Source organism: Homalodisca vitripennis, chromosome X (genome assembly GCF_021130785.1).
Source record: "Homalodisca vitripennis isolate AUS2020 chromosome X, UT_GWSS_2.1, whole genome shotgun sequence".
NCBI classification, from domain to species: domain Eukaryota; kingdom Metazoa; phylum Arthropoda; class Insecta; order Hemiptera; family Cicadellidae; genus Homalodisca; species Homalodisca vitripennis.
Genome location: NC_060215.1, coordinates 98613031 through 98757209, shown reverse-complemented (window position 1 = coordinate 98757209; position 144179 = coordinate 98613031). Strand labels below are relative to the sequence as shown.

Genomic DNA, 144179 nt, shown 5'->3' with positions numbered 1-144179 from the left:
ATTGTCAATCATCTCACTTAAGTAAAATATTTCTCATCAAACGTTCGAACAATTTTCCAAACTTGTGAATATCAGATCAAAGAAATTCTTGCAAAGAACATGAGATATAACGGTTGTCTTAAATTATATATAAGGGGAATTTTAACTCTATAACTCCCACCTTCTCCTACTCCCCACCGTATACTTATCGCCCGCGGGGAATTGGCCAGTAGAACTCATTATGAGTCAAATATTTAGAACTAACTGTCTTGAGTGCACATTTTGAAAATCACCAGCTAAATGTGATTAAATTACACAGTGATAACCTACATCGCATTTCACGTTCGTATTTATATTTTGTAAAGTGTAAAAGTTTTGATTATAAAAGTGTTTGTAACTGTGAATGTTGAGTTAAGCTCCAGTTCGTCTTCCTCTTGGTCCAGTGTCTGTGATATGACGCAATGTTTGTGATTGCAGTATAATCAGGTTAGATACTACAAAGTATAACGACAAACGAAAGATCCATTATATAATAAAGTAAAATCTAGAACCTTTTCCTTAAACGTTTTTATGCAACAACTTTTAAACAAACAATAAGGCTAGCATGTGAAAGATCGGTTGGAGTGACTTAAAATTGAAGATCCTCTGCCATACTCAGTTCAAAAAACTCCTCAAGTCTCATACGATACAAGGAGGGGATTTATTTGAGGGCTTTCTGTCCTTCTTGAGAGAATGAGATTCAATCCTACCAATCAAGTATGCTAGGAGAAAGTATAAAGGTCGCTTTCATCCACAAAGAGAAATGATTGAGGAGCTTGTCGAACGCTTCTTGGAAATCAAGATAGATGGTATTAACCTGACATCGTCGATCAATCACATGATCACTCTATCGCCAATATGTTGTCATGTATAGACACCCCTCCCAACACGTTTGTTGTAGCCCGTGACTATGTGGCTGTGCATATTGTATACCACTGGCATTGTTAGCTGTGTGCTTAAATGTGACGACGCTGTTCGGGTTCAGGCAATAACTAAATTTAAATAGTTCAAGTTTAAGAAATGCTATGTTTGGTTTTTCATGACACATGAAGATGGCAAATGTACAAAGCATTTTTCAAAGGATGTTGCCTCACTAGCATATAATAATCGTCGTTGCTCCAGTATTCCTTGAATGATTCGCTATTTTATAGGGCGATTGCCTTTCACTTGTCTGACCTCCCTTGATTATTATTAATGTTTTTCTCTTCCTTGTTTCCTTTTTCTCTCCTCTCATAAGAAATGAATATAAAACTGAGTTTCAATAAAGCCTATCACTCGAGAGGCTGGAAAAATTTCATTTATGTATATCTGTATGTCTGACGGCACGATATCTCGAGACCAAACTCACCTATAAACTTGCAATTTTGTATGAGCTTCATTCTGTATAAGCAACATCAAGTTCGATGATGGTGCATGTCACTCCGTGAGATTTGGCTGAGCGTCATTCAAGCCTATTTATTTCTCAGTAGGTTTTCTGTATAATTGTATGCTTATTTGTCTGTCTGCAGGTCTGAAATTAGCTATAGGCTTGAACTTTTGCATGCACCTCAGCGAAGTCTGTAACGCGACACGTGGTCTAGCGCACACTACCTTGCATTGCTATGGTGGAGGATTTGTTCAAATATATTTTTAAACATTATCTGTAATACAGAAAATACTCTTGTTCGTTAAAACTGAGTCCCTGAATTTTTATATCATGTATATTTAGTAAGACTGTGTATAACACATTATAAGACAGATCATGTCCTTATATAGACACTGCAAATAAACCCCAAGACACACAAATCGTAAGGAAAACCAGACTGTTCATTACTAAAAGTTTATTTCCCCAGGCGTGAAGATCAAAACTTCAACTGAGTTAACTGCCACCTTGGAGCAAAAACACAATGAAACAAACTTTAGAATTTATGAATTCCACTTCTATAATATGCTCATAGACCGTTTTTAGTCACTAGATTCCATGTAGACCCACTCGACACAAACAATATCCATGTTACCATACATGTGCAAATATGCTTTCTACTTGTATTGTTGGCACAAAACTTATATATATATATATATTTATTTATTTATGTATATACATATATCAATAATCATAAAGTAAATAAAAATGCCTTCATTTTCCAAGCGGGTTCTCAGTATCAGACTGTTCATTCAGATCGATTTAGGTCTATAACTTAAATACTGAAAATAACACTACTAATACTAATAGCAGCAAAGTAATAAATACGTAAAACAAGAAAAAATAATAATTAAACCTGTGGAAGTCCGATATACATTGAAAGGCCAAAGTATGAAAAATTGTTTCGTCCGGATTCAAGCCTGACATGAGAGAAATGGGCTTTCTCCTGTGGCGGGTGCTACGCTGAGATGCCTTCTCTCCCCGTATGAGGAGGACCTCTTGATAAGTCGGTGGTTCATTCAGTTTGAGACCTTCGTGGTCCATGCAGAAGTAAGCATCCTGTATACGGTTACCATCGATAAAAGGCTAATAATATCTCTAAAAGGTTTCACATGATAGTTCCACCTCATGAAAAAACAAAACTGATTGCATCGTTTTGAATTTACCGTATTCTTTCAACGTCTTCCCTTAAGATGCAGGAACGCAGTATTAAAATACTAATAGAATCTGTGATTGCACGAGTTGGAGCTTTGCGGATTCTAGCAGCAGGTTTCTTAACTTTCGTAGGCCTCTCAGTCTGTCTAATGCACGTTGAAAAGCATGCATCACATGGTATGAAAATAAAAGCTCTAACATGGCCCCGAGGGTCTTGACAGTGCCACACAATGTCTTTTTTAATCGCAAGCTCTACGTTACCAGGGGCATATGACAAGTGCAATTGGAAGTTATCAGCGTAAAAATATAAATTGAAGCTTCTACACAACTAGCAAAGTTATATGTGTTCAAATTGAACAATATAGACACCAAGCAACTACCTTGCGTTACACCACGTGACTGACAAGTGGTCCAGAGGTCTCACTTCCTATTCTGGTCACCGGCAGCCTGTCGCCCAAATACGACCTCGGCGTCGCTGCTAAACCCAAAGTAAATCATCAAAGCCAATAGCATCTCAGGATTTATGAAATCAAAATCTTTAGAATAATCTAAGAACACGAGGGAACTATATCTGCCTTGCTCATCATTCATTGCAGGCTTCACTTCATCAGGTGTGACATTGGTGAACTTCATGCTGTTTAATAGATTAATTCTTTTATTTTCATTAAAGAATTCAAAAATTGAACGTCAGTTTTACTTCCATTGCTCATCCTAAGGCTTAATAATATTGTTTATCCTTAAATTAGATGGAACACTAGTTTTTAATCGCAAACAATGTGACATTGTCCTAGGCGTGATCAAAATTCTTTTAGGTTTTCTTCTGCCCTCCATGCTAACACATTGCTGAACATTCATTGCAGCCTGTGTCTAACACTCCTGTATCTGTGCCAATCTTGACTAGTTCCTGATTTAGTGAATTTTCTGCTAAATGTATTATTTGTATTCGATAGTGTCTTTATTTCTTCATTTTTCATTCCTACATTATTATTACTTCTTATATTATTATTTCTTCTTTGTTGTATCATTATTAGTTTGGATCGCTCAATCACGTTTAATGTCTTAACTATAAAATTTTCTCCCATTGTTTTTCACACACTTCTTATACTGCAACCTCAAGGTCAAATTTAGAAAAGTCCTTGTATGTGACCAATTTTTTGTTCCTCTTTAAGTTTGTAACTGTTTATTTCACAATAAACTACCCTGTGGTTCATTATTTTGATACTCATGGTCTGTTTCAAATATATTGAGTTAAGCATCCAGTCCCTTATAATTTGTTGCTCATCTTATTCTCAAGCTTGTTGCATTACAATACCTTACCCCTCAAACTATTTTTAATGACCGTGCACTTGTGTTCTGCACTCTTAAGATGTTCGAAGAACTTATATTTCTTCTTTCAGGTCTGATGCTTCCTTATAAGATGTATTCAGCTTGGATAAGACATTGGTAATGTGGTAACGTTGGTAATGTGGTAATAATGAGGTAATGTAAGACATTGATAAACTTCTCAATTAACAAGCTCCTATAAGTGGCCGCTATACTCCTCAGCTCATTATAACACAGCTGTTAAATCAATAACGTCATAATATAATTTAAAAAGTACAATCCATCATATAACCCAGAATATTTTACCAACACTACGTACTAAACCTATAATTGTGCTAGATGTCGTAATCAAACCTTCGGTGCCAGACTACCGGCAGGAAAAGAAAACTCCCCTCGATAGTACCTAAATAAAAGCTTAAACCATGTTATATCGCCTTATGAACCTTGCAATCACTGAACAATGTAAACTATGACCTCAAGACACATCATTTTCGTGTTTCTTAATTTCTAAGGACTGCCTTGTTGTAATATAAAAACACGAAAGAAATTAAAATGTACCCAATGTTGCTCACAATTACTCGTCTACATATCAGATAGCGCTGGATAATAAAAACTACACCATTTATCATGTTGATAGCGAAGGTGAAAACAAAACTCAACACCGTCGTCTTTTCTTACATATAATTCTGTTACTAAATCTTGACAAAATTTATAATAGTATGTATTTTATACAAAAATTTCATAATTGCAGGGACATAACGAATAGATCCATAAGCGGAATAAGAGAAGATTGTTGAAACATCTGAACATTCCATACGGGTACTATTATTATTTTTTTTTTTTTTTTTTTTTTTTTTTTTTTTTTTTTTTTTTTTTTTTTTTTTTTTTTTTTACAATAGTGAGTTAATGAATGTAAAAATGAAATTATGATATAAGTACAGCTCACGTCCTTCGCATAAAACTAATAACAATCTGTTATTGCACATACAGATATATTGACTGTTAGTACTTTGATTAGCATTAACTTTTATGAATAAATTGTTGTATATCATAATAACAAGCATGATATATGATTATGACACTTGTATTGGTTAAGGCTAACTCTCTCCTGCTTTTCCAGAAACTGGAACTAATGAAGGGTTTAACCCGCCCTTTGCTGGGCCATTTCTCACCAAATTAACCCCCGGCACGCCGACACTATAATCCGTACATTCCCAGGAGAGGCCACAAATTACATTCTACATTCTGCCTTCCGTGGGTGTATTCTAGTGAGAATTGTCTAAGCTTAAAGTGGGGCATATTTCAATAATGTCTTACAGTTTCAAAGATTTATTGCTATTATGGAACTGTTAACTTAAAGCTAAATTTTTCCAAAACTTACGTTACACGAAATTCTTTTATTTAAACCTTGATTTAACAAATAAATCCATGAATAATACTCATTAAGTCATCAATCCATTATGGGTTACTACCATTGTTGGTATAAAGCATAGTGAAAATGTAGTGTTATTATAAATTATGAGCTAGGATAATGTTTATATCTAATTAGATTAGTAAAAAATATTCTAATACATAAATATTAAGAAAGGAAAATCTAATATTATAATATTGCAGACGGTGCTAATAACATTGTAAAAGAGAAAAATAGTAATGATAATTTTCCAGGCACCTTTAAGAAGATGGGACAGGGTGTAAAATGTTTAAAGAACTAAGTAGGATTGAAGGGAAGTTAGGGTTTGTTCGCTGGGGGGCAAGCAAGTAATGATTACATAATAATTAGATGGCCAGCATTATGACTTTTTTACGTTTGCGTCTATGTGTAATAACAGATTTACCAAGCTTTGTTATGTTAAAATTCACTTTTTGAATTCCTGCGAAACCATCAACATAAATACATACCTCGTTAAGTGTTCCTCGAAACCGTTCTCTTTCTAGAGACGCGTTTTCAAGACCGATGTGGTGAGAGGAAAGAAACGGAGGAAATCAATTCACCAACCCCTGATAATATTTTAAACTATCTTTAGCACTGTGTTGTACGAGGAATGAGGTGGCTGAGAAATGTTTGTCAAGTCTAGGAAAAGCTAATTTATACTTATAAATCTGAAAATAAACTCTTGGCTATTTTTAAGTATGTCACATTACTTTTTGTGTATAGAATATATTTAAATTGCATTTGAATTCTCTTACAACAAAGGGTGCAAGCTAGATTAGTATTTTTTTATAAAATAAAGTTATATTAATTTCAATACTGTACATTTGTACAACTTCTGGAGTCACGTTTTCACCACATGGTTAGGTTAGTAGTCAACTCATCTGCTTACCAGTATCTCATTCTAAAATAAAACAATTTTTTGTATAGGATTTTAATAAGATTTTGAATGAACACTTTGTTGACACTCGACTTTTAATCACTGGAAACTCTTTTAGTACCTAAGTGTTGCAAAACCGTATATATTAAAGTATTAAATTGTATCTCCCTGCGTTTGTTGAAAAAACAGATCCGAAGGTTATCATTTTGATCTTTGTGTGAGAACCGAGTCCAGTCGAGTTTGAGATCACAATACTACTTAATGTACAACATACGATTTAGGACAAAATTAAAGCTTCATTACTGAAGATTAATTAATCATCCCTATTACGATATGAGGAATAATGCGCAACCTTATGAAACCAAATAGTAGCAATGTTATAGATGTGCTATCAAATATATAATATTTTACATAACTCAACTCCAGATACCTATTTCAAAAACTTAAATGGTTGTCAAATTGAAGACTACTATTGGTTAGTATTGAAACCCTTTATACCTAAACAATGGTTGAGGTTGTTAAAAATGTGTTGAGATGGTAATCTTCAATGCCTAGTTCATCCGGTTAAACATAGGTTATACGAATAAATACCATGAATAAATTATAGTTACCTTTTAGTTCTAACTCTGTGGCCATAACACTAATCAGCAGATCGAAACGTTATGAAACCGTTTATAATTGCCTCATTATAGGACTGGTGCGGCAATGAAGGTCATTACGTTACTCATAGACTATGACGATTAAACATGTAAGGATAAATATATTTAAATACAGAAATTTATAAATAAATGAATTAATATTATTCGTAAATCGGATTACCATTCGCGCGATAAACTGATACATTTGTAACAATAATATTCTTCTTTATTTTCATAAACTTACAATAGTGAACACAAATCCATTATATTCAGAAAATCGTTAATTGTTGCCATTGGGTGTCGATGAACAAATTTAAATGTTTAAGCTGAGTGCGAACTGTTATGATGGAGGGATTATGTTACATGTCCCAGCAATACCGATACAGTTCATACCAATAAATATTTAATTACTCTTTTTGTAGAAGTTTACATCCACATTTAGAAGGGTTATGTTATTAATAAATATAAACTATTTCATCAAATCAAATCTTTAATTGCTCGTCACAATTACACATTGTATGGCAAACGTCAGAATTAATTATAAATTTAAAACTCGCATACCACATTACCACCACGTCCAAACTTACATAATTTTCATGCATTCCAGTCTCATTCATTCATCGCCAATCTCAACCCACTTTCAGCGCTGGAGTCAGTCATCGAATTGGGCGGTCTCCCAGTTAAACGCCAGAAACTCGTCAACGCTGTAGAATGCATTTGACACCAGGAAGCGCTAAAGACGAGCTTTTGACGCCTTGGGCGTTTGGGAGTTTGTAATACAATTTGGCAAACTGTTGATGAAATGAACACCTGCCTGCGAAGGCAAGTGCTCATAAACCACCGTTCTGTGTCTTCCAGTACGGTAGTTATCTCTGCCTCTAGTCTCATACCCGTGTATGTCACGTCCCCTGGTTAGGGCACATTTAGACAAACAGAACCAAGATGTTTCTAAAATGTAGAGACTGGGCAAAGTCAACAGTTGCAAAGTTTTGAATGCTGTCCTGCACGACTCTCTGAAATTCAACTTTGCGATGATACGAATAGCTTTTTTTTGCAATTTGAACACCCTCAGGAAATTATTGCCTGTACAGGCCCCCCACAACACCACTCCATAGGAAAGGTGAGAGTGAATTAGCCCATAATATGCCGCAATCAATACCTGACTGGGGCAGTACCGGGCCAAGGACCTCAAAACATATATTCCTGAGGACAGTTTGGCGCACACATGGTCAATGTGATTATTCCATGTCAACCCTCGATCGAGGAGTATTCCAAGGAATTTTGAGGAGTAGACTTCTTCCAATATGGAATCTGCCAACATGACGGCTGACCCACATTGGGAGTCCGTTGGACGCAGTGTGAAATTCAACACGTTGGATTTCGAAGAATTCGTTTGAAGGTTGAGGCTATTGAAATATTGCACACAATTGTTGATATCTACGAAGGATTGTAGCTCCAAACCTTCTTGTGTGTTATCTCTGAAACAGAGAGTCGTGTCATCAGCATACTGCACAATTTTACCATGCAGCAGCGATGAATGTACGTCGTTGACGTATATCAGGAAAAGGATTGGACTGAGTATAGAGCCCTGAGGGACTCCATAACTCAGTTGAATTGGTTTAGAAAATTGGTTTGAGATCTGAACCACTTGACTTCTCTGACTTAAAAATGATTTAAGCCATACGAGCGGCACACCTCGGATGCCATGAGAATGTAATGTGTCAAGCAGTATTTAATGGTCAACGCAGTCGAATGCTTTAGAAAGGTCCAGGAACACACTTAATGTGTGATCCTGACGTTCTAGACCCTCTACAACCATATCAACCAGACTCACCACTGCGTCTATCGTCGATTTATTTTTCCTGAATCCAAATTGGTGTTCAGAAAGCTGGTTGTTTTTATTTAAGAAATAAAGCATTCTCGTTAGAAAGAGTTTTTCAAATATTTTGCTCAATACAGGCAAAATTGAGACGGGCCGATAGTTATTTATTGAACAGGGGTTTTCTTTCTTGAAAATTGGATGCACTTTTGCAATTTTTAGGAGAGAGGGAAAAACTCCTGAGTTAAAAGACAAATTGACCAATTGAGTCAGTGGTTTCACGATATGCTTAGAGCATTGTTTTATTAACCACATGGATCTCGATTCTAGATCATTCGATTTTTTAGCTGGGAATTGTTGAATGATTTTATCGAGCTCTTCCTCAACTACAGGAGTCAGAGCCATTGAGGCTGTTGGACTCTGTCTACGCGTGGGATTCCCCTGTGGCAGCGATGGACGAGGGCCCCGTCCACAAGCAACAGACGCAAAATATCCGTTAAACTCGTCGGCAACCCTAGAGGCATCGCTCACAAGGGTGTCCCCAATTTTGACTGTGATTTGCTTGGATTCTTGATGTTTATTGTTAATGATTCCCCATACAGTTTTAGAAACGTTTTTTGAAGAATTAATTGATTTTGAGACATCATACGATTTTGCAGCTTGGATCACCTTCCTGTAAATTTTTTTATAATTTCGAAAAAAGATTTTGAACTGTTCATTGGCTGTTTTTCTGTTTATTTCGGAGAAAAACTTGAGTTTTTCTCTCGACACCAGAATGCCTTTAGTGACCCAAGTATTATTTACCTTCTTTGGACGAGGTTTGATCGTTTTTGTAGGGCAGCAGGTGTTGAGATGGAAATTCAAACATTCATTGAAAATTTGAAACTGCTGCTCTACTGGGTGTGAAGAATTTAGAAAATTCCACTTTTCTTTTGAAAGGGAAGCGTTGAGGAGAGCAATATTTTCTGGCCTCGTGTCTCTTATTGTTTTGGTAATTCTTGGTTCTCTCTCGATTTGTTTTCCACTAATGATAGCCTCTTGGCCATAGTGGTCTGAGATAGCTGTGTTGACCACCGATACTGTGACATTTTCAACGTTTGTGATGATGTTATCAATAGCCGACTGTGTTGTAGCCGTCACTCTCGTTGGAGTTTTGACCACCAGTTCAAGGCCAAATGACCTCAGCAGATCGACTAGTCGCTTGGTGGATGGATGGTTGCTGTCCATCGCATCCCCGTTCATACGCATGCGTTCATTTCCAATATATACGTATTTGTGTGTGTGCGTGCGTGCGTGCGTGCGTGCGTGCGTGCGTGCGTGCGTGCGTGCGTGCGCGTGTGCGTGTGCGTGTGCGTGTGCGTGTGCGTGTGCGTGTGCGTGCGTGCGTGTGTGTGGTGTGTGTGTGTGTGTGTGTGTGTGTGTGTGTGTGTGTGTGTGTGTGTGTGTGTGTGTGTGTGTGTGTGTGTGTGTGTGTGTGTGTGTGTGTGTGTGTGTGTGTGTGTGTGTGTGTGTGTGTGTGTGTGTGTGTGTGTGTGTGTTTGTAGGGTGGATATATTATGTTCGTAATCTTTAAGAATACCAATCCGTCTTGTATTTATAAGAAACCTATAAATTATAAGAGGTTTAATTATATCAATATTATATCCACAAAATATATCACTCAAATGTGATATTTTTAATTTTTTTCTTTTTTATCTTCTTTCATTTAGTATATATTGTTTGAAATCATTATAAAACGTTCTTTGTGAAATTAACTCGACTTTTTTATACGTGTCAAGTTAAGAACATTATTTGTATTGAAATAACTATATATATTTAATAAATAAATAGATTTAATTTGTTAGACGTTCCACTGTTATCTCCTATATCACAAAAGTACTTATTGTGTTAATTCGGCAATTCTTTGTTTTAGTTCAGAAGGAAAGGGTCAGAGGAAACAATCCAAACTTTCCAGTTATAGTCAAGTCTAACACATACAGATTTTTTTTCAAACTCTTCGCTTTCTGAACCACAGCGCTATAGCTGAATCCTGATTTTTATTTTTCAAAATTTGGGGTCGTGGGCTGTACCCAACAATTTAGTCCTGCCTTAGGGTATCATCGAGTGGTATTTTGTAGTAGAATGTTAACAAATTAAACGGAACCGAATGAAACAGCACCCCTAATTTGAGGCTGAGGAAAATACAAAACATTATATTTCGACCTGCATTTTCAACCGGATAAAGATAAACTATAAAACAAATTTTGACATGATTTCCTGTTTTAGGATCAATGCGTATACAATTTATTTGGTGGTTCTATCTCATATCGTTCCCCTTATATAAATAATGGTCTTGTGTCAGACGAAAGCTTCTCAGTCAAATCGTACTCTATGACTAGGTTTAATGTCGTTTTTTTGTACATAAACTATGAACAAAAATGAGTGCATATAATAAAATGTCAAGCCCCTCTGATGAACATGATCGTAGCATAAATAAATAATATGCATCAGATTTTACAGGTGAACATACTTAAAGTAAACCATAAGTGCTTGTTGTTACAACAAAGCAAAAGATATATCGAAAACGACCAAGGTACAAAGGACGGGACTGGATATTCTATCCCTCTCCGAGTAACTCGCTAAGACAGAGAGAGAGATACAGGAGGTGGACATCTGTATTCCGGACACTCTCCAAGACATCTCTAGTTTCCTTTTAACTCGTACCTACTACGACAATATGTCTACCGCACAACTACTCCTTTACATCTTTACCGATATAAATAGCTATATTTTAGATAAAAATAGAGATTATGTTATCGATTTATAAATTGTAGAATATGTTTGTAGTGTATTTGTATATTGTATATTTGTAGAAATATTGAAAAAATACAGTATCGACTTGTAATTTACTTGATTCAGTATTTTATTTTGACAGAAAGATGAGTGGCAACTAATTCTAAGTTTCTTGTTCCCTGGCAAATTCGCGGCTATTTTATGGTGTGTCCATCTAGGCTATACGGAATAATGATTTCACTGTTACTATGTTAAAAATGTATGCTCTATTTGTTCGACTTCGTTCTTCAAGAATCGGTAATTTCATGTTTCTGAGATTAATATTATACTTAAATATCTAACTTTCTTAAGTTAAAATAACAACCTTTAAAAAATTTTAAATTAAGATGAAAAATTATCTTCTGTATTTTGTAAACAAACATGCCAAAAACATCAAAATTGCACGTTTTACGAAATTTAATAACGCTATAAATGTATGACTGTCAAATAAAGCTTTTCAAAAATCAAACAGACGACTCGCACAACTAACCTGTCGACTTATATCACTTCAATTAATCTTAAAAGATTATTATTATTACATTACAAATTCTCTTATGACATTCATTACTATAAATATGTCTAAATCTCATTTTCATTTAGTTATAAAAGTAAAGATAAAACACACTATTGAACAAAATCATATTCAGACTTTGTTCAAATTGTTTTTGTGCTGCTATATCTTTTGGCGAAATTTACTAAACTTTAAGAGTTTACAGAGTAAGCTGTAAAAAATTGGTTTGAACACTAATAAACCTGTCGTTGTCTTTGAATAATTACAGTATTAATGATTTGTTTTACATTTAAATTTTTTAAGTTTCCATTTTTAGACTTAATTTAAATCATTTCACCACCATAAACAAATTAATTTTAATTTATTATTAGCTTTACCATTACTGTATTGTATGTATATATATATATATATATATATATATATATATATACAGTATAAAAGTTCTAAGTGGCCATTGGTTGCATATAATAAACTCTAAATACACGGTTTATTATTTTAATTATAATCAAAACTTCGCTATTAAAGTGTTAAAGTTCCAGAGAATATAGCACAGTAAATCAGTGCATAATTTAAATGGGGATGACAACATTTTCAACCAACATGTATGAATCATTACTTGCACACTATCATTAATCTGTACATATTCGGGGTTCTTATTTATATAAAGTAAACTTAGGCTAATATTTTTAATGAGTTAAGATTTCTACTATAGTTTTTGTGGATAATGTTTCGTAACTGCTTTGCGTCGCTCCGTATAATAATTATTGCACGTAATTTAGAACATCCTCCTATTATGCCTAGTACTGTTTATGGTTTTATGTTACATTTGTTACATCTGTTATCACTACGCGTTACTTTATAGCAACGCTTTGTAAAACTTGTTTTGAGATGATAAATTTTATAAGGATGCATATTACTTTTTAGCATTTAAATTTCATTTGTTTATTTAACTTTTATACTGCTTTGCCGTGATGCCAACTTAAAAAAATATAATCACATTCAAATGTAAGAATAAATGATATCATAAAAACTGTTATTGGCGATTCGTTTACTTGAAATATCACAGACAACTTTACAGTAACAACCACTTATTTCAATAAATTAAATAGGCGATTGTTGCATCGTCTTTTGTCGAGACGTGCAACATTATTTACCGTCCTATTTACGTATCAAATAAAACTGATATACGTAGTTTTCTACTTCAAAATTATTTAAGTCTAGTGTTTGATCCTAAGAATAACTAAAATTATTTTAACTATTCCATACACTGACAACTCGAGAAATAAAGTTATGCATGTTATAGATAAAGTTATTATATGTTTACATATTTTTATAGCTTTTAATTAGTGACAATTGTTAACATTTTTTACAGATTGTAACAACGGAGTTATTTTTTAGAGCAGTTAAGTCTACGGGATTTCGAGTCCGAGCATTTTTCCTTGATATGGGAGGCTCGAACAAGAAACTAATACCTGACCTTGGCATAAAACATGACAATTCCAACACAACAAAATCCTTATTGGGTTATTCTGTGAGTTCCCTATCTGTTAAAACTTTTTAGAAGACATCTTTTAGATAAAGGCCATAAGCTTTGCAATTGGAAAAAGGTTACTAAAGATGTTTCGATAGATCTAGCGATTTATCAAAATAATATAAATTTAAAATTTGCTCACAAAATCTATAAAAAACTAATTTTAGTTGCTGGATCCAAAAAGCAAAACTGGAGAAAAGCTACCGAATTGCTTTGGAGAACTGCCGGAAAGGCGTTTTCATATCTTTTTTCTGGTATTAACCTCATTTTTTTATTCTATCGTAAAGTATGGATTTGACGTTTTAAATTTAAGACTTCCCGTCACCCAACTGATAAACTGAAAACCCCGTGTGGTAGACACTTTTACTAATTTTAGAGAAACTTTATAATTTGATTTTATATCTGCGAATTATTGAAAAACAGCATTTCTTTCCAATCTAGATTTATGATGAAACCCGTATGATTTCAACAACTTTTATTCAAACTTGTTCAATCTGAGGGTTATAATAGCTACATATTGTCTTTCAAATGTAACTAATACGCTGTTTACATTCTCCTAAACTCCGAAAAATTATGATCTGAACATTAGTGTGTGGCTGCCTAAACGTATGAAGACGGACTTGAAGACAGGCACAACAAATATCTTGCTTAATTTTCAATTCGTGGAAATACAAGACAAAGACATTATGAAAATCTTCAGTAAGAATGGCCGTTTGACCCCTCATTAAACTTGTGCTTAGATCCAAGTTCAAATTCAAATATTTTACTTTCTTATTATTTATATAAACATTGACAATGCAGCTCATTAGCAAAATACTTATAACTACTTAATTAAGTAATTCCTAACTTATATTAAATAAACAAATAGATAAATAAATATTACATATAAACAAATAACACAAAATGGAGTTTAAAAAATCCAGATTTCCAGCAACAAGAAATGGCAAATTTAAACATTATGAAAGAAAAGTAGCTGCATTTTTGTATCAATCTTTTAAAATAACAAACCAGTTAACTAACTAGTTATTTTATTAACTAATGTAACTAATATTCAATGACAATGCGCAAACGTGATAACAAATAAATACTCAATAAAAAAATAAATAACAGCATATAATTGATAAATTGAATTTGAAAACATTTTACAACAGAATTGTAATAAAAGAGAATATAGAATAAAAATTAAATAACAACAATATTATTCTGGAATGGTGACAATTATAACATATCACTGAAAACTTTAGTACTCTACGCAACAATATGAGATTCCACATTGAGGACAATATGAGATATGGACTGGCGAGGAATGAGAACACTTTAATGTAATACTTTTAATATTGAAAACTTCTTCGATTTTATAAAAACGAGTACAAAGAAACCAATTATATACTTGTGTCTAGTATTGTAATGGTGTAGTGAATTTTGAGGTGTCAAAAGATGTGTGTTGTTAAGAATATAGATGGCAAGGTCTTATTTGTATAGTCAGAATGTCCTGTATCCTATTAAATTTGCCTCATATAATTAAACCATATCTGAATACAGATTGAAAATACGCAAAATATACAAATCTCAAGAAACTTTAAGGAACACAACCAGTCAGTTACCTCAACAGAAAGACTATTCTGGACAGCCTGCCCGAAAGGGAATCTATACGTGGTCCCCAGGTCAGGTGGTCATCAACTACAATGCCCAGAAATTTTGATTGGCTGTTTAGAGCTTCATGGTCACTATTAACTTTAATTTCTGGTTTAGACTAAATATAATATTTTGTTTTCTTACTTTCATTAAGGAAAAAACCATTTGCAATAAACCACTTTGTAGCATCCTCTAATGAATTTTTTGTTATAAGTTTAAGCTCCTATGGATCACTTTATACATTCACAAAAGTTGTATCATCTGTATAGAGCAGTGTAGTTGCTTGAATGAAGTACGGTCAATCATTTACACTCAATAAAAACAGCAACGCTCCCAGAAGCGAACCCTGTGGGACCCATATTTAGCACAATCCTCCTCCGACCACAGGCCATCCAGACAGACTATGTCTTCTGATTTTCAAACATGAACAAAATAAATTGAGAGGTTTGTTTCAAAACCCATAATGATCCAACTTACCAAGCAGGTCATCATGGGTGACACAGTCAAAAGCCCTGCTCAGGTCACAGAATATAACCTGAGCAGAGCATCTGTCTTCAAAGGCTGATAACACACTCCTAACCAAGCCATCCATTTCATCAACTGTGGACTTGCCCCTCCTGAATCCAAACTGTGACAGATTCAGAACACTATTACCTTCCAAAAAACACTAATTTGATCATAGACCAAAATCTCTTTTACATTTGATTTTACAGGAAAAAATACACTGGCCTATATCTCTCAGGGTTATCTTTAGGCACTTTTTTTATAAATGGGACAGATCCTAGAGATTTTAAGTATATCAGAAAAAGCCCTACTACCCAAGCATGCTTTAATGATTTCTGTCAGAAGAATATCTAAATATGGTAACAGTTACTTCAACATATTATATATCTATAATATTTCACAGCTATTAGAATGTTTTAATTTTTTACATTCATTCAATACATTATTAGTATACTCACCACATCAGCTAAAGGTTTCCTGCACATAGGGGTCCTCTCAACATACTTAAGAGAACCAGATGCGGAGAACTTCAGCTAATGTTTAATACTATTTACTATATTTAAAAATGCCCGATTAAAGGCTTTGGTTGATACGTTGATTGTTTATTGTTACAACAATATGAATAATTTCCTTTAATCAAAGACCATGCAGCGTTACATTTATAGTTACTTTTCTCAATCGGTTGCATATTACGTTCAAATTTTGCCTTCTTAATTATTTATTTATATCTATTCTTAAGTTTCAAAAATGTTTCCATAATGTCTAGGTTGCTATAACTCTTTGTCAAATTACTTGATATTACTATTTCCTTCATATAACCCATTTCCATGGTATACCATGTGTGCATGTTGCATTTATATGTTGTACATTTATGTTGACTAGTTTTTACTTTTTTTCAACATCGAAAAAATAAGCGAGGTAGTTTAAAAAATTGATTTAAAAATAAGTCAGCATTTTAGTACCCATAATACAATTCATAAATTAAAAATATCCGATCGTAAGAAGATTTTTTTGTTCACTCAATGATTGCTCGGTAAGTTGTAGTTTATAATAGTTCTTAGATTCGTATGAAAATTCGCCATCAATATAATTTTGATTAACTAGAATGCCATTATGGTTCGAAAATGGGTAATGGTAAATGTCAGATAAAAACATTGGTTTCCTTTGACAATAACTAAAAACATTATCAAGACAGTTTAGACCTTTTGTTGGTGTGAAGTTCAAGTGGTAAAAATTATGTTATCTTAATATATTCAGCAATATTTTCAGCATGTTTATCATTTTTGGTGATATCAAATTTTTATTGAAATCCCCTACAATCATGACATTGTAATTGATAAACATTGTAAGGAAAAAGAGAAAGTTTTCCAATTCTTCTAAGAAAATATCAGAAACATCCGAAAGTGAACGATACAAGTAGATAGAAATTAGCTTCACCTTACCAATAAACAGGTGTTTGGTGTGTACGGGTTACGGGGAATCGGAATAAAAGACTGAATTAGTTTACATCATCGACTGTGCTCGGTTAAGGTTGGAGGGTAACTGAGAGAGAGACAAGGGCAGGACACTGGAAGTGGTAGTGGTGGTATGATCTGGTGGCGTGATGAGAACAGCCAATGGCATTTATTCAAACTGATCACCCCATATGACGTCACAGCATCATACGATCATACAGTTGGTCTTTGGCTGTGGCTTTAACTTGCCAGTAACAATTTATAATATGTATAATAATTATTATTATAATTATTATTGTAATTCAATACATTACATTTCCTCCCTTCCAAATTTCAAAATAAATTGAATTCACACAAGTCATAGATAAATTAAACAATACAAGTGTAATAATAAATATATAATAAACACATTTAAATATAAATAACACATATCATTAGTAAATGTCATCCTTAAGTACTGTAAGTTATTTACAAGTTTAATTTCTCTACAGGTTTCCTAATACGAGTTGGGTATCTGTTTGTATGATCAGCTGTTCTAGTGACAGGAGAAGGAACAGCTGAGGGTAGAGAAAGACGTGGCCTAGAATGAGGGGTAGTGATGTGACCAGCGACCAAAGAAGAACATAGACTGGCAATCGGGGCGCGAGGCTGAAGCCGGTCATCACCAGAGTGGTGGGGATGGCAGTGGATGAGTCACCCACTACCGAGCGTCCGTGTGGCGGCAGGATGTGCTCGCTCTCGTTGTTTGCTTTTGCTTGCCACCGATTATAGAATTTTGTATTATTGGAAATTGGATGTTTTTTTAAGAATGATCAACTAAAATATACTTCGCTGGAATTTGTGTACATTTTATTTCATTGTAAGTAAGGGATATAAACTAAATACCATAAAGAAACTAAAAACTATACTGTAACCTGTATAGAATGTTAGAAATCATTCATTGATATATACTGTAACACCAAATAAACAGTAAACATTGTAAACTGTAACATCACATAAAAAGTAAATTAACTATTTAAGTTAGACATTTAAGTTATTCCGTATTGTAAAAGGTTTAATTTATAGGCTTTAATTACATATAATGTTTCATTTTATTATGTAGTTGTTGGTTTTGAAACCCGCTACAACGATTAGTTGATTTAATAAAATTTAGATATATTCCCATAATAAGTTGCTAATGTTTATAGATTTGAGTATAATAAAGGTTGAGCATTTAAACATTAAACCTATTTGCAGCGTATGGAGGCGAGGCGGCGGGTACGTGTTTGCGCCGCATGAAATTTGTTTCTGCTTTATACCTCGTTTCTCGACAAACTGTTCACTCCAAAAATTTATAAAAAATACTACGGTAAAATTTGGTTTATTATCTCAAACTTTCTCGCAGACGAAACTCGCCTGACCAATAAATAAAAAAAGTAGCAGCCGACTCATTATTTCATGTCCATCGCCAAAGCTCAATTTGGTTTTTAATTAATAATATTTATTTTATAACACTTGTAATAAACTTTTAAAATGTTTATCTACTACATCATCATTGCCATAGTATTGACTACAAAATTGTGAAATTTCAAGTTTTTATCCCAACTCTAACTGTATAATCCAACGGTGTTAATGAAACGCGGCGAATTAAAATGTATACTCGCCGCGAGCTGGTGCCCGGCCGGTTTGTCACCAGAGTGGGTGTGGGTTGGCTTCAACTGCCGTAATGTATTGGGTATAGGGATTTCCAGTCTATGTTCTTCTTTGGTCGCTGGATGTGACATGGAGAGGTATGATGCGGTGAGGAGGGGGAGAGACCAGCTGATCTCGTGAGGTCAGTGTTACTAATTCTGACTGGGCTTGGAGTTGGCGGACACTGAGCGCCTGTCTCGCGCTCCGCAACTGTACGGTCCTGAGATGGTGGAATTTGACTGTCACTGTCAACAATACTACTGTGTAGTCCTATCAGCTGATCAATATGTCTACTCCAAATTAAACCAGTTTTTGTCATAACAGAATACATCACATTATTTAACTGTTTTATTACAATGCCCTCTATCCATTTGTCTTTAGAGCGATAATCTCTCACTAATACAGATTGATTAGGAAATAGAATTCTCGTTTTTCTACCGCCAAAATATTCTTTTTGTTTGTCCTGTTTTAATTGCACAGTTCTGGCTACATTAGGTCTGAGTAAATCTAGCCTGCATCTTAGTGGTCTATTGAACATTAATTTGGCAGGTGTCTCGTTAGTAGTACTATGAACGGAGTTTCTGTAATCAAATAACATCCTATTCAAGGCTACTTTAGTATCAATATTTTCTTGAAAAGCCAATCTTATTTTACGTTTAGCATACTTAACTGAGTTCTCAGCCTGACCATTAGACTGAGGATGATAAGCTGGTGAAAATGTATGTCTTATACCATTAAGTTGCATGAAATTTTTAAATTCAACTGAGGTAAATGGTGGTCCATTATCACTATGGATAGTGACAGGTAATCCAAATCTAGAAAATAGTTCTCTTAACTTTTCTATAGCTAGCTTAGCTGAAGTAGAGTCTACTTCAAATACTTCCAACCACTTAGTGTAAGCATCAATTACTACCAAGTAGGTCTTATCTTTGAAAGGACCCAAGTAATCAATATGCAATCTTTCCCATGGCATAGATGGATAGTGCCAAACATGTAGATTACTCGTACTAGGACTAGAACGTTCCATAAGACAGGAAGAGCAATTGTTCGCTAGGCTTTCAATGTTTTCATCTATATTTGGCCACCAAATATAGGATCTTGCTACTGACTTCATTTTTACAATTCCCAAGTGACTCGCGTGTAACTCATTTAATACGTAGCTACGCAACTTGTTAGGAACAACAATTTTATATCCCCACATAACAATGCCATGCTCAACTGTTAGCTCGTCCTTCCTTTGGAAATAAGGTAACAATTCCCTATTCTCTCCTGACAAAAAATTTGGCCATCCGTACATCACATAGTTATGTATTTGTTTTATAATAGGATCATTTTGGGTTTCAGCTTTTACATCTTCAAAAGTTAAAGGTACTGAACTTTCAGCGATACAGTGTAAATAGGTACCTTTCCACCTTGGTTCATTGTTATTATTTACAACGTGTTTAGTGCTTAATGGTAAGCGTGATAATGCGTCTGCGTTACCATGCTTTTCTGACCTTACATACTGTATATCAAAATTGTATCCACTTAAAAATAATGCGTATCTTTGTAATCGGCTTGCTGCGAAAACAGGTAAACCCTTTTTCGGTCCAAATATGCTAATTAAAGGTTTGTGATCAGTACACAATGTGAATTTTCGGCCATACAAATATTGATGAAATTTCCTTACTCCATATACTACTGCTAAAGCTTCCTTATCTATTTGTGAATATTGACATTCTGCTGGTGATAAAGTACGAGAGTGGTATGCAATAGGTTTCTCAACGCCTTCAGGAGTTATGATACTAAGTACGCAGCCCAGCCCTGTCGAGCTTGCGTCTACTGCTAGTTTTACAGGCAACTTTGAATCATAATGCGCCAAAACTGGTGCTTTAGTCAAAACATACTTGACATGGCTAAATGATTTGAGACATTTTTCATCAAAATCAAATGGCACGTCCTTTTTTAACAAGTTGTACAACGGACTCAAGATTGTTGACAAATTATTGATAAACTTTCCATAATAATTTACCAAGCCAATAAAAGCTTTGACTTGAGTGACAGATTTAGGTACAGGTGCTTGATTTATAGCTTTAATTTTAGATTCAGAGGTATGCAGTCCATCTTTATCGATACTAAAACCAAGATACTCGATTTTGTCTACAAAGAACGTACATTTATCTTTCTTTACGGTAAATCCTTTTTCACTCAGGCGTTTACAAACCTCTTGCAACCTACTTACATGAGTTTCGTTATTAGGTGCGGGGATAAGAATATCATCCATGAACACTGATATGCCTTCTAAATTATGCAAAGATTGTTCAATAACTCTTTGAAATATGCCTGGGGCTGATGAGATTCCATAAGGCATTCTACAATATGAGAAAAGACCCTTATGCGTGCTAATTGTACATAATTTTTGTGACTCACTGTCTAACTTTAATTGCATATAGGCTTGACTAAGATCTATTTTAGAGAAACGTTCTCCATGCTGTAAATTTGCAAATAAATCTTCTATTCTAGGTATAGGGTACTTGTCTACTTCTAGATACTGATTTAGAGTAACTTTAAAGTCTCCACATAGCCTAATTTCACCGTTCTTTTTTAATACTGGTACAATGGGCGTTCCCCATTCCGAGCTGCTTACTGGAATTAACACTTGTTCGTCAACTAAGCGTTGTAGTTCTTTTTCTACCTTACTTTTCAATGAGAATGGTATCGGTCTTGGCTTAAAATACCTAGGTCTAGCATTTTCTTTTAGATTTAGTTTTACTGGTTCGCCTGTATACTGACCTAGTTTCTCAGTGAACACTTCTGGAAATTGATTAGTTAGCTCGGACGTCATTGTCTCGAAATTAGCCTTGTTATCTGTAGGTCTGTTTATAACACACAAGTTATTTTTAAACGAAATGTCAACTCCCAGTACTTTAAGCCAATCACGACCCATTAAAGGATGTGAACCTCCTCTAATCACATACAAATCTAAGCATTTATGTATTTTCTCATAGCAAACATCAACATTTACTTTGCCCACAGGTATAATAGGTTCATTAGTGTACGAACTCAAAGTTAGGTCGTTTTCTAACAATTTACAAGAACTAAAATTATTTTCATAAAAATCCTCACTACACACTGTGACACTAGCTCCAGTATCAACTTCAAATATGGTTTCTCGACCTTGCACTAGGACTTTAATCTTAATTGGGTCAACTCTAATTCTTTCACCGTGAGTTTCATTTACTTTAAATAAATTCTGTATGTCCTTGACATAACTCTCAAGATTTTCATCACTCTGAACATAATTCTTAGAATTACTTGAATCTGACAGTTCTGAACTATCATTTACAAAATTATGTTTCTTATAATCTTTGTTTTTCTTGTTTTGAAAATTAGACTGATAAGATATACCTTTCTTAACTTTCGAAAGCTGATTGTCTGGTAACTTACTAATTTCAGTAGATCGACATACCTTAGATATGTGATTTCTTTTACCACATTTGTGACACACAACACCAAACAATTTGCACTGCTTCCTATAGTGACCACACTGCCCACAGCACGTACACTGCACCTTGACTTCGTGCCTTGCGTTGTAGCTCGCGCTGCCACCGCTGCCGCCGACTCTCACATGTGGGTGGTGATGCGCTGCCATCCGCTGGACCCGGCTGCCGCCGTTCACTGTCAATGCCGCCGCATTCTTCTCCGCCGCTTCCACTGAGCAGACGATTTTCACAGCCTGGTCGAAGGTTAGGGTGGTCTCTCCCAACAGCCTCTGCTTGGTCGACTCACTCCTGATGCCGCTCACCAGTCTGTCTCTGAGATAGTCGTTGAGGGATGCGCCAAACTCGCAGTATGCAGACAACTTCTTGAGGCTGGCGATGTACTCTGCGACTGATTCTCCTTCCTGCTGATTCCTTTTGCTGAACTTGTACCTTTCAGCTATGAATGATGGCTTCGGGTACAAATGGTCCTGAATTAACTTCACTAATTCATCGAACTTTTTCACTGAAGGTTTTTCCGGCGTACATAAATCTCGTAACAAACTGTACGTTTTCACACCCACGACTGTTAGTAACGTACTAACCTATTTGTCGTCACTAATACTGTTACAGTCAACGAATAATTCAAATCGTTCAACATACGAATTCCAAGTTTCTGCACTGTTGTCGAAGTCACCGATTCCGCCAATAATTCCCGCCATTTTTACTGTTTCACTAAATAAAGACGAAATGTTCCAATTTACGACCTTGTCTTCCAACATCAAAATGTACCGATTTTGAGTCCACGTGACGCCAAACTACAGACACACTTCCTCCCACTATAATTTTCGGAGAAATTATTTACGCACAATCGAACAGGTTGCATTGCACTCGCGGGATCGCATTAATACCTCGTCGCCAATTGTTGTGTACGGGTTACGGGGAATCGGAATAAAAGACTGAATTAGTTTACATCATCGACTGTGCTCGGTTAAGGTTGGAGGGTAACTGAGAGAGAGACAAGGGCAGGACACTGGAAGTGGTAGTGGTGGTATGATCTGGTGGCGTGATGAGAACAGCCAATGGCATTTATTCAAACTGATCACCCCATATGACGTCACAGCATCATACGATCATACAGTTGGTCTTTGGCTGTGGCTTTAACTTGCCAGTAACAATTTATAATATGTATAATAATTATTATTGTAATTCAATACATTACAGGTGACATGCTTCAAAATTCAGCTCCTTACTATAAGATCTTAAATCATAAATTCTACTATGATAGAGGTGTTTGAAAAAGATTAGTGAGCCTTCTCTGATATGATCTATAGACGGCAGTGAAAACCGCTACAAAATTATTCTAAAACTCCATGTTTATCTAACCAGTGTTCTGTAATACCAATAATTTGAATTGATGTATTATCAACTAAAAATGATTCTAATATTATAAAGTTTTTCACGCAAACCTTGGATGTTAAGGAAAAGAACATGGTTGTAAGATGTATTAGAATATAACCAGTGTTCTGTAATACCAATAATTTGAATTGATGTATTATCAACTAAAAATGATTCTAATATTATAAAGTTTTTCACGCAAACCTTGGATGTTAAGGAAAAGAACATGGTTGTAAGATGTATTAGAATATAACCAGTGTTCTGTAATACCAATAATTTGAATTGATGTATTATCAACTAAAAATTATTCTAATATTATAAAGTTTTTCAAGCAAACCTTGGATGTTAAGGAAAAGAACATGGTTGTAAGATGTATTAGAATTGACGGTAACATCTTCTAAGTTTTGGATTTGTTTCTTTGTGCGTTTTCGAAAAGAAATGTGTCACTGATTTTGCACTATTGGTCATTCCAGATTCCCCTAAAATTGTTTTATAATGGCAGAGTTTCTTACTACTCGATGTATTAAATGCCAAGAATGGAGAGTCCAACGATTGCACCACATCACTGCCTGAAAAACCACATCACTGTTGGTGAAAACAGTGGAGTTGTCTGGCTTGCCTCACTGTGGCTAATTGCTGATAATATAAAGGTACTGGCGATGAGGTGTACTATCATTTGTGGTGATATCAAATTTTTATTTAAATCCCTCCAATCATGAAACTGTAGTTGATAAACATTGTAAGGAAAAAGAGAATTTTTACAATTCTTCTAAGAAAATATCAGAAACATCCGAAAGTGAATGGTATTACCTCACTGTGGCTAATTGTTGATAATATGAATGAAGGTGCTGGTGATGAGGTGGTACAATCCTCCACGCAGGAGTCGAGGGTGGTCGCTCTGTCATTATCTGCTGTTGACAAAGCTGAACACAGTGGTGATGCAGTGGGATGGCGTTCAATGCAGCAATTCAGCATGGTTCCAGAATCTGCTGTTAGTTTGGCCTTATTGTCAAGGTATGACATGATATATTGCGGTGGTAATGGAGTCGTTTCTTTTTCCTTTTGTGGTAATCATTGCAGGCCCATCGCCATCCAAAGTAGGCAATGGAATGATCTGGTCCTCCGTATTAGACGCCAATGACGTCTCGATACAATTTGATGCTGGTTGTCCCTCAGGAGGCGGTGAAGAAGTGGTCAAGACCAGTGAAGTGGACGCACATCAGCTCCACATCAGTATGAGAACAGGCTAGCCATTACTAATTCACAGGCAATTTTACCCTTTTCGGAGAAATGTAGACCATGATTTGTATAGTGTTTTGTGCAGACTATACATATCAACTATTTGTACATGTTCATGTTTTTCTGTTAGTTTCCACAGAAGGTTGTTGATTAGAAATATATGGTAATGCACGTCAGATCCATCAAGCAAGCCTTATCTGTAAGGTATTCTACATAACCAGATATTCATCTCATACATAGCAGTTGAATGATGTCTATGCTTTCACAACTGTCTTACTCTATGGCTTTCTTGTATAAAAAAAACTGCAATAACCAATAAACAATAAAATTAAATAAACTGATTGAAAAATAAATTTAACTCCTTCAATACATTTGTTCACCAAAGTCCTTATTGTAGCGTAAAGATTCCAATTCATACCGCAAAACTTACACACCTTCACGTGGATTATAACTTGCCATCTTCACTGTTGAATTTCAATGCTCAGAGCAAACTGAGCTGTCAGTGTTGACTGATAAAATAAGGTTACAATGATAACATAGATCATGTCTTTTTTACTTCATGTCCATTCCAGTTTCTGAGATATCAAATTAACAGTTATATTTGATAATATTTTTATCAAATCCAAATTATTATTTTAGTTTTTTTATAGGTAATGAATTTTATGAATTCAAATGAAATTTTTATTCTGGTGAATTCTTCGGTTTATAATTATAGTTGATTAGTTGCAATTCTCTGACTAGGTTATATGATAGTGTTATCACTTTACTATTACAATTATGAAATAAAAAGGATTTAGATCTTAAACTCTAACTACCCACTGCATAACTTAGGTCAAAAAAAAGCTCAGCAGTACATAAAGTGTGTTAATTAAATATAAAACCAGATTTGTGAAGAGATGATCATATCCCTTGCCTATAACCATAATAGCAGACGACAGTTAACCTCCTCGAGAACCCTGGAGGAGTCGAAAATTGTGCTAACCGTCGTGTATGTGCTACTTCACTAGGAATAGGGTATTTCAAAATTTCCCTTACATACAAAATAGACTTTTTTGATATATTTTCCGAATACAAAAGACAGTTTTATAACTTCCACAATATAATTTAATAGCAATATAAAGTGTAATATTAAGTGTACGAACAGTTTAAAAGTAATCTTCACTATCGCCAACACTTTTTATAAATATTTTACTGCACAAACACCAATTAAGCACGTCATAACCTCTAACGCCCGGCAGACACGCGGTATTGTAGGCTGAGCTGTTAGCGGCAAATAAACTAATAACGTTCTTGTAATTATATTTTTTCACTGGTAGAAAATTACTCGTATAAGAATAAAATTTCTCTTTAAACCATTGTGGAAAGCATTGAGTCAGTAAGATATTTTCTAACTTTTCTCTACAACTAATATATTTTGACGTACAGAGGATTTGTCCCATAAATAACCATTGTATGCACTTGAATACGTCATATATAATAAACACAACTCTTTCCTTCTTTATCAGTTAGTACAAATTTAGTTTCAATAAGAGAACCCATTGCAATATCTTAGAAATTGCCCTTTTCAGAGAGGAGATAGGCTCGGCTCACATATCGGCAAACTTGTGAAAATATCGGCGGGCACTGGTCGGGTGTGAAACTTGAATGAAGGCAAATTTATGGCGGTGAGACTGCCGAGGCAGGCCGCAGTCTGCAGTATTCACGGTTGTATGATCTGTGACTGTCGATAGATCTACTCTTGCTGAATACAAAACAACTCACAATATTCAAAACGTGTTACAAGGAATCGGAATACTTTAATATTCATAGTAATAATCCGTTGGTACCCAACGACTCTAATTAAGCGTTAATTGATGCAATAGTCTTGTACTTCACCTTGACTATTAAAGGTCTCAAAATTTTCGTTATAATTTAGAGTACAAACAGATATTTAAATGTTTTAAATTTATTAATTTAATCAATAAAACATTGAAAAGACTTATTGATGCATAAAACTGCTATTTCATGAGCTAAACCTAGATTTTTTGCGGAAACGATTCAAATATTGAATAGTGCCCACCCTTCTTTTTACAAATATAATTTTGTGGATTCCAGCCTAATTTCTGTATGTGAAGCACATCCTTTTCTTTCATGACCTACGACCGACCTCTTGTCTCGGTTTTACCCTTTAAAAAATGTATATATTATTTAAAGTATCATCAAACCGAAAGTATTAATCACCCATTATATTATCCATCACTTGACATTTAGAAACATTATTATACTTTAACATTTTTTTTAATTACTTCTTTAACAGTCACTTTAAATTTTTGAATGGACCTTTCGAGAGACAGATTTCGTTGCTTCTCAATTCTTGCCGATGAAAAAGTAGTCCGTGACATCATTTTCGTCGTCTACATATTTTAATATTCAGCGATATAATAAGGCATACCTGTTCATTATCTTAAATATTACATTTACTTAGCTTATTCCGTCATACACCGTACTTTAGTATCATATCAATAACATTTTACAAGAAATTAATAAATATATGTTAACTTTAAAGCTGAGAAGTAATATAAATATCATTATTTAACTTAAAATAGTTGTATTTTTTATAAACCCCTACCTTTATGTAACTATCAAATAGCGGGAAAGGGAAGTATTACAGTCTTAACCATGATACCTTGTCAGTTTCAGACAATCATTGTCCTGACAAACATTCAATGACGTTTTCGGTTACAAAGCACATAACAAACAATATTTGATCATCATAAACAATTATCATGACCAGTTGAAAACCTAGATTACATACAATGGAGACTATCTGAAAATCTTTGGAAGAAAATAAACTAGACTTTCAAAAAGGTGCAAATCTTTGAATCATAATTGTCCAGTGAATTTAGCCTATATTAGAACGAACTTCCATTTTGTGTTAAGTAATATTAGCCTACTACAGTAATAAATCAGTACCCTTGCGATACGGTGTACATATTTAATACAATTAGATAATGTTATTACTAAACGTACGAAAATGGATCTATTACAACCATAATGGATTACATCTTATTTAAATATATCAAGAATTTTAAAAATAAATAAAAGTAAATACATTTTAGCTCACAACTTTTAACTAAAAGTTATCGGTAAACAGTGAATGAACATATAATAAAAACCAAGTTTCAACGATTTTTAAAGCATTAAGTTACAGTTTCTTTAATTTCTATAGTATTGTATACTATACAATACTATACTTTTGGAGATTTTATTAATAAATCCTCAGTAAAAAGTGTTTAAAAAATATCACTGCAAAAGTCATGAAAATATTGCCGACGATGATAAAATTTACATAATGTTTTAAATTTCCGTTTCTGATACTTGATATTTAAGAGACTTAATTCTGCTAAAATCATAGGAACTTCCCAGTTTCTTTCCGGGTATGTGAAACAGTGGCGAGCAAACGTAAATTCGTGTGACTGAAGTCAAGATTAATCTAACAATTTAGAAATGTTAAAGGTTTATCGAAACGGGCGCAATTATTTTCAATGCTAAGCGAGATTGTAATAATATTTTAAACGGGTTTTCAGGTTATCGCTATTTGCCCTAATGCTGTGACTATTACAGGCGTTATGCATGCTGGTGCCACAGGCATTATGTGATGGTTATATGATGTGGATCTTGGCATTATGTTGTGAATTAGTGATAGCACTGACTTTGATAGCTTCTGTAGTGCCTGAGTGTTATAGCAACGGTTACTCGAGCGTGTACAAGCTACTCAGGTATGTGGATATCCGGTGTGTGTGTGTGTGTGTGTGTGTGTGTGTGTGTGTGTGTGTGTGTGTGTGTGTGTGTGTGTGTGTGTGTGTGTGTGTGTGTGTGTGTGTGTGTTGTGGGAAGAGGTAGACAATCATTATGTCAAAGTCACACAAGTTTTGACGAAACATTAAATATCGTGCAGTGTTATTGGGCAACAACCAACAATAATTATGTCGAGCACAAAGATGGATTGAGGTGAGTCTCAATCAGTTATGAGTCTATCATACTCATTGCAACTGTTGCGTTTATGTTATAAAATAAGTATATCGAATGTGGTCATTCTTATTTTATAAATCTTTCGCATCCTCTAATTTTATCTCATGTTGGTCATGCTGGCGAATTTTTGGTCTTTGTTATATAAAGTTTTAAGTGTGATAGAAACCATTTATATACGATTTTTTTAATTTAATTAAATTACTTTAGTTAAAAATCTGGTAGGGAAAGTTATTGTATAGAGTAGGAACAATAAATTTACCAATCTGTCCAAAATCTGTTCTTATGTAAGGAACAGCTAGTCTTTTTATGTTTCTTAAAGCTACAGATGCAGTATTGTGCAACTTTCTATTGTGTACTCGTCATTACCAAAATATATCACGTATATCATACTCGTACTTATAAAAGTTATGTGGAATAAGTGTGAATAAGGGCGAATGCCCTTCGTAGGTTGCTGTTATCAGCTTCATTTTGACTGCGTGTAAACATTAGCTATAGACTTCTGTCTTGAAGTTTGCATATTTTATTGAAATGAAAATTCGCTGCTGACCTATACATTAAATACAATATCTGATTATTTATTTAATTAAAGCTTTATATATGGATATTTTACATTCTGTATTTTTTATATTTAAAACGCCGTCATACATGAAAACATTTTCTTTTGAATTATTTCAGTACGTTTTTACCAAGTAAGACCACTGTCAATTATTATTTCTAAGTAACTGCAGTTTTCTACCAGCTCTATTTCTTTGCAACTGCATACTGTTACTGTTTCATGTGATAGGTTTCTAAAATTTATACAGGAGCACTTGTGATATTTATTACTGCTATTTTTATATTTTTATTTCTCGGATTAACATGCATCATGACCGTCAGTTGCTTGTCATGAAACCACTTACAAACCCGGCCAAAATCCGCATGTGACATATTTTGAACTGTCGGTAAGCAATGATGGCTTGCACCAGCATACGCCTATAATTTTACATTCTGATAGTCTTAAACACATTATTGTGGTGAATATTAAAAAGTACTGGTCCTATATTGCTACCTTAAGATACCACACAAATGTTTGTTTTGTAGGTGCTGAAGTGTTGGAAATTGTATCTGTAAATTAATATCCTATTTTTGAAATAAGACTGGAACCAGCAATAGAGCAGGTTTTCCGTGCCTCAGCCATTTTACAATAGGCAACTGACTAATATAAACAATATATATCATATATGATATATTTTCTTATGTGATATAATATATAAAGAAAATTAATTTTATCCTAGATTAACTACATTACATGATACTATTCTAATTATTGTGGTTATGACCATAAATTAGTAATCATAAACTGTGTATAACCTCTCACAGGGATGTTAACAATCCACTTTGTAAAGAACACACACTGTTCATGTTTTTTATTGTTAAGCACATGTTATATTTGTTCTAATATAAAAGCTATAAGTATAGCTGTTTTTAAATACAAGTACTATTGTTCAAACGTGTATTAAGCTGGATCAGAGATGAAATTATAAAAGAGCATTTTTACAATAATTAGGTATTTAAATTCTATGTTGTTTTAGTTTTGGATTGACTACTGCTTGTATATTTATTTACATATACTCGATATAGTCATAATAAATCACATAATTACGTACAAACATTTAATTTATGTATACGCTTCATGCTAGCCCATCTTTAATCTGTTTAGATATGCTACTGGTAACCTAAATGGATCAGGGCAGCAGATAAAGTCAACCAGTAATGTGACGAAGACAAGACAAGTTTGTGTTGTAATTATCTCATTACCACTATGTCTTGTCTTCGCCTGGTTGATTGTTATGAATTTCTGCTGTACTGATACATCAGGGGTAGACTAACGCCTGATGTAAAGAGTATTGGTGTCAGTAGCGGAGTCACTGGGGGGAAAGGGGGGTAATCGCACAACACATTTTACAGAAAGTTATGTGCAGCCAAATAAAAAACGTTGCAATATTTAAATAGTTACTGAAAATTTTTCGTATATATATCAGATGGAAAGTATTATTGCTGAATCGAATTTTAATTACTAGACAGTGTGGATTTTCAGTTAAAATACGGTTGAGTTAAAATAACTTTTACGATATGTACCTAAGCATTAGCAGTCTGGATTTGCATACTCAATGCGATCACTACCATAAACTAAGAGGTTTGTTATAAGAGGGCTAATACCGTCGTGCAGCTGCTACGGAAAACAGGGGATTACACTTCCATATTATACGTGACGCTTAATGCTCTGCATTAATGTCGTGGATATATAGTCAGCACGTATCCGCATTTACTTCGGACAGCTCGGTTTGGAGCTTCGTTCTTCCATAAGCGTACTGGACCGAGAGGCATGAGTTATACCAGCGTAGTCTCGGTATATACAATAATGAAACCGGGAGTATTGTATTATACCTAAAGTTCTATAATACAACCGCAACTCCGTATGAATTGTACATCCGACTTAAGAATGTACATCCGAAATATACGGTATGCATTTGAAAACCAAAAGCGACTCTTGGCAAGGCACCTGGTAGAATGCATGCAGGAGCTGGGTCACATTTCTGGTGCAGCGCCATCTTCGCTTCCTACAGACACCCGCAGATGATCCTCTGCCAGCCGGAAGTCTTCGTCGGTTGGCGTAACCGAACCTCGTACGCTGCCATACGAGACTTTTGCTGACGAGGTCAAGACGATGAAGAACTATGTCAAAAAAAACAAAAAAAAACTTTCCACCTCTAATGACTTACAATGGTAACCTAGGGATAACAGCACTGGACACTCAAAAACATTTTTCGAATTCCAAATAAAAATTAAACAACAAAATTTTAGAGTTGCATCAAAATGCAAAGATGGCATCCACCAAAATGGAGTTATCGCTCGTGACAGACGAACTGCAACCTGATATTTTCATTATCTCTGCGCATGGATTTAAACCCGAAAATGCTGCTCTGTTCAGAATTGACAATTATCAATTGGCAACGATATTTAATCGAACGCAATACAAAGGAGGAGGTGTGGTAATGTTTGTCAAACCGAAACTGGTATTCCAACCCTTCAGAGTCTGACTCGAGAGTTGGATTTTGAAGCGGAAGGTATACAAGTCAGTCTAAATGTTGCTGGAAAATTTGAAATAATTGGCTTATATAGATCTCCAAACAGCTGCTGCACAACATTTTTGAACAATTCGAATCCCTTCTAAATTTGTTACGTTCCAAGGCATTGAAATTCATTATTACTGGTGACTTCAATATTTATGTCATAGACCACACCAACCCTCTAACCCAGCGGTTTTGCGATGTTCTCACTTCTTTTGACTTAGTCTGGTCCGTGAACACGCCTAATCAGGTGACTGCCAGATCGAGTACAGCCATCGACAACGTCATACCAAACTTTCCGGACGTCTCTGTTACTGTTCTCGACACGGCTAGAATCAAGAATCAAGAGATTTATTTGCCATTAAATACAAAAAACAGTACAATAGGCATCGTCAATCAAGCCCCAATAATGAAATAAAAACTCTTAACTAGTCCGAATGATAATATCACACATGTCACTACAATTCAAGTACTCTTCAACAGTATAGAAGGCTTTGATCTTAAGCCACTTGCTAACCATAATACTAAATTTCTTAGGTGGTAGAGATTTTACAGAATTTGGCAACTTATTGAATAATAATAGTTGATGATATTTATAGCTCTTATAATACTTATTGAGTCTAATGCTAGGTTTAAACAAATTTTCTTTTTGCCTTGTGTTGTAACTATGAACTAAGGAATTTTCTTTAAAATCATCTATATTATTTTTTTACATAGAATAGGTTACAGTAAATATATGCACTAGCTAGAGTCATAATGTTAAGATTTGGGAAAACCTTTCTGCATGACTCCATTGAAAACAATCCAGTAATTGCTCTTATCGCTTTTTTTTGCCATACAAAGGCTTTTTTGGCAGAGGCTGAATTTCCCCAGAGTCTAATTCCATAAATTAGATGAGTATGGAACAATCCAAAATAGCACATAATTAGTACTTCTGAACTTACACAAGTTTTTAATTTTCTTAAGAGATAGGTCACTCTTGCCAATTTTTTACATAAATTACTGACATTTTTACTATCTCTGACCATTTCGCACAGGAGACTGTGATCAAACAATTCAATCCTAAATTCAACCCTCTTAGGCAAAATGTAAAACAGATTTAAAAAACGAAAACATTAAAATTCTCAACAGTTTCCTCCAAAGAGAATCTTGGTCATTTTTGGATGCTTCTGAACACGTAGAGGAAGCATTCACTGCATTCAATGAATGCTTTAATTATTACTTAAATATTACTTACCCATAGCACGGGATGTCGAAAAAAATTGGAGAACGCAGACATTTTTTCAAAAAGTGCGTGGGAAGTAATAACAAGACAAGTTTTGTACATCACAAACAAATTACTTAAAGCAGTCAAATCCGGAACTAAAAATTTACGGTAAATTAACAGACGACCAGATTCTAGTGGCTAGCGAATTCAATAATGTTGTCTCGACTGTGGCTGTAACGAGTACATCTTTCAGTTGTAACACCCTGTCGAAAATTTAGTAGTGAGACCGGTCTCTTCCATGGTTCTTTTTCCTGTGGGGGAGGTGGATATGTCAGTCGTCTTGAGAGACCTCAAGCCGAAAACGTCCAGCGACATCAACGGAATGTCTGTATGGCTGATCAAGCGTTGCTTCAAGCACATCTTGACACCACTTACTAAATAGATAAATTTGTCCTTGGCCCAAGGCGTTTTCCCTTCAGCTTTGAAGACAGCAAGAGTGGATCCGATCTTTAAAAAGGATGATCCTTGCATCGCAAGTAATTATCCTGTTTCCATTCTTCCAGTCATGAGCAAAATTTTCGAAGCAAGGTTTTCATTAGAAGGCTTGAAGGTTTTCTTGAACGGTTTGGAATTCTTCACCCTGAGCAGTACGGATTCAGGACAAACAAATCGACTATTGATGCTGTAACAAAACTCAGTTACTATGTTTTTGATGGCTTGGAGAGGCGAGAACAAGTGCTCAGCATATTTCTCGACCTTTCAAAGACCTTTGACTGTGTGCATCATGGGACACTGATGCATCAGTTATATGGACACGTGGTGTCCGAGGTCAGGAAATGTCTTTCATCATTTATCAGTGGTAGAGAACAGTGTGTGTAGATCGCGAACACCCTGTCAGGCAAAGCATAAATGCAGTACGGTGTTCCCTAGGGTTCTATTTTGGGGCCCATGATTTTTTCATTTACGTCAACAGATTGAATTTATCAATTCAAAATGGATGGTGATGGTATGCGGACGATACGACGCTCTCATCAGATCAAATACGAGCCAAGATTTTGAGATCAAAGCGTTTACTGAATTAAACGCATGCATCGAGCACTTTCCAAAGATAAATCTGAAAACTAACTATGTCAAAACAAACGTAATCAAATGTTGTCTCCGTCAACAAGAAGACGAATACAGACCAATTGTGATGGCGGATGAAGTTATCCTATATGAATCCACCAAGTTTCTGGGGATGCACCTTGACCGGGAACTGATCTGGAGCGATCACATTGACATAGTTTGCTCAAAGGTAGCCTCAGGCATTTGTCTTGCGCAATCTAGCAAAATTCTGTTCGTTGGATGTGCTGAAAATAGCCTACTTTGGCGTAGTACATCCATATTTTACCTACGGTTTGAGACTATGAGTCAGCTGTTCTAAATACAAATTTGATAGAATAATTAGAACACAAAAGAAAGCTGTTAGAATAATTTCGAAATTAAAACCCAGAGAGTCGTGTAAAATTGCCTTCAGAGAGCTTGGACTTTTTACCGTACTCAGCCTCTATATTCTCGATGTCACCCTGTACTGCCGATTCAAATGTGAACTGGTTCAGGGCAGGGACGTCCACCAGTACGAGACCATAGAACTACTATGTTCGAACCCTTGCCATCTCAAGTGAGTGCTAAGATAATCAATAAGCTCCCTGGAGATCTCAAACGAATTAATGAACCCAAACAATTCAAATCTCAATTAAGACACTTTTTTGCCAAAGGCATTTTACGGCGAGTTAACGATAGGCCGCTGGGATGAAAATTAGTACTTTATTATTATTTTATTTCTCCTTTCTTGATATCCAAAACATACAAAATACAATATATTGTTAGGTTCACACATTAATATTTGGAATTGACTGTGCCTATGATAACTTAAGATAAGTTTATTTTATAGATTTTTTAATCAATATTATGAAATGACGATTGCAATAAAATTGTGCTAATTGTTTTACTGCAATAAAGAATTATTATTATTATTCAACAAACCCTTCAGGATTGTTATATCTTCTAGGGAGGCTTGGTAGAAGGGAAATAAACCTCTTCAGAGCGGAGCTTGTATGGTTTACGGATGGCTCTAAAACACAAAGTGACAAGACACATTTACTGGGATTGTGGGAGTGAGATCATGTAGAGTGTTAGTGGCCCCTATGGGTCCTTATCCCACAGTTTTTTAGTCAGAAGTCACAGCCAGGCAGCATTAAAGCGTTGAACTCTTGTGTGTTCAACTTCAAACTGGTCTGAATCATTTCTTCCCCTGGCAAAATCAACAATGTGACTATTTGTTGGGTTCCTGGTATATAGGGGGTATCAGGGAACGTAAGAGGTAGTACCCTGGCCAACTTGGACTCAGCGTCCAACAAGACGTGGGCTCAACCGATCTGTGTTACTGTGTTATTTGATGTGAATACTTTGTGGCTGTCTCTAAGTGGGTACGGACTCAACAGAGAGAGAAGGTGGAGGCTGCATTCGTGTCTGGGAATGGGTCCTTCAGTCATCTTCCCCCAGAGTGCTCTCCTTAAGTAAATCGGAGTCTTCTCGGGTTGTGAGTTTAATTACAGCCATGGTCATCTGAGGAAACATCTTCACAGAATCGGCATTCTATGGGTGGATCCGCTTTAGAATGTGTGACGAGCAGCAGGAAACTGCTGAACACCTGCGCTTCCTGCAATAGCAAGGGAGCACTACACCATATAGCTGCTGTTGCTAGTGTAGGGGATGTTTCTGAGTCTTGGTATTCTAGTTTCTGACTGTGGTGACTCGTTTTTTTGGGATCTGGAAAACTGTCTGAATAGTCTTTTTGTAAATTCAATGAAAATTTTAATTATCGGGGATTCCAATATCAATGTTTTGGATTCGCCAACCTCAGCGGCTTCATGACGTTTTAAATTCTTTCAATCTAAATTGGTCCATGAATTCGCCAACAAGAGTAACCCCTGCAAGTATTGCCATCAGCAATGTACTCACCAACATAACTGACACGACCGTTTCCGTTTTCAATTCGGTGATCTTCGATCACTTTGCTCACAAGGTCGTAATTCGTGGTTCCTAACTGAAAAGCCAAAATCCTAAATTTAACATTAGGCAGTTACCTTTCAAAACATTTGCCAGTCTAATAAAGTTTTTAAAAACGAGTCATGGATATTTTTCATTAAATTTAAAAACATTGATGTGTATGAAGTAGTCTATAGTGGTTTCAAGAGCCTACTTATGTTATTATGTATCTTCAATTATGATTCTTATCCATTAGGAAACTAAACTCAATTACAAATCGCAAACAAGCTCATGGATTACTAAAGGAATTCTGGTGTTTCAAAAGAGCCTTAAATTCCTCCAACACAGTTTCATTGAAACTCAAAATGCAGATTTTAACATTTTTAGAAATTACCAGAAAATCTGAGGAGTGTCACAAGAGCCTCTAAAGCCTATGACAACAATAAAGTTTTAGGTAATTACGAAAATGTAGCAAACACTGCATGCAGAATAGTAATGATCACTCTCAAGATGCAGGATCCAATAAGTGCTCCAAATTAATTGTAATCAAAATTGAAAATAAGATTGTTGAGAATCAATATCAAGTAGCAAATGAATTACAAACCTTATTTCCGTGGCTACAAGAGATTTATCAATAACAAAACATCAATCCCATGGGATGATTGCAGAACCGGTTGCATCCCTGGCTTTGATTCCTTTGTGTAAGGAGGAAGCATGTGGCATACAGACACTGAACTAAAAAACCTGTATGATATCAGTGGGTTGTCAGTGTGGCTACTCACACGTTACTTCAAGCACAGTTAGAGACCACTTTCAAAACTGATTAATTCTTTTGAAACTGGTAATTTCCCATTTCTTCTGAAATTTGCCAATGTAATTCCTATTTTGTAAAGGACGATCCTTGCCTCAAAAGCGACTATCATCCAATCTTAGTTCTTCCAGTGTTTAGCAAAATGTTAGAAAAGATTTTCTACGAAAGACTTTCTACAAGATAATTAAATACTGACAGCCTTTTTGAGAATGTTTTTTGAAGGATTGGAGGAGCAAAACATGTGCTTAATGTATTTCTCAACCTGTCTAAAGCTTTTGACTGTGTGCACAATAAAACATTTTTGTACCAATTACAGAAAGGTGGTGTTCGGGGTTTACTGCATGTATGGTTCACTGCGTACCTTAAAGATCGTCATCAGTGCATGGAGAATTCAAGCGTTCTTTCAAACAAAATTAAAATGTCCAACAGTGTCCCTCAGGGATTGATTCTAAGGCCTCGTTTCTGATCTATGTCGGCAGATTGAATTCTGTAATCCATCATGGAAAAGTAGTTCAGTACACTGATAACACGACTCTCCGTTTAACAATCAAGTCAATGCAGCAATTAGAAATTACTTTGTACATGGAATTAAATGCAAGCATTCAATATTTATCTGAACTTAATTGAAAATAAATCAGTCTAAATCTAATGTCACACATTTCTGTCTTTGTCAGTATGACTGTGCCTTGTAATCAGCTATGTTTGTGGAGCTGTCCTTTTAGAACAGACTAATTCTACAAAATTTCTGGGAATGATCATGGATAGTAGGCTTACCTGGAGCAAGCATTTAACCGTGATTTGTGCTAGTCACCTCAGACATCTTTGCCCTGCGAAATCTAGCAATATTCTGTTTCCTGGGAATTTAAAATTTGGCCTATTATGGATTAATCCATTCACATTTTAATCTAACTAACATTAAATCGTCACCATCTGACCCCTATAAACGTAATGGATGTGCCTCCGAAAATCCGAAAATGACTGTTAAATCTAGTATTTTGTATCTAAATGCTCAATCATTAAATGACAAAGTAGAAATTCTCGATGTTAACTTGTCTGACTCTCGCTTTATAGCTTTATGTGTCAGTGAACATTGGTGTTTAGAAGATACTCGTGATTTGGTTACTATTCAGAACTTTACACAAGCTAGTATGTTCTGTCGAAGGCAGCATATTAGAGGTGGCTCGGGCATACTAGTTAGAAATGGTATTAATTTTACTGAAATTGACACTAGTGACTACTGTAGTGAAATGAACATTGAAATGTCTGCCATAATTATTGTAGACCTTAAGCTGGTGTTGATCTCCATATACAGACCTCCCTCAGGGGATATAAAAATTTTTATGGAGCTGTTTGAGAAGTTTTTCGTCTATCTGATCAATCTTAATTGCCCTATAATTATGTGCGGTGACTGGAACATCGAGGTGAGGGACAGTGGGCCTATAGTTTTTGCATTGAGGGACTTACTGAGATCAGTTGATTGCAGATGGCTGGTTAATGTACCGACAAGGGCTGATGCCTGCATAGATAATGTGGTGTCTAACCTTAACGACCATTCTATCCAAGCCGAGGTGCTTGATGAATGCTTATCTGACCATAACACTATTGAAGTTACTATTTATCTGGATGATGTGGTTAAAGGGAACCTCGGTGAGAAAATTGTAGGTAGAAGCCTATCACCTTCTAATGTCGAGTCTCTGATTGCATCTCTGTCTGATGTAGACTGGCCTAATTTACTGTTTTCCGATTCTCGGCCTAATTTCACAATGTTTGATATATTTCTGGAAAGATTTCTAGGTTTTTTAAATATCTGTTGTCCTGTTAAACATAAGCAGATACGAGTATCAAAATCTGCTAAGAAATGTAGGCCGAAGTGGTTCTCGGATGAATTGAACGAACTTAAAAACCTTGTTATGGCATATAACACCATGTTTAAGGACACAAAGTCAGAGGCAGCCAGAAGAGCTTATGTTTTTATGCGGAACAACTACAAAAGTGAGCTGAAAAAGGCAAAGCTTAAAGCTAATGAAGATTTTATAAACACCTCCTCCAACAAATGCAAAGCGTCCTGGTCCATCATAGCGGCTCAAAGAGGTGCGACTACCCGAGATGCCCCCAGCTTATCTCCGGAAGTATTTTCGGCCCATTTCGTCAACTGTATTGATGAGGTGAGAGAGGTCATCACTCCAAGCCAGATATCTGCGGGTGATCTTCTTGCCAAGGCTCCTGGTGCTGCAACTCAATTCAAGTGGTCTCCTGTGTCATGTGAGGAGGTGCTGTGTGTGGTGAAAAAAATGAAAGCATCCAAAAGTAAAGATGCGTATGGTGTATCTAGTGAGCTCTTAAAGGAAATTATTTTTTCAATTGTGCTACCTATTACAATTTGTATAAACCAATGTTTGTTTACTGGTATATTTCCTAAGTGTTTTAAAACGGCCAAGGTTGTGCCTATTTACAAGAAGGGTCCCAGGGACCAACCTGGTTCATTTAGGCCCATCTCTTTGTTACCCATTTTTTCTAAACTCCTTGAAATTGTCATGAACAACCAAGTGAGTAATTTTTTCAAATGTAACAATATTCTTTCAAATTGTCAGTTTGGCTTTCGAGCAGGTAGAAACACCGTGAATGCAGTTGAAGTCCTGGTGAAAGCTGTAATAAATAGTTTTGAAGCCAAGGCCTCCACCGTGGCTACTCTTTTTGATCTAACCAAGGCTTTTGACTGCGTTCCTAGGGACCTACTGCTCTTTAAATTGTCTCACTATGGTATAATTGGTACTGAATTGGCATTATTTGAGTCATACCTAACGGGACGTGAACAAAGGGTAAGTGTTGGAGGTTCTCTCTCTACTTCGCGTTGTGTTGAGTATGGGGTACCACAGGGATCGGTCCTGGGTCCCTTGCTGTTCTTAGTTGTAATGAATGATCTCCCTCACAATGTTCAAGCTAACGTGATAATGTTTGCAGATGATACCACTTTTTTTAGTTCTAACTCTAATATAAATAGCTTAGCCACTTTTATGGATGAAAATGTTGTGTCTGCTAAAAACTGGTTTAATGCCAATCAACTTGTTTTAAATGATCTCAAAACACAAAATATTTGCTTTACACTGAAAAACATGAGTTCCCCCAGTACTTTCTCTGATAGTGTTAAGCTATTGGGCATCTATCTAGATAATAAGCTATCATGGGTAGATCATATTAACTATGTATGTGGAAGGCTTAGTAGAGTGGTTTTTTTGTTGAGGCAACTAAAGAAAAAATGTTCCTAAGCAATATCTAAGGAGTGCTTATTTTGCCTTTTTCAACAGTATTTTACTGTATGGGCTCCAACTTTGGGGTAATGGTTCAGAAATACATAGAGTTCTGTTAATCCAAAAGAAAGCTGTACGAGTGCTCACTGACTCAGACCAAAGAACTAGTTGTAAGCCGTTATTCATTAGAGAGTCTATACCCACTGTTGTTTGTTTATATATTTATTTACTTGTTGTCAATGTGAAATCTAATCTAAGTGATTATGTTATAAGAGGTAGACTTCATTCCTACAATATTAGAAATAGTTATAAAATAAATAAAGATTTTGCTAGACTTAGTAAAACACAGTCAAATGCCAATGCAATGTCAATTACACTTTTTTAATAAATTAGGCCATAAAGCCCATACAGTTGATATAAAGAGTTTCAAGAGAAAGCTGATGGACTGGTTAGTAAACCACCCTTTTTATTCTTTAAATGAGTTCATGGACTGTGATATTGCTGACTCTATATTTTGACTTGTTATTGTTGTTTCTTTTATTGTTATTGTTCTGACTTGCTGTTAATCACATGGCTGTTATTATTTTTGAATTTATTTTGTCTTTTTTTGTTACTGTTTATATTCATTTTAGAATTGTTAGGTTTTGCTTTTTGACGCACCTTGCTGGTTTGATGACGTAAGCTCTTGCTTTATTGTTGTGTGTCAAGGCTGTTTCTATATATTTGTTATTTTTGCTATTTTTAACTTGTTTTTATTGTTGTTGTTGTTAAAATATTTTTAAACTGTTAAGTTTGTCAATTTCCAGTGCCTGGGCAAACCGTATTTTTTTTAGTTTTAAGTAAATTAAACACCTGACGATGTCTATTGCTACTATGGCCGAATGGCAAATAAATATTCTTATTCTTATTCTTATTCTTATGAAGTGAGACATTGGTGAGGTTGTGCTAAAAACAAAATGGATCGAGTCCTCAGACTCCAAAAAAAGAAGTTAGAATAATTGGTAAAATGAATTATAGAGTCATGTATGGAAGCTTTCAGGGAGTTCAGAGTTGGGAGTGATGGCTTTGCCTTGCCTCTATATTCTTGAGGTAATCATGTACTGCAGATTTAGATGCACTTTGATTTGTGACGGTAGCCTTCCTCAATATGAAACAAGAGGCAGGGACAACCTTAGAACTCACCAATATAGACTAACATAATCTAAACACCTACTGCAACAAGTTAGTGTCAGACAAATCAATAAACTCCCTGAAAGTATAAAATATTATGATAGCCAAAATCCATTTAAAAATTGTCTCAAACATCTTTTGGTGTCTAATGCGTTTTACTCTCTTGATGAATTCATAATGAGCTGCTGGGATATTTGAAAGTACTGGATCTTAATTTAGTGCAACTGTGTTTTGAATGCATGTATGTACAATTGTAAGTCTGAATATGTGTGAATATCTCGATGAGGGGACTGCCTATGAAATTTAGAGATCTGTTTACAACTGTGATACAATTTATATTGTGAATATAATGCAATAAAGGGTTATTATTATTATTAGAATTAACATCAAAAAGGTTGAATGCATGTATGTACAATTGTAAGTCTGAATATGTGTGAATATCTCGATGAGGGGACTACCTATGAAATTTAGAGATCTGTTTACAACTGTGATACAATTTATATTGTGAATATAATGCAATAAAGGGTTATTATTATTATTAGAATTAACATCAAAAAGGTTGAATGCATGTATGTACAATTGTAAGTCTGAATATGTGTGAATATCTCGATGAGGGGACTACCTATGAAATTTAGAGATCTGTTTACAACTGTGATACAATTTATATTGTGAATATAATGCAATAAAGGGTTATTATTATTATTAGAATTAACATCAAAAAGGTTGAACGCTTCTGTTATCATACATTACAAGAATTTGTTTCCTATCTGTGATATGTACCACCGATTTGCAAGTAATAATCTTTATTCACTGTCAACAGTTCTTAAAGATTCAGAAGATTTATTTTTAATAAAACTATTGGTTCTTGTTAATAGCTTACACAATCACTAGGTAAACTAAGTCATGTGAAACTTATTTTTAAACCAATGCATTTTTTAAATCTCAAATTGGCTTTTCACTAAAAAGAGAACTAAAATATTTTACTATCAAAATTAATTTCTATAAAATGTCATTAAATTAAATTAGCATAACATAACTTTCCAAAAGGAAAGAAACATAGTTCCTACGTGAGAAAAGAAGTAAATGTACTCTTAATGACTTTTTAAAAGGAAATTTTAATCATTTTGAGCCTAAAACTTCAAGCGCTGTCAGCTGCGTATTAGCTCTGAGTTAATATTATATAGCTGTGATGCATGTAGATTGTGGTTGGGAACTGTGAAGACCATGCCGGCGAGTAATCCTCAGCAAACTAATTTAGATATCTCAAGTGAGAAATTGTGTTGTGAGTGTTTTCCCTATATTAAAATTTTGACGGAAGAAGTTACTAACCTATCAACGAACCTTAAGGCTATGTCAGAGAATGTAGCATCAGTCAGTAGTGAGCAGACGAAAATGAAATCTGTGTTGAACACACATTCAGATATCATAAGTGATGTTATTCTCACTGAATCACCTAATCTGAACTTGGAACGAAAAAGCTACAAAGCAGCCCTTACTGCTGGTAATGGGCCTACTCCTGGTCCAAGCAATGAAAATTTATCTAGGCTCATAGTTGGTACTGATCTTGGTCTCAATGGGCCTAGGCCTGGACCACAGGGTATGCAGCATGTGAAAAGCTCTGGCTCTATGGAGTTGCCTGGGAGAAATGAATCAACTTCTAGCTACAGGCCTGGTGAAAGCTCTCTTGAAGATGTTATCAGGGAAGATTCCATAAAATCAGACACTATAGGCTCAGAAAATGATGGCTGGAAAAGTCAATCCAATAAGCGGAGAAATAAATTGCCTCGTACAAATAAACCAATCAGGTCGAGGAACAATGACAATTCCAATCACAAATCGATTCTGGCAGACAATAAAAAAACTTCCAATCCCTCTTTTGATGTTAAGCCTAGGCCTAGGCTACGCTCGAATTCCAACACAACAAAAAACATCGTAATTGGTGATAATGAAAACTCGGAACTTACAGCAGGTGACAAGAAGGCCTGGGTGTACTTGGGTCGCCTACGGAATGACACAACTACGGATACGGTCAAGGAGTTTATTGACAAGACCTTTGTAGGGTCAAATCCTACAGTGGAGAAATTAGACAGCAAGGGGACAAATGCCAGCTTCAAAATTGGAGTAGAATACAGCATGAAAGACAATCTATTTGAAAGTACCATCTGGCCTAAGGGAGCCATAGTGAAGCGTTTTTTTATTCAGAAGAATGAAGAGCGAAGCTGTACGGTAACCAATGCTGTATCCAACACTGAAGGTGAGAACGTGCATCAGCCTGATAATCTAGGACTGGGCCTAAGTGTGAGTGACACTACGCGTAGAACTTCAAATCTTCAAGGTATGTCAACATCTACTTGTTCTACTGGGCCTAGTTCTGGTTTAAAAATAGCCTTTGCTAATGTTCAGTGCCTCAGGACTAAATACAATCTTGTTTCACTATTTCCTAACGAAGTTAAACCAGATATTTTCTGTATCAGTGAGCACTGGCTGACTAGCCAAGAGAGTGAATTCTACTCCACTATCAATACTCTAGAGCTTAAGGCAGCCTTTTTTAGGCAATTTCATAAGAACGGGGGTTCCTCAATATATGCTAATAGCAGTTTAAGTTGTAATACACTAGACTTAGGTGCATTCTGTGATGAAATGCATATTGAGCTCTCTGGGATCGAGATTATAATCAACCGGGTCACTGCTACTGTGGTTTCTGTTTATCGCTCGCCTGGCGGTGATAGCCAAAAGTTCTTTGACAACCTTGACAGATGCATGGCTGAACTAACCAGACAACATAATAGGCTAGTCTTTCTCGGGGGCGATTTCAATATACACCTTAATGAAGTAAATGAACTGTCAAATCGTTTTCTGTGCTTACTAAGAAGCTACGGCCTTTACATAACATCGCAGTCACCAACTCGTGGTCAATACTGTCTAGATGCTATCGCCACTAATCTAAATTCCTGGGAGCATTCAACATCAATTCTAGACCCTGTAATTGCCGACCACTGCCCGGTGGTCCTAGATGTAAACATTGAATTGGTGAGTGGCACTGAAAGCAGGCCTAGTTGGCATAGCACCTACAATCATAGCTTTAGGCCTATAAATGTCGAGCAATTTCCTAATTTTAGACTAGCCCTTATAAATACAGACTGGTCTGCTATTCTTGACAATGTCAATCCAAAGACCGCTTTCCAATTATTCTTTGATGTTTTTTATGGTATCTTTGACAGGATATTTCCGGCTAAGTCCATTAAACCAAAGTATTGTGCTAATCTCAACAAGTCGGGTGGGCCGATCTCTAAGTCCCAAAAAGACTGGTACACGCCTGAACTTCAAAATATTAGGAAATTTGTTGTGGCGTTGCATGACAGGTATAAGGTTGCACCTGGTCAAAACAGGGATTTATTGTATAGCATGTATTTAAGGGCCAAAAGGATCTACAGGAGACAGGTTGATATAGCTAAAAAGAATTTCAACATGTCTAAAATTGAGTCAGCCCCAAATCCGTGCAAAGCGGCATGGGATCTGGTAAATAGAACCTGTAAGACTAAGCCAGTACTCAAGTGTAATGCCAGCCCTGATCAATTTAATACTACAATGTTAAATGAAGTAAAACATATAATCAATAAAATATCTTCATGTAACCAGACGGATCCGCTGGCCTTGGCATCTGGCCACATGAGTAATAGGCCTAGGCCGTTTCCATTCTCAACTTGGAATCCGGTCTGTCCTGCAGAGGTAGAGAGGTTAATATGTCATTTAAAAAATTCATCAAGTCAGGATATTTATGGGTTGTCAACCCCTGTGCTAAAGTATGTTTCAGATGTCATTGCTGCCCCTTTAGCCAAGGTTCTGAATTACTGCTTGGAGAATGCTGTGTTCCCTAAGGCACTTAAAGTCTCACGTACAATACCGGTCTACAAGAAGGGTAATCCTGAGATCATCGAGAGCTACAGACCCATTTCATTGACTCCTATTATCAGCAAAATTTTTGAAACAGTAATGAAGAAGCAACTAGTCGATCACTTGGATAGGAACCATCTTTTTTCGGCATCACAGCATGGTTTTAGAGGCCAGCACTCAACTACAACTGCTATGCGTCAACTTGTGGCAGAAGTGTTGGAATCTTTTGAAGCAAAGCAGTCAACAGCGCTGATTCTTGCAGATCTCAGCAAGGCCTTTGATTGTGTTTCCCACAGTATACTCTTAAGAAAACTTGAGTTATACGGAGTTTCAGGGCAGCCTCTTCAAATGTTCCATTCTTATCTGGAGGGAAGAGAACAAATATTTTCTGTTAACGGTGCTTCATCCAAACCGCTGCCTGTTATGCACGGTGTGCCTCAGGGCTCGGTTCTCGGACCCTTGCTCTTCTTGGTACTAATTAATGACCTAGAGTTGGTGGGTGATGTACTTCTGTTCGCAGATGATTCTACATTCTTTAAAGCGGGACCCACACCTGAATATGCGAGAGCTCAAGCGCTCCAAGTCTATGACAGAGCTAAGAAATGGTTTTCAGCCAACAAACTCAGTCTAAACCTTTCCAAAACGCAGGAGTTAACATGCACCTTATCTCTAGCTAACCATACAGTGGGGAGTGTTAAACTTTTGGGCTTTGCTCTTGATTCCAAACTTACGTGGAACGGGCATGTGGCAGAACTAAGTAAGAAACTGTCTCGAGTGACCTGCTTGTTGCGCAGACTGAAGCCTCTATTGACGGAAAAACATCTTGTCACTATATATCATGGGCTGTTTCATAGCCACATTCTCTACGGTCTGCTGCTCTGGGGTCATTCTTCTGGATGTGCCGAAATTTTATTGCTGCAAAAACATGCTGTGCGTATCATCTCATCTGCAGGCTTCTTAGATCACTGCAAGCCCTTGTTCAACCGACTTAAGATCTTAACGGTTATTAGCCAGTATGTTGTCGCCAGCTTGTTACATGTCAAGGAAAACCTTGCAGCCTTCGGAACTAGGGGTGAAGCTCAGGATGCCTACAGGCTGAGGAACAGCTCACAACTAAATACAGTCTCCTGTAGGCTAGGCAAGACAAGAGATTGTTTCCCCGCATTAGCAGTAAGAATGTACAACTGCCTCCCTCAACATCTTAAAGCTCTTGAGAGCAGGGACTTTGAATGCAGGCTTAGGAAGTGGTCCCTGGCCAACCCTCTCTACTCAATCAGAGATTTTTTCGAGAACGCGAGCAACATAGCCTAGCCTTGCCGCCACTTGCATTTGTAAATAGTGTAAATAGTAGAATTTAGTTAGTTATTTATTTTATTGTGACGCTTTCAATCCAGCAACGCTGGTCAATGAAGAAGACATCAGGAATCAGGTATCAGGTAATAGCCTAAGCTCAATTTAAATAAAATATAAATTGTGGTGTGGAATAAAAACTAACTTAAACTCCGTAAAATAATATCACACTTCTAATATTAAAATAAGCTCAAAGTTTTCTTACGAAACAAGAAAAATTCAACTAAAGTAAAGCATTTTCTTGTATCATCATATAAAATAAAGTCCAAATAAAATTTAACTTTTAAATTAAAAAACAATAAATTTTACTTTTAAATATAAGCTTATTGATGATATTTCTTGAAACTTAAAACAACCCATCTGATTTTAAAATTTCATTGGTCAAAAAAACTTTCTGAATTTAATTATAACATTTTTTAATTGTAAGATTTAAGAAGTACTTATGAGTAGTTTAGCTGTTAATTAATTTTCCTTTATATCAAACATATAGTATCATCGATCTTATCTATTACTATCCATACCGTCAAAAATTAGTATTAACATTGACTATTGCAATAAAATAAATATATATGGTCAATTCAATAAGTTTATGCTATTCTGAGATAAAAATATTGTTAAATACCGTACTGTATTTGTACACTTTGTGTAAGACTGTAATGTAGAATGTATCCAGGTGACTGTAGATGTGTACTATGTAGTACCTTTGAGATATTACAACTTAGAATTTCCTAAACATATATATAAAAGCCCAGACCAACTGATCAGGCAGTGGGTCCTCCTAAAGCCCTCGTGTTCAACTGAGTTCAACATTTCCAATTGATCTCAGCCATAATTAAGTACGGTTGCACACACATAAAAGTTATACAGGAAAGCTTGATGCTGAATTTAGAATATAGGCACCGACTTTAATTTACAAGTATTATTATTAACATGCAGTTGGTCTCTTCAGACATTGATTTTAAAGTTATTAAAATAATGTACTTTTTTATAAATTTATACTTGGAATTATTTGCTAGATTTTTATTCATTTTTAGATGCTGAAAATACTAAATAATTTGCTTTGGACAATGTTTTGTGGTAAATATGCTCAAATTATTTCAAGTGCAACAAAATACTCTGATCCTTCCAAGAACTCACTCAGATTCAATTGTTTCCAGACAGAGGCCCCGTGTAACTCTCCCACAACTTAGGTATTAGGCATCACATTTAGGTTCTTCATGTACTTAGTACTCATACATATGCTTCATTGTCCTAGTTTTCATTTTGCTAAAACCGGCATCAACCAGTTCTGCTGTCTACTGCTACCTGTCAACTTTACAGTTACACAATTCAATCTGACTCATACTACTAACTTAAAATTATTTTATTTCATTTGGGAAATATACATTTTTATTTTTAATAAAATGTACAAGTGGTACATGTCATTACTTTCTGGCCAAACAAAACTTGAATTTAAGAGGAGCACATTCTAAGATCGACTACCATGACAGTGGCCAGTCATGGGGTCCAAGAGTAACTAGACTTTGTTAATAACAGGATGAATGAATGTGTAGGTGTATGATTATAGCTTTTCTTCTGCTCTAATAAAAATGTTTATTTCTTTTTTAATTAATTGTAAAATGTAATTTTAATTTAAATTAATTTTTTTATATAACTGTTTTCATATTAAATTATTTTGTATGTGTATTAGAAATTGTATTATTGATATTTTTAAGGAAGAAAGCAAGTATTATAATTTCATCTTTCTACAGGTAGGAAGAAATTGTTACTTTAATTTGAATAATCAAACATACATTATTTATATTTATTCTTTTCTTAAAGTAGTTAAAATATTTTAAGTTTAATTTTAGAATTATTTTAAATTTTGTTAATTTTTCTTTATTTACTTGTTTATGCTGTATATTATAACTGTTTTTTTAGTTATAGTTTTGTATTTGTATTTATTGACACAAGTTAAGTGTAAGAAAGGACTTAATGGTCCTAACTTTGCCTGTAATCATACAGAGTTTAATCAATCAATCAACGTAGAAAATTCTTCAAAACAATGGTATAATATCTCTTCACTCAACATCAACAAGATTGAGTGCTAGAATAGAATTGATCAATCTCTAAACAAAAAACTACAATGGTTTAATACTGGCATTAAATGAATAAAAGAAGAGATGTGTTACCAGTTGAAGTTCGTGCTGATATTAACTGATTGGTTTAATGGATGAGTTTCTATGAATTCATTGGTTAACAATTTGGTAGTGTTTTAATTACAAAAACCTACAAAGTCCCAACCATTGCTTTCCTGGAACCAATTAACTAATTAAAGGCCTAAGGATTGATATTCAACTAATGAGAAATGCATGAGTTCAAGTACTACTGCTCCATACGTACTCTTACAACCGTCATCTGATAACAATCATTTAGTGCATGGAATTAATAGTGTGAATTCCTTTAAACATATTCTGCCTTATTGCATTCTCATATCAATGTTTATTTATACATGAGAAGCAATGAATATATAGTTAAAGAGTAAATGAAACTGGCTTCATAATTTTATTTTTGTACAAAGCTGCTTCAAAACTTGTTAACAAGTATACTGGAAAATATGAATACATTTTACAAAATAAAATAATCGTTAGAAAAAGTAATGAAACACAGTTGATTGTTTTAAAATATTTATTTAACATACATATTCCAACCAAATAAAAAAATCAAAGTGTGCTAAAAAACACATAAACTATACTTTTTACTTAATGTTTTCAAAACTTCATTTGAGCTTGTAGTGTTTGAAGCACAAAAATATATATGTGTATAAATTAAGATAAATGCATATAATTTACAGTTTTTGTACTACCGATATTCCATACAAAAGGCCCTCATAATTTACTATCTTATCCATTTTTAAATTTGCTGTAACTGTTGTTCTGTAACTCCTAATTAACATTTCATTGTATTCAAACCAATACAATACCATTATATTTGTCGTCATAATTTTTCTAAATGTTTATACCTATGTTAAAACTGTTCTATAACAAAACAATCTTTTAACCTAAACATTATGATTGATAATATCATAAATATAAAGCATACAAATTTAAGTAAAATATTTAAATAAAATTGGTATTGAAATATACAAATCCGCTTTTAAATAGATAGTTAATACTTTTAACAGCAATCTAAATCAAATGAAATCTGAAAAAAAAAAAATTAATGCTCAAACAATGAGTTTATTACATACTTATTATGGACATAATACAAACTAATATATTGAATTAACATCTGCACAGAGCTTATACTGTGTTTTAGTTTTAATTATTTTATATTGTCCATACAATACCATCTTCAGGTTTGTTAACTGTGCTACAGTACCTAACATAGGTATGTTAAAACAATTACTTGAAACTGACAAAGGAAAAGAGAAATTATAGCCAAAACAAAACTATACGCTATCCCAACAATCAACTACCTAAATTTTTAACAAAACGAGTTTTTTCATTTGGGGTTTCACTAGTATTAATTTTAATTTTTTCTGTGAAAACACACATATTCTGTACACAGGCCAACCAATCCCTTTTAACATTAATTTTTTAAACTTAAATCTACTGTCAATACAAACCTAAAGTTTAAACGATATTTACAATTCCACTACCTACAACACGTTAATAACATTAAAGAACTAAATTTCCTACTTTATTTTTTATCTAAGTCCGTAAGAATTTGATAATGTTTAACATTTGAATGATAACAAAAAATGTGCAGTTTTAATCTTAGTCCTTTAAGCTTACACGGCCAGTGCCATTGACTAACATAGACATTTTCCGGTTCAAACCATAATGAAAACAATGCTTAAACAATGACATTCTTGACATATTTCAGCCTCCGCTTTGGAGGGCCATCTTAGTCAACAAATGTTAAACAAAAAAAACTGTCAAAAATAAGCATTAGGTCTGTATAGATGAGGTGAAAAGGAGAGGATTTTTTTTTATCACAATCGTTGAAGATTAACCAACCAATGACCAATTGTGATCAATATGGCTATCATTTATTACAGGCTGCAAACTTTTGACAATTTCATGATATTTTCTTTCTCATTACTTCTAAGATTTCTTCTCTTATTATCCTTGGGTAATAATGAGGGACATTTTGCAAGTACTTTGTTTTGGTGGATTCCATTGCGCATTTGGTTTTGGAACTGTTTTCTGCTATGGCTGATTTTATCGTACCTTGACATTTCTTGTGTATAATGTGTATAATGTGTTCACTCAATGTAACGTGCAGATATCAAATGTTTTATGTCTCCCCAATGTAATCCGAGTCACAGACTTAAATGGAATTTGCATAGATCCAGGCATATAAGTAAAATATTTGGTCTTCATCTGGGTCTCAGTTCTTGCGAATTTTAAGCTGTTTCTTGAATACAGATTTGATATTGCGCGTCACCTTACCATTTGCCTATTTTATTGGTCAACCCTTGTATTATAAGAGCATAATCTAAATATGGTACATATTCTGGCACGCAAATTTTGTAATTTGTTTCTGACTTAAAAACACTTTATTAATCTGTGTAGAACAGTGACATCCATAGTGTATTCTTAGTTTAAATAAGTGATAATTTTTTGAAATTGCAGGCATATATTCACACAAAAAGTGTTTCAATTTCTACAAGAAATTATATTTCAGCATTTCACTTCTGTTCTTCTGAACTGAGCTGTAGGGGCAATATATTGTTGTCATGTAGCAATAAGATTTGAGGTGAGGCAAGTAATAATTACTTGAACTACAGGGCATCTCAATATCGACTTGTGTGATAGATTTGGATAATCTTGGAATGGTAAACCTCCCACCAAAATAATTAAGTCTTTGAGAATATGTTAAAAAAAATAGTATATGTGTGTATAATTTAACTCACTTCTTTCACCAGTGTGGGTGCCTTGGGGGTGAGATTGTCTAAAAACATCATAGTACATTAAATTGGGGCACCTATGATAAGACAATAAGAACACCTCTTCATCTAGATCTATATAGATGGCTGGGGGGCTGGGTAAATTTATTATTGCGCTGATGTGTAAAAAACAATGGGTGGGAGGGGTGTGGGTTGGGGGTGAAAGAAAAATTATGTTGGTAGATAATATGTTTTGAATGTGTTCATCACCGATTGGCTAGGTTGGTTGGCCCCTATGTCTCAGTTACTCTGTTGATGGTGGTGCGTTCAAATATACCAAAAAGTCAAGTTCTAAGAGTATATTATTATTTTCTTATTCTGCGTCGTAGCTTTTGCTAAAAGAAAAGATACACATAAATATATTGCACTTTTGTTCACTTTTATGTACTTATTATTTATTTTTAACATTTGTGTGCAAAACTCCTAAAAAAAACGTGTAGCAATGCAGATGAATATATATAGTCAGCAACTTAATTAGGGTCAGTCTGTGTTACGACAGACTAAAAACCACAAAACTTACGTGAGATATGTAAATCATTAGCAAAATTTAAGAGCAAGAAAACCTGATTGGTGATTATTTTGTGGAAAATATTTTTGTTTACTTATTTGGGTTAAAATTACATTTCAATATATATATTATTTGATAAAAAAGTTAATAATAAAAGACTTTTTTTTTACATTTTTCAAGACCAAAGCTTTTGTCACGCCTAATAATTTACAGGTATAACACTGTTCTTTGTTCACAAATAAATTTTACTTCTTTCTTACTTGGCAATATGATTAGCATAGTACCTACATGATTACAGCCTCAAACCCATTGGGCTAAATATGAGACATAGTTTGGGTCTAATGAGAAGTCACCCAAACAAAAAAATACTTACTAGAAAAAAAAAAGAAGGATCTAAGTTTCCTTATCTGTAATGGAAGAGAGCAATACTAGGTCTTAGTAGTGTAGGAGAAATTAAAGAAAATATGCACATGGATGCCTACAAAAAATTATTAGGCCTAATGAAACAGGTGTTTGATGCAGACCTACCAGAAAGTAAAGATATTAACAAAACTCAAAATATCTAATCGTAAGTGAAAAAGCAAAAAAAAAAAAGAAGCAATTTGAAAAAAAATCTGGGTAAATATAGTACCAGATAGTGAAAACTTTGATTATATTCCAATATTCCTAGAAAATGTTGATAAATGTTTTGTGCTAGTTAGTGGATGTTAAAAGTGAACCAGGGAAATATACTCATAATTAAATATGTTTTGTCTTATAACCAATGTAGATATCATGATAATGGGGGTAAGTAGCAGTCCATGGTTTTAAAAGGTGCACACCAAAAGACACAATGACTAATTTTATGTACAAAGTTAATGAAAATATTCACTGCAGATTTTATGGTCAAAGCCTTATATTGGCTATTTTCTATTTCCCATTAGTACTTTTTAAAACGGGGAACATAATGCATGGTATCATGGATCAGTTTGAAACGTATATGAAGTGTGAATGTAGCATAGCTGACATTTTTTTAGTTAGGTGCATTAGAAATAGTTGCATTATAGAGTGTAATATGTAAGATAAAATAAAGTTTGGGAGTTTTTATCATTTCCAGCTTATTTTATAACCTTAATTAACCTTTTAACATTTAACATTTAATACACCAATAATAAACATTGTTTGGGGTGGGGATTTTTCCAAGACCGCTGACAGCCACACAATAAAATATCCCAAAAATAATGTTGGAAAAAATTAAGAAATATATTATAGAAGCAAAGATTAAGCTAATCCAACTCTAACATAGGTGTGAAATTGTTTCAGAGCTATGATAATAATTATTTGTGACAGGATATCATAATTCTAAAGTTGCCTTTCTTTATTAGCTCCTGCCCGAGACAGTTTTCCATGTTTCCTCTTTTTTACATTTTACTTTCATGCCATTTGATATTTTTTTATAGAGAAAATAAGTCACACAAAATTACATATTAATGTATTTTTATTTGGATCTAGGGTTAAAAGATATGATACTGCTATGAAAAAGGACTTTTTTTAACAAATATATAATCTTAAACCAAAGTATGGAAAGCGTTTGTTAAGCAAAACTTGGACATAAATTCCTTCACATCAGAAGACAAGTCTACAACCTATCTTTCTTGTTTTTCAAGTAATGTAACTGGGTCCATAACTGTAATGATAAATATTGACTGCCTGGAGAGTGGAAGATAAAATTTTAGAAGCTGCTAGTTTGTGAATGAAAATTAGTGAAGACACGGCCAACTGCTAGTTGCAGTGTCCAACTGGTGAACACACAAAACCTAATTTAGATATCACATAATGGAGAAGAAGAATCAGGTGAAGGTAGACATTATACTACTATTAGGTGATAAGTACAGTACCATTCAAATTAATTAGAACACTGCGGGAAACTTTCCTTTTGAAGACAGGGTCAGTTGGGCACCAATGCTCCCTTTGTTTTGATTTATGCTACTTTGTTTTTCTCTAAATATAACCACAATTTTGCATGGTAGTAAACATTGGCCTCAATGTTATTAACATTGCTAACCTGGTTTTAGTACTGTTTTCAGTAAGTAAAAATGCTGTATTACTTAGTTGTGTGAGTTATAAGATTTAATGAATGTTATTGACACTATTATACTCCCAGAAAACTAAGTTAAATTATTGCATTATCTCAGCAAACTATATGTCAACAAAGGTAAATTGCTCAAGAATTTAAGGTATGGTAATAGGGGACACTGTTGTAATGAAATAATAAAGACGTTTAACAATACTGTGCTCTTATTCGCCTAAAAGAAAAAGAAAGTGTGCGTAAAACATAAAAGGAAAATGGACTACTTATTGATAAGAAGAAGGAAGAATCAAGTCTAGATTATAACAGCAGTTAAATTAGGAAGATAAAATAAAAGTGGAGTTAATATCCATGTTAGTACAGTGAAAAGAAAGGTTTTGGAAGAAGTTGGTCAAAAGATTACCGGGCAAAGAAAAAAAAAACAATTCACAGAGGACAATGCGTTAACTATTCTATTAAAACCAGCCAGAATACAACATCTCAAATCTTTCAAAAGCCAAAAACAACCAAAAAACATCACAACAGGTGAAGAGACATGGAATTCTCACAATAACACCAGAAAAGAAACGCCAGTTCACTGGGAATGGTCGTCACACAACGTCACCGGTTAAAAAGTTTAGGCCAACAAACAAATCTCAACATGCAAGGTTATGGCAACCATGTTTTGGGATAGACATGGAGTTTATGGAACGGACTGAGTGAAGAACAATAAATGTAGTCGCTTATTGCGATACGCTGACTGAACTTCGATGTGCAATACAGAATAAGCGGTGTGGCCTATTGACATCTCGAATTATCTTGTTGCATGACGACAGAACCCACTCTGCCATCCAAACCAAAATCTTATCTGATCATTTGGTTGGAAACAAATGACCACCCGCCGCCTTTACAACCCGGACTAGACACTGAGGCGACTACTTTTTTACTTCTTTTACTTTTTTTTTTTGATGAACACCCTGGGGGCCAAAGGAGTTTCTAGGCGGTTCTAGGCGGTAAGCACTTCAACACAGACGACGAAGTGAAAGAAGCAGTTTAAGATTGGTTATCCTCACAAGCAGCAGACTTCTACATCGCATTCAAAAGCTCGTAGAACCATTTATGACAAATTGTTCAAACAAAAATGGAAACTATTATGTTGAAAAAATTAAAAAAAAGATCAAATAAAACAAATAAAGAAAAGATGTCAGGAATAAAATAAAACAAGTTTTTTTAAAATCTATCATTTATTTTTTATAAGAAATCAGACCATTATTTTCCCGGATGACCATCATACTTAAATAAAAATATATGTGAAAAATAAAGAAATAATGTAAGAAAACAATAAAAAGACAGTATGTTGCTAATTCTTTTATTTTGTATGAGTAGGCATCCAATAGTATGGTAAACCTCAAAAACATTACTTCTGGATGTAATGCCAAGTTATTGGTACTATGTCTTTCACAAGTATATGGTTTCTTTCCGCATATTGGCCTCTGTTGAGACTCAAATACCACGCACTTCGGCATTTTCCTTTCTTGGCCCCCTCTTTTGACAGTCAAGCTGCACTGACATCTCACATCAGCTGCACGTTTGTGTCTAAAGTCTTCTGTGACAGTTTATTAGTTATTTCCGAATGACTGTTGTGGGTGCCGGAAGGGATTGCAGGGGAATGTGACGGTGGACACATTGGTGAGGAGCTGAAGCTATATCATGACTTGAAGGTCCGGAAATCCTATTGTGGCTTGCTAAGTGTCAAGTCATTATTACGAAGTACATTATTACGAAAATGGGTGGCTAAGGAAACTTCTCTCTACTGTGAAAGGACTCCCAGGCCTGAGAACAAACAAAAGCTATCATAGTCTCCAAATCAATAGACATCAAGATGGACTATTCTTGGGTTTTCTCTTTGGACAGGTGGTATATATTTCTACACTTTCATAACCACTTTAGTGTTGATGTTCAACTCGAGAGTGTCGCATATGTTTGAAGACAAGCCATTCTCCAAAAATGATTAAGAAACAACAATTAGTGAAGAAAGTTATGTAATTTTCTTCAGGAGAAAGAACTTGTGAAGGCTATTAAGCTGTAGGGACAAAGGACTATCACAGCAAGATGATACATTGAACAATGCTTGCCAGAAATCCCTAAGGACATTTAACAATAGGGAGTTTCATTTTGCAACACAAATAAATGCCTCTTCTCTCACTGATGCAATGAGCTTTTACATTCCCTTCACTTATTCTGAGCGCTCACAAATATAACGAATGTAAATTGCAAAATATCACGTTAAATAGAACATAAAACACAAAATTACCGTTTCATTTTACGTTCTGTTGTCAAACTTATGTCAAATTTTTTTGTCAAATCTGTTTGTCAATAGATTTATAATACATTGATTTAAGTAGATTGGACAAACAATTGTAATAGATTTTTCATTGATTTTTAAAAGCAGATATGAGAGAACATTGGCAATAGATTTTACATTGATCCTAAGTAGATTTGACTACAACTGTAATAGATTTTACATTGATTTGAAGCAGATATGAGAAACATTGGCAATTAGATTTTTACATTGATTCTAAGCAGATTTGACAACATTTCTAGTATATTTTACATTGATTCTAAGTAGATTTGACAATATTTCAATTAGATTTTAACAGTGATTCTAAGTAGATTTGGACTACAATTTCTAGTAATATTTTACATTGATTCTAAGTAGTTTTCATTAAAATAAGTTAAGAAATTAGGAAGACGATGAACAGTAAAACAGCTATAGATTCAGTTATTTTTCATTTGTACGGAAGCCAACAATAAAACAGTTAAATATTTGGTTATTTTTTTTCATTTCGATGATTTACTGTTTGATTTCTTCAGATTCATTCTATGGTACATTGAACAGAAATTTATGGTTAGAATTATAGACTGTGCCCAAAATGTGCGCTAGAACTGGCAGATATTATATTCTACTGTGATATATATCTATTGATATATATATATATTAGTTACCCAGGGACTTAACATACAAGGTTTTTTGTAACACTTTAACATGTGTTAAAATAAATAAGACTTAAAAACTCATTGGGCATGCTAAAAAGTGAGAGCATTATTACAACAATGGGCCAAAGGTTTTGGATTGAAGATGGCAGCATCCAAAGTGAGTTCGGCGCATCTCTGATAGGAGATGTTAGCAGTGAATGTGTTAAAATAAAGAAAATCCAAGTATTCAACTTGTACAAGTATGTTGTTCACTTGAAATTAAAATTAAAGACAGCAAAGTTAATTCATTGAACTTAACTCCCTGTATTTTAATAAATTTTATATTTAAAATTCATGAAATCTATTTTTTTAATCGAATAATTTTTTTTAAATGTCAATGAGATGGGTATGAGGAGGAGAGAGAGAGGATAGAGAGAGTTGAAGTTCAAAGTGTGTTTAACATTCCACTGACTGGTACATCAACGTTGACACAAAGTTAAAGCTGACATTTAGAATAGACAGATAAACGTACAACACAACACTTGTATATTATTGCGTATTAGGCTGTTTATGTGCTAATGTTTTTTTTTTTTTTTTTCACAAGCACATAACACAACACTTGTGTATTATTGCATATCAGGCTACTTATGTGCTACAATAAATTACACTGTTTATGTTCGTTGTACACTGACAATAAATAACTTGCTAAGATTTTCTATTTTTTGCATTGTTTAATATATTTAATTTGCCCATTAAACTCTTTCTATTTTGATTCTGCATTCTCTGTTTTGCATATACATAGTTTTTCTATAACAATTATATTAAGATACATGTAAAGTACATTAACTAACTACTGTAATACTTCATAATGATAGAAACACCTCAGCACTCATAACAAATAACTTTTTCATTATAGCTTATACATATCACTAAATTTAGCAACACACATTAATATTTAAATTATGCATAATTCTATTTAATTCAGTCATCTTTAAAAAATAAATTTAAAAATGCTGAAACAAGAAAATGTAACTGTCTTACTTTAAAAACACAATTTGACATTTACATAAGTATATTGTGAATACACTAGCTATAAAAGGTATATTATAGTATCTGTCAAATAAAGCCAGAAACAGAATTTTATGGAATAAAATTTTTTTTAAAATAAATCATCTATTTTACCATAATTTCAAAACAGTAAATATTTGTAACTACAGTAATATTAATCTAAAATACTATATGTATTTTCAAACAAAGATTGTGTCCTGTGCTTTATCCCTTTGAGTGCCGGGCTTATTTTGATGTTGCATGCGAAAAGTGCAGGCCTCTATAGCTATTGGTTATGCAAGAAATGGCAGGGCATATTTGTCAAAAATGTAAAAGTTTAGGAAAACGTTTACAGCTCTCTTATTTATGAGTAACAGATCTTTGTGAAACTTTTTTTTTTAAAGTTCCTTTAATACACTATATTTTTGAACATTCAAACACAAAATATAAGGTCATGCATTACAAAATATATTTTTTTATAGCTATATGTATATATATACTTACATGATTTTCTTTTCTTTTTTTACTAAGTTTAAGGTAGATATCAATTACAAAAAAATTCTGTAGGGCCAATTTCTCATTTGTTTTTAGTGATGCTCCTTATGGGTTGTGCACACTCTGTCCAAGTTTTACTACATTTGATCCACAAATAACATAATTTTACATCACTTTTTAAAAAATTACGATACAGTACTTTTTCAAAAACTTTTGTTTCTATGGCGTATCATGTAAATTCAAGCTTCCAGTTGCAAAACAATCTTAAAATAATATGTTTTTTTTATAAAACAAAAAGAACAAATTCACTTTTTACAAAATAAAATAATTTAAATATATATTAAAATGTCCGCTTGGGCATGACACATGTACCTAACAAGTATGTTTTTTTGGGAAGCAGATGTGTGTACTGCCCTTTTACACTTTCGGCAGATGTAAGAGGATCTTTTCCTTTTACCATCAAACCTGTGTACTGACTTTACTGCACGCACAGCAATTCTTTTCCAAACTGCTTGCCATTTTTTACAGGTAGTTTTTCAAAAAACTCATTGGAAGCTCTGCCTTGAACTTCATAACTGAGATGAATTATCTGCTGGTGTTCTGAATAACACTGGTCTATTTTCATTTAAAACTGCAGCCATTCTTTGACTCAATTCTTCAACTAATAAAACAGTTATAAATGTGTCTGGGTCACTGGCTTGTCTGTATTTAGTTTGAAGATAAGAATTTAAAAATCATGTGTCCAAAAATATTAAACACTACTTTTTGTCCAATACTTAAGAGCTCTGCGGTCATCAAGGTATTGATACAAATTTTGATCAGAGCCATTTCAACTCCTCCCATAAAATCATTGTAGAGCTCTGATCACTTTATGTTTACTAGTTATTGATAACCTCTGACTCTCCTTTTTGTTCTACGTTCACTACCTGCAACAGATATCTGTGGAAAGCAATAGGACTTGGTCTTTTTGGGACTTTTTCTCCCTGGTACCCCAAGAAGAAGGATTTGTTCCTTTCTAAGATATTTTTTCTCACCTACATTGAACTTCCTCTTCAAAACTATCGGGTATTCCTTTTCTCTTTTTCCTAATGGTGCCTGCTAGGAAGGTACATTGAGCAATATAAATATTTGGCAAGTTTTATAGATGTAAAAAAGTTATCCACAAACATGTGGTAACCTTTATTTAAAAGGTTACCCATTTGCATAAGCTTGACTACTACAGTATGCCCCAACAACCATTTGCTTCTATTTCGTCCTTTTCAGATCCTCTCTACCACCTCTATATACAAAAAAATCTTTATGCAATAGTGTGTGTGACAGAGTCACACAACATCCACAGTTTTATACCCCCACCTGTGATGCTTTTTTGGCAGGTATTGTTTTCAGTTGTGAGTTGGATTTAGTGCTAATCATACTTTCATCCACTGATAAGTTTTGACCAGGGACAAAATAATGCAATTATAAATAAGTGATTAACTTGATCTACCAGGGGATTGAAACAGGCACACGGAGTCACCTGTTGGGAGCCTGATTTTGGTAGATTAGAGCGAGTCCAGCATGTGAAAAACATTCTAGGGGAACCAGGGGATGTACTGGCTAGAATATTTTCACCAATTACTGTAAATGGTTGGCTGAGGTTAGGTTTGATTCCCATATTTATGAGAACAGCTGCTATAAAACGCTTTGATTTCAGCGAGTGTTACTGGTTTCCATTTCTTGGCTTCGACTGCTTTGTTTCAAACGGTCTTCTATTTTTTATTTAAGTACTCCTCTGCATATTTGTTTGTATATATAACAAAAAACATTTCCAGCAGAGTTGTAGTAAAAAAACAATCTGAAGTAGGCAATTGGGCTTGAGTTTTTTGGAGGACAGTGTTTGGGGCCAGTCAACTCTTGAAAACTAAATTTGATGAGCATAAGCCAGTGTCCTGATCATCAAATGTTTTCATTTCCAGTCAGAATCATTACCACTTAGAATCATTATCACCTGCCCTAAGTGCATTAGCGTTCCTAGCCTAGGATGACCTCTAGGCCTAGTGACATCAACATCTTCATCTGAAACAGCTGTCATCAGTGGAATGACCTACGTTTGGAATACGTGGCAGGTTAGGAAATATCCTAAGCCTACCTGAGGTAGATGGTGCATTAAAACAGTTGGTGAATAATCCGGATCAGAATCTGTATCATCAACTACACTACTCGGAGCTCACTACTTGAATTATTTCCGTTATTGTCATTAGGAGATTGTCCACAACCATAACAAAACTGTCACTCAAATAATCCTCGTCTAAGATCCTCTATCTACTGCATTGTCACTCAAGGGGGGACGCTGCTCTCTTCATTGCATTCATACACAATCACAAAGTAAATATAAATGCCACTATTGTACCACTAATACAACATAACCACAACACACGTGTGGACTGCACAAGACGTAAACAATACTAAGTGGCGTCAGGTGACCAGTTTGATCTAGCGACAGACAAATGATCTATGAAAACATTAACCTGTCGACATTAATGCGTTCATGTATACTGCTATAACATTTTTTAATTGAAGACAATGAAATACAGAATATTACGATATAAAGTATCAATATAGTGGTAAATATCATTGTAATAACCAAACAAAAATCAAATTGCAGATGGCAGATTACTCGGCCATTGGCCACTCAAAGGGATAACAACTAGATGACACAAATTTCTAAAGTTTGATTTAAATGTCTAAAGAAACTACAAAGGTATTGGTGTTTTTTAATACTATTGTAGCAGAGTAAGTAGACCAAATATTAAAGAAAATTTGGGCCCTTGCTTGATTAGAGAAAGTGATTATTTCCCATAGAACAGTTTATCATTCCTCTAGAAAAGTTTATATGCAAATAAACAATTTTGAGTTATAAATTTCTTTCATAGCGAATAACCCAATACACAATACATTCAGGACTGGTATTATTTTCAAACTATAGACAAGTTTTCAAGGGTTAATGGTTTATGAACCCTTTTGATACCCTCCCATTTCAATCCCTACAAAGTCTATTGTTGGCCATTGATTTCTTTATAATTGTGTATTGATTGTGAATACTGAATATGAATTCAATAGTTCAACTTATCTATTCAATTTAAAGCAATCAGTTAATTTTTATACTTTGTTTAAACAACCATTTACTTTTCTCATCAATTTTTGTATTTTGATATTTGTTTCTTAAATTTGTATTTAATGTAACACAAATATCTGAAAGATTCTTGACAAAGATTTTTATCTTGAACTTAACTGAATAACATATGTGAGGCGGAAAGCAAAAAAGGGGACCTCTTGTCGGGGCTGTGGTAAAATTTTCAGTAAAGGCCAAAATTGAGTGATTTGGGTGTCAAATACATCGATTTTCTGTTTTTAGTCGATTATTTCAATTCTCAATATTCAATTCTCAATTCTCAATTCTTTATTCAGTTTGTACATACATAGACTAAGAATTAGTGTCATATATGTAGAATAGTACATAAATTATGTATTTAACACCTAAACTACAATTTAGTTAGCCTATTTTAAAATCAAATAAATAAAAAATGACATTTCTGAGTTAAGATTATACTAAAGTCCTATTATTATTTTACCAAAAAGCATCTCAAATATAATATTATTTTATTGGATTGGGATTTCATCGGGACAATAAGATAATTTAGGAAAATAAACTCTTCCAATGAGTAGCATGGGGCGTTGCAGCAAATATTTCTTTAAAAAAACACTCGGAAGCCCTTTTCATAGATTTTGCTCTTTATAATTTGTCGGCAGGTGATTTAAAAATTTAATGCCCATATAAGTGGCTTTCTTTTTGTAGAAAACTAAGTTTGTGTTGGGGTAAACTCTAGGTTGTTTCGGTCGTTGTCTAGTGTGATAAGAATGAATTATTACTACGCGTATTCTAGTTTGTCAAGATTACTTATACCACACATAATTGCACTCTAAAATGTATTGATCATATATTTGTTGGGATTTCTAAAGTGGAAATTTTTCTTTTACCGAGATTCTCTCTTCTAAATTTAGAATTGTTCTTAGTGCTTTTTTTTGAAGTATGTATCAAAAATTGTGTCTAGATTTTTTTTAGATGTTCCACCATAAATGGCCAACCGTAAGCCTAAATGAGAATGCACGTGTGCATAGTAGATTGACTTTAATGTCTCAGTGCTACACAGTAAAGACATGCGCCTCAAGATGTAGAGCCCTGATGAAATTTTTGCCTCGCTAAATATTTTATGTGACCATCCCAGCTAAGATTATTGTCCACATTAAGTCCTAAGAATTTGATACTTTAATTTTTTTCAATTTTTAGGGTAGTTTGTTTAACTGAAATTGGTATTTCTAAATAATAATCTTTACTTTGTACAGTGGAAAATATCATTTGATTAGTCTTGCAGCATTGTAAAAATAGACTATTTCTTTGAAAATAAGTTTGAATGGTTTTTAAATTGTTCTTTACAGGCTATTTCCAGATTTTCATAAGTTTTAGCAGTCACAAATTAAGTTAGAATCATCAGCAATATAAGATCAAATTACTTTTTGCGTACCATTAATGTTGTTTAAGATTGAGGGCATTCCTTGGATGTAGCATAAAAACAGCAATTGGTCCCAAAATTAGGAAACCATGAGGTACTCCATTGCTTGATTTTTAGTGTGCTAGATTTATGTTTTACTACTAGATTATTTTGTTTTGGACGTATATCTCATAAATTACTGGGATTCTGTCCGAGAGGTATGATCTAAACCAGTTTAGAGAAAAAGGTTTGATAAACCCATGACTTTAAGTTTGTCAAGAAGGACTTGGTGAGAATACTGTCAAAATGCTTTTGACAGGTCCATGAAAACCCCTATGGACTTGTTCCCCCTTGTCTATAGAAATCTATTATAGTTTCCGTAAATTCTAGCAGAGCTGAAGTAATGGATTTACCTTTACGGAATCCATTGCTGCTGCCTATCAAATAAATCATTGTTTTTTAGATGACTACTAATCGACTGGTCATAACTCGCTCATAAATTTTTGACAAAGAAGGTAAAACCGATACCGGACGATTAATTATTCATTTTAAATTTTTCTCCCTTCTGTAAAAATTGGGATTATTTACTCTAGACACTTTTAAAAACTTCAGGGAAATTCCAGTTATAAGCGAACGAGTTAATTAAATGAACTAAAGGCTTCAACAAGGACTTACCAACATACTTAATTAGTTTCAGCGGAACTTCGTCATGGCCCGACGATGATTTATTTTTTAATGATGAAATAATTCTATCTAATTCCTTTTCATCTACCGGATTACACCGAAAAGGGTTTTGTTGTATAAGATTTTGATTCTAGAACATTTGCACCTGAATGACTTGCGCGTACTGTGGTTCCTTAGCTGTATTTTGGATTAAATCTCCTATTACATCTATGAAATAGTTATTGAAAACAATTTGAGATGCTTAAAGGGTCTGATTATTATTACATCATTATCATTTTTTATACAATTTTATAGAACCCTTTAGGACATTAGAACTTTTTCCAATCTCTTTATTTATAATTTGCCATGTTTTCTTACTGATATTATCTGAGTTTCTAATTTGTCTGTCATAAAAGGTTTTTTTTTTTTTTGCATTAACTAGCTTAGTTTTGTAATTCTTTGGTTTTCAATTTACAATATTTCTCATGAAAATCTTCACTACCACTACGTTTAGCTTGTTTTGTAAGCTCAACAATATCCCTTCTGTTCCATAATCAATTTGTCACTAATCCAGCTGCATTTACTTTTACCAAGATATTTTTTTACTTTTTTTTTTGAGAGGAAAAATTATAGTTAAAGTTGTATTGAAAAATACTGTTATAATATACCTCAAACTTTTTTATCTACATCAGCTAAATATCATTGTCAACCAATTTTCATTGGACAAGACATTCTTAAAAACACTCATATTATTTTTCGAAAAAGTCACTTAAACTCTACATATTCAAATTTTTTTCAAGACCATTCACAAATGGTAGATTAGATTGAGTTCAAAATTTGTCATCATGATCTGACAGTGCAGTTACAATACCAGATCACCTGTGTTAGAGGAACTTATCAAAATTTGTAACAATATTATCTATAGCAGTAGATGAATTTTGAAAGTAACTCTTGTTGGAAAATCATACTAAGTAATAAAAATTATTGCCTTTTTAAGAATATTTTCATTAAATTTTTGAATTTCAGGTGAAGTGTTTAGGAACATTGAGATTAAAATCTCCTGCTATTACACTGTTTTTTACATCCTTAAGACCAGCTATAGGTTTCAAATAATTTGTCTAAACCTATTTAAAAATTCGAGAGTTTTGTAACTGTGGCTTCCTGTAAATTCCCACTAGAACAAAAAGATATTTTATTTATTTTATATTTAGCCACACAACATTCAAAAAGTTTATCTTCTGTCAAACTCTTCATATCTTTTCAAGTCTAAGAGCCTTTGAATTTAAACTCATCTCCGACAGGATGACCACCCGCCTCCAGTGGTGGTGGTACGACTGTACTCAGATGTAATAGAAAAGACTTTCCAGATAAAAAATGTTTGTAATTCATTCCGGTTTCATATTGTGCTCGGTCAATTACAATATTATTCGGTTTAATTAGATCTAAAATGATATCTAATGATTCTTTTCGCGATTCGAGGTGCTATGAAAAAAAAAAAAAAATGTTTTGGTGAAAAATTGAAAGAATATTTGTTTGATTTTATGCTCAGGATTTACTTTTTAATGAAACATTTTGAAAGTCTAAATTGGACTTCTTTGAGCTATCAGTGGGGAGTTTTTTAAATCCAGAGTTTGGTGTGGAGTGTAAAGTTACAATAAACTGCCAGAAGGGGCTGGTTGGGTGATGAGGCTGCAATGAGGTTAGTGGTCACGTCAGAGCTGTGGATGGTGTTAATGATTCAGGAGACTCAGGGCTTACAGTATTACAGGTTGAGTCAGAAGGGTGAACCTGAGGTTGGGTTGAGATGATTCCTGTGTAGGGGGTGTAGAAGGTTTATGGATCGGATTCATGGGTGAGGATACATTGTAAACATTAACAGCACATTCTCAGCGTCTTCAGAAATTCCGGGGTGAGATAGACCGTTTTCTCAGAACTCTGCTTGGAAGATTGGTTGTAAGGCGACTACGTAGATGGTGGCTTTGAGTACTTCTCTGCTAAACTCTGTTAGTCTCTGAAATTAAAAATGGTACTGGTTGAATGAAAGTCTCTTACGCACCACGCCCATTGGCGAACAAATCAGAGTTTTAAGTCTCTGTTTTTTGAAATCCTCAGCCAGCTGCGAAAAAGCACTGTTCGTAATCTTGAACTTGTAGGTTTTCCATAATAGTTGGATTTTGTCACAAGACTGTAAAAACTACAGCTCCATTTTCAATCTTCTGACAGGTCAAAATACTTTTGTCCACATATTCCGAGTCAATAGGCTTGCCGAACTTACGCCTTGAAATGCTCTGCAACTACTCCCCGACATGTGCCTGTGGTGACTGAAGTCCGCGGAGAAATATGTGTTGTGCAAACGGCCGCTGTTCGGGTCCATCTTCCCACTGGTCGAATAGGTTGTCAATAACATGTCGTCAGCTTCAACAATATTAATCGTGCTTGAAATGTCAGTGTTAATAGAACATTGTTTAGAGGTTCCTTTTCTAATTTTGTTTTGTTTTCTTCTCTCGGTCTAGGAGATTTGCAATCAAATGAACAATGCGCGTTTTTCCTCGGTTATTGAAGTGTAGACCATGGTTAGTATAGAGGTGACGTCGGGTAAGAGATGTAGTTGGGTGACATAGAAGGTCTACAAATTCACTATTCTTCTGTGATCCTCTCAAGTTCAGAATTTATTCTTGCAATTTTTATGTCGAGTTCTGGCATATCATGTCTCATTGGAAGGGACGCCAGAATAAGGTTAGTATGTTTTGTGTTCCTCACCAAACCGATTGAACGGCATCTGTGATTTTCATCACCTCTGTTGATTGAACACTGTTTGTTCAGCCTATAAACAAGAGCCGGTCATTTCTTCCCCAGATCCCTGCTAAGGTCTCTTACCTTCCTCGATTACCTGGTCTAAATTGGCTCCTGGTCGTATAAAGGCAGAGACATGAATTCAAGTGTGTTTCTCAATCCTTAAGGCTAAGATTTTTGCCATGGCTATCCCCCAACTATTGTTCTCTAACTATCATTTCTGCAATGTAAATCGAATGGTATGTTAGTATTCGACCATATAATACTCGAAAAACAACGAAAATGAGACATTATGTCAGTGCTTGAGAAAAGGGACCTCCTTGTCGTTATGGAGTTATAACATGGAGCCGACAACAGGTCCCTTTTCTAAAAATGCTTGGATTTACGTAAAGCGCTTCAAAGAGAGGCTTCTCCTGAATTCTGTTGACATTTGTTGGAACTAGGACGAGCGGGAGCTAATTAGGTTAGAACGTTTTCCTGGTCTAGAAAACATTGCCCATTCAACAGAAAACCTGCCAGCTGTTGCGTTGTGATTTAATCAAGTTGGAGTCTTTATCCCTAGCTAGTTGAATATTCTAGATGTATTATAAGAGCAAACTGTTAAATGGAATTGGTTTTAGTGTTCTTCTTTTAAAAATAATAACTATAATTAATAAATGTATTATAGTAGTTAGTATTATTAGTATAAACTATACGTGTTTTTACATTCAGTACAAATTACTTACAATACGGTTGGCAGCCATTAACAGCTGACAAACAAAGTGGTCATAATACAGCTAAATCAAAGCTTCCCTGTTGTTGTTGTGCTAGTTTTTCGTAAACATTTATCAGCGAAATGGATGAAGATAAAAGTTTTGAATGTTTTAAATAGTTTAAGTTTTGGTAACAATCAAAATATTAGGTGATGAGGACTACAGTGTTATACGCGGATTATTTCTCTGAAAGGCCTTTAAGGCAAGTGACGAATCAAGTAGTGAAGATGGGAAGAGGAAACCGATAGGCTACTTACCCGAACAAGACACTTCAGTTAATATTGCTGACATTTCTTTGCTCAATGGATATTCCAAAAGTTGATGATATATACAAGATATGCTGGTGGCAGATGCAGTGTAAATAATGTTGATGTTTTATTAATATTGAAAATGTTATCATTGAAATAGAGGACTAATAATCAAAAAGTGCTAGACGAAAACGATGGTGGCCATAACACTTGTAATGGTGGATGTTGCTGCCAATTTAGTAGGACACTTTTGACGCGGTGAACGATCGACAACATAGTTTCTGGAATTTTAAAGGAACTGTTGTGGATATGTAAGGGAAATTGTTCTGGTATGTTTTCTGCTGAAGAATTTGTAGAAATGCGATACGAATGTGCTGAGCTAGACCATTACCACGGCCATGGTAAATAAATTAGAACCAAGTTCATATTAGGCCAACTCGTAGCCTAACAATGATACAACACTAACCTCAAGATCTCACGGAAAAAACACTGAAAGAAAAAAATTTCTCGAACATAATCGTTACTATCTCAAAGGTAGGCCAGTTTGCAAAAAACACATACATGTTTGCTCATAATATTAAAATAAAAGGTTTAAAACGCCTAACCAAGATGTACAACACTTCAGGATTGATTTGCCACAGCACACGGAAAACACAGGGAAAAAAAATGTTACATCATTTAAAGACCTCTGAGTTTTGGTGGTAAAGTTCCTGCAGAACTATGCTGAACAGCATGCCATTATTCCTTCCCGGAAGAAGCAAGACAGTTTACAACACAGCTTAAAAAAACTGCTTCCTTCAAGTGATTCTAAAAGTTAAGATTTCTGACAAGTATAGAGCTTCTCATTCACTGATGAAATGCAAGAAAAAGCCTGTGCATCAAAAAATCTTTACTAAACATTTGGAGAGATATTTGTCCTGATATTGTAGTTATGAAGCCGAGGTCTGATCTATGTGCTATATGCCAAAAACATTATACATCTGGGGGCAGAAATGGCTTCAGTTTCTGAAGAGATTCAAAATGCAAACCTTGGAAAAAATGACACTACACTTGGAAACTGTTGCTAAAGAAAGAAAGCACTATAATGACACAACTTAAAAAAACTAGAGAGAATTTAGAAAATGGTGACACATCCTACAGTGCACTACTAGCTTTGATATGGCACAACAAGCGCACATACCAAGCAATCCAATGCAGCCTGGCCCCATATACTTCTTAGTGCCGTTCAAAGTAGGCATTTTTGGGGTGATGTGCGAAACGAAAAATTCAACAGATAAACTATCTCATTCCTGAAAGTGTCCAGTACGGACGAAAGGTTCTAATCTCATAGTTAGCCTATTTTGACCACAATTTTTGGAAAGCAACAGTTCTGGAAGCGAAGTCGTGATTGTATATCCACGCTGATAATTGTGTAGGGCAAAACAAAAACAATATTTTGATGGGTTACTTAGCATGGAGGGGATTTGCGAACACAAAAATAAGAAAATTGTGTTGTCTTTCATGCCAGTAGGTCACAACCAAATTCGCATGTGATTGGGCATTTGGTCTATTGAAAAAGAAGTTTTAGAGTAACTAATGTGTCAATCTCTGTCCGACTTAGTGATTGTATTGAAAAATCAACACCATCTAACACGTGTAAACTAGCAGTTATGGTTGGAAACGAAAAAGGTGAAGTAGCTCTAAAAAAACCTATGACTGGTTACGTTTTCTTTCAAAAACCCATCGTGCCAAAAAGATCGCTCACATTACGCAATACAATCCATTTGAGTTCTAGTGTTGAATACAAAGGCAAAGTACACTGCAAAACTGAGCTAAGATGGGAACGAGTTTGTGCATCAGATATTCGCTTTACAAGATGGACCACCACGGCTTCCCAGATGAAATCATCCCAGAAGGAATGACACGGCAACGCAGGGAATACTTACATAAAAAACATCAGGGCAGTATTGTAAAGAGGAGTTCAAGGATAACGTTATGTCATCCAGTAGAACCTGAGCAAGCTACAGAAGCAATGGCAGGTAATTATCTAAAATTTTGTAACGTTCAATAGATTGTTTAGGTAAAAACTCTTTATTGTTTTATTTCATCTAATGTATTAATTGACAAATTCTTCTGTTTTAGTTTGTAGAGTAAGTTTACTGAGGAACTTGTTATTGTTTCAATAAACATAATTATCTATGTTTTAAATAATTAGATAAAACCAGTATCTTGAAAAATGTTTTGTTCATCTATGACTGGTTGGGGGGTGGGGGTTACCCCCCCATTTATGCAAGTGAATTTAAAAAATATTAAAGATTATATAAAATATATTACATATGTATATAATATATTTATATGCAAATATATGAATTGTAGTTTATGGTCTATTAAGATCTTGGTTCTTGGTTGCAGCAGCAGATCCTGAGCCTGACAATCCTGCTGCAGTCATAGGACCTTCAAAGAAGCGCCGCAAGCGTTCAGTATAACCACTACAATAAACAAAATTTGGATACATTTGAAAAATACAAATATACCAATCAAAAGACAATAGAGTATAAAGCTTTAATTTTATATTGAAATTTATTTCTTAAATATTGATTTAAATAAATATTTTTATACCTCTTTTGAATTGTTTAAAATGGTGTTTTTTCTCAAAAATCCTTATTTTATTTTTTTAAATTCAAACATGTTAACTCGGTTCAAAATAAACTCGTATCAATATGATTTTTTGCAACCGAATTGTTAGAAATTAATTGCTTTGATAATAAAAATATAAAACACTCAAAATAAAAAATTTGAGACAAGAGGTCCCTTTCTGCTTTCCGCCTCACATATTTGCTATTTGTATTTCATTTGTTTTATCAAAATATTCAACATATTTTTGCTTAAAATTATTCATTATTAATTACCTTACTAGATATTTTAGATTGGACACTTTGATACACAATGTAGTATCTTTGCCTTATATTCAACAATTTCTTCAAATGTATTTGTAACTAAACCATGTTCTGTATGCATTACATTCTTATTTAAGACAAAGAGAAGTTTTCATTTCACTTTCCCAAATGTTATGAATAACAAGAAAACTTTTTTAGGATATAGTTTGCTATATCAAAATAATCTGTTTAAAACTATAGCTAATCAGAATATTATTTATATACACATCACAAAAATACTGAAGAGAAATCACAGAATCAAAACCCACAATAAAATACATTTTAACAGTTAAAACAGTCACACCAAAAATATATACATAAACACAATATAAAAATATTATTGCTTTTAGTTATTTTCGCGACTAAACTAATTTAATATATTGCAAGTGAACTACAATTTTATTAATGGCAACATTAATTTAACATAACTAATGTCACTAGCACCTTTTTTTTTTTTATTACAACAAGGAAGGGTGGGAATGGAAGAATGACTTAATTTAAATATAAGAAGAAAGAAATAATCTTAACATTAATAAGCCACATATAATTCATTAGTTTGAAACATTAAATATCACTCAGTATACAAACATTACAGTAAAATAGTTCAACTACAATTTTCAAAAAAATAAAAAAAAATAACAGATAATTTAACAGAAGATGAATGGCAATTATTTGATTATAAATTTAATTTAATTTCCACAAATAATCAACTGAAATCAATACATAATTTTAAAAGAAACATTATACTGTCAACAATTACTAATGCCTTTATGTTGAAAATACAACTAAAACTGAATAAACCTAAGTAAATAACTAGAATCATTAGTAATTATTACAGAGCAACAGAAAATCTGAATTTGAAAAGTTACTATATTTCAGATGTAAATTTACACCATGAGAAAAAGTAATTTATTCCAAGAAAACTTCCAAGTCAACACCTAGTATCATAAATACTCAAATTGGCATTAAGTAATAGGATCATTTTCTTACTTATAGAAACACAATTGCAACTGACAATTGCTCGTTTTTGTTAAAATTTATTAAATTTACAAAAATCACTCCATTCCTTACTTGCCCAACACAACAAAATCAAATTGTCAGATTTTAAAAAATCCTATCTTTCTAGGATATTTCTTAACATTCAGTAAACACGAATCTTGAATATAAGCCAATATTGCAACTATTTATACAGATATAAACTCTAAAACTGATCGACAAAACAAGAGTTGAAAACACTGTCAAAATGTTAAATTGCATTAAAAGAAATAAAACAAGTCATTTGTATTCAATCTAAATTACATTTCAATAACAGTATTGAATATAATTTTAGGTTATTTAAATTATTTTAGAAAACATTAATTTTAACAATAACTTGAAAAGTAAGAATATATTCCTATTAAGATGAATGAAGATTAAAAAACACATATAGAAGTTTAACTAACATCTCTTGAAATAAATAAAATTTGAAGAGCTATTAAAATAGCCCAAGCAGTGAAATATACTAAATTGTATTGGTAAATATACCATTTTAATTACCAAAAATTATGAATTTGAAATAATGTCAATACACATACAATAGGTTAGCAAATATTTCTTGTTTTATCCCAAAATAATATTTAATTACAGTTTTGTTTTCAATAAGATTATAAAAAAAATCAACTTATATAAAAAGAGTTTGACCTGAAAATGTTTGTGGATCAGCTTTGACTAATGTGGTGAGTAGATCGACAAGTTGTGTGTCATCACTGCCACTTATACAGTGGATGATGACGACTCCTTTACGAAGTTTCTCATAGTGGTGAGCCATGCTGCGTCCGCTGCGTTGGAGATTGTACACAGACATGCCCTGCATTCCCTCCACACTCGCATTGTCAATGACGTGAATGATCAAACCCTGTGAACACATTTAAATTAATAATGTATTTTTGTGGCACACAATTTAATATCATTAAGTTAATTAGAATCTTGTTTTTTATTAGTAACAAAGAAATTTGTTTCTTAAAGAAAGTAATATACATCTGATTTTTTTCTTGTTTGACAGTCAACCAAAAATAATCTTCTTGAAAATATTCTTTTAAATTTAAACAAAATAGAATATAACACAGAATAGAATAGAATAGAATAGAATAATGTTTATTGTCATTTTACAAAATGCATTGACAAAGTCATAAATACACCTAAGTGGCATAGTCAAAAGAGATATTACTCTAATATATAAAAATACAGCCTTCCTCGTGCTCAGTCTGACCTTAAGACAAAACACACATAATAATATTTAAAATATACCATATTATGTTGTAACACATATAAACAATAATAGCATTTATACTAATAACATAAACTTTAACTTCCTTTAAGAAAAAATACAGGGCCTCCAAAGCAGAGCTTGTAATGAGGTCCCATCCTTGAATTAAAATGAATACTTTAGATCAGTTTTATTATTGTACTTTCTTGATGGACTCCCTATTCTTAAATTCTGAATAGAAATATTTATATAGACATTACAAAAAACAAAATATAATGGTCAAAGGTGTGCTACAGTAATAAAAGAAAAGAAAAATACATAGGCTATAACATACATATATACATACAAATCACATACATACTCTGAGATGACACGAATAACTATATCTGCATTTTATACTTAAGGGCACTGCACATTTCCAGGATAAAAAGGAATACTAACACTTGCATATATTATAACACAGACATTTTAAATCAAATAACATAATTCAAGATCATAAAAATAAATAAGGAAGTATGCGAAAAAATAAAATAAAATAATTGATGTAATAGTTACAAGTAAATTTCAATATTATATAAACTAAAAAGCCAAACTCTCAATTTTAAAAGAAATTCTGTTTTTTTACTCGAGTTCCTTACACCATAAAGCACTTAGTTATATAGTCTAGGTGCCAAAAATGAATAAGTTTTGGTAAAATAAGTTTTTTCAGATTTTGGAACAAATACATTATCAGAATTTCTCAATTTTAATCTACACTTCGCTCAAACTTTCCACTCCTATCATAAACTATATTTAGCACTTTGTATACATATAAATATCTCAATGGGAGTATTTTTAATTGATTAAATAAAGGACGTGATAGATCTCTAATATTACTTTTCGGTATAATTCTTATAAAGTGTTTTTGAATTGTAATTTAAGGTTTTAAACTTGAAACATAAGTACCCCCAACATTCAATGCCATACTGAAATCTACTACTTACAAGTGAAAAGTATAGACTTTTCAATAGCTCATTATTACACATTTTTCTTAGAAAGTAAACAAATCTTATTACATTGATCAATTTAAATTTGTTATATGTTTTTTCCATGTAAATTCTTTGTCGAGTGTTATTCCTAGATATTTAATCTGCGCTTGCTCTAATGCTACACAGCAATCTAAATTGCATGTTATGTTATCACATAGACATTTTAGACATTTGTATATTTTCATTTTGTATTATTTTATTTTCAAAAGTTGGATAACTTTGTAAACAAAAATGCATGTAACTTGTTTTACCAGGACTCAGGGCCATATTATTTTTAGTAAGCCACCATTTCAGAGCTTCTAAATCCTTATTCATAGCGCACTCTATATCAGATCACTTGTTTTCTGTGTAACAGTGCTGTATCATCAGCAAATGATGTAACCCGTCACCTAAAATTTACATTTGAAACCATTTAAGCACAATTCCTCTATACCACAATTTTGTAATTATTTCAATAGGGTTTTGTGATTGACAGTATCAAAAGCTTTAGTAATATCTAAAAATAAACCACTATCACTTTTTCCCTTATTAATCCTTTCAGAAACTTTATCCATAAAACGCTCTCGAGCCGAGGGTTGTTACACCATTTTTAACCTCACTCAGCCCATTCCCCTAGGGCTATACAACCGTACAGAAATCTTGACAACCGGATTAAGGGAGAAAGACCGGATAGTCTGAGGGGATAGTACTGATCAGTGCAAGCAGGATTTTAATCTATATTGTCAATAACCTAGACTCACAGTTTTACGCCTTTGACCACAGGATTATTGATTCTCCCAAAATGTGGTCTCAACTCCCCAAGCATACATCTCTATCCAAGAAAATAAACCAACAAATTAACATTGAATTCTAGGTAAGATCTATGTTATATGTAGATCAGTATTTCAAAATAGCGGCAAATTCAAGTCAACTGAGATTTTTTGCAAACAGAATGTCTCTCAAATGTAGCATTGATGGTACACAGTGCTAACCAAAATAATAGCTACAGTTCTGATATAGGGTACACTACCTATTATAACCTGATAAATTACAATTTTAATGTATGTTAGTGAAAAACCAATAGACCCTCAGTGGCGTAGCGAAGGGGGGGGTCCAGGGGGTCCGGACCCCCCCCGAAATTTTAAGACATATTAAAAAATAAAGCATGGAGCAGGAGAAAAAAGGAGAGTTATCATTATTCTTGTCTACAAACATTAAATTGATTGATGTAGTTCATTAAAGTGACTGTTGTTAAAAATATAATTGTCCTTTCGTTTAAATCATAAAGTATCAAACGATACTTTTGGGCTCGGCCTTTAGGATAGTGTAGTGTAATCACGGTATTTCTATAGGGCGCGGTTACGTGACGTCGCAAAGTCACCTGAACCGTAACACGGCGAATAGTTTAAATTAGCGACCACCTCGTTCAAATTCGTCTTGGGGACGTAAAATGGCTGCTTAGAATTAAGTTACGACGTTGATTTTAGGTGTCATTAAACTGTAGACGTGTATATAATTATCGAAAAAAATATATAAAATCACTTTTGGTCGGAAAATACACTTGAAAAACACTACTCAACTAATTTGGACTTCAGTGATTGAGGTAAACTTGGTGTTTTCCATTGAGTTAGGACGACGATTTTTGTTATCATTAAACTGCACATTGTATCTATATAATTATCGAGAAAAAATCACTTCCGGTCGGTAAATACCGAAGAAAAGCTCTCTACAGATTCAAGTTTTGACGATTTTGGATTTCACTGGTTGAGTGGTTGAGGTAATAGTGGTACTTAGAATTATATTAGGACGTTGATTTTAGGTATTAATTAAACGCCGACTAATACATATATAACTATCGAGAAACAAAACAATAAAATAACTTCCGGTCGGTAAATACCAAAGAAAAGCTCTCTACAGATTCAAGTTTTGACGATTTTGGATTGCACTGGTTGAGTGGTTGAGGTAAAAATGGTACTTAGACTTATGTTAGGACGTTGATTTTAGGTATTAATTGAACGCCGACTAATACATATATAACTATCGAGAAACAAAACAATAAAATAACTTCCGGTCGGTAAATACCAAAGAAAAGCTCTCTACAGATTCAAGTTTTGACGATTTTGGATTGCACTGGTTGAGTGGTTGAGGTAAAAATGGTACTTAGACTTATGTTAGGACGTTGATTTTAGGTATTAATTGAACGCCGACTAATACATATATAACTATCGAGAAACAAAACAATAAAATAACTTCCGGTCGGTAAATACCAAAGAAAAGCTCTCTACAGATTCAAGTTTTGACGATTTTGGATTGCACTGGTTGAGTGGTTGAGGTAAAAATGGTACTTAGACTTATGTTAGGACGTTGATTTTAGGTATTAATTGAACGCCGACTAATACATATATCACTATCGAGAAACAAAACAATAAAATAACTTCCGGTCGGTAAATACCAAAGAAAAGCTCTCTACAGATTCATATTTTGACGATTTTGGATTTCACTGGTTGAGTCGTTGAGATAAAAGTGGTACTTAGAGTTATGTTAGTACAGTGATTTTAGGTATCAATTGAACGCCGACTAACTCCTATTTAATTATAGAAGAAAAATTGAAAAAAATCACTTCCGGTCGGATAATACACCGGAAAACTCTACTGAAGAAGTTCCGACTACTTTGGATTTCACTGGTATTATTTAATTTTCCTTAGTATATTCCGATCGGAAATGATTATTTTTGTTTTTTTTTCTCGATAATTATATATTTATTAGTCGGCATTGAATTAAAACCTAATATCAATGTCCTAACATAATAAGTACCACTTTTACCTCAACCACTCAACCAGTAAAATCCAAAATCGTCAAAACTTTAATCTGTAGAGAGCTTTTCTTTGGTATTTACCGACCGGAAGTTATTTTATTGTTTTGTTTCTAGAAAATTTTATATGTATTAGTCGGCGTTGAATTAATACCTAAAATCAACGTCCTAACATAAGTCTAAGTACCACTTTTACCACTTGAATCTGTAGAGAGCTTTTCTTCGGTATTTACCGACCGGAAGTGATTTTTTTTCTCGATAATCATATAGGTAGTAGTGTTCAGTTTAATGATAACAAAAAATCGTCGTCTTAACTCAACCAAAAATACCACGTTTACCTCAATAACTGAAGTCCGAAGTAGTTGAAGTTCTAATCATTAGAGTTTTTCAGGTGTATTTTATTTCCGACCGAAAGTGATTTTTTTATTTTTTCCCCGATAATTATATTCTACTCGTCTACAGTGTAATGATAAAAAAATCTTCATTATAACTCATTCATAAATACCTCAATCAGTGAAATCCAAAGTAGCCGAACTTCTAATCTGTAGAGTTTTTCCGGTGAATTTTCCGACCGTTAGATTCATCTGTACCTGAGCAACGCTCGAAAATTGCCCTCCTTTTCTAAAGGGTTTTCGGCCGCCAGTGGCCCGATGTCCCCGAAGGGGTATTTCATTTTCTCCACAGAATATAGTTGTGTCAATTATAAGCTTGAGTGAAGCTCTGTTTTGTTCTTTTTCTTTCTTATCCGTTGAATCCAACATCACTTTGGTGCCTTCTACTCGGCCAGAATTGAACTTCGTAAGGTTTCTGTAGCTATACAAGAAAATTTGTGGTACTAGAGTTGCTGTGAGAGTTGAATTTGCCTAATACATCTTTCCACTTTTTAAAAGGCGTAGTTACTAAAGGTCCATATTTTTGGTATTTACCTTTTACCAGTGAACTCATTGGCAAATAACACAGAAAACGTCCCCTGGATCCCCCGAACGAAATTTCTGGCTACGCCACTGTAGACCCTAATATACAATTTTGTGAAGGTAATTAAAATGACATTTTTAATTAAAGAAAGAGGTGTTTATGCAATATCTATCTATTAGCACTCTTGTACTAGACTTCATATCAACATAATAATGCATTTTTAATCAATTATATGTAAAAAAAAAAGATAATCATTAGTCTCCAATTCCCAAACTGCAGTGTCTGGCACGATTAGAACCTCGCAAATGAATGCAGCACATAGCCATCGATTGATACTTATGAGCCATTAACTTCCGATATATACACAAACAATACCTGCCAGAGTACGAAAACAATCAGGTGGTTTCGATCTGCAGAACAATTCGCCTAACTTATTGTAATGCGGTAAGGGAATAGAATCTTCTTTTCGACATAGTGAAATGACCAAGCTTGTTCCTAGAAAGATTAAATGAATTACAACAGACGTACTACATCGAACAAATAATATCCTTAAACCCTTGCCAGAGATTTCCAAAACTCTGCCCTCCTGTGGCACAGATATAACAAGCACTTATGGGACAGCTAAATAGATTTTCGGAGAGAATTTGAATTGCAGGTTCTCCCACCTGGATACAGACAAAATCTGACAATCCAGAAGCGTACACAAGGTCAAGAGGAGACATTTAAAAAATTTGTGGTGGCTTTAATGACATTAATGCGCAGAAGAGGGTCATTTACATTGGAGGATAAACTCACCATTTTATATTCAAACATGCTTTTTTCTCTTGGATCATCCACTTTATGACGTAGATTACCTTTTTGAGATTACTGATGGATTAAACCATTATAGATAATCATAAGAGGATTTCGTTGTTTTTAACATTGAGTTGTACAACAATGTGACAATGTCTGTTACAATTTTTTTTATATTTACCAATAATATTCTCGACAATAAAGATGGCTGACTGACTACAGTCAAAGTGAAGTGGCTCCTAGTTAAAAGTGTACATAAGTGTGTATTTCAACAACAAATTTTTACTCACCTGTGCAGCAATTTACCTGGAAATACTGTAAGTCCATTTCACAATAAAACTTAAAGAAAACTAATCAACTCAAGAAATCATGATCATGACAAGAAATAAGCTGTAACTCAAGGAACATACCTGTAATCTAATCTCAAGCATTTTAAAGAACTTAAGTCTAATGAAATCGTAATAACAAGGCTTATTCACACTACAAAGTATTTTCAATGAAGTTTACATTTCTGTAACCAAGAAACTTTACTGGAATTACTGAATAAATTCAAACCATATGGTGACAACTGGAAACAGTGCTGATAGTGCTGACAGCGTCACATTCCACACCTGACCTACTGACAGCGGCATACACAGCCGTCAGCAATCAACAGCCTTGCTTCTAACCTTGGCTCTCTTAAACAATCTGACGACTTGTTCCCTACTTACTAATATGACATTGTTATATAGTTTCATTAATATATAAATCATTATTCTGACAATCTCCCTATACAAGAGCACTAATATTATCCTTGACATTCTGTGGAATTTTTTAGACTTAAACTTAGAGAATCAGCCAAACCCTCAAGAAAAAACTGAAATTTTATCATTTTAACCTAGAGAAGCAGTCAAACTCTCAAGAGTCTACATAAATTGGAAATAGACTACAAAATAAATACATCCTAACTCAAAAATGCCCCCAAGATATCCCTGTGGCTCCTGCTCAATTGGGGTCAAATTTTCATGAGTAAAATGCACCGGCCCTTGTGGAAAAAATGGACCGACAGTGAAATAACAATATGGAAATGTAGTACATGTAAAGGAGAGCTCAATGCCACTGCTTCAACTACTCTTGGCTCCTCAAAGACTCCAGATCGTCTGTGCACATCAATAGACAAACTGGAAAGCAGTCTGAATGAAAATAATAATCTACATAACTTAGAAGATAATGATGAGAAACTAGAAATGGCTGCAAAAATAGGAGTAGCGCTCCTTGAGGAAAATAATATTTTGAAAGAAAAAAATATTAGATTAGAAGCTAAAGTAGAAATTTTGGAAGAACAGGTTGGGAGAATGGAAAATGAAGAGAACAAATATCTTAAGGGTTAATAAAATTGAAAACCTATTACAGAATATCTCTGAAATACAGGCTCAACTGGAAAGAGAAAAAAACTTCGCATAGACACACAAAACATCTTTGAAGAGCACGATTACAAACAAGAACAACTTGTTGATAATAATACTAAAACAATAAATCACCTAGAGAATACAATAAAAAATCTTGAGAAAAAATTAAGCTCACAAGAAACACTTCAATCAGAATTTTTGAATTGTACAAACAAGGAATCCCAAACTGAACCATTCACTCATTACATCTCTCAGCCCATAAGCTACTCCTCATACTCGCTGATGGAACTTGCTCAATTAAAAGTAAGGCAAGATAATTTAGAACGTATGGTTGAGGGCAGGACAAATCAAAACCCACACAAAAAAACTGTCCACCGAAATACAAGTACAGACTAAAGGAAGAACTGACTCAGAAGAAACTCTACCAGATGTCAGATCTTCTGTTCCATGCGACCCTCCAAGTGACAATGAAGATTTCAATATCATTGTGGTAGAGGCAGAGGTTCATCACCCGGTACCCTATATACAACTAAACAAACCAACTGACCATCCTAAAACCTGATTCACCTTAATCAACAAACCACCATTACATTCAAATCAATCAGCAGCAGATCCAACTACAAATGACTGCTTTATCAGACAACCTCCTAACACAGCCCACAAACTAAAAGAAGGTGAAACTTTTGAAGATTTCTTTATAAAAAACATAAAAAACTACACCACAGAAAACCTCAATGAAACTCTCCTAAATGCCTCCATAAATAACCAAAGTAACCCTGTTAGAAATTCCTTTCCAAATGAATCTGTTGTATCTAACTCCTGTAATCAAGACCATGCTTTTTTAGATGGGTTACAGCCCAGGAAATCACGTCAAAAAATCAGGGGAAAGAGCAGAATTTTCTTAAACTCAGCTCTAAAAAACTCTAAAGTAATATTTCAAAAATAACTATACTCCACCAAAATATTAGAGGTTTGACCATGAAAATCGACAGACTCAACCATCTGCTTAACACCTTGAAGCCCACAATTCTAGTCCTCACAGAGCATGGACTGAACACCAGTAAAATGCAAAATGCAAACATAAACGGTTATGTGCTAATGGCAGATTACAGCAGACAATGTCACAAACTAGATGGAGTTGCTATATACGCACAAGAAACAACAAACAAGGGGATCAGTGCACTGGACATATCTGCCCACTGTGTAGAACTGACCTGTGAACACTTCACTTGCTTGGAGTTTATCGTTCGCCTGGAGGACAAGCTAAACAAGCAATAGAAATATATCTAACATACTGACTACAGCACAATCTGAAACCAGACCAATTATTTTAGTAGGTGATGTAAATTTTGACAGGTTATCTCCAAATACAGATACTATTTTATTTGAAGAAGAACTAGCTACTTATGGAATCAAAAGACTACCACTCCCTGCAACCAGAATAACTAACAAATCCCAGACATCCATTGACTGTATCTGCACGAACATACCACATAATAAAATAGACTGGTCCATCATCAATTCTGGGCTATCCGATCACACTGGTCAATTATGTACCATAGACTTTGCATTAAACAAAAACAAGACACAAGTAACCCTGACAAGAAGAAATTTTAACAAAACTAATCTTGACTGCTCTAAAACAGAACTAGACACAGTAAACTGGGGCAAAGATGCTGAAGAGGCATTCACATCCTTCAACTTAATTCTAAGAAGAGCACTAGATTATTCATGTCCAAACAAGCCAACAAGGTCAAGACCGAAATCAAAATTAAAGGCTTTCTATGACAATGATGCAATGCAACTCAAAAATGACTACTTAACATCTCTTAATGTTTATGAAATTACAGGCAGTAATAAAGACAAAGAGATAATGGTTGCCAAAAAAAAGGCATATGATCTAAAATTAAGAACTCTTAATGTGAAAACAGTGCCAAACACATCACCAAGTCGGATAATAAGTCAAAGGCAGTATGGGAAATTATAAACTCAGAAAAGCAAAATAAACAGATGGATAATTGCCTAATGCGCATAGAAATACACAATAAAATCGAAGAAGACCCATTAAAAATTACAACGCACCTGAATCAATTCTTTTCTAAAATCGCAGAAACAACGCTAGAAAAAAACCGTACACAGCTCCAAAACCTAACCTTTCCCTCTGAGCACAGAATACAAAATTTTAACCACCCTCATATGGAATTCACACCAACAAACCAAGAGGAAGTTCTAAAAACCATACAGTCCCTAAAGTCAAAATTATCCTGTGGAGTAGATGAAATCCCATCAAAGGCTATCAAACACTGTGCAAAACAATTAGCAGGACCACTTGTAACCGTAATTAACAAATCTTTTAGCCTTGGCCAATTTCCTTCTGCACTGAAACTCTCAAAAATCTACCCTAAACACAAAAATGGAGCCACAACAAAACCGGTAAATTTTCGGCTGATCGCACTTATCTCCACTTTTTCAAAGATAATTGAAAAAATAGCCCTTTCAAGAATGCTTAAGCATCTGGAACAACACAATCTCATTACCAGAAACCAACATGGATTCCTAAAAGGACAATCTACCATCACAGCAATAAATAGCCTAGTCGAATTTGTGACTGAGCAACTTGAGAATCACAAACACGTCTCAGCAATTCTGTTAAGACTATAGTAAGGCTTTCGATTGCCTAGGGCATAAACTTATCCTTCAAAAACTGTCACAACTGGGAATCAAAGGAAAGGCTGGAGATTGGGTAGAAAGCTACCTTGAAGGGCGTAGGCAGATGGTTGAGGTCAAAAAATAAATTAATGGGAGAGTTCAAGTTTACAAATCTGAACCACTACCAATAGTACGAGGAGTACCACAGGGCTCGGTACTGGGACCATTTATATTTGTACTGTTTACAAATGAATTCCCACAGCTGTTTACAACTCATAATGTAGAACCCGTACTCTATGCAGATGACACAACCCTGATTTGTAGCAATGACTCAGTTCAAGAACTGTACTCAAACATTTTAAACTCAACAAATAAAGCACTTAAATACTGCCTGAATAATGACTTAGCTATAAACCCGCTAAAAACAACACAAATAAATTTTAGTAGAAGATGAGACAACTGTCCAGAAATTCCTGACATTTCGGTTAAAAATCACACAAAATTATTGGGAATTACTATTGACTCTAACCTATCTTGGACGAATCACACTGACATCTTAAAAAAAAACTCAATACTGGAATATTTGCAGTACGTCGGATGAAATTGATAGGTGGCATAGATGTAGCAAAGACAGCCTACTATGCGTTGGTTGAATCACACATTAGGCCTGACAGCTTGGGGTGGGACATCTGAGGCAAATCTCACCAAAGTTCTTGTTCTGCAGAAAAAGGCGATTAGGGCGCTTGCAGACCTTAACCCAAAAGACAGTTGCAGAGAGGCTTACAAGTCACTCAGAATTTTAACTGTTGTCGCTCTTTACATCCACGCAGTTATCATTTACACAGAAGAAGCAGACTTTCCAAGGGGCAGGGATTTTCACTCGTACAGAACCCGAAGAGTTTACTGACTATCATCTACCTACTCACCATACGACTCAATACACCAAGAAATCCTCCTACATGGGACATAAACTGTTCAACATGCTGCCACCAACACTGAAAGACCTAGAAGGGACAGAATTGAAGACTCAACTAAAAAAATAAACTGTTCAACATGCTGCCACCAACACTGAAAGACCTAGAAGGGACAGAATTGAAGACTCAACTAAAAAAATGGCTTATGGAGAGACCTGTCTACTCTATTAAAGAATACCTGGACCTGGTGAAGACATTGTAATGCAAGAAACTGAAGCTATTTAGTGATGTATGTTATTAATTTATTTATTTATTTTGTTGACACCAATACAGATCTTGATGATGTGTAAATAAAGATGATTGACTATTAACTATAATAATGAGTATCATTAAGAAAACAAATTAATGCCCAGATTGATGACTATAAAGAAACTAACTAGTTGTGATGGTCTGATCAAGTGAACTAAAATAATACAAGAATTGATAAAAGAGAAGAGAAAATAATACCCAATTGGATCAAATATTTAAATTGAGAGATTAGCCCATTTCATCAGTCACAAACCCAATATTGAGATATTTTGACATTTTATTTTACTTCTCAACAGAAGAAGAACAGATAAAAAATAGAACCATAAGAAAAATGGAAATGACTCACTGCTGGATCTCAATTATTTAAATACACTTCATAAATTTTAATATGTTTTTCAGAAAGGAAATATGAGAGAAATTATAAAAGTTTTTACCATTAGAGCTAAAATTAAACACTGACCAATTTATCTGTATCGAGCATAGAGGCGAAATCGACAAGGTGTGTGTCCTGTTGTATCTCCTGCTCGTGGAAGACAATGACAGTGTTGTAGGTGAGGTTGTCTACATCAGAGCTGCAGACAGTACTGACAATATGTCTCACAGCATTAGCCACGCTACCCACACTGTCCAACAGCTGGCTGATCACAGCTGTTTTCTCTGCTGCGATGATGCACACATTGTTCCCCTTCTCTGTAATAGAAATCAGCATATGTATTACACAGGTTCAGCTACCAATACTTAAATCATTGCTCACTCATTAGTAGAACACAAGTTACTTTAATATTTCCTTGCTCCAACATAACAAACAGTGAAAAACAAAGTTCACCACGAGTCCCCAAAGTTTGCCACAACCCCATATTTAAAGATGGAGATATCAAACCATTTTTATCAATTTTTATCATGCTCCATTACTCTTAAACATTCCTAACCTTATTCCATGTTGTGATGTTCCAACAAGAGTGACAACTAATAAGAGTGAGACTATGTTTAACCCTTCAACACAGTTGTTTCAGTAAGCTCCATTACTCTTAAACAGTCATAAACTTATTCCATGTTGTGGTGCTCCAACAAGAGTGACAACTAATAAGTGAGACTGTGTTTAACCGTTCAACACGGTTGTTTCAGAAAGCACAATGACCGTTACAGCAGGTAATGTTTTAATAAAGCTTGTATAAATACACAAATACATAGTAAATCCTCAATATCTTGTATAATTTTGGACAGAATTCATGATTTCTTCTCTCATAATAAATACTCATAATGAAAGTCACAATAAATCCTATATAACAATTTTGTTATTTAATTACTTTTGTATGCTTACATTTATTTATTACTGTCATACAACAAAGAAACATTATCTATTCAATGACTGATTTCACTATCCTGAGCTTATTATAGCTTTGAAAACACATATCACAATACCAAGCACATTCTAAAGAAAAGTCAATTTCACTAGTGTAAATAATCTATAAATACGTCCCAGTAGCACAATATCACCACTTTGTTAACTCATACCACCATAACTGCAATCAGCTGAAAGAAGCCAGTTGGATAATGGAGTATCAAAGTAGATGTTTTTATGCAAATATATATTACACTTTTTAAAAAGACAAAATATATTGCCTCCACTGACATACAAAAATTATGTTCTATATGTTTTAAAACATAACTTTACGTACAGTACAATGTAGCGTGGTTGGATAAGAGAACATTATTTTGGTTAAATTAAAAACTACCATTGTACAAGCAATAGACTATAAAATAACACAATGAGCCTAAAGCTAATTATAGCCATTGATTTTGATTTCATAATCAAACAAATCCGCTTCTTTTCACTCTGCTCATTGTCCAGCTCTATCAGTCGAGCCGATAACAGCTCTCCGTGCGGTGCGCTTATCTGAGTCCGAAGGTTAAGTTACCACGTGCAGTGTACTTCGCGTTGTGCGTGTTTTATTTTGTATAAAAAGGTATTTTTATTAGTTTATATTAAAATGGCACTCTGTGGCGTTTGCGGAAGTGAGTGCAATGATCCAAGCAGTATAAAGTGTACGGGAAAATGTGAAAATGTTTTCCATCTTCATTGTGTAAAGGGTGAAAACGATGAAAAAATCAGGCGCTCTACTAAGGACTGGAAGTGTGTTTCCTGTAAAGGTAAAACTTCAACTCAAGGAAGTGTGAAATCAAATGTGTCTACGCCCGAAGCACTCACGAAGGACTTTTTAATTAAGGTAATGGAGGCTTTTAAAAAGGACGTTTTTGGCGAAATGTCTTCTTTTAAATCTAAGTTGAATGAACTGTCAACCTCGGTGCAGCATGTTTCTGCTATGTTGGATACCTCTAACGTATTAATGAATGAAATTAAGAGACAGTTTGCCGAATTACAAAAAGAAAATCAAATGCTTAAAGCTAATAATGTAATTTTGAGCAGAGAAGTTGGGGATTTGCGTGTGAGCGGATTAGAAACTTGGAGCAATACTCGAGGGTGAATAATATCGAGATCAGCGGTGTACCAGCAACAAGGAACGAGGATATCAGCGTGTTAGTGGCGGACGTCGGAGCAGCAATAGGAGTAGAAGTCCAGGAGATGGACATAGCCGCCGCGCACCGTGTACCTTCCTTCAGAAAAGACCGGGAGCCGTCTGTCATCGTACAGTTCAAGACGAGAGGCACTAAGGAGCAGTGGATCGAAAAGTCAAGGCAAAAGAAGAATTTGACGGCTAGAGATGTCAATCAGCACTTCCCTGTTCAGCGAATCTTCATCAACGACCATCTCTCGCCGGAGAACAAACAGTTCCTCGCGAAACTCAAACAGAAGGGACGGGAGCTCAGCTACAAGTTCGTATGGTGCCGCGACGGCAAGTTTTTTATTCGGAAAAGTGAGGGAGAACCGGTGAAGAAAATAAACTCTTATGCAGACATGGACTCACTCAAATAAGCATGTAAGTTGCACTTCAAAGTACCCAAACATGGAAACCTTACTAAGTAAACATATTTTAAAATATGCATCAAAATACAAACGTAAATACTAACTGTTTTAATAATTTTTATATTTCTCAAGATCAATTAGGCCTAAATCAGAACATAATTTATGCAAATATAAGAAGCATCAGAAAAAACTTTGACAGTTTTTTATTAGTTTTAAATCAAATTGTACATAAAATAAGTGTTATTGTTCTAAGCGAAATTTGGATTGGTGGTGACGAAGTTGAAGTCTATAATATTCCTGGTTACAACACATTCCATTGCTGTAACAATGATTTAAGATCGGGGGGAATTTTATGCTACATATCGAACGAAATTTGTGTGTCGAACCTAAATTTGAGCTTAACAACAGCTGATACCTTACTTTTAAAAATTGTCTTTAAAGACTTCTTTTTTAATCTTTTTTGCATTTATAGGCTACACAGTTTTAGTGAAAATGATTTTATTGTGGAGCTAGGCAATGAATTAACATCAATTTATAATAACACAGTATTAATTGGGGACATAAATTTAAACATAACAGAGAACACACGAAATGCAAATAGTTATCTAAGTTTATTAAGTAGTAATGGTTTTGTTCAGTTAATTGAGCGTCCAACTAGAATCACTGCCAACTCACAGTCGTGTATTGATCACATTTTTGTCAGACACCGTGATGTTTCCATGTTTAAGAGTGCAATATTTGATGTTGACTTAACTGATCATTGTATGCTAGGCTTAAAAATGACGCTTCCTAGTTGTAAAAATCAGGTTGTAAATAATCATAATAACTTTCAAGGCCAAATAGATTACGATAAGCTATTATTAGATTTGGATTTGATACAGTGGAATGAATGTTTTATAAATAATAATATTGATGATAGTTTTAATTGTTTTTTAAAAACTTTACTAAATACTATAGACAAATGTAAGAAAAGTCAACGTTTGAAAAATGATAAATTAAACAAAGCTAAATTAATCAGTCCTTGGATAAATAATAAGTTATTAGAAAAACTGAAAAGAAAAAATAAGTTATGTCATCTTTATGTAACCACTGTATCCAGGCCATATGATAGAAATTGTTCATGCTATTATAGTGGGTTTTGTAATAAATTAAAACTTGAAATAAATCTTACAAAAAATCAATATTATTCTAAGAAAATTAATGAAGCGAAGGGAGATACAGCCCTTCAATGGAAAATAGTTAATAATTTGAGTGGGGCAGTTAATAAAAAGTCTGTTGAAAAGGTAGCATTAGATAGCGGAGAAATTTTATCTGATCCAATCATTGTAGCTGATACAATAAACAACTATTTTATCGCTGTACAAAATAATATACAATACTACAATAACGATGCTATAGAGCTAAACTTATTACCTAGGATGTCTTCTTTTTTTATTCTTCCAACAAACGAAAATGAAGTGTTTGAAGTTATTAAAAGCTTAAAAAGTAAAAAATCTTCTGGTTTCGACAATATAAGTGTTGCATTGGTGAAACATGTTGCTCGCGTATTGTCTCCTGTTCTCGCTAAAATAATTAATTTAAGTTTTTCTACAGGTTTATTTCCTCAGAAATTAAAGTCTAGTATTATTGTCCCTATTTATAAGAAGAACACTTCCATTAAATTAGACAACCTACGTCCTATTAGTTTGCTTTCTATTTTTTCAAAGATCTTCGAGAAATTAATGAAAATAAGATTAGTTAGTTATTTGAATAAAATAAATTTGTTTAGTGGCAATCAATATGGTTTTAGAAAGGGGTCGTCTACCGAGGATGCACTTGTTAATGTAACGGATATGATTTATTCTAGTTTAAACGAGGGCAGTAAATCGACGGGATTATTCATTGATTTCCAAAAAGCATTTGACTTGGTTGATCATGACATTGTTGTTAAAAATGGAGATGGCGGGAGTGCGGGGTGTGGCCTTGAGCTGGTTCCGCAGCTTCCTCACGGGGCGGGAGCAGCGTGTGCGGGTTGGTCACGCTGTCAGCGCGCCACTGCCGGTCACTACAGGGGTGCCGCAGGGAAGTGTCATATCTGCCACTCTATTTCTGATATTTATAAATGATTTATTAGAACTCGGTTTTAATGGCAAGGCTAGTGCCTTCGCCGACGATATTGCCTTCTTTTATTCCCAGAAGAATACGGAATTATTATATAGTCAAATTAATGATGATTTGTTTATTTTAAAAAATTGGTGTCTTACAAACAAAATGCTTGTAAACGTTGAGAAAACAAAATATGTAAATTTTGGTTTCAATGATTTCAACTTTCATTCTGAATTTGTATTTCACGAATTTACTTGCAGAGGCGACGTAAATCTATGTAATTGTAAGCGAATTGAAAAACAGGATAATTTTAAATATTTAGGAGTCATTTTTGATCGGAAGCTAACATGGGATAAGCACGTAACAGTTTTGCAAAGAAAATTAAAATCTTCAATTAGAAAATTTTACTTTCTACGAAATTTTTGTGACGAACATTTGTTACAAACTCTGTATTTTGCTTTGGTCGAATCAAGACTACAATATGGGTTAGTTTGCTTTGGAAGTACTTTTAAATATCTAATAGAGAAATTAAGAGTTGTGCAAAACCATTTTATAAGAATTATTTCTCATAAGAAAAGACGTGATAGTTCTTTCCCAATTTTTGCTAAACTTAAAATACTACCTTTGCAACATCTATTTGTATTTAAGGTACTTAGGCTATTTTACATTAAAAGTGGTAATTTGGGAACTACGGACTTAAATTACGGTACTAGAAGTATAGACCAGAGAATGTTTCGACTACCAAAAGTCAATAAATCAATCGTAAAGCAGTCTTTTATGTACAATGGGCCGAAACTATTCAATAAATTACCATATGAGTTGAAAATTGCCGTTAACGATAAGTTTTTTTATAGGAAATTAAAAGAGTTTTTACTGACAATAGAGGATTGTTTGTTCTTTTTCAAATAAAATTACTTGTACAAATAAAGACTGAATAAATAAAAATAATAAAAACCATGTAAATAAACGAGGATTAATTTTAAGTTTGTTTGAAATGTTATGTAATCTATTATATCATTATTATTTTATTATTGAATTTTAATTATTTTTGTGTACAAAGTTTATTTTAATTTCATTTAAACTGCAAACCAAGTTTTATTTTTATTTAATGTAGTTCATTCTCAACATAGAAACTTATTTTTATGATATATAAAGGAAAAGTAGTTGTGTGTAAATAAATAAAACTATTTTAGAGTAAAAGGTACAAGTTGTACTTCAGAAAGATTTTAGTTCAGTTTTAGATTTGGTTCTGAGTTTAAGTTCGTAGTGTTTTAGATAAATAGTAGTGATAAGACTTATGTGGACGCCACAGAGAGCAGCCCGGCTGAAACAATTGAACTTTTATCTGGACGCAGATAAGATACTTGTAATTTAAGTACTCGCACTGGCCACACTACTTGTAAAAGTGGTCAGTCTTTCCAAAGATTGTATTTTGTTAATGACTGTACATATTTGCTGTTGGAAATAAATTCAATTCTTCAATTCTTCAATTCTTGTGTAAATAAATCATACAAAATGCAATACACAACACACACAAAAAGTGTTTTGCAAAAAAACAGGACGTAATACTGAATATAATTGTACTGTGTAAGAGATAACTCAGTTGAAATATCACCTTGTATAAGCAACTTGTTCATTGTCATGCACTCAGAACAGTTAAAAATAGACGTGACTCACTTCTAGGAATGGTCATGGCTAACCCGATGGGTAGTGATTCCAAGGTTGGTCAAGAAGGCACCTACTGTATGTATCAAATTAACCCTCTCACTGGCATCTGGCATGTATATTTCACAAAGCAGATGTTAAGTAAATCGGCTAATTTTTGTGTATTTTGGATGTCTTGGTTCCTTAAGCATGTATGATTAGACCAAAGACCAATTGACTAAAAGAATACTAACTAACACAGTACAATAACAAATTAAATCTGATTGATTGGATTTTTTTACTTATTCCTCTTGGTATGATTATAACAAACGTCTTTCTACAAACAACTGTAACAGCTGACCGGACCAGCTTCTCATTGTTTACATCGGCTCTGTTGTTGTTGTTTGTGTGTTGAAATTGATTCACACACACATACAATTAAAATTGATTCAGAATTGGTTTCAGTTAAGTAAAGCAGTTAAAAAACAACAAAATGGCATAAAGTACTGTGTGAGCAGATTTTGTACAATTATAAATTGGAAAAAATTAATATTAATTAAGATTTTGTGCTAAAACGATACACATTTTTATGAACTCAAAATGCAGCTTCTTATGTATATATAATAGCAGAGAGCTAATTTAGAATAAAATTGGAAAAAAACTCATCAAGCATTTGATATGTTTCTACAAATTATAAAATAACAATAGGAATAGTGCATTACTACTCCTTGATGTATTCTAGAATATATATATATATATATATATATATATATATATATAAAACAGTTTTATATACAACAGTTTAATGAAAGGTTAAAATATTGCTGAAAAAAGTGTACCAATAAAGGAGCTAACACTGCCAGTTCAAGAGATAATAACTTCTTCAGAGATAAAAAATATGGATTCGTTTAAAATTTCAAAACATCTCATCAAATCACAACACATTTTTTGGAAAATATTAATTTATTGTACTACAATAAGACACTGAATTCAATATATTGTCTTGTGAATCTAAATAAAAATATGCAATATACTTTGGAATCCCTAAGTTAGTTTTATACGAAAAGTGTAGTTATAAATTCATAATTACGTTTGATAGCTGTAGTGGCCAGAAGCAGGTCTTTACGATGAGTCACCTTCCACAGATCCTCAGAACCTTGAACCAATTTGGCCTTGATTCCACAGTGCTTTAGTGTCAAGTGCAAACACTCTGTCCCATGGTCCAAGTCTTCTTCTGAACACTGAATCGGAAACACAAATTGTTGGTAAAAATAACTTTCAAAAAATCAAAGTAAAATAATGATAAAGTATTATCCGGACATATCATCAGTTAGACTATGGAGAAAACAATATGCATTAAAAAATAATTGCAAATTATACAAGGGAGAATAAACTAAAAATCATATTGTAGAATAGATATTAATCGGGAATTAGTTTAACTTACTCAATTTTCAAATGTCCCGATAGCACAATTTTGGAATATTAAATATTGTACGGCTTAATCAAATTTTGACGGGTGGGCACCCTGATTTAATTTCAATTTCTCAATATTAAGTTAAATCTTAAACAATGTAATAACATATTTTCATACATTAATCAATCTTGAATCTTAATTTCTCTCTATTATTACTTTCAAAATGTAGTATGTTCATTGAAATTACTTACACAAAATTATTTTACAAACAGTCCATATATAACCCTAAGTAGATTACACATACTTAATTAGCCCACCTTGTTATACGCAGATAGAAGCACAGATAGTTGGAAAGCTTGTGGTGTCTCGCTGGCCACATGAAGTGACCGGTCCAAGCTGTCCACCAGAAAGCCATCTTGTCCTGAACGCAAAACTGTTGAAACCAAAGGCCGGACTGCACCAGCTGCACCATGTTTATCTGCACCAAGTACCAGCTCCCGCAGCAAGCTGTGAGGGACCAAAGGCCGAACTCCATCGTGGACCACTACCACTCTTAGTTCATCTAAGAAAATACATCTTAATCGTGTATTTGGCCTAATGTCTTCTACAAATAAAATTTGTTTACAAACTCCCTGAATCATGGAGATTATTATATTTTAATTCATTTAAGAGGCAGGTTTCTAGTTGGCTGTCAAGTCGTGCATTTTACTCCATAAGAGAATTTTTAGAATATAATATTAGTGACAGTTAAATATGGATATTTAAAAAATTTTATGAATGTATTGTATTATATTAGTATTAGTGTTTGTGTATTTATTGCACATAATATGTTATTGTTATATAATATGTGAACTAACCAAAAATTACTATATTATTATTGTTATTTTTATGTATATTTAAATTAGCAAGCTGTAATATTTTATTGTTGGAACTGACGAAGCCTATTGTAATTTTGTATTACTTAATGGTTAATAAAGATCTTGCTTCTTGATCTTGATACATAGTGATAATAGCTACAGAAATGTAGAGCAAGGTGGGAAGGGTTGATTTAATACAAATGTTAAGTCAGGTCCATTTCACCTTCCACTTAGTGGTGTCTGAAGTCTAACATTGTGACATTGTTTATGAGATTATAAATACATTTTGAGATTGCGAGATTATAATTATTGTAAAATAGGGTTTTATAGAATTTTATTTTGCTGCATTAATTAGGTTAATTACATATTAGTTAATACACAACTGTTCTATTATCCTTAGTAAGAATATACAATTGTTACTTTATTGTAAATCATTTACACCATTCATGCACTTTTTATGGGTTAATTTGAATAAAGAATACTTCCATTCAATCCAATTTCAACTTCACTCCTGGAATCTGGAATCAACATCCGACTGAAGAGTTCCAAAACAGTTGGCGACAAAGAAGCTCAGAACAAACTCTTTACATTGTTTTGACATCAGAGACACCTAGTTTAAAACCCTATGTATTGAATCTACCCTTCCCACCATTGCTCTACGTTATGTGTAGAAAACTCGGATGCTCCACTGTGATTTGGGATCGTGTCAGAAACATTGTAGTGCAATTATGCACCTGAAAAGACAATGAGAACATCACTTCATCTGGATTACATTTGTTTGCAGTCTAGTTGTCTCTGATCTCAAAAGTGTAAAGAGTTTGTTTTGAGTTTCTGAATCTCTTCAGACGGATGCTGATTCCAGATTCAAGGAGTCAAGTATGTCACAGCTTTAGACCAGACGCTAATTATAATAACTACTTTAGTTCCATTTGCATATTAAAAGTATTATTTTATTTTATATGTTTTAGACTTACAGAAGTAGTTAATTTATTAATTTGTTAAATTTTAACTTTTAAGTGTTAAAATATTATATAATTTCTCCACAATGTTTAAATGTAATTATTTCTTTAACTTTTATTATTAAGGTATATTACATTCATTTTTTTAATTTATGTTGTCGCAGGTAGACTTAAGAAAGGGCCATGCAGCCCTAACTTTGCCTGTATAAATAAAGAACTTTTCATCTCAGACGCTGCACTAAGTGGAAGCTGAACTTAAAATTTGTAGCTACAGAAATATATGACATTATTAACACTTTCACTGCCGACAACGTAATTTGACGTCGCGCAAGGAGTTCTATAGACTGCCGACAACGTCATTTGACGGCGCCGACTTTTACAGTAATAAAAACTCATTTAAACGACTATGAAATTCGGCATTGATAGTCATTCGCTAATTCGATGTTTTTGTTTCTTACTCTATGTATTATAATCTATGAAATGTTGTTGGCAGTCATCTGTAACATCGGAAAAAAAGTGGTTTGTTTACCGCTTCGCGTCGGGCGTCGGCTATTTGTTGTCGTTCTGCTACCGTAGTTCGTCGTCTGCGTCGTTATTGTTTTGCTTGCTATTACGTTTGTTTATGATTGTTTTGTGAGTAAATACAATGAATCGTAACAGTATTGAAGACAATCAAGTTCTAGAAGAGTTACTCAGATGTTCAAGTGACAGTGAAAGTGATGATTTATTCCAAGATGACACAGATAATGATCCCGATTTTACTACTGATGGACTTCTTGGAGATGCAAGTAAGTTTGTTGACATTGTATTTTTACTCAAATAACAAATATAAGCAAATTAGTAATAAAAACATTTATTCTTGTGTTTTGTAAATAATTGGTTTATTACAGAATTTTACAGTTTATTGTTTATTTTATTTTATTTATTTTTTATTTTTTATTTTTTATTATTCAAGACTTTCCACACTAAAAAAAATATTTCAGCATAAGTAAATTTTAATTGTAAACATGTGTAGCTATAGTGTTAGTAATGACAATTCTAAATACAGAAAAAAATAATAAAAAATATATTATGCTACAGACTAGTACATGGTGATGTTTTTTGGTCAACTTTTTATTTTTTACAAAAAACGTTATGTTTTTAAGTTTTCAACCAAGACTTTCTGTTTGAAAATATTTATGCATGAGCATCTGTGTAGAAAGAGGAAGAACTTAGCTTTAAAAAAAATGTAAGTCCTATGGTTTTCTTATAATTAGTTAAAAAAATTATATATATTTAAAAATCGTTAAAAATGGGCGGCGCAGTGTAAGAAAGTTGTCAAAATTAGGAGGCGGCAGTGAAAGTGTTAATATTCTAGGATATTTGCCTCTAAGAAACATATAGAAACATTTATATAAAAAAAACACCAATGAACTGTTAACAAACATATCCACACAAATAAGAACACTTCTCCTGTTCAGAAAAATAATATTCCAAATATAACAAGCCTATGTACAAATTTGGCATAAGCTATAATGCTAATTTGGTATGTATGTAATAACCAAGCATGCCTGAGTAATGCTTTAATATGAACTCACTGTAGCACCTAGAATTTTACTAGTTTCAACGATGTGAAGGATGTGCATACCACACAACTCACAGCAAGTTAATAAATGCTGTCCACTGAGTATTAACATATTAATGAGAAGTGCAAAACTGTGACAGGCAATAAAATCTTGTCAACAAAACCAAACAGAAGATCAGTTGCTCTCCGTGAGGTTTTTAAGGATATGAGTACACATTCCTTAAATTCAAGGATCTATTAGACCACCAAGACATTCAAAACCACACTATTCTCTGATTAAAGATCTATTCTCTATTGGTTTATCAGGTACTTGTGGCTACTGTGGGTGCATTTTAAAAATAGAATGTAATGTTCCCAGCCCGAAGTGCAACCACTCTTACAGTAGTAAATCTGCTCCAAAAGGACCAGTTTACCCATTTTAATAATTGTTTTTAACCATTTTTGGGTTTTTTACCCATACAGTTTCTGATAGAGGTGGCTGTTTTGAGTCTAATACATTTACACAAATGTCCCTTGCTTTGCTAACTAGGCTCCTTCGCATTCTGGCCGTATTATAAAAGTATTGGAGTGACTTTGTCATTTTTGTGCAGAAAAAACAGAATAGGAATCCAGCGAATAATTACGTCATAAAAAAGTAACATTCAACTCAGTGAAACACATATCCACAGGCATTTATTTTGCAGAGATTTTCCTTCTATAAATATTCAGTCTCCTCTAGAAAAAAACTGGAATCTTGATGAACTCTTTCAATTCCAGGACATTTGAAACATAAGACTCTGGTGGTCCCAAGCGTTAACTCGTTTGTAGCAATCATGGAATAGAATAACTAGGCAATACAATAAAAGGGGTCAATCAATTGTTCTCTGAGTTGGCACCTAATGTAGTTCCTAAGAGTAAATTTAAGTAATGCTGTTAACCAAATTACTATAAACTGCAGCCCCTGTGGTCCCACCCCTTGATAAGATACAATTTCATGAAACCAGTAACAATTTCATTTAGGTGTCAGAAAAGTAGGAAAGTGATCAGGCCAGCTAATGTATCTCATCTTAAAAATATTATAAGCTGTAGTGGATTTATAATGCTAGAATGTTTGACTAGAGAATTTTTGTTTAATTGTTAGCTAGTAAAACAGGAGAGCATATTGGTTTTATTATGTTTATATCAGTTGATTACCTCCAATCCAGTGCAACCTCAAAAACACTAACAACCGAAGCACAATCTGTTTTACTCTTTCTTATCTCAAGTTGCAATAGTTCTAATCAGTCACGGTCTTAGGTATGCAAAACCAACAAGTTTTGGGTTTTAGCTGAGTAATACATATGTTGTAAGATTTAAGTGTTGTTCTTTATGTAATTTTCAGTCTGTCAAAGTTGTTTTAGGAGCTATATAAGAGAAGAATGATCGGTCTCCAGTGTAAATTGACAATGTTAGAGTGACTGCAGAAACTTTGTCAGTCCAAATGCAACTGCAAAAGTATCCAACTGAAATGATAAATAACATCTTTCATGGATGTTAAGTGGATTAGCGAAAATTACTGGAGTTGATTGGCTATCATTTACTTGGAACAAAACTGCTCTTGTCACTGTGCTCTTGCATCAGAGAAAGAATTTTTAGAGGAAGTTAAAATTTATAATTCCAAAATCTAGTTATAATCTATATATAATTTATGTGAATGATAAGCACAAAAAATTTACAATAATGACTGTTCATACACTTTTTTTATACCTCAAAATACATGCAGATAACGGATATACAAAGTTTTGAGTAGTACACAATAGTATTGCAGAAATAACTGAAACACAATAACTGCCATAACTTTTAATAGATTCAGACTAAAATTAGAACATACAATTATTGTACTTAACTTGGACGAGCTTTTATTAGCCAGTTTTAACTCATTTAAAGTTTCAAGATGGTGGCCATTGAATTTGTGTAAAAATTTCAACTTGACTATTTCACCACTATAATGACAAAATTAAAATATTTATTCTTGCGTGTTTTATTATATCTCAAAAGGTTTCGAGATAGCAGCCAAACAAACATTTCAGTTGAATAAGATGACGTTGAATTATTATAGATGAATTTGTTTACAAACATGATTTCTAATTGATTGTAGGTAACCAAAACCTATCTTTTCATAAGTCACTTCATATTCATATATCGAGTAAAGTATTAAGATGATGCAGTTTCTAAATTTTTTATGTGTGACGAGTATTTTTATTAACATGCCACTCTCTAGAGTCCTCATGCCTTCAGTGTTGAACATATTAACCTTGTAGAGTAACAACGTATCTTCAATTTTATATTTTGATATGGTAACCACAAATGAAGTGGCTACTTTTACCAACTGGAAGTATTCTAGAAGAGATATTTTACACCTTGAAAATTGTACTTTAAGTTGATCACTGTCTTAATCTACCATTATAAAACATAATAAACCTATACAAATGCATACTAAGTTTATAAGAGGACATCTGATCATGACACCTCTCTTTATTAAGTATTTTTCGTGATTTATTCTACTTGAAGATCACATCTATAACTTCTATTAATTTCAAATAGGATACATATATTGTATTACTATTACATTACTTCAACTAACACTTTCCTACTAATTTTATTATAAAACAATAAAAATTTGAGTTTGATAGATGAGCTGAAAATGGAAAAAGACAAAAATAATACCAAAGATTTTCCAATGTACAAGACAGAGTAAAACAGCTATAGATATACATTACTTATTATGTAATAGAACATTCCTTAACACTTTTGATAAAACAAATGTTAGGCATATAAAAAGTAAAGTCGTACAGAACCAAACCCAACTCTGATTTTTAAGAATCTATTAACCAAGAAGTAACTAAAAGTAAATTTCCAGGTATTATACCAAATACTGATAATTTGGTATAATAATATGATATTTTCAGAAATGTGCTCTCAGAATTATAATGAGTCTCTAATCTTGTGTTTCTGTCAAAGAGTGTTTTAAATATCTCTATAATTACTGTTTATACAGTTTTTATCTATGTAGTAATCCTATGAGGCACATTCGGAAAGTAAGTACAACTTCGCTGTGTTTATACCACAGTAAAACTGTCAGCGTTGCGTGCATGCAAACTTTTCTCTTTAGTTCATCAGCTGCACAATATTCAGTCTTGTGTAAATCTATAACTGTTTAAAATGTTTTAAACAACTGTAGATTATGTCTAACATCACACTAAGGAGATATACAGTGAAAACCATGAATGATAGAACAGTGCAAATGTGAGTTAGACAGTTCAATGAAAATACATATTTGTTTTTTTTTTTATTCTTTAATATTCTTCCAAATTTCCTTAAGAGGGTATGAGAGCTAGACTGCTCGGTGGCTAACTTCAGTAAAAGATCAACACACATAACAATTTTTTTAGTGATGACTGAAATCCTGTGTAAAGTGACACAGTAGATTTTCTAAGTTATGCGTAACATCTATTGTGTATCTCAATTTCAACCATATCACTGTTTAAAGCTGAAGGAATTAAAAATGTTATTTCCCATACAAAATAATTTAATTTCATTTCATTATTATTTTAATTTGTATGCTGTAATTTAAATTAATTTAAGATAAAATGTACAAAATTCTATTTATGTATACCACCTTAAAGATGTATATCTGAGTTAGCAAATGACAGTGATGCTATATAAATATTTATATCAAAACTGTAATAATAACAAGTACTTACGCCTATACAGGACACTATTAAAAATCTGACTAGTATGCATTTTGCTAAGTGCAATAAAACGTAAATCGCATATATATATATATATAAATATCATATTGATCCATTGTCTCTGTTTATATATAGAGTTGAATAAAGATTATTGTCATTCATTCATTTAATTTATTCATCCCATACAAAAAATGTACGGTTTGTATAGCATAAACGTTATGTGCTGCATTGACTTATCTAATACGTTGTTTGATCATTTGTACAAATAAAGGACATTTGAGTTCTGTAACAGAATTTTTGCAAATAAAAATAATTTTGGGCACTAGTGACATTGTAGGAGAGGCTTGGAGTACACACGAACCTGCAAACTGTTTGTGGAGCTCTAGTAACCCAGCTCTGATGGATCTATGTCGAGTGTTTTCTCCCTTCACCACAGTTACTTTCTGTATGTTGCTGCATCCACATTCTTGCAGCATGGCCTTCACCTTCTCTACGTTGTCAACCACCAATGCCACCCGCGTCACCCACAAGTTGTCTAGGAACGTTTCCAAAGGGTAGAACATAAGTGGTTTATCCTAGAAAAGATTGTGATTGAAAGCATATCTGAAGTAGAACAAAACAAAACTAAAAGTAAAAAACTGTGTTTTAAATTTAAACCATTATTTGTTCTAGCATAATCCTGGTTGATTATCATCGACAGTGAAGAATTGTGAATTGTGACTGGAAAGCAGTGTTTTTCAGTAGATGCACTTCTTGCAGTCCCAAATCAGTATCACAGGTAGAGAAATCAAATACCTAGGTCATTATCATAAACTGGGTGAAGAACAATGACTGCACTTAATTACTCATCTGTTAATGAGTGCAGACAAATGGTTGAAACATCAATAACATTATTTCAATGCTACAATGAAACTCTTACTTTAAGTCTGGAAGCATTCATAAAAAATACATGCCAGTTTTAAGGGGGTTTATAGACAAATTTAAGTTTGATTAAATTATAAAACTGATAAAAAATACTAGTCTTCATAGATGTATATAGTGTTATATACCAATTTTCTTCTTAAGAGTTGTAGAATTAAATTATATAAATATATAAATAATTTTCACTATGGTGTAACAATAGTGTGTTAAATACTCATCTGTATTTGAGAATTGGCCATTCTCGTAAAATTATTAGTGGAATTGGAGCTCCTTCCATACACGGAAACCTTAATGACTGTTGGCTATCTCCCTGAACTTCAGAGTTCTGCGGGTGTGTCATAATCAGCTGATCGATAATTGATCAATTTGCAGCAAGTATGTTATCAATCGATGTACTTATCCTTGACATCAGCAGTCCTATGTGCTACATCCTGAGTAAAGAAGACAGTGATATAGGACTTGACATTATGGTTGGACAAAATGAAGATATGCTGTGGTTTGGACTGACTCGTGTTACAGTTACTGCAAGTACGTTTTCCATTTTCCCTCGTGTTCATGTAATATTGGATTATCCTGGCAGAGGTAAGAGCAATAATGAATTAAATTAATATTATTTTCCTTCCCTTGGGATTTCATAAAATAAAACTTTATGAATTTATAGTCAATTCTGTCAGATAGAACATGGCTTGCTTCAGGTTTAATACGGCTATCTTATATTGCACTATTATTTGATGTTATCTTATAAGCAATATTTATTTCACCGTATATTGTTGTTCAAACTTATATCTTTAATAATTCCAAATACCATTAATGTTATTGTACTATTTAAAATACTGATTCTATACTATCTAGTTTATGTCTTCCATGTGGATGCCCGAGAGGTGGCAGGAGAAACCGTTTGGGCGAATTGTATTCAAAGTGGCTTAATAGGGCTACATAGCCCCCGTCTACTATGCCATTGCCACCTCCTCTATATACAGTATGGTAAAAAAGTCCCGGAACGGTTTAATATATTTTTTACCTATATAGATAAAGTAATGAGACTTGGTATATCAATAATAGCCATAAATGTCTAGTTTTTTAAGGTATTAAAACTTTTTTATCCCTTATGGGGAACGGCCTACAAGGAGTCAGACAAAATTCTTAAATAGCAGCATAGGTCGAGTTTTATATCAAATTAAAGGTCTTAGTTAGTAGAACACATTGCCGCAAACCGGACCTCAAAAGGTTCACTCTAACTGAAATGGCGGCGTTTTAAAGTTATTCGTTATTTATCCAAATAAGTCATTCTCTTACATTAAGATAACATTAATTTAATAATTAGAATTGAAAATTTAGTACTTACAGTTATAGAAAGTGTTCAAAATGTTGTCCAAGTTTCTCTTGGCAATAGCCCAATCTGTGGTAGAAGCCTTCAATAACTTTTTGAATCATCTCAGGAGGTATTTAATGAGTTTCCTCTGTTATGCGGTGAATTAGTTCTTCTGTGTTGGCAGGACGTAGGGGAGCAATAGAGTGGCCACCTAGATCACCTGATCTAAATCCTCTTGATTTCTTTTTATGGGGTTATTTAAAACAAAGGGTTTTTTTAACTAAGCCTGCCAACACAGAAGAACTAATTCACCGCATAACAGAGGAAACTCATTAAATACCTCCTGAGATGATTCAAAAAGTTATTGAAGGCTTCTACCACAGATTGGGCTATTGCCAAGAGAAACTTGGACAACATTTTGAACACTTTCTATAACTGTAAGTACTAAATTTTCAATTCTAATTATTAAATTAATGTTATCTTAATGTAAGAGAATGACTTATTTGGATAAATGACGAATAACTTTAAAACGCCGCCATTTCAGTTAGAGTGAACCTTTTGAGGTCCGGTTTGCGGCAATGTGTTCTACTAACTAAGACCTTTAATTTGATATAAAACTCGACCTATGCTGCTATTTAAGAATTTTGTCTGACTCCTCGTAGGCCGTTCCCCATAAGGGATAAAAAAGTTTTAATACCTTAAAAAACTAGACATTTATGGCTATTATTGATATACCAAGTCTCATTACTTTATCTATATTGGTAAAAAATATATTAAACCGTTCCGGGACATTTTTACCATACTGTATACCAGTGCTCCGTGATATATTAACTCGTGCACGACGTAGTTCTGTACGGCATGCTAGACCAACCATATAAAGACCTCCACGACCTGCATCACCGGGACCACAACAGCTCATAACATGTGATCCTTTAAATTCCTCTTCACAAGAACCTGTACAATTTGTTCCTCCGGCAAATGAATTCAGTGTAGCATCTGTAGCTGAACAACCTTCTGCAGCTGAACAACCTTCTGCAGCTGAACAACCTTCTGCAGCTGAAAAACCTTCTGCAGTTGAACAACCTTCTGTAGCCGTACAACCTTCTGCATAAACTAGTACGGCCAAAATCACATTTACCGATACAGCCTGTGCCAGTTAAGCCTACAGGACCTCCAATAGCTGAACCACGAAGGAATATAGCCAATGTACCACATACTCCACTTGCATCAGAAAAGATGATAAAACCAGACTCATTATGGACTCCACCACGCACATCTGACTCACAATTTTCTAGATCACAACAAATTACACTATATGCTGTTGAGCAACCTGTAGCAAACGAAGAAGAACAGTTGATGTATGAATATGAAGGGTGCAATGAATCCGATAATGAAGGGCACAATGAACTCAAATATGAAGGGCACAATCAACTCGAGTATGAGACCCCACCTATACCTGCTGAAGAGCAGCTGCTTATGCCACTTGACCTTGGACAGATTACACTACCTGATATTGAGTATCCAGCAGCAGCAGTAGGAGAAGAACTTATGCATGATCATGCACAACAAACATTAACTGAGAGACAGTGGCCTATTCAACAAGGACTTGGAGAGATTACACTTCCTGCCGAGGAACAACAATTTATGTATATATTTTATTTTACAAATCCAGTCCGCATTATGCCCTATTCTCTCTTTTTAATGTCAAGTTTACCAGTTATTTAAGTTATATTTATAAAAGAATTCAAAGCGAAATTAATTAAATATATTTTTCTTTAAACTCACCAATTAGTTAATTGAAGGTTAAATTGTTTAGTTTCAGATTTATAAAATTAACTTTTAAAGCTGAAAAACATGGTATCAATAGCAATCTTGGTTATTAATGATTTCATATTGTTCAGAGCTTAATTTCTATGCTTATTTCTCTTAACTATAATCTACTTTATTTCTTGTATGAACCTATTTTAATGTAAGTACTGTTTTAAATAAAACCTCCAGTTAGCTTTGTAACTTATACGTCTTGTAACGGTGTAAAATTAAAATGTTATACTTCAATATGTTTATGACTACAAGTGCTGTGTTTCTTTATAAGAGCTGTTCGTGTAAGTAGGTATAAATATGTTCAATACACATTATATCACTGGTCTCATTAGTTTCCAAATTAGGTTATTTCTTTTAAATTTAATTTCAGTACCTAGCAACACTGGTGGTCTTACAGAGTTCAAGGGTTCTAGGAATCTCAGTTTCCTTAATAGATCTTGACGCTCTTACGAAAGTTAACAATTGATCAGCAAATTTCTGAGGAAAGGGATCGTCCCATTTTAACCCTGTAGCCCATAATACTTGTAAAGCCATGTTTACACCGGAGTTGGCAACCAATGATTGTAGACTTTTATTGGCAATATTTAGTCGAACGCCTTAAAACAACTGCAACTCGCATTGCCAACTGTAGTTGCAGACCGATTTTACAAGTTGGCAACCAAAATTTGGTTTTCCGACTGAAGTCGGTAAAGATCAAAGGCGGTTGCCAACCTCGGTAGGCAATACGAGTTGCAGTGCCAAATTGAGCGGCGACTTGAGTCCCCGCAACTAACCCCGCTACCCCTCCCACCTATCGGCTCCAAGTGGTCGATAGGTATTTAACATTTACTCACCTGTGTTATCCTTCAGGAAACATATCAAAGCCTCACAAAAATCTGGCACAAGAGAGATATCGCACTTTTTTGAACTTTAAACAAATAACTGATGCTTGTATAAGTCGCCAGTTGCCAAAAATCGCAAAGTTACAGCTAACCTTTCACGCACTGGAATTGCTTTCCTGTAGTTAGTATCCTTTTTGCTAATTATGTGTCCAATACCAACAATTAAACATTCAAAATCGTTGCTCAACATTCTTGAAAAGTTTTTATACTGCCATCGCATCTCAATTCTCCCGTCAAAGGATCTGTATCATCTCTATTTAAGTAATTCATTAGATCGCTGCCACTATACCTTGCTCTTGACTGCAATGAAGGTCGAACCTAGAATCTTCTCCGTCTTCTCAATTTTCCTAGAACAACACACGCTGCCACAGCAAGTACAACCTCTTCCGCACTCGACATTCTATATACTGTTAATTTTTGGGTTGCAAGTTGCAGTAAAAATTAAGCAAACTGTGTTCATGGTTGCAGATACAAATTGCAAACTTCCATCGGCAACTAGCGTCGGCAATCGGAATTGGCAATTTTTGGTTGCCAATCCGGTGTAAACGCGGCTTAAAGAACATTTAGCCCACCTAGTGATGAGAGCATAAAAACCTCATGGGTCATACATTTTAGTGATAACACTGAGCATTTGACGTTTGGTTAAAGAGTGTTGAGGTAGATTGGATTTGTAAATGAATGAGTCTGTGACCAGCGGAGTGCTAGGGCAATGACATGGGGCTAAGAGGACTATTAATTGTAGAAACCCAGGAGTCTCTAGATGGTCCTTAGGCAGGTTCTGGAGTAACTGACTTGATTTAGACGACCACTTTAAGAGAGTAAAACCACCTCAGCATAGGAGGGAAAGAAGTTGAGTTTACATTTCGATGGCTTCGTCTTCTACCGAAGGGAATCAGGGTTTCTGGGTGGGGGAGATAACAAGTTAAGGAGAGGTAGGCATTGGTGAAGGGAATAATCAGGATACCAACATTCAGGCGAACAAGTACAAGGAACTTAAGAGGTCAGAGTTGGGCTACCAACTGCATATGAGTCCATTAGCCATTTTGTTTATTTCCCTTGACTTTGGGTACAACAATGGGTTTGATTGTTATAGAATGAAAAGTTCATATATCGTGTCATTTTTTAGTAACTTTGCGTAACAAATGTGACATCATGTGTATCGCATGAATCACAATTGCCCTCTATATACTCCTTCTCATTAGATATTCTGTAAATTAGCCATTATTTTTCTTTCATTATTCTTTTTATTTAGAGTATATAAGTTGTTTTCCTTTCTTTGGTTATAACTGTTATTTTTAGTTTTATTCCATTTTAATTATGTTGTTGTATCTTGTGTAGGCCACTTTTCCGGTGTCAGATCATATTGGACTGAGCGCTGAAACTTAATCTGTACTCGAATTTAGGTGGTATATTAAGGATGTTTTTTCATTTTTGCCAGAAGTGTGGGGTGCTCCAAAGCCCGCACCTATTTATACCACTTCCCAGAACTGTAACATTGATTTTCTGAATTTCAGGCATTCTGACAAGTGAAGTATTATAGCCAATTGGAAGCATAACCAAGTGTCAAGTAACAAATAGTATTACTTTAAAAACATTGAAACAAATCAGTGATGAGGTTATGTTGATCAATTGAACTGAAGAACACATGTTAGTAAATAAAAGTAAAAATAAAAATTCTAAAAGACATGTACTTACCAATATTCTGTGGTATTGCTTAGGTACAGATCCGCCTAATCTGGTACCCGAGCCTGCAGCAGCTACAACAACACCGACGTTAAAATCAACCATTGTTAATAAGTAAAGTATAAATTAGGAAAGAACTGCACTAGATATTTTAGATGTGGAGATAATTCCTTCGCGAAAGTGTGTGGAACAGTAACTGCACTACGGGCATTAACAAAGATATCCACAAATCGATTCACGTGAACGTTTGACATTTCAAAATACATCTCCAAACCGCACCGCACATACAAGGGAACGTAAACAAGCCAGCTGTAGAGTATATGGCTAAACAAAAAAATCAGCCATGCGAGTTAAAAGAGAAACAGCTGTTCAAGAATTACGGAAACACGGACCACTAAATTTAAAATATGAACATTGCAGAGATGTTTGAGACCTTTGACAGTACATTATTATTATACAACATACATTAGTCACTATTACCGAACCAAAAGTAAAATAGGTTAACATTTTAAAATTTCTTATCTCTAAAGATATTGGTATAATAATTTAGTACGATATGTACGTTTTATACCTGGGTGCAGCAAAAAAGTCCATAGAGAGCGTAACGTACGACTCGTCACTTATACTCAACTAGAGTTATGCTGCGTTGCTAAATTATCCTGCAGCCTGACAGACACAGAGCTTGAGTCAGTAACGTTCTCAATCTCTAAACTTGGTGCTCCGAAGAAATATGAGTGCGGCTTATAACCAGGTGCTATGAGTATATAAACAAGTAGCATGAAAAGACCTACATTTTGGTAAAATAGCCGTTTTTTGTGCGTCAGAAATTAAGGAAATTAATTGACCACTCTATATTTGTATATAAAAACCTTACCAATTGCCTTTCATATATTTCATCTTGTATTTCCAAACTATAATTATATACAAAATTAAAGTTAAATTTTCAAATTTGTTATAAATTTACTTGTTTATCAATTCCGATATAAATGCATCAACTGTTCATCAATTATGTCTCGCCTTTTTCTTAGTAGTATGAAGAAACTGCAACCCTTGGAAAATATCTAAATATAATATATTGCTATTATTCAGTACAGAGAAAACTTATATGCAAAATAAGAATGTGAAAACTAGCTATATTTTTTATAAATTTGCCAGTAATTATCAATAACTACTTTTTAAATGTGACCGTACTAATTCCTTATTGATTACTGTTTAAACATACTAAATAAAATGTTATATTAAATTTTTGACGATAGTGATAACTTACATGAAAAAAGTGTTTAAAATGAAGAAAAGTAAAGACATGTTACTGTACCTTATACTGCATAGATTATAATAGATTTCAGTAACACTAATTTATGCAAAATATCCACTTGAGAATGTGATAAACCAAAAGTAGGCTTTCTAACAAAATTTAAGCTACCATAATTGGAACGTTTTTGTCGGGTGGCAACAGCAACGACGCACTTTACCGCTATTGGCCGGACCCCAACAGACTTCTTTGCTGCTCTCGGGTATAGTATAGGTTGTTGGTACAGTTTGCTAGATTAAAAGAATTACTTTTAAAATCACAATTATAGCATGCATATCTGATCCGCATCAATAAAAGTAGTAGTGTAAGCGGATATTGATTTAGATTAATTTTCTTGGATTTACACAGAATAGTTACTATTCATAATAGTTTAGTATTTCTAGACCATGAATATAAATATAAATAACGAACTAATAAGCGGGGATGTACGATTTACTATAAATCGTAGCATCATCTTTACTGATTTGTATTCACTAACAGATATTTACGGTACTGGCAAACTTAGTGAATGTTTTTCTTACATCAAAACAAAGAAATCATTTGCTGTTATACGAGTACTGTAATATTTGTTTGATAGCTATTTAAAACGGCTTTAAATACAACTATAATATATGTAGCACTTTTCCAAAATTCTCTTAAATAATAGTCGCCAGCAGCTTTTAAGGAAATACCAGTTATTTAATATGTGTTACGTTAGAGAAAGAAAGACAAAAACAATGTATGAGAGAAAAGAAATAAGTGTTGTAGCGTAATTATTTTAAATCACGTTCGGAGGACCAGTCGGGGTCTCCAGCTACTGACAATTCGATGAGACTATTTGAGTAGAGGGAATGAGATTGAATGTGCCAAAGATATCATTCATACAGAGAAGTTGTCTTTCACGAGTACCACCGCAAGACGAGTCCCTAGACCAGGTGCACGATACCATAGGCAGACGAGACCAAAGAAAGTTCCGGGGGAGCTCCAGAGGTCCACACTGACGGATTGTCAACATTCGCCAGAGAACACACTTTAGCACGCACAACGGGGCACATAAAGGGTAAACAAGAGATAACAACACACATAAAACAATGAAGGAGAATGGTGAGCTAGAGAGGGTGAAATAAGATAATGACCAGGACTTCTTGTCCTAGGATAACAAAAAGAAAAAGATCAGACCAGGTGTTTTGTGGTTTAACACTTAGATGAAGTATTTAATCATATCCGGATGTAGAAATAATTTCTGTACTAAGTAAATCTAAACTGTAGGGAAAAAACTAATGGGTGCTTACAGTCGGTTACAGACAAGCGATAGTTAACAATGGAACCTTATACATAGTGGCAGCTCATTCAGGTGACATATATTGAGATTTTGTATTGTACAGGACACAGTAAAAAATATCACCATCATCTGCGGGATGATTACATTGTGGAAAGATTTCCAAAGCTATCGGACGACAAAGAAGAGGGATATCTACATATCCTAACACTCACCGCACATAACACATCAGCCAAGTCTTGGGATGTTACATCAAGTAGTACATTGGTTATTTTCAGTATTTTGTTTACATTGGCAGACGTGAGTAAAAATCAAATTGGAAAGAAAACTAATATTTTTATATGTTTGTTTTTTATAAACTTCATACTCGAAAAAGATGCTTCATACAAGTATGTATAACTGACCATAGCTCCAGTGGTAAATATAGTTCTTAAAGACAGATCATTTTGAAAATCAACAACTGCTTTTATATATATTATATATTTTATATATTATATATTACAACTGCTGCCTAATTTTCACCGAAATGCTTTACAACACAAGTTGATAATTCATCTGCATCAATCTCTCCGAAGGATAGTTGAAGAATTGTGCCATATATAGTATGATTTTAAAATCTTGGAATCATTAATCAAATTGATCTCCTAAGGCTGAAATAGTTTTCATGTATTCTTGGTTACTGTTGGGATGTTGCGGAGGATTTTGTTTGTCAACGGTCTTATTCAAATTAGGAAAGTGCTTATATTCAAAAACTTTATGACATTCTTTTCCCACAGCTTGAGCTTTTTTGAAAATAAAGTTACTTCTGAAATCATTCCACCGATCTCCTTATCTTTGTTGCCTTTTAGCTGCAAGTTCTAACCATTCAACTTTTCAGTTATATCAGAGAGAAAAGCAATCTTGTAGCCACGTGGGATCTTCGAGTTCAGTGAGATGCTAACTCCGTTCTTTGAAGAATTCTACCAATGCAGGAAGCAACTCATTGAAACGTTGCACAACACTACAAAACACGCGGTTGCTGCCGCTGATGGAGAACAGGACGCCTTGTTGCAACTGTGCAGAATAAGATAAATCCTCCAGCATATTTTAACTGTGGAGAAAACAGTAACTTCAAAGCCTAGTGTAAAGTAAGCACAGGAAAGGATAATGACAGAGGAAGATATGAGCATGTTCAGAATACAACAACTTAATATTATAAGAAGTAGAGCAGCAGTGGACCTTTATCTTGCAACCGCAATATAAAAATATGCAGACATTCTTCTTGTTAGTGACCAATATATCTACATATGGTATTGTTTTTTGGTATCTGAATCCGTAGAGGGTTTTCCTCGGCATTTTCTGACCGTAAGTGATTTTTTTTTAAATTTTTCTCGATAATTATATAGATACTCGTGTACAGTGGTACAGTTTAATGATAACAAAAATCGTCGTCCTAACTCAATCGAAAATACCACGTTTACCTTAACCATTGAAGTCCAAAGTAGTTGAAGTTATAATCAGTAGAAAATTCTCTTAACAGTTCCTCCCAAGCCATCACATATTGATTTCCCGTGGCTTGTTGCAAAGAATGAATGTTCGGCTTCCATTCCAGTCTTCATGATGGTTTGTTAGGTTTTTGAAACTATTTCTATTTTTGCATTGACCAGCACAGCCGTCAGTGAAATAATGAACTTGGTTTATTTCGGGATGATTTTCTTTCAGCCATTTCAAAATTTCTTTTTGTACGTAATTCACAAAACAAGTGTCATGTTGTAAATCATCACTTATAAAACAATGGTTGGAAATTAAAACTTTATCATCTTTTTTCAAGTAGAGACCAACTGGATGAATTGTGCATCCACCTCTGTTCCAGTGATAACTTTGGATTTCATTTTGAATGGTGTAAGAATAATTTTCACTGAAATCCATTACTACAATTGCTGTATTCAAAGGCGGATCTTCTTTCAGTTTTTTTGAAAGTTTTGGACTAGTTTTAGTTTTATTGTGATTTTGTAATATATGAATGTGGGATTAGGTTTTCTACAGATTTGCTCAGTAATGAAATAAAGTCTTCAACGCTGATTGATTGCTTAACCATTTCTGTCCTGTCAGTATTAACCCATTGGCTTATAATTATTTCTTCTTCTAAATCATAATCTTCGCTCAATTTTGCAGTTAAGTATTCAATCAGGGCATCATCAGACGGACAGTTGTCACAATGGTGTAGCATACACTCACTGTTTTCAACATTACAAACCAACATCTTGATCAAATCTTTGTAACTTTCTTCAATTTTTACAGCATCTAGTAACAATTTCACATTCTGGTGTATGCTGCATATACATACTGTATGGGTACCTGCTGACCCAGCAAGGACACACCACTTTGGTCTTAAACTGCAAAATTTCGAGAATCTTATTTTCAAGTCGGGGCATTCTCATTTAAAACAAGAGTAAAGCTATATAAAATTACTGAGAATAAGTCTTTTTTGCATATAAATATTTTTTTTAATGCTCACTTTATCTTTTGCTCCGGGTAAAACTCTTGAATTCTCATCACTTTGGTAAAAGTCTGTCACAAGTTTAACTGTGTTTTCGGAGAGTGTGTTACCTTTTTTAGGGTCAGGGATAGCTAGGATACCTTTCTCTCGTTCAAGTTTTCTTGCTTGTTTTACCATATATTCGGTCACCTGAAATTCTGTAGCAACTTTTTTCTGGCTCCAAGATTCTGGCACTAAAGTCAGAATCTGGACTTTTTGGGATCTCCCAACAGACATAAGTTTTTCTTTTAAAAGGCCCACGAGCTTATCAAAATCTTCTGCTTTTTTGATAACATTTCTTTCATCTTCTTTTTCGTCTTCTGACATTTCAATGTCATAATCTAGAGCTTTGGAGATTTTTTCTTTACTTCTTTTGTTACTTTTTCAACTTTTCTTTTGTAATACGATCCCTTACTATGTGATGACAAATTATGAAGTTTAATTGGAATTAAACCCAAATCATCTAAGGCTGCATTTGTTTGTGAAAGGGAGACATTTCTAGATTCAAATGAATCCAATTCAATCATTAGTTCGTCATCAGATTCATTTTCAGTGATTTTAGTTTTTTCTTCACAGAAGTTTCGACATGAAGGGCATATGTTTTGTCCAGGTTTAATAAAAATATTTTTTTCACACAATTGTTTTGAAAAACTTAAAGATACACTTCTTAGTGACTTTTTTATTGGCTTTTTGTGTTTTTTTTAATGGATCTATGCATACTGTTTGATATTTTTCAAACACATTGAGAAAGTAGTAGCTGTGATGGGAACAAATATTTTTAAATTCAATTAAATTGATTCCAGATCTAAGTTGAATTAATTCTTTTTCTTCCTCAGTTAATTCTGATACAGATTGCAATTTTTTGGAAGGTGTATAAGTTGTCTGAAAACAGTCTGATTGTTTAAATAGTCCAATGCTACAAGCTTGAGGATTTGTCATTTTGATTTCCGCTTACCCCATTTTAAAGTCCAAGAAGAAAAATAGGTACAACCTGTAACTAGCCTATTCACTTAGTTTTACACAATCACTGAGTCAGAGAAAATTGACTCTTGTTGATTTCCAAAATTAAAAGGTGCATCTTTACTTCAAAACTAAATAGTTTTATTAAAAAACATTTAAAGGAAATCACATAGTTATATACTGTAACTGTTATGTTTCACTTTTCACTTAATAAAATAAAAAATCACAATCACAATGGTGATAGTTGTGTGTGTGTGGGGGGTGGTGTTGTGGGGGGGGGGGTATTGTGTGGGTGTGAGTGTAAGCTTGTGGTGTTGGTTGCCAGCGTGGTAGGTAGAGGTGCAGGGTAAGATTAGTTTGGGGTAGGCTAATTGAAAGGAGGGGCAGAGGCCTCAAGCATTGTCCTGACTGAGGAGTCCGTTTGTCTGTTGGTTTTTTATTTCTTATCATCTAACAATTCGTCGTTTATCCTTATTTTGATTACCTACATTCACTGATAAGTTTGTTTGCTATTGCGTCTCTTCTATAACCTCATACAGTATTGATTTTTCTTCTTTACCACTATGAGCGTTATCTGTATTTATATTATTAAATCAATTATTTTTCTATATATTTATTTTTTTTACTAAACAACGTTATTTTGACATCTTATTTCCCTAAGAAAATTATTTTTGAATTAATGGGATTCAACCTCTCACGCACAGGTGCTATGCACCTATGTGAGGAAACATTTCCACAATCATTAGAGCAGTCTATATATATATATATATATTATTATATATAGATATAGATTATATATAATACTATATTATATATATATATATATATATATATTATATATATATATATATATATATATATAGTATTTAATTTGTTTGCAATTTTATGTTTTGGTGTTAATTACTAAAGTAGTTTTATATTATAAATGTTAAATTATGCTCCTATGATTTTTGATTTGATTTGATTTCATAGAATTTGAAATGTACATCATACGAAAAAAAAATCAAAAGTGTTCAAAGGTTTATTATTGTATATAATTTATACAATATTATAATTAAAATTTATTATTTAATTTAATTTATTTAAATTTATAATTAAAATCATAGAATTTGAAATGTACATCATACGAAAAAAAATCAAAAGTGTTCAAAGGTTTATTATTGTATATAATTTATACAAAATTATAATATAATTTATGCTATTAGGTAATGTTCATTATTCTCATTTTTCATCACAAGTAATGTGTTTACTTAGATGTGATTATTAATGTTTCAATATGTATCATTTTTTAGTTCTGTACTAAGTTTAAACTCGCTTTACCTTAATAAAGTAGAGTGTATGTTTTCTGTACAACAAATTAATTTAGGGTGAAATAAGAAACCATACTTGTTTATTTGAAAACATGCAGCCTTTATGTTTTATAATCACAAGTTTTGATTCTAGGGACCAATCCATGTGGTACATATTATTTCTACTATCTTATTATTATATTTCAAGGAGCAATATATGAAAAATATGGATCTAAAAAAAATTTTAATTATTTGAAATACATTCACACAAAATGTAACACAAGAACAATTAAATGATCAACTAATAACGAGAAAATTTTAAACACATTCATGCTGAAGATTGTGAAGGAGCCATCGATAGTTTTACTACAGATTTCAGCCTCAAAGGTTATATAATGTACATATCTGTTAGAATTTGACATGGTTTTAAAATGGAAATGAAATAAGGTTTACAACTGTTTAGTAAATAACACTTTTATTCAAACAAAACAAAGTGGCTATCATTTATTTGAGTCTCAATACTGCTGTAAATAAATAAAAACAAACATTATATTACATTAAGAAAACAAAAGTTCAAAGTAATAAATAAAAGAATAGTGACAATACAATTTTTTTTATTCATTCTTTACAAACCAATATATGTAACTAACATACTATTAAAGCTATTACTATCTTACATTATACTATTTTTAAATTGCCCTTCATAAATTTTTATGATCACCCTCTAACTTCAAAACATTGATCAATATGGGATTTCTAAAACCTAAATGTTACTGATTCTTTTTCAACACACAAACAAAAATATCTATGCTGTTAACTCTTTAATCCGAATTTCAAGTGCAATAAAATATAAGAATTTATTTTAAATACTCAATATATAAATAGGTTTTTTGTTTAGCATTTTATTTAATTTTAAATACAAAAATTATTCTTATGCAATACTGTAAATAATGACATATTCATATTATAGTATAGCATAAGAAATAAATAACTATTTGAGAAAGGAAAGAGGGGATATGTTTACACCATATAGAACTGTGAGGAGATAAAGACCAAAGTAAACCCATTTCTGTGAGTATTGTAACCAAGTAAATAAAATTAGTTTGTAGGAGAAAACTGAAGGTAAAAGATAAAAGAATTTATGCATACTATTTTATCTACAAAATTACTAGGTACTTCCAGTCCTTTCTCTTGCGTTTCAATTCTTCCATTGGTGTCAAAGAACCCACCCACAGATGCTCCTGTGTACAATCAATTTTGGAAAATTCCACAAAAATGATGGGAATAATTTATTTTAAATATTTCGTACTGTAGAAATTTCTATTTATAACTAAAAAGAACAAAAATAGAGATTTTAGACTAATTTGAATGACTTGTGAGTTTCATAGAGAATTTAATTTTTCAACCAAACAGTGCTTTTAAAAGGCACAAAACATATTAGGTTAGTATTTATTATAGTTTGCTCTCAGTGGTTGGTGGAGTATGGTGAATATTATACACAGAAGTCAAAGGGTATGAATTAAAAAAAACATTTCTGTACTTAATCCTCCAGACTTTCAGGATTCAAGTTTGATGATTTCTCGAAATATATTCATTATGCAAATCTGCAATAGAATTTAACTCAAATACACACACACTGTTCTATAAGAATATAATAAAGTATAATACGCACAACATGTTTGGAATTATTTCAAAATATGGTTCTACAAACTAAACAAAGTTTAAAAAAATGTTGTTTTTAATCAGTTAACAGAATAGAAATCACAGGATTTTCTCCAGGAAAATGTATTTGTAAATATAATTAAACATTGCGTAACACCAAATTATATACAGGCATAACACATTGTTATTTAGTATCACAAATATCACAGATCACAAGTAATACAGTAAAATATATATTTTTATACATTGTTTCATATTTTCTTCTTGGTTAATAAACTCTAAACATTATGGATTTTTACAAAAATTGGTACACAACCAGACAACTCAATATTTGTGGTTTTGCGCTAAAACTGTTCAGCAACCACAAGTTTTTTCAAGTTTATTTTTAATGAGTTTTGATATCTTTTCCAGTTCAATTTTAAAATTCTACATAATTTTGAAAAAATATATAATAAGTGTACATTTGCATAAAAATGTTATAGCAGTTTAGAAAAACTTTGCAAATCGACCAAAATGGACTTGCCAGTAGTTATAACATGGCCAGTTGCAGAGTTAAACAAAAATTTAAAACAAGTGCTACAAATTGAAAACATGTTAAAACAAACTGAAAAAGTGTGCTCTAAAACAATAAGAAAAAATAGGAGCCCTGTAAATCATATTTAAATTTATGTTATTTGGTGATACAAGTTCCAAGGTTACTTGTTCCTTTTTACCAGGTTTTTTTATAAAGCAATGGTTGTATTACAATATAAAATTTTACATGTTAGATCATAATGGTGTTCAAAGAGTATATAATGCCAATAATTTTACATATACTGTTTAACTGATTTATTATTTTGTGTCCACTCTGAGCTGAGCATTATATGCATATATTATGAACTATACATTACTACACATCTTGTTTTCTCCTTACTTCTAATTTATTTGTTATAAATAAAAGTAAAACAATTAAAAAACAAAATATAACTATAATAAATTCAAAAAGAAATGCTAAAATAATATCAACGTATAGTAAATTATTAAATATTTATATTTTATTTACAGTAATATAAGGTTTTAAACCAGTATTCATATCACATTTAGTCTATGTAATAGCCTATGTACACATTTGCAAAGTTCACTGTAATTTAAGTCAAACCCAAGTTTATACCTAAGTTACTTATTACTGTATGACAATAATTGAACAGTTAATAGAGTCTTAGCATTTGCAAGAAATACATATATTGATCGTTTTGTGGTAAGGAGGGAGAAGAAAGGTGATATATCTTATAGTCAACAAATTATATATTGTTCTCACTGTTTGGCAGTATTAGCATCCCAGAATGTCTCTTCTACATAGAGAAAAACTAAAAAATGTACACATACTTTGAAAAAAAAATATAATAAATTAATGTAGTCAGAACAAATTTATTGTGTGACTTACTTATTAGCATTCAAGCTCATGACATTATAGTTCATGACATAAAAATTTACAAAGGGGATTTCTTGAATGATATGTATTATAAATGAGACATTTTTATTAGGAGTTTTTCTTTGTCCAAACAAACCTTTTTCATTTTCGGCTTTAATTTGCTTCAAACTTGTCACAAATGTAGGTTTAGGTATCTTTAAAGCTCTTTATCACCCCCAATTTTCCCACAGCTCCAAAACTCACTCATATTGGTAAAAAGACAAATATTATTCAACCAAAATGATTAAATAAATAATCTATTTCATACAAAACAAGTGACAGACAACAATAAAAAGTAGTTTAAACACTACTTACACGATGAAGATGTGTTTTCACCATTTTTATCCTATCAATTGTTGCAGTGAGATATTTTGTATTTCTTTATATTTTTATCAATAACCATTCAAACAGTGAATACATTTTTAGATAATCTATCTGTACACAGAAAATACTCGATAAAAAAGTCTTAAATAACTCTATATAGTTTTATAAACATATAACTGTTTGTAGACAAAAAACGATGTTAATATTAAAATTGAAAAAAATAAAATGTTTACAGTGAACCAATCCTTATTCAATACATCATTTAATTGTAAATATATTCTTTTTTAAAATGAGCTAATTTATGACAATGTGATCATACCTTATAATCATATTCATACAATAACACATTCTATGATTTTATACATGCACGCTCCCGCAGGTGAAAGCCTAAATAACGTTTTTTAGCAAAACCCACACCACAATAGTCACAGTGGAATGGGTTTTCTCCGGAATGAACACGTTTATGCCTTAATAAATTACACTTCTGTGTGAAACATTTCTCACAAGTGGTGCACTTATATGGTAACAAACCCATGTGTATCCGTTCATGTTTTACCAAATCACTTTTTTCAGTAAACGACTTAGCACACACGTCACATGTGTAAGGTTTCACACCAGCGTGAACGAGTTTGTGCCTCATTAAATGGCATCTTTTTTTGTAATATTTACCACATAAGGTGCATTCAAATGTTTGCAGTCCTTTATGTATTAATGTATCAGACACTCTACTGGAGATTGATGGACTAAACGAGTAAGCCTCCAGATCCGGACAGCCATAATTTTGTTCATCCTGAAAATCAAAGTATTATATTATTACCACAAACAGGAATTTAAGTACCTATATGTCTATAAGAACATGAGAAACTTTCTGACTAAGAGAAAGTCGAGAGTGAATATATGCACTAGCTATTACTTGTTGATTCGGGGACGGCTCGATTACTCCACTGATCGTTGGCCCAACGACCCTCCTGGAAGAAATGTAATTTGTACAGAGGATCGTTGGCCCAACGACCCATTTTACAAACATATAGAGGTTCGATTACTCCACTGGTTCGTTGGCCCAACGACCCTATTTGTTTTATTTCTGTAAATTGTAAATATAGGGTCGTTGGTCCAACGAACCTTATATTTTTTATTTACTGGTATAGGTTCGTTGGGCCAACGATCAGTGGTGTAATTGGACCATGAATTAATATTAAGCAATAATATTTGAAGGGGGTCGTTGGGCCAACGAACCTAAGTGAAATGAATCGTACGATGTTCAAAAGAGGGCCGATTACACCACCAGGCGTTGGCCCAACAACCCACGCCGCTACATTGGCTCATTTCAGCGGCCAGAGGGTCGATTAGTCCACTACTTCATTCTCCTTCTCCTTATAAGTCCCCTTGCAAGGCAATGTTTTACTTTTTTAGCACTCCAGTTAGCATGTTGTTTTAGTGTTGTTCTCGAGATACTAATGTATGTAGGAAATATGTCATAACTGATAAAGTAACCACATATTGTATATTAAATACTAAAAATAAAATATATACATATTAGTAGGAGTATGTGCTATTATATTAGTATCCACAAATGCTACTATGAGATGAAATTTTGTTTTTATCATTACCCGTTTAATATTTATATAACAATGTTGATATCAAGTATAAGTGGTTTCATATGTAACCCAATATTAGATTATTAAATTTCGTTGATAGTTATATTTTGCATGGTTAATAAGAAGTCGGTAAAATGTATTGGAATTCTGTAAATGTCGTTAGACACGTATGTTTTACAGGTTTAGGAATAATTATAATAGTAATATCATATAAAGTCTTAACACCATTTCAAACCCGATTATATTTTCATAATAAAATGTATCGAGGATTATTTTGCATCTTAAAAACCTATTATTGTAAGATTTCTCAGGGTCCATAATCCTTAATATCATGTGAAAATTAATAATTGTGTAATAGTATAACTACAGTTTGAAGCGTTATTTACATATTTTATGGTGTTTGACATTTGACACAGGTTATTAATATATTATTACACAAGAATGCAATTTTAAACGAATGCTATGTATAGTTTGATAGATGAACCACTTTCACTAAAAGATATTTTGTAATCATTTTAATTTTAAATCTTAAATCTTTGGAATCAAACAATTATAAAATGCAAATAACGTAACAAGACACACAATGGAAAAATATAACACAAGATTTATATGTAAAGAAGAATATATAGTATTTGTCGATTATTACATTGCCAGTGCCATACAATAATTAAGGTTGACTGAGGTTTTGAGCAGGACGTTATGGTGTTAGCTGAATTATTGAATTAATTCAATTTAAATAATTTCAATAAGATGGATATTCTTTTGAAGTAATCTATAATGAATAACTTTTATAAACTATATCAAGACTCCTCCTAAATACAAACACTTATTCATTGATATAGATAATAATCATGCAATAAAGCTACACTATTTAACGATGTGTTATTGGTTGACCACAATAAATCGATACTGGAAGTATATGATATATAATCTAATTAAAAATATATTTTAAATGATAAAGAATTAGTGCAGTTTGTTTATACCAGTTTATCAATAAAAATATTTCTATGAAATATAAATATTTTATATTTTGCTCACCTTACTTTAATAAATTTTCTTTCATGCATACAAAACAATCAGGTAATACAGTTTATTTGTTAAGCCATACCGTTATTTGGAAGCAACGTAATATATAATTTTATTTTAAACATTAGGTCTGTGGTAAAAGAGAACTGGATACAAGCAAAATATTAACATCAACTGTGATGTGTGTAAACTGTTGATGGTTTTTGAAATATCAAGCAAAGAGAATAACAGTATAATAACAGGGTATAAGCAATTTAAAAAATATTACATATTTTAAAAGAAAACTTAATTTTAAATTTAAGAATTATATCAGGTTTGGTTTTAATATCATACACATTGTACATTTCTGACTACTACATTTTAAACTCGTTTTAATATTAAATCTGCTCAAATCAACAGTTAGGCCAGTGTAGTAGTTTAAATTAATGACATCGCTGATTTTGTTTTTTTTTTTATGTACAAAAGTGAAGTAAAATATAGTTCTTTAAAAACCTTTAATTCATAAACTGGTATCAATTGGTGAAAAGATTTCAATGCATATTTAAAATTGTAATACTAATCTTATAAATGAAATAATAGACGTTAATTTTTATGGAGAGGCTGGTCTCTTTCGAATCCTTATTCTGCTCTTCCTCATGTGCCATTGACCTTTATGAGGATCATAACAAATAAGGGGAAGATTCGGTACAGTACAAGACCCACAGACTGGTTTAAAATCTTACCTCAGTGTATCTTGCCATATGAAAATAGGTGTTGGTTTGTTTTGAATTCTTTTGGAAACTAAGGATTTTAGGGGCAGACGAAGGCAAACGTATTTTTTTGTAATTAGAACATCTGTCAACGGCAATTACTGATGTCAGTTGTTGTTCAAGACAATTATATGATTCAAAATATAGCAATGGAATGTCTTTGTTTTTAAACAATTGAAGTGGTTGTGAAGTTCCAGGCTTTGTGCTTGAGATTGGACGAATGAAGAGAAAGTATTTTCAAATCAGCCATAATTTAGGTTATTGATCGAAAATTATTATTATATCCTCGTTCCCGGAAGCCAGCTTATCCGTGTGGCCTTACACTTACTTCCTGGCCTCTGTGCTGTTGTCTTGTCTTCTATATCAATCGGCTCTTCTTCGTTTCATTGACAGAACATGTCGTCATCACAATTTATTGGTGACTAAGGAAAGACTTAAGTTTCCTCGATAAACGGTTCCGTGAATTCGTGCACAAACGTGATGGAAATATTAAAAAACATAAAGATTTTTGTATTGATATTGTTGATATTGATATTGATTGTATTGTATTTTGTTGTGCTTTAAAAAATAATTCTGTGTTTTAATTTGTAATCACGGCTACGAGGGGTATTAGAAAAATAAGGTTCCCTATGCCGCCAAGACAGAATGCAATATGTTGGGAGAAATCTAGCAACACTGTCTTACTCATCAGCTGCCCCTCTCTCTGTCCATACTACTCGCGCCTCCCAACGTCCAACAGTGCCGGCCTAGCTGCCTTCGAAGATGGAGCTTCTTATCGTTGTTACCGCCAGATGCGAAATTCGTGCTGTGATACGTTTTTTAAATGCAAAACAGATTTCACTTATTGAAATTCATCGTCAGTTAGTCGAAGTTTATGGGGAAAACTGCACATCTGTTCAACACGTTCGGAAATGGTGTAGAGAATTCAGTGAAGGCCGCATGGAAATTCACGATGAAAACCGAAGTGGACGGCCTTCAGTTTCAGATGGAGTTGTTGAAAAAGTTAAGACAATATTGCTTGAAGATCGGAGAATCACCATTCACGAATTTGCTTTGCTTATTCCTGAGATTTCGAACTGAGATGCGCGATCCAGAACCGCCGGAGAGTAAGATTGTCCAGTGGTGTGAGGCTTCTCCATGACAACGCTCAACCTCATGTCTCACGTCAAACTCAAGAACTGCTGACAAATTTTGGCTAGACTATTGTGCCCCATCTACAGCACAGACCTAGCCCCAAGTGATTATCTATTATTCCCAAAATTAAAGAAACACTTGGGTGGCCAACGCTTCAGTACCGATGATGAAGTCAAGGAAGAGGTTACTCGATTCCTCAAAGGATTGGCGGCAGAATTCTACAACATGGGGATAGAAAAGTTGCAGCATCGTCTACAAAAGTGTTTGGACAGAAACGATGATTATGTGGAAAAATAGCTTAACTTTTAAGTTTTAAATTGATGTATAACACTAAGTAGAAATATAGAGCTGTCTATTTTAAAATACCATGGGAACCTTATTTTTCTAATACCCCTCGTATTTACAAATTTTGCTTATAAACATATTTTTTTCGTTTTCATAGTGGTTACTCATAAGATAAATATATAAACATGTTTCTAACGCTCAGGCAAATCCGATGGCATGCATCATCGAACCAATGTACCTTATGCAGAAACGAGGATTCAAGCAAAATTTCAAGTCAATAGTTAAGTTAATCCTCACAAACATTTATGCACCCACTCCCATTGACATGCAGAGGAAGTTGTCCGAAAAACATTTATGATCTTGAACTACGACCCTTGTCTCCAAGGGAAAGGGAATTAAATAATTATCGTCATTTATCCCAAGGAATCTCCATGTCAATTTTGGTTAAAATCCATGGGTCCCTAAATCCTCTATAATTGTCGTAAAGAAATGTGGAGTTGGCCCTAGAACTTCGTATCTATAGTTCAACATTTGGGCCATGTCAATGTTGGTTGAAATCTAAGGATCAGAACACCGTCCAGCAGTACTGTTCGAATATGGATTTAGTTAGAGGGATTTACTATACTTGAAATAAGAAATAGGTTTATGATATTATATATGTATGAGACAATAGTTCCACATGGTTCGGTGCCCCGTAACGAGGGTCTTTGTTATTATAAAGACAGTTTACTTTGAAATATTTTGAACAGTCTATCAATTATACTCAATAAATACACATCTCGTTAACCTATATACAAATGTTATAATAATATTTTAATAATAATATTATTATAATATATTAAATATAATAGGCATCAACCTAACCAGATCAGAAGGTTACGTGTTTAGACCACGTCGAGGTCACCAATATAAGATAAGGTTTTGTTGATTCCTATTAAATAACAAACTTGTATATACAGTACATGGTAACGAGATGTGAGTATAAATTGATATACTGTTCAAAATCTTACAATTTAGACAAACAAACTGTCCTAGTAATAACAATCCTCGTTGCTAGGCACTGAACTATGTAAAAATAAGGCTACATATATATTATTTTTAATATTATATATTTCTACTGTACTTTGCACCTGCAGCTCCGCTCTCCCCTCCATGTTTTACTACATTTCAAGAGCCCGACAACCCTACATATAAACAAAAACCCAACAAGAAGAGTAATGTTCTTAATAGATGTTTCTCTACATCTATTTAGGTGAAATTTCACATATAATACGAAAAAATACCATTTAAAGCAAAACTAGATGCTCAAAGATTAATTTGTATAGTAATTTGTTTAAACAATAAAAAAACCTAGATTAAGAATTTGATAAACATTGCAATTTATAGTCTGAAAAACAAAATACCACATCGACCATATACATGCATTCACTGTAGTTGTAATCCGAGGTCAAAACCCTCAGGCGTTTCACTATAAAGTCGGTTTGTGGAATGAAAGATTAACAAATAAAGTTTGAGACAAGTCAAGTGCCTATTTTCCATTCAATTTTTGCTCCATGTTAAAAATAAAGCAGGCGGTAGCTACTAGCGTGTCCTCTTACGTACGGGATGCTCGCATAATCAAGCTACATTAGATACCGCTAATAAAAACTACACAGTGTCGATAAAAAACCCTCAAAACTAGCCTAATGATTGATTGATCCACTGACTTGAGTAAAGGTTTAGACAAGTAGTACTAATGGGGTTATAGAAGCGATGCGACAATATGCTTTTCGAGGCCACATCACGCCCAACCCCGAACACAACACTAACACTGTTGCTGTCTTCACTTTTACATAGAGGGTAACTACAAAGGTTTCTTGTATTATAGTCAATTTACCTAAGGTTTACGCTGACACTCTAAGTAATGTTTGATATGATAAAGGTTGAGTTTTAAAGTGACACAAGCCTGTTTTATGTATTTTTGGATCGGTTTCTGTAAAGTAATTTATACACATTCTTTTAATTTTTCTTCTTTTAGCCGCCCCTCAAAAACCTGCCTTTCTCGGTGGCCGCCTAGTTTGCCTAATGGGCACGATTGATTCTCCTTCTGTACAGGCCCACTCCTTCACTATCTAAGTCATACTTGACAATAATATAGCAAATTTGAGGGTTTTAAAAATGTCATAGAACACTTCTCGGTAGTTGTTAATATAATTATAATAACCTTAAATACTAAAAGACGAGCTACATGATTTGATAACATCTAAGTTGTGCAGTTCATACCACGTCAAAACGATGCTTACCCAATTAAATTCTTACAATGTATCGGTTTTTATGTGGAGAACTATCTTAAACAACAGATCTTAAACCGGAACAATATTGTGACTGAGGGTAGCTTTCCACGGTTAGGCAAAAATATTTGGTTATGACACCGGCCGTGTAAACCGAAGAACTAATACGTTTACTACGTATATTTTATGACGTAAATTAACTGTAAAAGAAAACCACCAGGCTCAATGAAAACTGAATAAAATCATGTAAATAAACTCGTTGACTGCGACTTCATGTTACGGTCGACAGTTGTCACTCTTCACATCAGCCATCACAGCGTATAAAGCTACAACGAAGACGCCAAAGAAAACTTTTACTTCAGATTATAACTATTAATAATTATAACACGGTTTGTCACGGAAACATCAATTCAAGTTTGCATGTGTCAACTTGGAAAGAAACTGAGGAAGACACCATCAAAAGAATAATCTTGAACTTATGGGAAATTTAAGCTCTAGTTGTGTTTAGTTGCTTGTGAAACTTGAATTATTTTAGCGACATCACTAATAACATTGTATTTTTAATATATTACAACAAATTGCACTATTCTACTTATAACTAAGAGTCTAACAGCTGCATTACGGTTATAGATTACCTCATATAGAGTACCTCATATAAGATAATGTAATGCCTTCTCTCACATCCCATTAATAATCAACATTACTTCTTCAGACGCCTATATTTTAAAGTTGGCAACATATTCTCAATTAAGTTTTAATGATTGATAGTTTTCTTTAATATGTACTGTACATGTAGTTTATATCCATCTGAAGAAATGTATCAGATACATGAAAATGTTTAAATGCTTCAGAACATTATACAATGGCTTTTTGAAGAGAATTGGCCAGTTCTTTTACTTGTACATGTATATGTATATGATCAAAAACGATACTAATGTAGTTTCAACAAAGATTAAATCACACTTTTGCCGTTTATAGAAATTTTATATACATATATATATATATATATATATATATATATATATATATATACATTTTACCAGCTTTTTCTTATTGGAAACTAAATGCTTAATATATCATCAAACACTCCAATAAATGACAAATTTTTATTTTTGTGAGGCCTTTCGTGCTCAATGAACACAGAAGGTGCTCAGTTATGTGGGTCTGACAATGTGTTCATTGAGCACGAAAGGCCTCACAAAAATTAAAATTTGTCATTTATTTGAGTGTTTGGTCATATATTAAACGCATATATATTAGTTACGTCAATGACGTAAAGAAATGGGGAAAAAATATATATTACGTTTATATTAACCAAAGTAGTTTTTTCTTTACCGACAAACAAATAATAATGTAGGCCTACAAGTTACCTCATACCTGCATTTAATTAATATTAATATTTATAGTTATATATATACAGGGGTGCTGAAAAGTCCCGGGACGGTCTAATAACTTTTGAACTAATTACAATATAAGAACCAAAATTTACATCAAGCTTTTGCTCATATAAAACTATTATTTTATGTATTTCACCATGATATCCTGCTTATGGGGGACGTCCCGCTAGGGGTTGGTGAAAATTCTTAAATAGAAGCATAGGTCGAGTCGTACATCAAATTAAAGCTCTTTTAATTAGAAACATTTTGGCGAAAATCTGACGTAAAACAGTTGACGCATTACAAAATGGCGGACACTCAAAGATTATCAAATACAGAATTTTTCAAATGCAAACATTCTGGTTGTTAGAGAAAACTGAGACACTTAATCTTTTATTTTACTTCTTTTTACTTCAAATCACTTACCAAAACAGTTATAACAAATGTTCAAAGTGTTTGCCTTCAGTTTGCTGACAATATCCCAATCGATTGTAGAAAGCTGATATCGCATTGTTTAAACACTTTGAGTGCTGGCCCTAAATGACATGTAACTCTGTAGAATGCTGGGCGTTTTTGGTGGTTTTCAAAAATTTATTTAAAAAAAAGTATTTAAGGTATGAGAAAAATACTTACATACCTTAATTCAGCTTACTTTCGTCTTTCTTTTAACGTGAAATTTTTTGTGGTTTTTTTAAAAACTACACATAAAAAATGTTTTTTAAAAACATATATTTTTGGAAAAAAAAATTATTTTTTAAGACAGTTTTTTTTATCTAACTTACTAAACTAAGCATACATACAATTATTTACAATGACCCATTTACAAATATAAACTGTCCTTTGAATAATACAAATCATGTTTTTATGTTTTGTAGTTTTTTGACAAAAAACTATGCCGTCATATTGATGCGTCGGCATCACTTTCGCTGTCAGCACTGTTTTCAGCATCTGTAACATAATAATATACTATGTAAAATATGAATATATTTTTATTTTATTCATAAGAATAAAATATTAGTTGTATAAAGTTAATTTATTATAATACAAATTATAGTTTGATTCACTAAAACAATAACATAACCAAACTTTTAGACTGATGTTTATATGATAAATAGACTTACTTATTCTTACCTGAAGTATGTGTCTAATCTTCTTCCATTAAATCAGGATCAATGTCAGAATCGTCAAAAATACTATCTACTCCAATAAAATTATCTTTATCTAATACATCACTGATCGCAACGTCGTTCAAGCTGCGATAAGCCATGATTGCGACATCGACTGCCGGCTGCAACGAACGTCACGTTAGCGGCACGTAAACAACACGACCGAAGTTGCTTTGTCATTAAGCTCATACAATACATCTGACGCTTTCTAGCGGTGAATTGTATTACTAAAAACCCAAATAACATTGTAGAGTAGGCAAAACCCGTTTAAAATACGGACAATGTAATATAATACCAATTGAAATGACAACCACGTAAAACTACGGGATTAGCATTCTTCGGAAGTTTCGCCGTTCCGTAAAATTACGGGATTAGCACTCTAAGTGTTAAAGCTTGGACAGGAACACCCTGAGCTTCTCTTACAATACGGTTTCTCAACTCATCCAAATTTTGAGGTTTTGTTTTAAACACTTTTTCTTTGAGGTAGCCCCAAAAGAAGTAGTCTAAAGGGGACAAATCTGGAGAACGGGCAGGCCATTCTATTGTTCCCCTTCTACCAATCCACTTATGTGGAAAGACATTGTCTAAAAAATGTCTTACATGTACGCCATAATGTGGAGGGGCTCCATCTTGCTGAAACCAGATATTTTCATTAAACAGATGCCTTACCTCATCACATGATCTAATACGGTCACCAAACCTGCGCATCATTAATAAAGTTATTCTTTTCTCTCGGAAAGCGCCATAGCAAAATAAATTAGCACTACTGAAACTACTTGCAAAATTAGGGCTTGAAGACTTCTAAGTGACTGAGTTGATAAAACAACTGTATCTGTCAGCTGGCAATTTCATTGTTGTCTTTTTGGTCTTGTTTGCTCCAGCTGATTACCTTCCAGATAAGGAAGGTAATAACCTTACCTGCTGATAAGGAATTTCCAGATAAACAATGCGATATCAGCGTTCTACAATCGATTGGGATATTGTCAGCAAACTGAAGGCAAACACTTTGAACATTTGTTATAACTGTTTTGGTAAGTGATTTGAAGTAAAATAAAAGATTAAGTGTCTCAGTTTTCTCTAACAACCAGAATGTTTGCATTTGAAAAATTCTGTATTTTATAAATTTTGAGTGTCCGCCATTTTGTAATGCGTCAACTGTTTTACGTCAGATTTTCGCCAAAATGTTTCTAATTAAAAGAGCTTTAATTTGATGTACGACTCGACCTATGCTTCTATTTAAGAATTTTCACCAACCCCTAGCGGGACGTCACCCATAAGCAGGATATCATGGTAAAATACATAAAATAATAGTTTTATATGAGCAAAAGCTTGATGTAAATTTTGGTTCTTATATTGTAATTAGTTCAAAAGTTATTAGACCGTCCCGGGACTTTTCAGCACCCCTGTATATTTATATTTTCATCAAATGTATTCACGCTCATAATGAAGATAAAATTACTACAGTCCAGGAGGAGCGGCTGCCGTGCCGCCTGCCCTTGACCATAGTGGACTAATCGATCAGTGGAGTAATCGACCCTTTTCATTTGAAATGCAATGTTTTATTTGATCGGGTTGTTGGCCCAACGACCCAGTGGACCAATCGAACCTCTATAAATTATAAAACGGGTCGTTGGCCCAATGACCAGTGGTGTAATCGAACCTGCATTCTACAATTTAACTTGTTACTGCAATAGGGTCGTTGGCCCAACGAACCATATACGCTATTAGTATTTGTAAGTAAATTTTGGATCGTTGGGCCAACGAACCTTGGTTGTAAATTTACTGTTTAAGTTGTAAATAAGGTTCGTTGGGCCAACGACCCATTTTAGTTATGTTTTACTTTATGAAACAAATCGGTCCGATTACACCACTACAGATGGACCCTCTTATTTAAAACTAAACTAATGTTTGGGTCGTTGGGCCAATGATCAGTGGAGTAATCGAACCAGACCCGTTGATTCATACACATTTTCCTACAGTATAACAAGAAAGTTGTAGGAAATCTCTTTGAAACGCATCCTGAATATTTTTGAGATAAATTATTACTACTGGAAAATATTTAAAAAATTATGAAGTATTTGAAACTAATTAAAAGTTTGAATTACTAAATTAAAATTTAAGCATGCTAGAGCTCTGAAAACGGGGATCAAAGCATTTTTTGGTGAACACCTACAAAGTAACAAGACTTTTGTATACATGTCAGTGTCCTGATATAACGTTTCATATCATTGTTTCAACATTTTCTGAAATGTTATTAGATTTTAATTTTAAAGTCTAATGAGTGGACACCTAAATTTGAAGTATATCTCATATAACTGAGAATTATAAGCTAACATAAATTACTACAAAATTTAATGATTCAGTTATTTCTGGAATTTTATTAGTTTTTTAAATTTACAAGTGATTTGGAAAGAAGCATGAAACATCCTATAAACACATATAAAGACCAATACGGTATCTCAATTGTAGTTTTTATTATGTAAAACACAACAATGTAACAACATTTGTCACGGGAATATTTTAGATTTCTTCTTAGCAAGCACTTGTAGCTCAGGAATGTTGTACATTATTAAATATCAAGACATAGCACCCAATACTTATGGAGATTTCATGATAAATTAGTTTAGTCGTGGTTTTATGTGAATTTCAGGTAGAGTACTAGATAGGATTTATATGAGACTAACAGCCTAATATTAATTTGTAATGTTTTCAGACTTCTCAATGTGATGAAAATTATCACTAAAGTATCACTGATATTTTGTGGATACCTGTGGTTAGTAGACATGATTTATGAAATATATTTTAGAGAACATTTATAATATATTTCAAGCCTTAGCACACTATAATAACAAACACTCTGAGAGACATACAACATAACAACATTAAATGTGAGTGATATCATGTTTTTGCTCAAATCCTCGCATTTACTTATGTAAAACTGCAAAACATTATGAGTATCAATTCTAAAGAATTACAAAGCTTGTTAGGCTCTATGGGTCTCTATAGGCCTTGTGTGACAGTTTTTGATAAAAATGCATGAACACTGGACAGAATATTAAACAAAATTAACAAAATAAGATTTTTGAACTAATAAACAATATTGATCAAGGTCAAAAGATAATGATTTTGTTAACTAAACACTTTTCAATAGTAATATATAAAAATTTAAATAAGATTAACTAGTATCCTTGAACTAGTTTTATCTGTGCAAGATAGATAAAATCTGAAAAAATATAAATGTTCATTTACTATCTGAATTACTTCAAAGCTACAATTTTTAAAACTCTGCCTTATTGTACACCCACAGCACAAACAGAATTGAGTTTTTGTATAATATCTTACTGAAAAGTGCTGTCGGTTGGGTTTAAATATCTCAAAATCTTAATTATGTTTGCAATGTGTTGACGCATTGTGAACTGAAAAACTGAAATGATGTTCGCCATTTCATCTGACATATCTGCATAATGTTGAAACTAAATTATTTTACTCCACTTCAGTTAGCCTTTTCAAGTTTTGTAGTTGGAATACAATTATACCACACTATAAAATAGACATATAACAATTAAATACATACTATTTAAAAAGAAACTGTATCCTCAAAATTACTGTTTTAATTTTACCTCATTAATTTCGTTTTCCACTTTACAAAACTGTAGAGGGTCAATCTCAGAATCCAAGTCTATTGCAGGCGGCAGTCTACTTATACAGGGCTTGTTTTCAATGATCAATATTTGAAGATTCTGCTGAAAAAAGGATTTATAAACAGAAGTGTTACATGAAAAGTGCAAGTTCCACTAGTCCTTTAAGATTGTTTCATATTAAAAATAATATGTACTGTTTCATGCTTACATTTATACCTAGTTTCTCACATCAGGTGATGTAGTCTATTTACAGAAACACTAATTTATCATATTAACTAGCAACGTAAAGGGAAACGTAGAGTGAATGCTGAAGGGATCTAAGTGCATTAGTAGAATCTCTTGAAAAATTGTACTGGTGAGACATGGGCATTGAACTTTATCCCCTTTGTGACAATCTGTTTCACTATATACTGGCCATATCTGAATGACAACTAGGAACAACATTGCTCAAAAATAAAAAATTTGTTGTCGCTTTACATCCAGGTGCTATAATATTAAGTAATTATATACGGTACTTGTCACCTACAATGATGTTTATTACTGAAATAATATGTTAGCTCACAATGCATTTATGAAGAATCAAGAAAACTAAATAAATACCCAAAGAGTTCAGGTATTTGCAGATAACTGGCCATATCATCACAAGTTCTAAGTCTGCTGATAAACCAACTAGTGACAATGAGAAGAGTCTGTCTAGAGTACGTTTGACAGTTGTTATGGCAGGTTATAGTTGGTAAAGTAAATTTATTTATATTTTCATTGCTTTCCCAGAGCATATATATGCCTTTGTATCAGCTACCATGAATGCTTGCATCTTTAGTGGGCTTAATACCCCAAGCACTCCCGTACCTGATTTGGGGGCATATTTGTGATCCGTTCATATTTGTGTGGACTCATGGCAGCATTTGAATTGGGAGCATTAGGTTTCTTTTGCAGATCAAGTTTTTATTTCAAGAGATGAATCAAATATAGGTAAATCATGATCATAATATCATAGTTGATAGGGATAGACAAAATTTAATTGTTAAGATTGTAACATTTTTTTCTTTGCATTTCTGACTTGGTCTTATTTAGTATTCTACATTCTTGATAAAAACATCAAGTTTTAATAATAAAAAGTATTGTGGTGATTAGTATATTGTATACAATTACTGCTTATCCTTTTTCATTTGTTTGATTTTTGTTATACCTGTACCTATTACTATTAATACAATGTACAACTGAACTACCAACACCCTACAATATTACTACTAATGCGTACTATTAAGAATGAATGAAGCTCAATGATAAAGAAAACATTTTTAACATTTTTGTAGCAGTTAATGATAGTATGGTATAATTGTAACCAGAAGAGGCTGGTTCTTGAGCTGACTTCACTGACCAATATCTTAATTTTAACTCCACAAAACAATGTTAACCATCAAGGACTTTTACACCCCTAATCATGGGATGTCTCATTTTAAAGATATGATTAATACATATCCAAACACTTCAGTTGAAAAAATATTTATATTGTTTATCCAATTCAGAAAAATAATCTTAAACTTTTTGTACTTTATTGCTAGAATATTCAAAAAGTGTGCACTTTTAAAACTAAAAACGTATATAAAAACCATACAGCATTTTCATTTATTAAAAAGGTTTTAAAAATAAAACACCTGAAAATCTACAACCAAAATTAAGGGTGTAAATTTGTTTAAATTTTATCATAGTTCATTTGGGGTAATATTCAATGCCGTTTTTATGTCAGCTGGCTCTTAACAATGTCCTACTGTAAGAACTGTGGTGGCAACACTGGTGAGGTAATACAAGCTTGTATACAGGTTAGTTCTGGCTGACAAGATTATTCAGAGAAAATTAACATTATTCTCATATGGTTGGTCACATATAGCAGACTCTAAATAAATGTCTTAATTCATTCAGTTTGTTTGGAAATTTACAACATTTTTAGTAACTATAGTGTAAAGGATTTTTTTCAAAAAGAAACTTTTTTACAGTACCTTTTACTTGGTTGAGAAAAAACCAAATAACTACTTTGGTTAATTTACCACATTGCAATCGGGACAATGCTGCTTTGAACAACGAGTCTGGGGTTAATATCACAATCATGTATCTCTTGAAGGTGGTCTGAAAATGGTTATCTTGCTTGGGATGATTGCTGATGGATATTTCACTGCATTTTTCAGCTGTACAGTATTAACCACCTGTCCCTGAGCTTGGGACGATGCTGCTTTGAATACCAAATTTTATTTGGAATTACAGCTCATGGATGTTTTAAATGTAATGCTCAGTTATAAAGTATTAGCTACCCGTCCCTGAGCTCAGGATGATGCTTCTTTGAATACCTATCTGTGGTTGATGTCTGGAATCATGGATCTCTTGAAGATGGTCTGAAATTGATTACCTTCTTTGGAATTACTGCTGATGGATGTTTGACTCTGTAATGCTTGGTTGTACAGTATTAGCTACCCGTCTCTGAGCTCGGAACGATCCTGTTTTTAATAATGAGTCTAGGATTGAAGTGTACAATTATGGATCACAAGTTAAGGATTGACCCTGGGATAGACCTGTGTGTTGTCTTTAAGATAAAGGGACAAAGAATAGGCTTTAGATTAATGTATACACTGCCAATTGTAAGATATAACTTCCTATTATCTATATTTTACTTGTTATTTGTTAATTAACAGTCTTGAGGACACACACATTGCTTTGAAGGTAAATACTTCTTTTGAAACTAATAATTATTTATGCTGACTACTGAGAGAGACTAGCACAGTTCAGATGGAAAAAGAACTAACATACATGACAAGAATCTCTACCACCTTGTTAGATCTAGTGGATAAATCAGCCAATGTAGAAAGAAATCAATGTCAATGTGGCATCATTAATTGCAGAGACCACAGAATCTGCAAATTTTGAGTCATAAAATGATATACTACTGTGGCTACATTAAAATGTGAGAGAGAATTGTATAGATAAGGATAGACAAGATTGTATGGATAAGACATGAGGCAGAATATATCCTTTTTGTGCTCCCAGTATTTTTTTTAAATATCAGTGGTAATATATAGTTGTTTAAGAAATTTTTGTATATGTAAGTGACAAGGTAAATTTTATCTACATGAATTAGTAAATAGTTGTGTGAAAAACATAGTTCATGAAATTTAATTTCTAAACAAACAAGAAAGAGTTCTGTGATAGTACATGTTTAATCAAGAAATTTGGCTGAGCATTTTTGAAGTATATAACGCAGGAGGCTGTCACAATTTACATTTTGTCTGCCGGGGGAGGGGGGGGGTGAAAAAATGTCTTTTCTGTATGACTGTCTGTGTGTCTACAAATAAATATTTTTCTGCAGGACATCTCAAGAATGAAATAAGCTAAAGACATGAAACTTAGCCAGCAATCTCAGCAAAGCCTATTACACAACACGTGGTATGGTGTACTTCTATCTTGTTTATGTAAAATAAGTAGTAAGGTATTTATTTTTGAGACTATTATGTGTTATTTCGTATTGTTAATTAATGAAGATTTCTTAGTTCTGAGTATGTTGGAGAAAGTGAGTAAAAAAGTGCTTGTGCAGCAGTCAAATGAATTGGCTATACATCCTATATTTGTCAAGCAAGTTCTTCAAATGGTTTGTAAGTAGTATAGTAAACAACACGTTCAAGTTATTACAAAACAAACACGGATTAATCAAAACTCATGATGTTTAAATAATAGACGAAGATACAACATTATATATACTACTTTATCATATCGTTTATTATGTCTTTGAGATACTTAAAAATACGCTTAAGTATTTTGTTACATATTTCAATAGTCCTACAAAACAAATTTAGCTTGATGTACAGACAAGACAGAATTACGAAATGGATATTTTCTTTTATAAGATAGATATATTTACGTACAACTAAACAAAGTTAAATACAAAAATTAAGAATAGTATGTTTTTGCCAAGCAACTAATGTCCATGTGAGAAGTTGCTGGTGATGTTGGCATATCAATTGGCTCATGCCATGAAATCTTTTAAAATTTTTTTAACATGATACATGTGGCAGCAAAATTTTTTCCAAAAGTGTTGAATTTTAAACAAAAACAACAATGAATGGAAGTTGCTCAGGAGTCACTAAATGAAGTCAATGACGATGCAGAATTAATTAAACGTGTTAGATGACGAAACAGATGACGAAACTTAGATTTTATGGATATAACGCCAAAAGTAAAGCTCAGTCATCTAAGTGGAGGCATTCTGAATCACCAAGACCAAAAAAGGCTTGACAAGTGCAGTCAAATGTGAAGGTTATGTTCACAGTGTTCTTTGAGTTTAATGGCATAGTTCATCAATAATTCTTGCTACAAGGCCAAAGGTGAATACGCAGTACCACTGTACCTGCAAGTTTAATGCAATTTGCGCAAAGCAATAAAAAAAAAAACCTGGATTTGTGGCAAAACAGTTCATGGCTTTTGCACCATGACAATACACCTGTTCACACTTCATTGCTTATTCTTGAATGTTTGGCCAAAAACAGTACTGTAACGATGCCCCAACCTCCATATTCTCCAGACATCAATTCGTGTGACTTTTTTTATTTCTAAAAGTATAGAGATCCTCAAAGGGCCGTCGTTGTTTTACGAGCATACTAGATTATATTATAAATGCTTTACTAATATAGTTCTATACCTATGCTTTGCGATTTTAGTTCTAATTGGGTACCATCCATTACCAGGAACACGGTTTTACTGCGACTCAAACCCAGACATGGACATAGACTAGGTTATAAATGCCATGAGAAGAAACAGATTTCAGCAAATCATGAGATCCCTACATTATGTTGATAATAATAATCTAGTTTTAGACGACAAACTGTGGAAATTAAGACCAATGGTGAATAAAATCAAGGAGAAATGCCTGGAACACTTTCAACCAGAGCAAAATCTCTTATATGACAAAAGTATGGTGGAATATTTTGGTCATCACGGGTGCAAACAGCACATTCGAGGAAAACCCATCAGATTTGGGTTTAAGGTTTGGTGTCTCAACACTGTATCAGGATATTTAATTGAATTTGATGTGTACCAAGGGAAATCTATAGGTATACCTTCTGTTAACGAAGAACTGTTTGGGAAATCTTCAGCACCCTTAGTGAAGCTCTTAAATGAGTTACCTGTAGATAAACAAAATCACTCATATAGAATAAATGTTGATAATTTATTCACCAATCCGTATTTGCTGAAATATCTCCAAGACATTTCCTATTCTGGAATTGGGACGATCAGAGAAGACCGCCTATCATAAGATTGTCCACTTTTGGAAAAATTAAAAATGAAGAAGAAACCAAGAGGTTATTTTAATTCTGCTATCTGCAAGGAAGATGGAATTCTCATTTGTAAATGGGTTGACAATGGAGTAGTTAGTATTGCTTCAAACTGTCATGGAATAGAGCTGATTGTTAGGTGAAGCATTATTCTCATGATGAAAAAAAAATTTTGAATGACCTGCTGTATTCACCCACTAGAACAAATATATGGGCGGCGTTGTCAAGATGGACGAAAACATAAACAGATATTGTATATCAGTATGAAGGAAGAAATGGTACTGGCCAATTACTTACTTTGTTGGTTGATGTATGCATCAACAATGCATGAATTATTCGTAGATCCATTGGTCATAGCCAACCTCAACTAGAATTTAAGTGGGAACTCGCCACATACTATATAGAGAAATATGGAGTTGCAAGTAAGAGTCCAGGAAGGCCATTCTCTTCAAAGAGACAACTAAGTTGTAACAGAGTCTCCGATGATATTAGGTACGACAGGATTGATCATTTCGTTACTGGTGTTCCTGATAAGAAGAAGAGATGGGCCAGAGAAGGGTGTTCATCTATTGTCCGCAGAATGTTCAAAAAGTGTAATTTGTGATTGTGCATTCCATGTTTCTCAATTTTTCACTTTATCACCTATTAAAGAAGGTTTTTATGTTTTCTTGGCCCAGTAAAAATGTGTAACCCCATAAATTGTCTGTTCTTTAATAAACTGTTCAACTTTTGAAATAAATGTGTTTTTTTATTGATATACCAATTTCCTAATTTATCCTTCAATAGATCCCATTTTAATCAATGGTAGTGTATGCCTAGCGTTGCCTTATGGCAACATAATTTTTTAGGAACTTAGAGATATATTTTTTAAATTCCGATTGGTTCTTTTTAAATAACTATCAAACAACAACAAAAGCTGCAAAATACAAGTTACAAAAAATTAATTTGGGCTAAAACGGGTTAAGTGGTAACCTATTACTGGGATAATGTGTTACCAGCAACACCGTTATTTCAGAAACAACTGGACTGAATGATTTGGCATTCTCATAACTTTCTGGTATTAGATTAATCGCTAACCAGTAACAGCCACTGAGGCCATTTCGTGCAAGCAATGAGGCTAGGAATGGAAATATTACAGTATGAAATGTTATTACGCGATAAACATGGATTTAGATTAGGTTATCAAAAATATATTACTAGTAGTACTAAAGTAAAAGCTAACCTTTACAAGCGCTCACTTGATCTGAGCTTAAATTTGGCTACTAATTTTGCCAGAAGTGAGAGGTGGTGCCATCAAAGGCTGCACTGATGGCTAGGGGCATTTCTGTTTGGTACTTTCCAGACCTTACATCATGTCCCAGATTGTTCAACTTCTCTGATGTCAGGTCACGTTGGATAATCTGGAACGTGATCAAAGGTTGGGAAAGTACTAATCAGAAATGCCCTTGGCCATCAGTGCACTAATTTGGTAATTAGTGCCACCCCGCACTTCTGGCAAAAAAGGAAAACATCCCTTGGCCTAAATCAAATCTGGAATGTACTTAATTCGAGTTCAGATCATATAAGCACTGATAAATGTCGACTTTTCAGTTTTTATATTATAATATATACATATTGATAGCCTATTAATAAATATTAGATAGGGACTGAGTAATTGGGTACTACTGTATTGTATAGTGAAAATTTTAGATAACCAGTTTATAGTTTTAGTGATCTAAATATTACATTGTAACTTTTAAGATCGTAATATAGTGAAGCTATATTTTTACATATAAAAGAAATATACGCATTTTAAGTTATAGAAAATAATATAATTTTATTTACTAAGTTTAAGCACAAAATACTTACAATTACTTTACAGGGTAATACATCAGACAGCATTTAAACCGCTCTTATCAATAGTTGATTTGACAATTATGAATATTCAAGTGTTGGCCGCTTATCATACTGCAGCTCATTTTTTTTAAATTAGGGTAGCAAACATGTTTGAATAACAAGGTCTTGTTTACATAGTCATATGCTTAGATTTAGTCTAGAGAATAATAACAGAACAGCATATCAAAGAGCTACTTTAAAAAAATGAATCTATGTTTTACAGTCCCAAGTCAATAATAATCATAAACCTTTTAAATTGAAAAATCAACATAATCCTAAAACAAACCTGCTCTGATGAAAGGCCTGTATTTCCAGAGAACATGAGGACAGAAATGGTGTAAATATGTTTAAATATTATATACCTCCTGGCAGCTCACTAGAGTAAAGCATTAATGAACAACAAACACCACATTAATAACAATTAACTTTACTGACATGAATTATTCTTTTGAAAAATGCTACGCACGCTTTGAGGTTAACAAATCGTCCAATCATGACCAGATATTTAACACTGTCACAACACCAGCTGACAAGGAGCTGTTACTGTTAGTCTGTTACAAAACAGTCAAGTAATTGTTTTGTATATTTTGTTGTTGTCTGCCGTTGAACCAACAGGCTTCAAGTATTTTTTTTTCCTCTTTTTTAAGCCTCAGCTGCTATGACGACTTTATTGAACACTGGCTATCATGTTTATTCCTGATTGGCCCTCCTCGGGATTTGAACCCGTGATCTCTCAGTTAGAGAGCTGACACTACGCGTATATTCATTAGTCTAAGGAGGAGGATCTTCAAAGTATTCTATACTGCTACTGCTACAGAGTACTGGTTTTTTATTTGTTGTCCTTGCCACAGAAATAACTACTTTGTTGTTTTAAAGGCTTAACAGTGAATTACAGTCAATTATTATATTCGTATGTAACCAATTGTGTATATTTTACATGTGTACATTTTCTTTAGTATACAGTCAATCATTTCACAAATATTATCCGTAACGCTCTCTAAGAGTTGAACTGTTTTACTACTCGTACTCTTGTCGGATGAAAGACCCTAAAAATTCATCAGTATTCGCCAAAACAGCAATACGCGACAAAATAAAGTTGAGGAACTTTGTAATTCACTAAATTTCGATGTTTTAGTTGTATCAAAACATAGATCCACAGAGGAGACAATTAAAACCTTCAATTCAAATCACGTCATTTTTGTTGACTATGTTCACCAAATAAGAGTGGAAGGGGTGGTGTGTTTATTTGAGTTAAAATAAAACTCAAAATTAAACCTCATAAAATTATTTTTCAATCTGAACTGGATTGTGAAGTTGGAGGGGCAATTTTCCAACACATAATTTTTAAAAATCATAGCTATTGCGCTGTACATATCTCCAAACGGCTGTATTCGAATGTTTGTGGAAAAACTCGATTTGCTTCTGGAATCAATCCATAAACATGTATTTGTGATTATAGGAGATTCCTATTAACATTTTAGGCAACACTAGTCCAATTAAGACAATTGCGGAAACGCTGCGTGTTCTTTCCTTATTCAATTTAAAATATGCTGTGAACTTCAAACACGCGTAACTGGCACATCGAGCACGTCCATAGATAAAGTAATGACACATTTTCAGGATTGTCATGTCTCGGTTTTTTGACTCAGCCATCTTAGACCACTTTGCACAGTAGATTGTTGCCCATGGATGGGGACCGGAATGGGAAAAAAATCCAGCTATCATGAATATGGCTGTTGGACAATTAAACTGGAATCTTGAACAAGAAACTTGGCACTCTTTACTTTACATTCGATCACTGGAGAATAAATTTACTAAATGTTTCATTTACCATGTAAACAACTCTTGTCCTTTATTTAAATACAGAACTGAAACATAATTAGCTACAAAAAATCATGTACTACCTGTAGTATCTTCGTATTAAGACAAAACATAAATTCTGCATACAAATCAATATACAGAAAGGCTAATGAAAAATATTCCAAATCCTTTCACAGACTTTATAAGAAGTTACAATAAAGTAATGAATGCGCTAAAGGCATTTAAATTGAAATTCAAAAATATTTAAAATCTGCTTAGACGATTATCAACAATAATAAGTTTTCACGTGTTTTTAAATTGTACAGACCTGTTAATGGAAATATTTTTAATTGGGGTTTAATAACTTCGCCCTTGGAATAGCAGGTACATTTAATACCTTCTTTATATCCGTTGCTCCAGCATTTCGGGGTCCGAAATATTGTGAATTCCCGTGCGGATTGGTAACATCCATGGTACTGACTCCCGTGTCGGAGAAAAAGATGGAACGCATTATCATTAGATTAAAAACTAAGAAATCAAATGACATGAATGGCCTTTCAACTTGTTTAACCAAACGATACTTCAAGCAAATTTTGAAATCATTCACACAACTGGTCAATTCTTCCTTTGAACTTGGACTTAATGGCTTAATGCTTTAAACTCTGATGATATGAATTCAAAATAAAACTTGTTTATTGACAAAGTGAAATACTATTTCGACTTATTCTTTTCTGAATTCACAAAAAAGGATGCACAGAAGAAAGCTAAGAAAACCAGACTTATCCCAGATACACTAAAAAACTCAAGAATGAATTGAATGACATTTACCAACGAACAAAGGATTTGGAATCTTCAAACTTTTTACGAGAATACTACAGACGGCTAAAGTACAAGTACCTTGCAGCTATAAAAGGAGAAAAGTCTAGTGAAATGCTACGTTAAATTGAATCATCCGATTGTAAATCAAAAGTGATTTGGCAAATAATAAACCATAGGTAGCCTATGAAGGGAAAAGACCCCAAAGAGTTGTGTATTAGAGACACTGATGGTGAACTGACTTATGATCCTTTGCACATTGCCAATAAATTAAATCATTATTTTGTTAATGCCCAAGAATACAATGCAATACCTATAAATAATTCATCCTCAAACGCAATTTTAGCAGAACAGCCTAAAGCTTCATTTTTCCTATGTCAAATATCAAGTAAACAAGGAATTAACGTCATTACAAATCTAAAAAAATAAAAACTCTGCCGGTAAAGATGAAATATCAGTTAGAATGTTAAAGGATATAGCAGACATATTAGCAGAACCTACCAGCCGCCTCATAAATTTCTCATTCGTTTCACGATGTTTTCCAAATGCCTTAAAAATTGCAATAGTTAGACCAATATACAAGAAAGGTGACAAAAAACCATAAAACTACCGCCCTATCTAAATTTTTACAGCTATTTCTGAGGTCTTTGAAAACATAGTTTCTCTCTGTCTATCTACATTTTTGGGAAAACATTAAATAATTTATGAAAATCAACATGGGTTTGTAAAAATAGATCTACAACCAGCGCAATGTTCGCTCTTGTAGATGATATCGTCTGCGCTCTTCATGAGGGAAACTACTCCAAAGGCCTATCTTTTGGATTTGAGCAAGGCGTTCGATTCCGTAAATCACGATATCCTACCTAAAAAAAATGAGTCGTACTGGGATAAGAGGTTTGACATTAGATTGGTCTTACTTGAAGCAGTGTGTAATGGTATCGGCAGTTCATGAGTGTGGATTTCTGCGTCAGTATAATTCACGCGAACTTCCTACATCGAGTGGTGTGCCCCAGGGCTCCATACTCGGTCCTACTCTTTTCCTGATCTTTATCAATGACCTTCCCGCAGGTACTGAGTCGGCCAGGGCCGTCGGCTACGCCTATGACACATTTATTTTGCTGTCCAGTTTCACTGTGGAAACTCTTTAACAACTGACTTTGTTGAAGCTAACGGTTTAGTACAATGGTTTGACAGTAATCTGCTCACAATTAAGTCACTCAAAACCCAGTTTCTAAACTTTCACATTTCTGAAAAATCCGCTCCTGGTTTTAATTTTTATCTAGATGAAATTCCTATCCACCCAATCAACAACACAGCATTTCTTGGACTAACCTTGGACGACAAGCTGAAATTTCACAACCATATTGAAAATGTATCCAACAAAATGAACTCAGGAATATTTGACATTTGCACCTTAGCAAAATAATTTAACTCTGATGTTCTTCTTTCTGCATATTACGGACTCATTTACCCGCATCTCGTCTATGCTCTGCCCATATGGGGGTGTGAAAACAAAAAGACACTGTTTCTGTTCCTCCTACAACCTTCAAGTCCCTGCATATCACACAGCTTTCTTCCAAAAAAAAATCTCCATTACAATGCAATTAATCTGTTTAACAAAGTCCCTATACACCTCAAAACAGAGTCAAACCATTTAAAATTTAGAAAAGGCTTAAGTTATTTCTCCTTTAAAACATGTTTATACAGCGTCCGTAAATTCCTGACTGACGACTAATTGGACAACATGGTAGTTTTATAATATCTTAAGAGTTCAAGTCGTTTTAGTTATTTGATTGCCGATTGTAATCTGTTGTAAGACGATATGTGATATGACCAATGCATGTAATTGTGTTACTTTTGTTGAATAAACGAGTTATTGAGCTATTATTATAATTGATTTTCCAATTCAAAAGTCAATCCTATCTTTAAATAAGAAGAACCTTCCGTGTTAAGTAATTACCGCTCAATTTCAATTTCTTGCGTGTCCAGTAACATATTTGTGAAAGTTTTCGTGTTTTTTATTTGTTTTCTACCCCATTAGGATTCAGAACCAATGAACCTACAGTTTACGCAAAAACAAGCACCTGGGCATAGTGTTTACAGGCTGGGAGTTACAAGAGCATATCTTGGTAGTGTTTTCGGACCTGTCTAAGGCATTCGGCCGCGTCCAACATGCAACTTTTCACTACCATTGTAAGACCTCGAAATGTACGGCATACATAGACTAAGGCGGATTAAGTCATACCTTATTGCCAAATAAAATTCGTTCAAATCTAACAAAATGTAACTCAAAGAGTTGAAATGAAGCATAGAGTTCTAAAGTTATATACTCAGTCCAATTCTATTTGTATATATCAATCAGTTGATCAAGACAATCCTAAACGGATTTTTTGTTCGATATGCAGTTGACACGACTCTCTGTCATAACTCAACCTAGAAATCTAAAATTGTATATCAAATCCAGCTCATGTATCCAATTTTTCCCAGAATAGATCTCCCAATATATTATCTAAAATCCAACTTTCTCAATTATAGTTTTAAACAATTATCAAGTGAAACACGCCCGGTTTCAATTGTGGACGACTCTTGAAGTTGAAGAAGTTGAATCCACAAAATTACTGGATGTGTAACTCGACAGAGTTTACTTGGAATGAACATGTTGATGAGATTTATTTAAAGTTTACAAGGGGGCTTTTATGTCTTGAGTAACTTATACAATTTTTCTCCCTCGTATTTAATTAAATTAATCATTATTTATTACATAGAATAAGACTGTGGGTGGGTGCACAAAACTAAAGATTAAAAGAGTCTTTAGGCTTAAAACCGGAATCTGTGAGGGAGAAGGTTCCTCCTCTGGTATTAAATGGCTTATGGGAATTCAGGCCACTACTACAAGAGTAAAAGAGTCTGAGAATTCATTTCGAGGTCAAATTTGTAGGCCACTGTCTACACGTAAAAGCATATTCAATTTTGAGTTTCAATCAGGTGCAGAAAGAGATCGCAAAAGGCGAGATCACGAATTCTTAACTTCTGTCTACAAAAGCAAAAGAGATTAAGGCCACGATCTGGTGATTGCCGGTGTTTTTTGTCGAGTACTGAAATAATTTCGGGGTTTCAGGGAGCCGGATTTTAACCTACCCATGTGACACCTCTTGAAATACGCGGTGGGAAAGATGTGTTGACACAAATTCATATTATGAGTGTTCAAGAGAGGCTGACAGCTGGACGAAGATGTGGAAACTTCTGACTCTCCTTGGCATCCAGATCGAATTAAACTAACAAACGAGTTTCCCAATGTTACAGATGCCAGAATTTACATCATAGTTCTACATGCTGCCATTTTCTTAAGGTGTGCCGGAAGTTACCTGATTTCTGCTTGCCAGTCTTCTGGGAAGAGCACTCCCCGATGCTATAATTGGGGTGGAAGTTGCACCACTAACTAATTTTCGCTATTTCCTTTCTACGTATCACCGACATCTGGCTTCGTCTCTGCTGATTTGGACGCACTTCTTGGCATTCAGGGCCCTATTGTCGTTGGAGGCGATTTCATTTCGAAATATCCTTCTTGGAAAGCAGACTGGCAAATGCCAGGGAACAGATTCTTAACGTTTATTTGGAATTACACGGAGACATACGTGTTGCAGCTCCCACTAAAATATAATACACTTTCCGTAAAACGTTGGCTAAGTTTTTGTTGCACGATTTGCAGTTCCGGTTCGATGTGGTGATGATCAATGATCCATCATCTAATCACATACCAGTGGTGATGGCTAAGGATTCGTCTAAAACGACAAGAGAACCATCTACTTACATATCTATTACAACGGACTTGGTGTTGTTTTGTAGACTTCTTGAAGAGAAACTAACTTTCCCAGTGCCAACAAATTCACAAGCCGATCTCAATTTTTTAAGGTTTCAGATATCCACACAAATTTGAAGGGTGCCTTGATGGTGGCCTTTGTGCTAGCTCCACAGAGGACTTCAAAGTCAACACTACCGGTTCACCTACTCCTTCAAATCGAAAATATGAGACAATTTCGACGTACTTGACAACAAACGCGAAACCCAACTGCTAAGAGGGACTTCAATCGTCAGTCGAGATTTATAAAACCTCTATTGTCTGATTATAATATTGAAACTTGGAACTGCTATCTGGCTTCACTTGATCTCGTGGATGGCAGCGCTTAGCGTGCAGCTAAGTTTCGAAACGCGAAGATCGTCATACATGTCATGCATTGCTTCGTCTACTCGGCTTCTGATAATTCTGAGGTCTTCGCTGACTCCCTGGAGGAACAATTCAAGCCGCAAGCAGAAAGTTACCATAAAGAACGCGTTAAATATGTTTCATGTTATATTTTGGCTTTTTTACCACGGAATAGTTATCAGAATAACGGCTTCGCAGAGGGACCAGGCATTGATGATATCAGAGCTAGAGCTCTGCAATCAGCCTCACAAACTCGTCTAGCCTTTTTTGTTTGTAACACCAATGCTGTTATTTATTCGTCCGTATCATTCAAATAAAATATCTAGTGGAATTGTAGCTCCTTCCTTGTTTGATACCTTAATTGCAGTTGGATACCTCCCCTGCCTTTAGAGTTCCCTAGGAGCTTCGTAATCAGCTGATGGGCGGTTGATCAGGTTTCCCGCTAGTGACTTTTCACTCTGCGATTTGTCCATGACGTGAGTGGTCCTACCTGCTACGTCCTGGGTCATGAAACCCTTAATATAGGGCCTTATTGTTGCCAGATAGGACGAAAATACGCGTGAATATTGACTGACGCGTGTTACAGTTACTGCGAGTACGTTCCCTATTTTGTCTCGTGCCCATATAAAATTACATTATCCTAGCAGAGGTAAGAGCAGTACTGAATTAAATTAATATTATTTTCCTTCCCTTGTGTTCACAAAGTTTTATGAATTTCAAGAAAAGA

At 33.7% G+C, this 144179-nt stretch overlaps 2 protein-coding genes across 4 annotated transcripts; both read right to left on the bottom strand.

Moving 5' to 3' along the window:
• Positions 1–53876: 53876 nt before the first annotated feature.
• On the bottom strand, positions 53877–105711 carry LOC124369735 (D-ribitol-5-phosphate cytidylyltransferase-like). Of its 2 annotated transcripts, XM_046827801.1 has the most exons (7): positions 105434–105711; positions 99165–99378; positions 92031–92275; positions 91390–91540; positions 84105–84334; positions 72294–72507; positions 53877–53926 (listed from the first exon to the last, which is right to left on the bottom strand). In XM_046827801.1, exons 1-7 carry the CDS (start codon positions 105524–105526, stop codon positions 53910–53912), a joined length of 1164 nt encoding a protein of 387 aa, XP_046683757.1. In that variant the 5' UTR covers positions 105527–105711; the 3' UTR covers positions 53877–53909. The 2 variants fall into 2 exon arrangements, with proteins under 2 accessions (XP_046683757.1, XP_046683756.1); XM_046827800.1 differs by lacking the exon at positions 53877–53926 and having other exon boundaries at positions 71285–72507.
• Positions 105712–113216: 7505 nt separating this feature from the next.
• LOC124369734 (zinc finger protein 880-like) lies at positions 113217–137205 on the bottom strand. 2 transcript variants are annotated; one of them, XM_046827798.1, is made up of 3 exons: positions 136919–137205; positions 129419–129541; positions 113217–116984 (listed from the first exon to the last, which is right to left on the bottom strand). In XM_046827798.1, the coding sequence occupies exons 1-3, from the start codon at positions 136952–136954 to the stop codon at positions 116544–116546; spliced, it is 600 nt and encodes a 199-aa protein (XP_046683754.1). In that variant the 5' UTR covers positions 136955–137205; the 3' UTR covers positions 113217–116543. The 2 variants fall into 2 exon arrangements, with proteins under 2 accessions (XP_046683754.1, XP_046683755.1); XM_046827799.1 differs by having other exon boundaries at positions 129419–129538; positions 136919–137203.
• Between the last annotated feature and the right edge of the window lie 6974 nt (positions 137206–144179).

What these genes read in the sequence shown, in the direction of transcription:
- LOC124369735 (XM_046827800.1), bottom strand. Translation starts at nt 105,526, where the DNA reads ATGGTTGATTTTAACGTCGGTGTTGTTGTAGCTGCTGCAGGCTCGGGT. An exon ending in GGCCACTACAGCTATCAAAC is followed by an intron (nt 84,335 to 91,389) that starts GTAATTATGAAT and finishes TTTCTATTACAG; the next exon opens with AGAAGGGGAACAATGTGTGC. An exon ending in TGCTCGATACAGATAAATTG is followed by an intron (nt 72,508 to 84,104) that starts GTCAGTGTTTAA and finishes ATGTGTTCACAG; the next exon opens with GGTTTGATCATTCACGTCAT.
- LOC124369734 (XM_046827798.1), bottom strand. Translation starts at nt 136,954, where the DNA reads ATGTTCTCTGGAAATACAGGCCTTTCATCAGAGCAG. An exon ending in CAGGCCTTTCATCAGAGCAG is followed by an intron (nt 129,542 to 136,918) that starts GTTTGTTTTAGG and finishes TCCTTTTTTCAG; the next exon opens with CAGAATCTTCAAATATTGAT. An exon ending in TGGAAAACGAAATTAATGAG is followed by an intron (nt 116,985 to 129,418) that starts GTAAAATTAAAA and finishes TTTGATTTTCAG; the next exon opens with GATGAACAAAATTATGGCTG.